This window comes from Dromiciops gliroides, chromosome 2, assembly GCF_019393635.1.
Source record: "Dromiciops gliroides isolate mDroGli1 chromosome 2, mDroGli1.pri, whole genome shotgun sequence".
Lineage (NCBI taxonomy): Eukaryota > Metazoa > Chordata > Mammalia > Microbiotheria > Microbiotheriidae > Dromiciops > Dromiciops gliroides.
In genome coordinates, this window is record NC_057862.1 from 416,314,295 (window position 1) to 416,442,439 (window position 128,145).

Consider the following 128,145-nt stretch of genomic DNA (forward strand, 5'->3'; position numbering starts at 1 on the left):
GCTGGTGAATCACTTGAACTCGGGAGTTCTGAGCAGTAGTGGCCCAAGCTGGCCCGTGTCCATACTAAGCCAAGCACCGATACGGTGGAGGAGAACACCAGGTTGCCATGTTCCCAGCTCAGTTTAAAAAATAAAAACAAAAAAAAATAAGGACGTGGGATATGGAGTCAAACGAGCTACATTCAGTTTTGCTTCTGATACTGCCTCTTTGACTTTGAGTAAGTCACTTTACCTTCTTAGGCCTCAGTTTCCTTATCTGTAAAATGAGAGGGTTGGGTTATATGGCCTCAGGTCCCAGCTGTAAATTTGTGATCTTGCAATCCTTTTAATATTATTGATTGTGCTAACACCTAATACATTTTACTTTTTAAAGATTACCCACAAAGATTATTATTTATTAGTGATATACAGTGAGTGCAAAATTTTTTTGTCAAACTAATAATAAGGGGTTTTTTGATACTTTGTGGAGTGTGGCAGGAAAGGCCACAAAGCATTAGTATCCTGCCTTTATAATATCAGAGAGCAGGCTTTTATGATTGTATGTGAAGACTTTAATTATTGTGATTATTGTAAGAGAAATCAGGTGACAAAAGTTTACAATAAAAGGTAGCCAAGCAGTCTTTGTGTTTGGATTCTAAAACGATTTCCTGGAAAACTGTTTCAGAGCTGTGTCAGAAATGAAATGTCATGGTTCATAGGACCCTAACTTTAGAGGCCAGTTAATCCAATCCTCTCATTTCATAGTCGGGGAAGTTGAAACCAAGAGAGATTAAGTGACTTACCTTGTCTTTCAGACTCCATGTCCCAGGGTTTTATTCACTATACCAAACTGCCTTGAAGAGACAGTCGTAGGGAATCACTAGCCTAAAGAGTTACTTAGGGCTGTGGTGTCAAACTCAAATAGAAATGGATCCCTATTGGCTGCATATTGACTTAGAAAATTTGTATTTTTAATTTATTATGTTAAACATTTTCCAATTACATTTTAATCTTATGCAGGCCCACTGAGGAGTTTGACACCTCTGGTTTAGGGCACTGAGAGGTTAAGTAACTTACCTGTGTCCACACAGCCAGTGCAGTTTCAGGCCTTCTGCACACATAAGTCCAGTACTCTATCCCCCATGCCAAGCTGCCTTTTAATTCATTTTCATTGCTCTGAATCCTTTGAATGTAAAATGAAATTTCTTTGCAGGACTCTTCTGGTGATCCAGCTCAACAGGAGGCAAAACACAGGTATGACCAAGAGCTATGAGCTTTTAGTGAACTGGGATTTTTCCTTTAGTTAGCTGAAATGAAATTTTGAAACTCTAATATATAAAAGCTGTCTGCCCATTTTAGGGGTTTTCTTGGTCTTTCCTTTTACTAAGCCTTTGTTTTCTCTCAAGTGAAATAACTACCTGTCCTCAATTTCCTTGCCTTTAATTACTATCACTTCATATCAGCAGAGAGGGGAAAGGAATGATTTACTTGGTGTTCTGAGGGATTGCTTATACTTTTCTAGGGGAGTTGGGAAGAAGCAGTGCCAGCAAATGAGTTCTACCTTTACTATTCTCCAAGCCCTGACTTTTTGTGACATCATCTGATATTTTACCAGTTAAAAGAAAACATAATGTGAAAAGAACACTGAATCGAGAATCAGAAAACTAGAGTTCTAATTCTGGGTCTGCTACTAACTAGTCCTGTTACACTGGACAACGTAGTTCACTTCTCTGTACAGCATATTCTTCCTGTATAAAATAAAACTTAAATCAGATTATCCAAAAGGTCCCTTCTAGCTGTTCTATGATTCATTTAATTCCCACTCTAGAAACTACCAAGCTCCATAGACATTTTCCCACCCTTCCTAAATGTAAAATAAAACCTCAAATTTTGTGGATGGTTAAGGAACAACAGTGGCCAACAAGCATGACTGTGGGGAAAAAAAGATATAAATTTAAAGGAGTACTTTAACTACTTCATCTAAGCCATTCTCATTACAAATCATATATAAAAATCATCCCACAATTGATCTGATTTTTCTAACCTCAAGTGCCAAGCTTCTCAGCAGAAATCCCCAAGAATCTAGATAAGTTATATAAAATTTGAACATGACCTAAGTGATGAAATTTTCAAGATAATATTATATTAGACTTATAGCTAGTCATAAGTAAATATTCCAGTCATTCTTAGAAATTCTTTTAGCTATAAAGTCTGTGTCTACATCTGTTTCCTTTTCCTTAGATAGTGAATTTGTATGCTTAATTCAAAATCGGGGTGAAAGATAAGGGATGGGTAGAAAAGCCAGTATGTGAAATGAAACTGCTAAAGCATATGTTTGGTGACTGTATCTGCAGCTATATTTTGGGAAAACTACAAGTAAGAGAAATAGTAATAAGCATCATTTTTTTAAAGGGAAGCTGTTTTTTCTTATTGTCATTAAGCAGAAATTCCCTCAAATTCTGCTTTATGAGATTAACATTTTTCTTCACTCTATAGCCTTGACCTTTTATATCACATACTTGTTTATCTTACTTTGTAAATTTTCTACTAAATAAGTATGTGTTTGTCCCTCAGATTCTCACATCCATTCAGCAAGTCTTTATCAATTCCATTTCTGCAACATCTTTTCATTCTCTCCATTCTCACTTCCTAATTCAGACCACTATTACCTCTCACCTGGACAAAAGATTATTGGTCTCTCTGGTCTTCATGGTATCCCCTTAATTTAATTCAGTAAATGTTTATTAAATTAACTACTTTTTATTTACAAGGCCCAAGCAAAAAGGGAACTAGTCACAGCTCTCAAGCTTACATTATTCCCTGGGTGAGTGGGGAGGAGAGGGTGGAGTTGAGAATGGACAAGATACTGATTCCTTCATTTCATTGACTACCCATTGTTTACTGATTCAAGTGCAGATTTCCAACATTTGAGATCTTTTCCCATCAGGCTTCTGAGCACCTTTTCAACATCACTATGTTTTTGTGTTTTCCCAAACATACTGTTTTCCTTCCACTGTACCTTTACTTATACTTTTTTTTTTTACCTAGAATGCTTTTCTCCTTGCATCTCTGCTTTGTCTAATTAAGCTTTCTTTACAGGGAAGCAGAGATGAGAAATAATATTCTAGCTCAAGTTTTGGACCAGTCAGCACGGGCCAGGTGTAAGTATCTTCACTTTGCTTAAATTAAATTTCTCTGTTGAAATAATATTGGTTTTAAGTTACCTAACAAAGGGCATCTCTAGTGGTAATGAAATTACTATTGCTATCTCTAGGTTAAATGTTTATTTAATCTTAAGTACATTTGAAATAGACTATTACTTAGAAGGATATAAAGTCAGTAGACTTAGTGCTAGGTACTTAAATTGGTTTTAAAAGCTGTTTCTTCTGCTTGTAGGAGATAAGGTTTTCTGGTTTAGGTACATATTGAGTAAAGTATAAAAGAAGTTATTACCTCTTAAATCAGAGTGATCAAGTGAAACTATATTTTGTAACCTTATTACCTGAAGCCTAATTTGGGCTAAAAGTGACAGGGAGGATTTTGTGTATATCACTTAATCCAGTGTTTCCTTTAGCCAAGAAAAAAAAGTTGTTTGTTTGATTTTAAGTACAATAAGACAGCCCTGCAGCTCATAATTAGTAAATGATCAAGAATTTTTTTTATTTACATAGAGTTTGTGATCAGGATAATAAATTTTATCACTTGTTTGGTATTAAAGAGAAGATATGATAGCTCCTGGTGTTTAGCTTAGGGATATAAATTGGTTATACAGTATACATATATATGTGTGTGTGTGTGTGTATATATTTATGTTGTGTCTTTTGTTTGGTTGGTTTTTTTATCTCAGTGAGTAATTTAGCACTTGTAAAGCCAGAAAAGGCTAAAGCAGTAGAGAACTACCTCATACAGATGGCAAGATATGGACAGCTGAGTGGAAAGGTGAGTAACTGGCCTCACTTTCTGTCAGTGAAGCATATTCTCCAAACTTAAATCTCTACGACTTCAAACCATAGAAGGGTATCATAGCATCATTATAGTTACATAAATTGTATAAAAGAATTTGAAAAAGAAGGGCCAGAGAAATCTCATCTACTACCTCTGCCTTCTTAAAATGTCAGACCTGCCTGAAATTCTTTAACTGTTATCTGATATTGTTGTATAATATCATTGACTTATAAGATCAGAGAGTTCCTTTTTATTGATTATCTGTGTTAAGGGTTCGTAGGAGGTTGCCTAGTTAATTGCCCAGAACAATAACCAGAAGCTAAACAGTAAAGAAGAGAGAAGCATGGTTCCTGAGTGATCTTAAAAAAGGATTAGTCAGCAAACGTTTCTTAACTACCTACTATGTGCCAGGCATTGTGCTAAGCACTGAGGATACAAAGAAAGGCAACAAACCAGTCCCTGCTCTCAAGGCTCACAGTCTAATTGAGGGGCAGGTGTGAGGAGAGGAGATGGACACTGGACAGGCAAACAACTATGTACAAACAAGGTTTATAGACAATAAATTGGATATCATTAGTAGAGGGAAGGTACTAACATTGAGAGAGTCCAGAAAGGCTTTTTGTTGAAACCTCCACGGGTAAAATAAAATAAAAACCCTTGCCCAAAATGTTTCTTTCACTGGGTCACCAGTCACTTTGGAAGTCTGGCTTTTCACTTCTTCCTGTAAGCTAAGCACATTCATATGGTATTCACCTCTTAAGACACCCTTCACTGACAGTAGACATGGCTGGGTCTGGGTTTCAGTTTTGCTATTATTTCCAAATTCAAGAGTGAGAATCAAAGACTTTAGAGTGCCTGTATCATCATTGATATGTATCTTCTGATTTTAAAATCTTGGAAAAAATATATCCAGCCCTTAACCTGCATATATAAAGGAGAAATAGTTACTTTTATTCCACTTCTCTTACCCTAGGTATCAGAACAAGGATTGATAGAAATTCTTGAAAAAGTAAGCCAGCAGACAGAAAAGAAAATAACAGTTAAGGTAAGTTTTCTTGAAGTAACCTGAATATTGTGAAAATAAGCATCAAGAAACCCTTTAATAATATTAATACAACTCATATATTAAACCTGTTTCACTAAAGTCTTCACACCACACTGAGGCTTTGGGGTGATTCCTCAAAGGCTTATTATTAGCAAAGCATAACATGTAGGATGCCTTACCAGCCAGATGACAGAACTGTGACTTTTTTGCCTGAGGAACAGCTAAGCAAAGTGCAGAGTGTAACAATTGGAATGACTCCACCTGCTGGAGACTTACTGTAGAAAAGCTCCACCATGAGGTGAAGGTCTCTGAGGGCAAGACCATGTGTCTTTTCTTTGGCATCAGGAAGTGACGTTTGCTTGTGGGAGGAAGAAGAGGGAGCCTGGTGCTCTGACTTTCTTTTGTGTGGACTCTGGCAGAGAGCGGTGCTAGGAATGCTCTCTCCCTTTAATAGATAGATGAATCTAGGCCTTTCTTTTTCTCTTCACCAAATTCTTATTCTCTTTAATAAATGCTTAAAAGTCTAACTCTTGCTAAAGTTTTTAATTTATTGGCAACCACTCATTAGATATTTTAGACAGACTAGCTAGAATTTTAGCCTTAACAAGAGAAGACTCATCACTGGAAGGCTGGCAATAGCAACTCATTGAAATGTGGAAGAATTGTAACCTAATTTTGGTAGAAGGCATTTTTATCCTTAACTTTTGAAGTATCAGAGTAAAAATAATAGTGCTAGTTTGACCATGTTTGATAGAAGTTTTCATTAAATTTTTTTAAATTTTTTCCTTTGATAAATATTCTGTATAATTCTTGATCAGTAAGATGACACATCAGGACCAAAACTCATATTTAAAATATTTACAGATGTTTTCATCTTGCCTGCCACTAGTAGTTTACTGCAGACAACTAATTAGCTAAGTAATAATAAGGAAGAATCAAACCTTTTGCTATCAAGTTAACTAAAAAACTTTTCTTGCTTCTCAGAGAGCCTTAATTATAATTCAGACATATTGTGACATACTCTATTTTCTTCTCCAGTTCAACAGAAGAAAAGTAATGGATTCTGATGAAGATGATGAATATTGAAATCTAATGTTTAAAGACTCAAACTTCTTGAAAAATTTCTAGGAAAAGATAATATTTGGCAGAAGTGAAGATCTGATTAAATGGTAACTTTGCTTTCTGTATACATTTTGAGAAAGAGGGGCAAATAAAAAGGATTTGTTTATGTAAAATAAAACAATTTGGACAGTTTTTTTTAATAGTATCATAAGGGACTTGTTTTGGAAGCCTGTTTTGTGAGAATAGTTAAAGATTTTCCTATTTACCAATGCTTTCAAATGTCTTCAGCAACATATGTCTTTTAAAATTGTAAACACTACCCATGACCTTTAACTGAAGAAGGATTATGGCAATAGCACATTTTTAGTAAGAAATAATATTAAGCACCAGTAGCCATGGCCTTCAACTTTGGAAATCAAAAGCAATATATTTAATCTGAATGGATTTAAAAAACATATGATGCCTTTTCTGAAAGCAAGTCAGCTCTGTGTGTGAAGTTCAGACTTTTCCATGTTTCTTCTTTCAGATAACTAATACTGAATATATATGTAGATATATATGTAAACATGTATGTTATGTATATATTTAAAATGGTGATGTGTAATGCTACTATTAAGGTCTGCATAAAAAAAAAAAAATCCTGTCAGCTGGGCTTAAATTGCTGCACCATTTCTCTTCATACAAAAAGTCCTACCATACCCTTTAAATTAAAGCATCATTATAGTTATATAAATTATGTAAATGAAGGTTTAGGTGTTAAGTTTGAAATCTGGTTGTGACCTATGTTACTAGTTAATAGCTGGATCTTTTATGAAGAAAAGAAAGCCTTGAATTAATATTCTTTGTTCAATGTAAAATTGAGGAGTTGAAAGCACATCATCAGCTTTCCCTGTTCCCTTCACTAAGTTCTAACTAACCTTACTGTGACTGATATTAATGTAACCATCTTATCAACAAAAAACCATTTTCTGGTTTTTTTAAATGTCATGTATCTTTTCCTGCGTAGACTGATCCCATATAAATGATTAGTGGCTCTGGGCTTCAGTTTTTAAAGTTCTAGTTAATTACAATGAAGTAGCTGAATCATTTGGCTAAAGTCCCACAGTGAGCCAGCAGCAGAAAAGAAATTTTGACACATCTTAGCTTTCCTGATACAAGCCACAGCCTGAGTAAAGACTGAAATGAGTTATAGGTTTGGGGTCTTTTTGAGGGCAGGGACTGTTTCATTTTTGTCTTCATAACCCAGAGTGCTAGGCATAGCAGGGGTTTCCTTAAGCACTTGTACATATGACATTATAAGCTCTGAAGAATTTCAGTGATGGGGCTGGTGCATTCATGGAACAGATGCAATGACAGATTTGCTCCTAAAATACTCAAGTACCCAGCCAGATACCCAACAGAACACGTATGGACACTCTGAGTGTCTTACTAAGAAAGTACAATGACATGTCAAAAAGCTCAAAAACACAAACCCCAATTATGAAGCATCCTTTACTCCTCATTTACATGGAAATACTGAAAAGCTGTTTTCAGTGAGTTTGTACATGCCCTCTTTTGCAGGATAACCACTTTACCTTGGTGGCAATCAACTGTGTGACTTTGTTGACAAATCTTTAAACAATCTACTGCCCCCTGAAGAAAATTTAAGAATGACAGTGATTTAAATAAGGATTACTGAGGACCTTGAAGGTAACATGGTGGGAGACTAGTTTTGAGGGTTTTAATAAAATTAATTAACTTCAGTTGTTTATCCTCACTAAAACTGACTTTAAAGTTGCTTGTTTTCATGCAAGTCAAAATAACAAAGCTGCATCAAATTTCTACTGTAATAGACTGCAAAATTAGGCTGATTAATAGGAGGTTATTATAGATTTGCTGAAAGCAATCCTAGAAAATGATCGCAAGTTTATTAGTGGGCTTTTCTCTTAAAGCTATTCTCAGTAGCTTAAAGGAAAATCATTTACATGTCAATCAAAGTTCAAATCATGCATACTTTTCATAGAACTCACCATTTAATTCATATCATGTTTTAAGATCTATCATGTGCTCACCATCATAATAAAACTTGATACCAGCACAAAGTCAAACTCTAGGACTTTGGATGAGTTTGAGTCATGGCTCTCCTGCTGGCAAGTCCTAAGAACCTTGGCTGGTCACAGCCTCAGGAATTTCAGTGTTGTGGGGGCAAGGGGGGCTGAAGAAAGAATCAGGAAGGCTTTTTGCTGGAGGAGTTTGAATAGGAAGTGAGAAGGGACAGCCTGAACAGAGGCAGAAAGACAGGTGATGGACATTGATACATAGAAAATAACAAGCAGATGAACATAGCAGAAAAGTCAGATGTGTATAATGAGCCTAGAAGGTTGGAGCCAGATTATAAAGTGCTTTAAATGCTGGGGGAAAAAACGTTTGTATTTTATTCTACAGGCAATTGAGCCACCAAAGTTTCTCAAGTGGTAGAGTGACATGGTCAGACCTGCACCTTAGGAATATCAGTATGTAGCTGGATTGGAAAAGATGCAGGCAGACCAATTAAAAGACCGTTAAAAATAGTCCAGGTGAGAAGTGGTAAGGGCCTGAAATAGGGTGGTTGTGGTGTCATTGCAGATAAGGGGATGAAGATGAGATAGGGTTGAAGATAATATCTGAGTCACAAGCCTGGGTGACTTAAAAAATGGTGCTGCCCTCACAAAATTGGGAATTAGGAGAAGGGTTTGGTTTGGGAGGCAAGATCATGAGTTTGAAGTTGCTCCGGGGACATCTAGGTGGAGATGTAAAGTAGCTTGTTGGAAATAGAGCAACTAAAGCTCAAGAAAGAAAAGTCCTGGGGGCAGCTAGGTGGTGCAGTGGATAAAGCACCGGCCCTGGATTCAGAAGGACTTGAGTTCAAATCCAGCCTCAGACATTTGATACTTACTAGCTGTGTGACCCTGGGCAAGTCACTTAACCCTCATTGCCCCACCCCCACCCCCAAAAAGTCCTAGCTATATCCAGGTGCCCAACTGGAGCAGCAGTTGTAAGATCAAGCAGGTAGAGCTCCTGCCTTTTCAAGTTTTTTTAAGGCTTCTGGTTAGAGCTCTAAGTAGTGGTGGGGAGAACATGGCATGATTAAAAAACTCATACACACTCCTGATTAAAAAAAATACAAGCAATCTGGATAAAGTTCATATTTTGGTTAATGTAGACACTTGAAGGTTAGCAAAGCTCATTACATCTGTTATCTCATTTGATAATCACAATGATCCTGGAAGGATTGGTGTTAGCTCCATTTTACAGATGAGGAAATAGGTTTAAATGACCTGCCCAGGGTCACACATCTAGTAAGTGACCAGGTAGGATTCCTGGCAAGTTCAGTGCTTTCTGCACTATGTTCCCCAGCTGTGTCAGTTGAAGCAAGAAGATTAAAAAGTGTGGATTTATTTCATTTGAGACCATCTTCTGCTTCCTCATTCCTTAACATCAGTATTCTTCAAACATGCATCCACAGCCCCGTTCACCCTTTTGGCTGTGTATCTTGGCAATATTACTCAGAACCATGCCTCCCCTAACACCTCTGGAGATCTCTCTTTAATGTTCCCTCTCCTTCACCTCTCCTCCAGTCACTTACCAGATCCTGTCAGTTCTACCTCAGCAATGAGAAAAGCAATGAATCTAATCAGGTGCCCTAGGATCAAGGCCCTGCTCTGCCACTTCATACCAATGAGACCTCGATTTGAGCCACCTTACTTGCTGCTGCCTTGTTTTCTCATCTGTAAAAGGACAGGATGGGACTAAATGAACCCTAACATTCTTCCACACTAAAACTATGATTTCACATATCTCTTCATACTGCCTCTACCCTAGCACAGGCTTTCATTACCACCCCACCACACGCAATAAACTCCACACCTCCTTTCTCCTCCTCACCCTAAAGTGCCCTCCTGCTGCTGCTGCTGCTTTTAGGTGCATCCATGTGCACCAGTCTGGTCAGGCCTCTCCTCTGCTCAGTCTTCATTGGTTCCCTACTACTTGCCAGAAAAAATTCACACTCCTTTCCCTCACAATTAGACCTGCCAAGCTGTCTTTCTGTCTTCTCTTGCACCTCCTGTTCCACAGTACATTACACAATAAGCCATCCTTATTTCCTAACCCTTGAAATAAGCCCTATGTTCTCTTCCTTTCATGCCTTCTTTTCCCTCCATGCCTGTTGATTTTTTTGGTAATTCAGGTACAGGACAAATATTTCTTACACACAGAAGAATGTTTAACACAAAACAGCCACAAGTGCACATTGGGGAAAAAGACAAATTAAAGCAGCAGTAGCAATTTCTCTTAAACTCTGCCAGAAAGTCAACAGTTAAAACATATTATATAAACACGAAGTGGTTTGTGGTGCTGCTGACACATTTTACTTTAGCTCTGCACTGTCTTCCTCAGCCTTCAGGCAAGTCAGACCAAGGATTGGGCTTATCTTTCAGCCAATAGTCATCTTCTCCAAGAGTACCGTAAGAAAATTAAGGGCTTTGCCAGCTCCCAAAGGCCCCAGCTGGGATTGATTTAGACTGATTGGATTGACTGAGAATTGACTGACTTCACTGATTAATGTACTTGAAGTTGACTTGATTGAAACCACACCTGCCTGACTCTGAAGAGGGTGTGTTCTCAGAGACTATGGACTTTGACCTCAACATGGGACCATCCTCAAGTCCAGTGAATCAATGGACAAATGCTACCAACCAATTAGCTTGGAGCAGTGTGTAGGCACTGCCTCTCTTTCAGACCCACAGGGAGCTTCTGCTTAGACAGGCACAGGAACTTCCTTTTTTTTGGCTTGAGACTCTTAGGTGAAGGTGGCTCTTTTTCTCTTCTCTCTCCCGTAGATCCTAACTAGGCTTTCCTATCTTTCTGACTGAGGTGTTTTCCTTTTACTAATACCTGGTAAGCTTTAATAAATGCTTAATGCCCCAAACCGGTGCTAAAGCTTCTAATTTATAAGTAAACCCTAGTTAATTTTCCCTACACTTGGGACAGGAGTAAGGTGGCCACAACATTAGATTTTAAACATCATAGTACTGAAAGTTGATAGGGATTTCTCCCCTTGCCAGTCAGCCCTAATCAAAGAACACAGGACTACCAAACCTCTCAAACTCTCATAGTGGCCCTTCAAACCTAACATTTCTTAATTCAAGTTCAGGAAAGATCAGATACAAAGATGGCATCTCAAAACCCTGAATCAGGCTTGCCTAAGCAGGATGGAGACTTCGCTTCCATGTACTTAGGGCTCTGAGGGAGGGAGATGTTTCCTCCCCCATCCTTTGGGGAGAGCTACTTGGCATGCAGGGAGTCCAAGGAAGATTGCCGGATTTCTGGAAGTGCAACTAAAATACCCCCCTCCCCATTATACCTTCCCTGTTTCCCTGTCAGTAGAGATCCTCCTCGTGGATCTCACATACTTTGTTCTGTAATTCTCTAATATGTCTCTTGTGTAACCTGTATTCTAGTTGTATGCGTGCATTATCTTCCCAAGTAAGCTGTAAGCTCCATGTGGGCAGAAACTACATCTCATCGAAACTCCGGATCTCCCCCAATGTCTAACTCATCACTCAGTAGGCATTTAATATTTGTTGAACAATTCAGTGTTTACAGAGGAGAATACAAGGATTTTCCATTTTGCAGAAGATGTCTCTCTGGCTGCTACATTGGACATAACTGTTAAACATCTTGTGGCTTTAGGGGATGACTAGCATACTAATCTTTATTTGTGACCTTGTCTGGGACAAAGACTTCTTTCTGACAGCTCCACGATCCAGGCTAGAGTCCAGGATCAGACAAAACACCTGACAGGAAGAGCACCGGGCAGTAGATCTAAGACTGCACCCACATTCACTAGGACTTAATCAAGACTCTTGCAGGAGTTCCTGCTTCTGTTCATTGTTTCATTGGCATATCTTGGGCATAAATCCATGTCAAGTAATTAGAGCTTCATGTAATAAAGTATGTAATCTATAGGAATTTTTATAGCTATGAGAATTAGTCATAAATGGCTTTAAATTTTATATGAAGAAATAATTTCATAATGAAGTCATCAAAATAGATCTGACTATTAAAAAATTCTTTGTTCCCCAATGATGATTACCATGTATCTTTTAGCAATACTACTACTACTAATAATAATAATAACTAACATTTAGTGCTTAATATGAGCCAGGTTCTGCACCAAGTGCTTCACAGTTATCTCATTTGATCCTCACAACAACCCTGGGAGGTAGGCATTATTATTATTATGCCCATTTTACAGTTGAGGAAACGGGCAGAGGGTTTAAGTGACTTGCCCAGGATCATACAGTTAAGTAAATGTCTGAGGCATTATTTGAACTCAGGCCTTCTTGATTTCATGCCTAGTACTCCATCCAGTGCACCACCTGCACTGGCTTTACTCCACAGCCCACAGCAACTTAACTTTCAGAAGAATTAACATAATGAACAGATAAGTAGTTTGCCACTTTGTAGAGTAGTACCTCCAAAGTGACCAAAAGACTGTATACTGCCTAAACCAAAAACAGGAGAATTTTGCAGTAAACTGCAGAAAAAATTTAGTTGTTTCCAACTCTATCAAGTAATCTGTTACTCTCCTACAAGAAAAGGTGAAAGGGCTAAAGGAACACATTTCTGTTGTCTGAGTGAATTGTTTGATGAAATAATAGTAGAAGTGCTCCAAGAAGGAAACAAACAAACAAAAAATTAAGCAAAGAGGTAGGGAGGAATCCTCCCCTGTATCACAATGGTGGGTGGGAGAATATGGCACAGAAGGAAGAGGGGGAAGATCACTGAACATTTAGAGTTAAGAATTAAATTCCTGCACTTGAAATATAGCTGCATGATCTCTGGAAGAAACTGCATCTTATACTCCAAGAAATGATGATGGGATTCTAAAAGTACCTTCAAATAAGAAATTATCCAGAAATGGTCAACAGAAGAAAAGATACGTTAAAGCGTTTGATGATTCCGTGCTTTGGGGGTACCAATGTAGGAATTTTTCAACCTGACAAACATGTTTAGTTTCATTCCAAGTAGCTACCCAGAGTGTGATAGTGTGAGTGTGTGAGTGTGTGATAGTGAGAACTCTGAGGCTTAGCAAAACTGAGTACCACTACTGACAAATCTTGGGGGGGAAGGGAGGTGCAGGAGTGGGGGTATAATGCTTCCAAAAGGAATCCTGAAATCACTGCTCAGGGCTACAAAACTCTGGTCAAAAATATGAAGGCCTTAAGGGCCCAGGGAGTATTTTCACTATTGCAGCCAATCGACAGAGATTTAGAAACATAAATAGCTGCCTAGGAAGATGGTAACAGTGCAGGATTTGGATTTCTGGGATACCCCAGCTTAAAACATAGGCACGAAAGGCTTATGATCTACACTGGAAGGCACTTCACAAATTTGGTCAAACAAACAAAAACTTTTCCTGGAGTCTGATGACAATTGCTTAAAATGAAAGAGCAAAGGGGACAACGGTAGATTTGACAAGCCAGATACAACACAGGAGAACCAGTAACAGGAGAATTGGTTTGGTGGTTGTCCTCATTCTCCAAGAGGACCAAAATGGCATCACTATGTTGGGGGTCAAGGTACAGGGTATCCACAGTATGGCTGATCAGAACATTACAGACTTGGAAGGCTCTACTACAGGTCAGGCACAACTAGTCCATATGAACATCTAGAGTGGAGATGGCTCTAAATTTGCACATCTTACATTTCTTTTGAACTACTGCAATGCTGCTTTGCTCATTGAGCACAGCACCTTCTTTGAAGCAGGCACACCATACTTGAGTGGCCCTGTGTCAGTGTTCTCTTATGTCTCACTATCAGTTCCAAAGTTCTTCAGAGAGACCTTGAAGGTGTGCTTGTCTCTCTTCTGACTTGTATGTGAGTGCTTTCCACATGTGAGTTCTCTGTAAAATAGTTTTTTAGGCAAGTGTACATTTGGCATTTGAATAGTACGGCCAATCCATCAGAGTTGCCCTCTACGGTAGACTGAATGCTTGGCAGTTCGGCACAAGAAAAGACCTCGGTGTCTAGTACCTTAACTTGCCAGGTGATCTTCAGAATCTTCCTAAGACATTTCAAATCAATTCCATTTCCTGGCATGACATCAGTAGACTGTCCAGGTTTCACGAGCATGTAACAATGAGGTCAGCACAATGGCTCTGTAGACGTTCAGTTTGATAGCTTAATACCTCTTCTCTCCAACACTTTCTTTTGGAACCTCCCAAACACTAAGCTAGCTCTATTAGTGTGTGTGTCAACCTCAACATCTTTGTGTACATCCCTGGAAAGTATACTGACAAGGTAAGTGAACTTATCCATGTCATTCAGAATTTCTTCATTTGCTTTAACCAGTAGTTCCACATATGGATGGTGTGGTGCCGGCTGGTGGAGAACCTGTTTTCTTGGTGGTGATTGTCAGGCCAAAATTAGCACAAGTGGCAGAGTATTGATCTATATATTTTGTTGCATCTCAGAGGCTACAAGGAGTGCACAATCATCTGCGAACAAAAAGTCGTGTACTAACTGTACTTCCACTTAAGTCTTGGCTTGTAGCATTTTAAAGTTAAATAATTTACTCTCAGTGCAGTATCTGACTTTGATGACATTTTTGTCCACCTTGAAGGCATCCAACAATATTGCTGAAAACATCATGCTAAAAAAGCATGGGAGCACACACACAGCCCTGCTTCACTCTATTAGTGACTGGGAAAATGCATCATCCAGAACCCATGCTAGCATGCAGTTGTGAAACTGATGTACAATACTGACAAACTTCTCTGGGCAACCAGATTTTGCCATGATTTTCCATAAGCCCTCACAAATGACAGTGGCAAAAACCATTAGATAAATGAATGTTGTGTACAGATGTCTGTTGTTGAACAGCAAACACCATATCCACTGTTCCTTGGCCCTTTCTGAAGCCACACTGGCTCTCAGATAGATGACCATCTTCCAGGTGAGGGATCAGCCTATTCAGGACTTTGGCAAAAGTCTTGCTAGCAACAACAGAGAGATCTTAGGGGAGACTAGACAAGTAGAGCACCTAAAGTAAAATCCCTGGTTTCAGATGTGTTTTTGCAAATGCACCAAATGTGGGTGACAGGAGTTGGCAACTAAAATTACCACTTAATAGATATCAAAACTTGGTAGGATGAACAAGAAGTAGTATAGCATTTCATATTAAGATGGTGTACTCATGTGAAGAAATAGAAACCAAAGTGAGAATGACATGAAAAGAATTTGAGTGAGGATCAGAGGAAGAAAATATTTTATCAGAAAAAATGAGTAGACTACAGACCACTGGGACAGATAGAAGAATTAGATAAAGAGTTTGATAAATGGATCAAAAAACTGATGGGGTACTTCAACTATTTGGACATCAGCTGGCACTTGCTTTTAAGAGTAAAGCATCTGGGGCAGCTAGGTGGCGCAGTGGATAGAGCACCAGCCCTGGAGTCAGCAGTACTAGCTGTGTGACCCTGGGCAAGTCACTTAACTCCAATTGCCTCACTTAAAAAAAAAAAAAAGAGTAAAGCATCTGATAAGTATGACTTGCCTTAATGATCATTTCATTATTTTATTTAAAAGGTTTAGGAAATGACAAGTAGAAGAACTAACAAGAAGGAATTGCTAGCTGATGTAGCAATGTAACAAGAGCTTTGGGGGCAAATGTCATCTTGGTGACTAGTGATCACAATTTGTGATAGAGGAAAAGAAAGCCAGGCATCGTCTCTAGATGTGAGAGTAGATTTTGAAGAGTTCAGAGCTAAAGATCAGTAAAATCTCATGGGTTTTAAAAATTCTACAAGGAAAACTTTCAATTGAGAAAGGATCAGAAGTACTCTAGAGTAAAATTCTAAAGACCCAAGTAGAAATTATTCTAATGAGAAAGAAAACAGGAACTACATAAAGAGAATGATGTAATTAGAGAGGGAAACTATTCAGATTTGTAGAAAATGAAAGTCAAATGTATAAAAAATGGAAGTAATAAATGATGAATGAACACAAATTGTGTAGCACAGTCCTGTCACGTCAGGAGTGCTAAAAATCCCAAGTAAACTGAGACTTGGACAGAATGCTAAGGACAAAAAAAAAGGGAAGCTGACTATATTGGGGGCAAGAAAGGGATTAAAGGGGGGCAGCTAGATGGTGCAGTGGTAAAGCACCGGCCCTGGAGTCAGGAGTACCTGAGTATAAATCTGACCTCAGACACTTGACATTTACTAGCTGTGTGACCCTGGGCAAGTCACTTAACCCCAATTGCCTCACCAATGAATGAATGAATAAATGAATAAATAAATAAGAAAGAAAGAAAGAAAGAAAGAAAGAAAGAAAGAAAGAAAGAAAGAAAGAAAGAAAGAAAGAAAGAAAGAAAGAAAGAAAGGGATTAAAGAAAACAACTGCTGTTTTGGGTGCGTAGGATAATGGAAAACGGTGAAAGGGCCAAAGTGATCAATTATTATTTTGCTTTGCTTTTCTAAGGACATCATTCCAATGATGATCTTTGAAATGGTAAGGACAGAAGGAAAAATAAAGTGGTTAGGGAGTAAAAACCCAAGGTAAGTGAGAAAATAGTAGAACAGCATATAACCACCCTGAACGAATTAGGAGCAATGAACACACTGATGAATGTGATTGCATAGCTGCTGCGGCTGATCTCTGACAGATCTAGAAGAATGGAAGAGGTGCTGCAGGACCTCCTGTGCAAATGTTACCCTGATTTTCTAAATGGGGAAGGAGGTCCAATATCTTGACTCCTGTTCTTATCAAAACTGTAGGACACTTGTTGATCTGAGATCCATAAGACCTACTTACAACTGACTGTCTCTGCTCTGGATTTGCCCCTTCTCTAGCATCTTCTATACTCGATGCTTCTAGAGTGGGGACCTCACTAGCCATTCCTTGACATCTCCCACCTGACATCAGAGGTGGGAAACCAATAAGACATGCCTTTGCAAGAACCTGCCCCCCAGCTATAAAACAGATGACCCTGAAAGACAAAGGACTCAAGCACACCAGTATCCAACTAGGTCAAACTTAATTGTGCCAAGTCCAATCTAACTTGGGACACCAAGGGGCCAGGGTCAATCCAATTATGTACAGAGTTCCAGACTGTTGTGGGGAGGAGAGGTACAATCAAGGATACAAACAGGGAGGTTAAAGGGATTCACCAGCAAGTATCTTTTTTAGGTCATTAGGAATAGAAAAGGAGTCAGTGACAGTAATGCAAGAGACTGCCATTGCCTTCTTTTTTCTTTAAAATACTGTTCTCAGGGGCAACTAGGTGGTGCTCTCCCTGGATTCAGGAGGACCTGAGTTCAAATCTGGCCTCAGACACTTAACTCTTACTAACTATGTGACCCTGGGCAAGTCACTTAACCCTAATTGCCTCACTAAAAAAACCCAAAGTACTGTTCTCATTGTATAATTGTTCTCCTTCTTCTGTTCATTCAGCATCAATTCATACAAGTCTTCCTAGGTTTCCCCTTCATCATGTCTTAGAGAACAATAGTATTCCATCCCATTTATATGCAATAACTTGTTTAGGCATCCCTAGCTGGTGGGTATGCCTTCAGTTTCCACACATCAAGGAGAGCTATAAATATCTTTATACATCCTTATATTTTGTTTTGCTTAGGAGTAATCCCTCCCTTAATCTACCTTTAATTCTCCCTTTTCTTTCCTCCCCTTCCCCCACTCATTTCCATTTAGTGAAGTTGAATTCTATACCCAACTGTATGTATATATATTCTTCCCTCATTCGACCAGTTCAGATTATAATAAGGTTCAAGCTTCAGCTGCTCCTTGTTTTATAGACTTCTACCTGCATACTCAGATTACATAAAATAATTTCTCCTAACCTTCCTTTCCTTTGCCCATCCCCAATGAATTCTTCTTAACCTCCCTAACCACTTTTCAAGGTCAAGACATAACAGAACTACTCCCAGGCTTTGTTTAATTAAACTCCCTCTATGAATCCTAACGATGATAAGAGTTCAGAGGGTCACATCATCACCCCATATGAGAATGTAAGTCTTGTATCATTGTTTTTAGTGCTTTATCATTGCTCATTCATGTTTGCCTTTTTACATTTCTTTTTTATTTTTATTTCTTTTTTATTTTTTAGTGAGGCAATTGGGGTTAAGTGACTTGCTCAGGGTCACACAGATAGTAAGTGTTAAGTGTCTGAGGCTGGGCCTGAACTCAGGTACTCCTGACTCCAGGGCTGGTGCTCCATCCACTGCGCCATCTAAGCTGCCCCCATTTACTTTTAACTCATGTTTAAATGATAAAGTTTACATAGCCACGCAGCTCTGGACTTTTCATTAGGAATGCCTGGAAGTCCTCTGCTTTATTAAGGCCTATTTTTTCCCCTAGTAGAATATACTCAGTTTAACTGAGTAGTTTTTTCTTGACTTTAAGCCAATATCCTTTGCCTTCTGGAACATTTTCCAAAGTGCTCTTCTTGGAAAAGAACTCTGCTTCCTTATAATAGTAGCTACTTAATTATGTGTGATCTGAACTGTGACTCCTTGGTACTTGAATTCTTTCTTTTTGGCTTCTTGCAGTATTTCTCTTTGACCTAGATTTTCTAGATTTACTTATAATATTCCTGTGAATTTTCCTTTGAGATGTTTTCTTAAAGAGGTGGTTGGTGGGTTCTTTCTATTTCTAGTTTACCCCTCTGCTTCTAAGAGAACTGGGTGGTTTTCTCTAGGTTTTTAGGATACCACACTTTGCTGGTTCTCCTTCTACCTCTCTGACCACTCTCCTCTCCTTTACTGGATCCTACTCCAGACTACACCCTCTAACCAGAGCTCCCTCAGGGGTCTGTCCTGCTGCTGGACTCATCCCCTTTCATCCAGCTAGGAAGCTCTGTTGGTTCAGAGCAACAGAACTGTGGGGTTCCCTTTTGTCTGATATTCCTGCCCTGGTTATTCCTCTCCAGCTTATGATTGTGCTAAAAAATGGAACTGAGAACCCCCATTCTACTCCAGGGGTCTAAGCCACACTGCTGCTGCTTGTTTCTGAACTTCCTTCTTGCTTGGTACATAGGCTGGGGCCTGCAACCCTCCTCACTCCAGAATGCCACCCCTGGACACAGGTCCCTTCCTCTGTCCAGACTGTATCTGTGACTGAAACTAGAAAATGGTCAGCAAAGCTTCCAGTCAGCACCTGTTGCTGTACCCTGCATGAGGTTACAAGGTATGCATGTGGGACCCTTTGGCACAGTCTCTGGGTGCATTTTACAGGATGCCACTCCATCTTTGGTGTCTACACACCTCTCCATCTTCCAGTGCCAACTTGGCAAATATAACATCCTTTTTAGCTTTTAAAAGCCTTTTGCTGTACTGTTTGGTAAACCCAAAGACTCCAGATTCTGGGATAGGAACTCAATATTTAACAAAAACTGCTGGGAAAACTGGAAGATAGTATAGCAGAAATTAGGCATAGACCAACATCTTATACCTTATACTAAAATAAGGTCAAAATGGTACATGATTTAGACATAAAAGGTGATATGATAGGTAAATTAGGAGAGGAAGGAGTAATTTACCTCTCAGATCTATGGAGAGAAGAATTTATGACCAAACAAGAGAGAATATTATGAAATGCAAAATTAATGATTTTGATTACATTAAATTAAAAAGGGTTTGTACAAAGAGAAGCAATGCAGCCAAAATTAGAAGGGAAGCAGAAATCTGGGAAAGAATTTTTATAGCCAGTGTTTCTGATAAAGGCCTCATTTCTAAAATATACAGGGAAGTAAATTAAATTTGTAAGAATGCAAGTCAAAGGATATGAACAAGCAGCTTTCAGATGAAGAAACCAAAACTATTGCCATATGAAAAAATACTGTAAATCACTATTGATTAGAGAAATGCAAATTAAAACAACTCTGAGGTACCACCTGACACCTATCAGATTGGCTAATATGACAAAAAAGAAAAATAACATATGTTGGAGAAGCTGTGGAAAAATTGGAACACTAATGCATTGTTGGTGAAACTGTGAACTGATCCAACCATTCTGGAGAGCAATTTGGAAGAGCAAAGGGCTATAAAACTGCATACCCTTTGACCCAGAAATACCACTATCAGGTCTTCTTCCCAAAGAGATCATAAAAAAGGGAAAAGGACCCACATGTACAAAAATATTTATAGCTGCTTTTTTTGTGGTGGCAAGGAATTGGAAATTGAGGGGATGCCCATCAACTGGGGAACGGCTGAACAAGTTGTGGTATATGAATGTAATTTTGCTGTAAGAAACAATGAAGAGGCAGATTTCAGAGAAACATGGAAGGACTTATATGAACTGATGCTGAGTGAGATGAGCAGAACCAGGACAACATTGTACACAGTATCACCAACATTGTGTGTTGATCAACTGTGATAGACTTGACTCTTCTCAGCAATACAATGGTCCAAGATAGTTCCAGCGTACTCATTATGGAAAATGCTCTCTCAAGTCCAGAAAAAAAATAAACAAACCTGTGGAATCTGGATGCAGATTGAATCATACTATTTTTATTTTGGGGGGTTTTCTTTTTGCTCTGATTCTTCTTTCACAGCATGACTAATGAAATATGTTTAATGTGATTGTACATATATATATATATATATATATATATATAAAACCTATATCAGATTGCTTGATGTCTTAGAGAGAGGGTAGGGTGGGGAGAGAGGGAGAAAAATTTGAAACTAGAAATCTTATAAAAACAAATGTTAGGGGCAGCTAGGTGGCGCAAGGGGCAGCTAGGTGGCGCAGTGGATAGAGCACCGGCCCTGGAGTCAGGAGGACCTCAGACACTTAACACTTACTAGCTGTGTGACCCTGGGCAAGTCACTTAACCCCAATTGCCTCACTAAAAAAAAAAAAAAAATTAAAAAAAAAAACAAATGTTGAAAACTTCTCTACATGTAACTGGAAAATAAAATATTTTTATGGAAAAAAAAAGCCTTTTGCAACTTGGCCCTGTCTCTCCAGTCTTCTAAGATCCAGTGATGCCACCTTCCTTGCCTTTTCACTTTCCCCCATCCCTGGAATTCTCTCCCTCTTCTGGCTTCTTAGAAGTCTCAGCTAAAATCACCTACTACAAGAAGCCTTACCTGGCCCCCTTTAATGCCAGTGCCTTCCCTCTGCTGATTCCTGCCAATTTATCCTGTATACACCTTGTCTGTCCATCACTGTTTACATGTTGTCACCCATTTAGATTGTGAGCTCTCTGGGGGCAAGGATGATTTTTGCATTACTTTGCATTACCAGCACTAAAATGATGCTTAAAAAGGTGAAGACCATGGGTTCAAGTACCCTGTGCAAGTAGGCTACCCTGCTTTATTGAGGAAAGACAGCTCTCTAATCCCAAATATCTTTCCAGTTAAAATGGATCACTGAATTGGTATTTCACTTGGAATTAAGTATGAAGAACTCAATACAGTACTCAGTGGATTCCTACTGAAGAAATTCAAAGTTCATTTTATCATCACAAAGAATAGCATGTGTTATAGATGAAGGCGATAAAATGGCTCTAGACAAATCCCAAATGCTGATAACAAAAAATGAGAATGCATTTTTTCAAGAATCATAAATTTTACTATTTCTTTTCCATCATTTGGCACATATCCAAGGCACATTAGAAAATTAGCAGAAATCATAAATTATTTTTTAGAAAAATATACATAAACCCCTCCCTTCTACAAGCACACAAGTGTTTCCAATAGCATGCACAAACCATTTTTCTATAGTAAAAAGGTATTTGAAAACATACTCCAGACACTCCTGAAAGTCTAGGGCCCTAGACAAGTTATCAGCATACATTAAAAAATAAAACCAATATTTTCTATAGAAATTTATAAAAGGAACAAATGTGAATATAGCAATGATTCCTTAAATCAAAATCACATTAACCTGGTTTGTGACATGTTCACAGCAGTTTAATCAAAAGCCTGTTAGGAAGATGTGCCGATCTCTTCTCTTTAATTTGGTGGCCATCCTTGAAGTGTGGTATTTAAGAATATCTTAACTAAGAAAAGGGTTTCCATGAATGTGCAAGTTCTCCCTGCTATAGGTGCTTATATGAAGAAGACCAAATTATCTGTAGATCTTGCTAGTAGAAGCATTACATCTAGATTTTTTCTATATATTTGTAGGACAAACAACATACCTTTACTAAAAATAAGTGCATGTCACTGTGATTTGGTTATCCTTGTGTTGCTCTGCAAAGTGGGGTGTTTTTTGAAGTTTTGCTTTCTTCATTCACATGTTATTTTTCTGTACAGCATCCTCACAGTGTGATGAAGATTAACTGTTTTATTCAGCTTACTGCATCAAAGAGAAGTTGAACTTAGAAAGTTTGCTATTTTATACTTGAACACTACAGTGGTTCAAAACCTTTCAGTAGAAGAGATCATTAGAATCTTACTTTAACCAAAGGGCACAAATACTTAAACCCAGGGCTTAGTGATTCAGAAACCATTGCTTTTTGCTGTCTTTTCTTTTCAAGTGCTTTAACTTCAAGAAAGAAGCCAAAAGAGAGGGAATTTGGGGGATACATTCTTTACATTAATCTCTTCCTAGTTCAGTCTGCCACAAAGCAGTTCCATGAAGGACATTCTGATTAATAGGCTCCAGCTCTAAAGTACAAACCTTGCAACAACTTTCTGCTGAAGGCTTATGATTCTTCTAAGCAAAGGTGTGGTCCTAAGCCTCATTTTGAACATTGGCAACATTATCTTGCTAGTTCTTTACTTTTTGGCAGCAAATGAACTTTGTTACTGCTAAGATTCTCCAGTGCGTAAAATACTTGACTCTTGAGGAGCTAATAAGTCACTATTATGAAAAGTTTCTGAGTCATGTGATACAACCGCATCATTGACTGTGTGCCTCCGCTGCATTCGCTTAGTTCTATGAGCAGCAGGTATCGCTGTGTCCATCATAGGTTTGCAACTGTTTTCTTCAGTCTCAGATTTGTTCTGCTCCAGTTGGTCACCTTCTAACTTGACTTTATTATCGCTCAGAACTGCTGGCTGGGGAAAGAGTAAAAAATATTAAAGGCCACTAAGAGGTATTCTTTCAGTGTCACTACCAAGAATTAATATGTCTTTCTTCTGAGATTTTCAATTTACTATACTTATGAACCTATTTTCCCTCCAAATCTCCTTGAGTGGGATTTATTGGTAAAAAGGAGGGATCTTGCCCATTTTCTTAGTGTATGAGTTATCAGAGCCAGGAATAGGTTCAAATAGGATACATAATTTCTATTTAATGTTAGTAAAAATCACTGTAACTTTCTGAAACTTGTGGCAGAAATATTATGCATTCTAATTCTCATTGTCAAAAGCCCAAATCTAGTGTCTCTGGAACAAAAATAGTGGTTCTAGGACTACAACAATCTCATATTTCTGTCTTTTGTAGATAGTTTTCAAATCTGAACATTTTAAGTCTTGGTGTTGAGAAATTTTAGTGACATATCCACCTCAACTGGATGTCTGGCAAAGCTAGTGGCTAAATCGAAATCCAATGATCTGCAGGGGTTTTTTTTCCTTTTTCAGATTTATTAATATACTAAGTAAATATATTTGTACATAGAAATCAATTTAAATTTTCCAAGATCACATCCATTTCATCCACCAGGTGTGACTCCCCACATGCTCAACATAATAATACTTCTCTGTCTTTCCTCAGCTAAAAAACATTTTGAAACAATAATAATAAAGAAGATAATGAAAGTATAAATTCCATTAATTAGACCACTAAAATGATGAGTGTACAGGAAAGGCAGCTAAGCACTACTACTGAATTAAGAGGGTATGATTCTGAAACCTCTAGTTTGATAAAATATATAAGTCATAAGCCCCTCACTACAGCTTGCCTTTTAACATTTGGTTACTAAACACAGATTAAGCTTGAAAACTTACCTGACTCAGAAAGGCATTATCAAAATTTGGAACACTTCTGTCTCTTGTTATGGTTTCGCGTAAAGTTTTTGCTCTAAAATATAAGAAAAATAGTTATAAAAGTAAACACATCAAAGAAGCATATGAAACAATATCTGTTGACCACAAGGTGGCAGCATTTGAATGAACAAAAAATTATTCACGTACATTTTAATAGTTTAAATTGCATCTTTACAATTTCAAATAAAATTTTAAATTTTACAACAACAAAAAAGCAAATACTAATTATAATTTTTAACAACTTACTTAAACTGACTAACTGAATGGACAAACTGAAATCTTCTGCTTAAAGTATCATCTGATGGTCCAAGTGGCCTTGAATTCACTGTAGATATAAAGAATGAACTGATTTGAATACTGCCAAGGTCAAAGGATGTTTTAGTAATATTTCTAAAACAGAAAAATCACAGCTAAGATATTATCCTTAAATTTTTGGACAAACTAAAATTCATTTTTGTTTTGTAAACTTATTTAAATTCGGTTATTTATTACAATGAATTTCACTTAATTCTTCCCAAATGTGTTGCCTGCTGGTTGCATTTTTTTTTTTGGCCAACCCAGCATGCACTTAGTATCATCTTAGGCCCGTAAGGTAGATATGCAACTAAGTTAAAGTAGCAGGACAATGCTTAAATCTAAAAGACAATCTGCAGGAGTCAGTACTGAATTCTATTCATTTCATGAATTTATTTTTAAAATAAGAACTAGGGGCAGCTAGGTGGTGCAGTGGATAAAGCACTGACCCTGGATTCAGGAAGACCTGAGTTCAAATCCGATCTCAGACACTTGACACTAGCTGTGTGACCCTAGGCAAGTCACTTAACCCTCATTGCCCTCATGCAAAAAAAAAAAAATCCTCTCAATAAAATAAGAACTAAAGTTTGTGACATTAGCTGAAACAACTCCTCAATCTACTAAGCGAATTACTATAAATATATCCAATTATGATAAAAATAGCCTAGAGATTATCTGAACAATGTGAATGGTGAATGAATATGATCACTTTAGATAATAATAGCTAACATTTATATACCATTTACCATGCTAAGGTAGGTGCTATTATTATCCCCATTTTGCAGATGAGGACACTGAAAGGTGAAGTGACCTATCTAGGGTCATACAGTTGAAGTGTATGAGGCCACATTTGAACTCAGGTCTTCCTGACTCCAGGCCAGGTGCTCTATCCATTGCACCTCCTAACTGCCCTATTTGCTGGTATTTGTGTTACACTTTATAAAATCCTTCCACTACTAAGAAAAAATCAAGTATAAAGAAAACTCTTTTTCATCCTGGAATCTGATACCAATAACTGATCCCATATTAAAAAAAAAAAAAGTCTTCCTCTACTTTATTCCCCTTTCCATGAAGATGGAGCAATTAGCTACTTAGTATTATCATCCATATGTACAAGCAAAATGCTTTAGATGGCATCTACCCAGGCAGCAGATTAATGCAATATGCCTAGCACAAACCCATATAACACCCACAAAGCAGGTTATAGTTTTGTAATAAGAAACATTAATGGAAACGGTTTCTTTTATCAGCTCACTTAAGAAACTCAAAAACTTCAGGTTCAATCTAAGAGGGTAGAATCTTTTTGCTAATTACTATTAGCAAAATTAAATTACATGCTTCCTACTAATAATTAAAAGGTATCCTATACATGGGCAACCAATTATTAGGAACTCAGAATATTTCTCTTCTTTTCAAAACCTACATTATACAAAAACAAAATCTTAAATTTTGCTTCTTAGAGAATGTGAATTTTAAGTGCGCAAATATATTCAAGAAATGTTGTAAAAAGAAACTTGGAGCTTCAGTCTGAGTCTCCTTTCTGCCACTTAAATACCTGTGTAACAGGCAAGTTACTTCCATTCTCTGAGTCTTAGCTTCTTTAGTTGTAAAATGGGAATAATATTTGCACTACCTCACAGGGTTGTTGTAAGGAACAAATGAGGTGAAGATATGAAAGTGCTTAGTGACCTCTAAAACACACTATATGTATTATTATGGATTGGTCTTTAGATGTTAATATCTATTTCTCACTTTCTGCATAAAAACTTCTTCCAGCAGTAGGAGCTTCCCTGCACCTCCCACCTGTCCCCTGTAATTATATTTTAGATACAATCTCACATTTACACAAAATACACAGGGGAAAAAATGTTCATTTTTAGTCTTGTATAGTTACATATCTAAAAGAAATATTCTTACATTTTTTCCTGATCTTAACAGCAGCATGTCTTTCACCATCTGTTTCTGTAGAATCTTCTGACATTTCAATACAGCTGGGTACTGTCTGCAACAATTCCATGATCTTTGAATTCTATAAATTCAAAGGGGGCAATGGTGATCTAACAAATCCTTTTTTAATTCATAACAAAAAAAATGATTAATGATTTTTAATCCATATATAAAGGAGCTACCTGGAAATGTTACTCAAATGAAGATTCAGACAACTGGCCATGGAAACTCATTGGCCACCCTTTTTCTTACACAGTATATGAAAACAAACCCACAACATAACACACTTGAAAAATTATTAAGACAGACCCTTTTATTATTAGCTTGTCATAAATATCACACAGAATTTTGGTTAATAATAAAAAGACTAGCCTGATTTTGGCCTAATAGTAGTCTGACCATGTTCTTTTAAAACACAAACTCAGGTATAATTAGCTACACAATTTATATTCCAATTCTATACCACCAGTAAAAAGATTTAATTAAGATCTGTAGCATGTCAAGTGAATGGTGTATGATTTGGGGTGGAACACAGTACCAGACTACAAAGATCAATATGTCTAAAAAGGAAAGTTGTCCCCACCCTCTATGTATATAAAATTTTGTTAGTAACACCTCTCTAGGAAAGGTAAGAACTTAAGATTTTTATTTCATCAATGAAATCATGTCTAACATGTCTTTTAATTAGCTAGCTACAACTTATCTCTGATGTGTTGGTAAGGAGACTGGGGTATATTCCTGGTGAAGATACTCAAACCAGAATTGCTAATATAAATGTTTAGCTTCTAACCTCTGCTGCTGAAACAAGACAAAATTCTCTGGATTACCTGACTGTATAAAGGAGGACTCTAGACCAGAGTTAGCACCTTACAGCTCACCCACTAGTTTCTAGATAGTGGGAACCATCCACCACACACTGAGAGTTGATATTGTTGGGAATATAGAGCATTCTCCCTAAACAAACTTATTTGGTGCCTATGTATAAGGTGGTATGTTAAGGCACTGGGCAGGAAATATGAAATATAAAGGAACACATGTCTCCTAATCTAGTGGAGATTAGAGTCTAGTGGGGAGAGGAAGAGAAGGATGTAATGATACAGAGTACAAAGCTGGAGTGTCACAAAGAGTCACAACTCCCTATAGAAGCAGCCTAATGCACTCCACACCTGCTTTCCATAACACCATTTCAGCCAGTCATAGCAATCTGAAGAATCACCCAAGTCTATTCTAGACAAAAGGAATTCAAGTTGTTATGGAGACCCTAGTTCTTAAGATATTTTCTTCACCTACCTGTTCAGCACAGTCTATAGGTGTACATTGTCTCTTATTCCTAACATGGACTGATGCTCCATGAAGCAGGAGGAGTTCAACCAGGATGGCATGATTTCCTATTACAGCTTCATGCAAAGCTGTGTTGCCCCTGTTGTTAGAAACATTAAGAGAGGCCCCGTACTGGAAAGAGAAAAACTTTCATCAAAGTCTATACCAAAATGGGGGTACAAAGCCAGCGGGACAGCAGTAGTACTGATTATTTCACTGTAAAGGCTATCAAGGAGATCTATTCAAAATGGAGGATGTTATTCAAACATGAAAGAAGGGCCATCAGGGAAGTGAACCATGGACAGCCAACCCAGCACAAAGCCTCCCATAGCAGTTGTTCAAGTCACCGACTTTTCCATGCATATGAAAACTCCCAAAGGAGGGAAGAAATCCCTTTTGCAACTTGTATTCTTCAAGTCTGACACTACAGCACAGATCTAGAAAGCAACTAAAAATAGTGCCCATTTCCCTCCCCCAGGGCTAGCATGATGCCTTAAGTCTCCCCATCTATAAAAATAAAGTAGTGCTAACTCCAAAGAATAGGAGCTACTCAGTTTTCACTGAAGACTGCTGCTAGTGCTTAACTGGTGTTCACAGTGTAGGGTCACAAAATATCTCGTTTCAGGAAAAAGCTAACCTATCTTGAGGTTTTTCTTACTTCCAGTAATAAGGCAGCTGTTTCATGATGGCCATTCAGACAAGCATAAATGAGGGGGGTGTTGCCACTTGAATCCTTTTTATTTTGTTTTGCACTGAAGTCCATTAGGCTCTTCACCACCTATTCCAATAGAAGAAAGACATCTAAACTTTAGACTAAAAAAGTGGTAGGCAAGTGAAAATTCTTAAAGGAGGCTTATATTCCACCATCACCCTTTTAGGAGAATACATGTGAATCTCTAGGCTCCAATGGCACAATGTCCACAGTTCATGTATCAAGTTCTTGTTGACAAAAGCTGGCTAAATGTTTACTCTGATAACCGCTACTCACAGCATTGTAGTTAAATGCAGAGAAGGAACATATCAGCTGAATGCAAACTGTGGGTTCTGTTTGGCTTCAGACCCCTCACAGTCCTCAGCTAGTCTCCTAGGATAAAACCTAATCCAAAGGCTTCTTTTTTGCTTTTAATGGCTATCAGGCATTGCAAACACTCAAAGCATTATCATATAAAAGCCTCTTTAGCTCTAAGATGATCTCTAAGGACTTAGCTAAACTATGAGCAACTGAGTCTCTCCCACCCCCACCTCCAAATGAGGGCACTAAGTTGCAAAAGTCATGAGTCAGCATCTCCATGAAGACTTCGTCCCATGCACAAAAAAGGAGTGAGGTTCTAAGTCTCAGATGGAAATAGTTCAGGCCTCACAGAATGTATGCATATAACCATCTGGTCTAGTTTACATTCCCATCTTCACAAAACCCTTACTTGATCCTTCCATCCCCACTATAGTCCTGTACTCCTTCGGCCATCTACAATAGGTGCCTCCACTTTCTCTCCTCTCACTCTCTTCTTGGCCCATTACAATCTAACTTCCAACCCAAAGATGTACTGGACTAGGACTGCTGTTAGTTATGAGGGCCAGAGTGACGAAAGCCCAACAACATACTACCTGAAAGTGTCCCTTCTGACAGGCCAGATGAAGCGGGACGGCCCGGTTAGTATTCTTAGCATCCACGTTGGCACCATGCTTCAAAAGGAGGGAGACAAGATCAGTCCGACCATGTAGCACAGCAATGTGGAGTGGAGTGAAGCCATCCTGATTGGTAACGTTCACTCCAAGTCCATTGACAGGAATCTTTTCAAGCTTCTTTAAGGATTTGAAAGGTGGAGAGAAGAGGGAAAAAGACATCATAACTGCTTAAGAACATCTGCTTGAAAAAGCTAACACTGACTAATAATCTTGCTTCCTATGATAAAAGAATCTTGGGTTTTAGTGTGTTGTATGGTTGGTCTACATATACACAACCCATTTACCTTATTCCCTAAATCAGCTCAATATTTTTCTACCTGCCAAGACACAGAATTTAAAATCTTAGTGCAAAAAGCAGAACATTCCTCCTACACTGTATGATACTTGCTAGCCTCATTTCTAGCAAAGTGACCAAAAAATTCTGCCCAATTCATCCCTATTTCCAAAACTTTTACAAGTAGATATACTGGGGGTTATTAAACTTTTTTCTACTGAAAATAACTGACCCCCCAAAAAAATGGAAAGTAGGAAGAAATCAAAAGCCATATAGAAATAAAACACAAACCACATTGTTCCAGTTTTATTTGCTGTAGAGTTAGGTTTTTTGTTTGTCTGATAGTTAGGAAAAGTGGGGGGGGGGGGGGAGAGAGAGATAATCCAGGACACAGGGCAGAACTTCCCTTGTTTAGGGGAAATGTTGGGGGGGGGGGGATGGTGTCCAAGACCTAGTCCCATTCAAGAACTGAGTTTGAAGGCTCTTTTCCCTGCTGCCCTGGCACCTACAGCTACTCTGCCCTGAGTCATCACAACACTATAGCCCTTCATTACCACCAAACACCATGGGAAGTTTGTACCTAAAGGCCATTTTGTACACATTTGATCCATCCTGCTTCAGTCAACCATATGAGAAAAAGCTTTTGCTTTTTAATTTTTAAAAAAGTTTCCTTCTGTGACCAACAAGAGATCAGGCATCAGGTCTCTTAATAAATCAAGGACCAGATCCTCCTCTGGACATAAGAACAGACCATTCACCACCAAGACCTCTTTCAGGAGTAGGACTTTAGACACTAGGTCAAACCAGGAACCTGGTTATTTTGTCTTTTGTAATCTCCTCTACCCCTTGTCTGGTTAAGAATCTACTTCTTAGGGACAGCTAGATGGCGCAGTGCATAGAGCATCAGCCCTGGAGTCAGGAGTACCTGAGTTCAAATCCGACACTTACTGGCTGTGTGACCTTGGGCAAGTCACTTAACCCCAACTGCCTCACTAAAAAAAAAAAATCCACTTCTTAGATGATCTCCAAATTGGGGGGGGGGGGGAAGAACTGTGGAGTATAGATGCTGATCAAAACATACTATTTCTTTTGTTTTTGGTGCTGTTGTTTTTCTATTTTGAGGTTTTTCCTCATTGCTCTGATTTTTCTCTTATAACTTGACTAATGCAGAAATAGGTTTAATATTATTACATATATATATATATATATATATATATAAATAAATAAAAATAAATAACCTATATCAGATTACCTGCTGTCTAGGGGAGGGGGGAGGGAGAAAAATCTGAAATTGGAAAGTTTGTATAAACAAATGTTGAGAACTATCTTTATATGTAACTGGAAAAAAAATACTTTTATCAGGAAAAAAAAAAAAGAATCTACTTCTTAGCCATGGTGACAAAAGGTACCTGAACTGGTTCTCTATTTTTCATCACACAACCATTTTTAACTTATTGTGGTATCTGATATAAGATTTTGATATACATCTAATTTCTGCCAGATGGCTTTTCAATTTTCTTAGCAGTTCTTCTCAAATAACATATTTGCAGGTTTATTGCACACCAGGTTATTGATTTCAGTTATTTCTGATTCTTCCTTAACTACTCCACGAATCTATTATTCTATTTTTAACCAGTTCCAGGTAATTTTGATGATTATTGATTTATAATATATTAGTGTTATCATTTCCATTCCTACTATTTTCCATTGGTTTCCCTTGATATTCTAGATTTTCTTGTTCCTCCAAATAAATTGTTAGTATTTTGCTAGCTCTGTAAAGTAGCCCCTTGGTGGTTTGATTGCTATTTCATTAAATCATAAATTAATTTTGTTAGTACTGTCATTTTTATCATATGATACGTAGCCCAACATTAAACACTGACTATTCCTCCAGTCATTTAATTTTTCTCAAATTGTTTAAGGGACATTTTGTGCTTATATATATGAAGCTATTAAGTATGCTTTGGTAGATTAACTGCCCAAAACAACTTATTCATTTTTTTGTTATTCTGAATGGAACTTCCTTTTTTTTATTAATTCCTGCTAGATGTGATTACTAATGTAAAAAAAAAAAAACTTGATTTTTGTGGGTTTATTTTGTATTCTGCTATTTAATTGAAGCTATTTTCAGGTTGTTGGGTTTTTTTTGGTGATTCCCTAGAATTTTCTAAATAAGTCATGGCATCAGCAAATAGGGATAGCTTTGTCTCCTCTCTATTTTTATGCCTTTAATTGTCTTCTTTTGTCTTATTTCTATAACTATGTTAGATAATAGTGGGTTCTCTGACATTTCAGAAAACATATTTATGTAATTTGGAAAATAAAATTCTAAACAGAGAAAAAAAAACATATTCATGAATGGAATGATTACCACAGGAGCCTTGAGGTCAGGTGCCTCAGTCAAACTGTACTTCCCTGTCCATAGGTAATAAATTCTTACCTCCTCTTGTCCTAATCCCTATAGATTAGAATCATTAGCAGCCTAGGGAAAAAACATTCTTCTGTCTTTCATCTCCACCCTTCTGAGTCCCAAATCTTGATCTACCCTCCCCTTCTATTACACCATCTGGAACTCCCATTCTATCATTAACAAACTGCTTCACCTAAGACCACTTCTTTTCATATGTTTTCCATCTTCTTTTACTCACAGAAACCTGACTCTCCAATCTGTCCCTGATACTGTGAAATGGTACACCTATTCTGGAAAGCAATATAGTATTAGACAAAAAAATGACTAAAGTGTCCCTGTTCTCTGAACCAAAAACTCCAAAGAAGACACTGATAAGGGGGTGGCTAGGTGGTGCAGTGAATAAAGCACCGGCCCTGGATTCAGGAGTACCTGAGTTCAAATCTGGCCTCAGACACTTGACACTTACTAGCTGTGTGACCCTGGGCAAGTCACTTAACCCCCATTGCCCCCCCCCAAAAAAAGACACTGATAAGAAGAAAGTCCTCATAATACATCAAAATAGTAATAACATCACTTTTTGTGACAGTGAAGAACTAGAAACAAAGTAAGTGCTCATCACTTGGAGAATGGTTAAACAAACTGTGGTGCATGAACATAATGGAATGTCAATATACTCTAAAAAATTATTTATGTGGTTAATGTGGAGAAGCATAGAAAGATCTATATAAAATGATGTAAAGGTGAAGCAGAGCCAAGAAAATAAATGTAAATGGAAAGAATAATGACACACCAACAAATTAAAAATGAATGTAGCATACTATTTCTTTTGTTTTTGGTGCTGTTGTTTTTCTTTTTTGAGATTTTTCCTTTTTGCTCTGAACATGACTAATAGGAGGGAGGGAGAAAAATTGGAAATTGGAAATCTTATCTAAACAAATGTTGAAAACTAAAATAAATAAATAAATAATGAATTAATGAATGTAACAAATTTCAAAGATCAAGCATGACTCAAATGAAGAGATATGAGAGGACACCCCAAACCACTCCTTCGTGGGGGTGGGAGGTCAGAAGGTATTACACATTACACTTTTCAAACTTTTTTCAACTTATCAATCAGTGGTGCTGATTCTTTTTCCTCTTTAAAAAATACTGTTATAGATGGCTCTCTGGAAGGAGTACCACCAAGATACTGGGGAGAACTGAAGATGTAAAAAACAGAAGACATGAATAAAAGTGTATTTTAACAAAAAAAAAAAAGAAAGTGCTTGCTATGTCCTTCAATTCATTTAGATCATGCATTTTAAAATATTATTTTTACCCTTTGAGAAACTGATTAGCCAATTAACCACAGAAGGTAGGTGAAGGTAAATTATTCTCTGGATGGCATATGTAACATAAAATCAAAGACTATTACAAGAGTTTCTCCACACTTGTTTTATTTGTTATTTTGGGGCGGGGTAATGAGGGTTAAATGACTTGTCCAGGGTCACACAGTTAGTTAAGTGTTGAGTGTTTGAGGGTAGATTTGAACTCAGGTCCTGCTAAATCCAGGGCCAGTTCTTTATCTGCTGCACCACCTAGCTGCCCCCTCCATACTTGCTTTATCTGATAGCCATGTTCCTATGAAGTTGCATGAAAATGACATTCAAGATGCACATAGGAAAATGAAAATAAGCCAGAAGTAAAATCTTCTGTAAATAGTTATTTGAAAATATGAAAAGTATTAATCAATTTTATCAGATTTGTATATACTGAATTTACCTAGAGGGAAGCACAGGTGTAGAATAATAGAACAATACTCCCTCCAAGATAGCATCAATAGCCCTAAAGCAACAAGTACAAGTTATCTGCAAAACAGATACTGAGGAAGGAAGCACACTCACAGTAGAGTCCAAATTCGGAATTTTTCCAGAGAGCAAATATGAAACTGTTCAACCAATATATCAGACTTTAAAATAAAAATAACAGCTAGTACTTAACACAATTTGTAAAATACTTTACATACATGATCTCACTTGATCCTCACAAGAGTACTGTTAAGGTAGGTATTATCTCCATTTTACAGATTAGGAAATTGCGGCTGAAACAAAGTGACTTGCCCAGGGTCACACAGCTATTAAGTGTGTGAGACAGGATTTGTACTCAATTCTTCCTAACTCCAGGTTCAGGACTCTAGCCACTGTACCACTGTACCACCTAGCAACATCCAGATGAGTCTTGTACACCTACAAAATAATCCCCAGGAAGAGCATGGGGTTTACATGTTTATTATGGCAATATCAAAAACATTTAAAAAAATTTGTTCAGAACTGATTTATATGCCATGCTATAAAATGATTCTCATTCCATTTCAGTCACACCTCATATTACCCAGTCTGATCATGCACATCACCAGATCGCCTCAGATTGCCTTTGGGCTATTTCCGAAAAGCAAATCGACCTTCATGGGACAAAGACTCAGTAGCTATCACTGGCGATACTTAAAACAACATGTTGCAGGTTTTGAAGACAACTCCAAAAATAATTCCAAGAATAACTGATGCAATGGATTAAAAGTTAAGAAGGCATGACTCTTGCCCCCACCAGAACATGTAAGTTCTCATGTTTGCTTTTTAAAAAATCAGTATGACTTAACAGTCACATTTTGTACATGAAAGAGTTGGAGCAGACAGAAGTAATATCTGCACCACCTACTGCACTGTTCTTGTCTCTATCTTACTAAGCAGTTTCCACAAAAAGGAGGCTGGCTGAAATAAGCATGGCCAGAGCTCAGTCTACAAGGGTATTAAATTATAAGCTCCTTGTCACTGCTGAGCTAAATCTCCTCCATCTTTAGACTGGCACATTTCCAGAGGAAACCACTCCCACTAAGGAAACAGTCACTGGGTGGCATTAATAAACATATACATAGGACTGACTTTCTCATCCTCCAGAAAGAGCCAAACCTTTTGTCGTGGAGCACACTTTGGACACTGGCATAAGGGGTGACAAAATTCCGGATTTGCTGTTCTGGCAGTATCTTCTCCATCTTCTAAATCTTCATCCATCCACTCCAAGAGATAGCGTACCTGGCACCAGTTAAGGTGGAGAAAAAGCTTTCACTTGGTACATTAGGAAACTTAAAATAGAACTTGCTTCTTTTGAAATCAAATTCACTTATAAACACACACACAAATATTATTGCTCACAAACTCACTGATGTCAGCACCTGCAATTCCCTAAACAAAACAAAGCACTTTATTACTTCCTGCTGTTCACCAAGACTTCACTGCTCACTTTTGGTCAAGCCCTTCTAAATTCTTTTTTGTAATGAGTTAAATAGATGAAGGTGCTGTTCGTGTTAGGTCATGCCAACTGTGAGATTAAAATTGGATATTAGATCATAAATCTCCCCTACTTAACCTTTCCCTTAATTTATCTCCCAGACTAGTAAATGAAAGAAGCTTCTGGTTTTCTAGATAGAGCCTTTATTGTATGGTAGTCACAAGGTGATGTTGATTAGAAGGATAGGAAAGTAGAAATACAATACAAATCGTCTTAAGTCTAGGCTTAGTCTATATTCTGTATAAAACTCACCAAAACCCAAGGCCACTTTTGGGGAGAGAGACCGAGTCAAGCGCGTGCTGTTAACCGAGAGCCGGGCCGAGTCAAACTCCAGTCCGCGTCTGTCTGTGCAGCGCAGCCAGGAGACTAGCGGAGCAGGAAAAAAAGCCCCCACTTCCGTTCTCTCCTTGCCTTTTAAGCTCGCACCCGGAAGTCAGAAGTCGAGTGCTCAGTAGGCAATGCTGTTGGTCTCCTCCCCAAAAGGGTGGTCCTAAAAAAACCCAAAAACTGGCATCTCTCCATTATCTAACCGACTGTTAAAACTTTTTACCACATAATGCAACTCTTAGTTTCTCTTGGAAAGTAACAGAGAGATGGCAGGAACATTTAGGCATGGCAGCTTCAAAAACCTACACCTCACAGGCAGAAACATTTTTTAAGAGCCTCATAAAGTAATGTATGGGAAGATGAGCCCAGACAGGGAATCTGGATTCTACACAACATTATGCTTTGCTATAGAGTATCTTTGTGACAAATCATTTTTCTGGAACTCGTTTTTCCTACATAAAGAAAGGGGACTGAATTAGATGCTTCATAATGTCTCTTCAAGTAGGACCACTGTAAACAGTCCAAGTTTGTGTCATTAAGACTAGTTTTGCTTAAGAATACAAAATAGGATGTAGGAGAGCAAAATAAATAGATCTCCAAGCAACAACCTATGTGGTGAGATTTGTTGAGTCAGGATGACAGAAGCAGGCCCTCCTGGTCCAAGATCTCTCCACCACCAGTGCTCTCAACAGTCCTTAAAATTTCATCCTTAGTAACTTCTCTGGGCTAAAGGCATTGTAGGTTCCTGTTCAAAGAAAAATTTAAATGAAGGGGCCACAAAAAACTAATTCAATTTATCAAATAAGCTAAGAATAAGGCCCATTGAAAAAAGTGGTAAGGGACAACCTGAAGATGGCAAGTTGGATGGCGGAGGAAGGGTTAGTGAGAAGGTAAGCAACAGGCTACTAGTGCTAGAGAAGAGGCATGGAAAAAAAGGCAAAGGAAGTTTTATCTAGTTTGCAATTTCTTCTGCATCTCTATACCAAAATGACAAATCGATTAACTGTGAACACAGTCCTCACTGTTATCTTATGCTATACATAGGATGTCAAAAACCCCCACTCCCCTGCAGTCGCTCTTTCAAAGTTTATTGTGACATTTCAAGAACATCCTGAAGTAAGTCCTGCTTTTCATTCAACATCAGCCAGATATAAACACCCATTTCGAAGTCATTCTCAACTCTCACTACAAAGGGTAAGGCTTTACAATTCTAATGGATTAACAAAGGGCTTTGAGTAAAAGGTTAATACCCTTTTAAATAGATACAGCTACAAACACCCTCCTGAAACCATTATAATTGGATCTTACTAATAATGTCTATCAACTCATAATGACAATGATCAGTAAAAAGAATCAAAATAAAAATAACTCTAAAGCTCTACCACATCACTAACCTACAGTTCCCACTTCTGCAATATATCCTATGCAATAAGTCACACACAAGCTAAAGGAGGGAATATAATAGCATCCAACAAAGCATGGATCTTCTTTCAAAGAATGACTAAGTTTGATAAACAAGAGAAAAAGATAGAGGTAGTAGTGCCAGATATTTTCACATATCTGTGATCTCAATGGTGTTATTGATACTCCCTAAACCAAAATAGATTGCAACCCATCCATACTATCTTATCCTATATAATTTTTGTCAATGACCTTTCATAAATTTTCCACAGAGAATTTACCCAATGTGCTATAAGGCTACTTTTGGTCTTTTGATATTTTAGATAATAAGTGCAACAGTTGGGTTGTGTCTCAAGGTTTATGACCATATGATCTTTTTCATGAAGATACACATATCCTTGGTGTCTTTGATGACACTTCTTATGCACACGTCATCAATGATAATATACCACAGCACACACACTGTGTGTGTCTTTCCAATGTCCCTTAAGTCACCTATAATTTTGATGGTTATGAATTGTGTTTTCAAACAATTTGCAGCCATACAAAATCACCAAGAAAAACAACATGTAAAAGGCTGTGTCTTGATGGCAAAGAGCAACTCGGGACCATTAAAAGTGATGGAGAATTTTCCAAATGCAATCCATTCCACTTCTTTCCTCTTATCCAACTCTGGGCCCAGCACACAGTCCATCTGCAATGTTCAAGATACTGATAAACTAATTCAGTGGACCTCCTATGCAACTACATTTAACAATCTTGGCAACATATATTTCCATCTACTTGGTTTTTCCTGTGTAAACTGGGAGGCCAATCTTGTTTGAGTGATTATTTATCTCATAAAGGTATCCCTGTCACTTTTCAGAGCAGGACATAATAAGAACACTATTATCCTCAAACAAAAGCATCATAGAATTACACCTTCTATAGGGCAGGGCTTCTTAAACTTTTTCCACTCTCAACCCCCTTTTGACCTAAAAATTTTACCATGACCTAGAAAATTTTACACCCTGGGTATATAAGTACATAAAAGAGGTATACATAACTTTTTACTGTTACCAAATTTCTCGTAACCCCAACATTCAGTTAAATGACCCCATTTGGGTCTCAACCCACAGTTTAAGAAGCTTTGCTATAGGGAATATCACATCCACTTAAATTTTATGGAAGACATCCTCTTGAAAAGAAAATACCTTTGAGACCATATCTTCCTTTTAAATGCCTCTTTTATTTCCTGGTTTTTTGTTTTGTTTTGTTTTGTTTTTCCAGGGCAATGAGGGTTAAGTGACCTGCCCAGGGCCACACAGCTAGTAAGTGTCAAGTGTCTGAGGCCGGATTTGAACTAAGGTATTCCTGAATCCAGGGCCCATGCTTTATCCATTGCACCACCTAGCTGCCCCCATCCTCTTTTATTTCTTAATTCCAATCAAATTTTCCCATATCTACCCCAGTGTCTACCTTCACAACAAGGGTATGTTAATTTAGTTTTAAAGAATCTAGTTAGGGGAAGCTAGGTGATGCAGTGGATAGAGCACCAGCCCTGGATTCAGGAGGACCTGAGTTCAAATCCGACCTCAGACACTTAACACACACTAGCTGTGTGACCCTGGACAGGTCACTTAACCACAACTGCCTCACCAAAAAATAAATAAATAAATAACACCCCCCCCAAAAAATAATAATAATCTAAGTTAAGTAATTTGTCTATTTCATCTTCTGCTACAGATGTTTGTACATAAGCTGTAGCTATCTACATAATAAGCATTTGCCAATGCTTATTATAGAAAAGTCAACAAGTATAGCATGAAATAAATATTTCCTGTTGCCTTTGAGCCACAATAAAAGCAACTCTACAAGTTTCTGTGAGCTATTCTGCAACTTCTTTATATCTTCTGGTTTCTTAGAATGTCAATAAAGTTAATTCTTCCAGAAGCATATAGTTCACTCACTAGTCAATGGACAAAAACCTCCCATTTAATTGTTAGGGTGTAAAAACAGTCAGATTTTTAGCACTCCACTCCATTTTTTATGTGTCAATGTAGAATTACAAGAAAGTCACAGAGAAGTAAGGACAATTTTGTATCTTTATCTGTTACATGAGTTATCATGGTCAAAATCATTTAACTGCCAACCTCCAGGTAATGAGCCTCTGCTCATGTCCTATCTGTTCCAACCACATTAGACTACTCTGCATCCTACACATCCATGTTCTGTCTTCTCCTTTTGCTTACAATACCCCCCATGCTTGGAATGGAATACCTTCTGCCACCATTTCTGCCAATCAATCCACAAACATTTTTAAGTATCTGCTATGTGTCCCAGGTACTGTGTTAGATGCTAGGAATATAAAGTTAATATAGGGACGCTAAATGCTAGGGATATAAAGTTAAATGAATGAATCAATTCCTACTTCAAGGAGCTTCCATTGTAATGGGAGGCATAAGCATATATGTAAATATATACAGCATAAATGTAATGTGAATAAATAAAAATATATACAAAGTAGCTAAATACAAGGTAGTTTGGAAGGGAAGAAACTAGCAGTTGAGGGGAGGGGAAGGAGTAGAAATCAGAAAAGGCTTCAAGAAGAAAATGGTGCTTTATCTGTACCTTAAAGGAGGAGAGGGGTTCTATGAGACTGAGGTGAAGAGGGAGTGCATTTTGGGCATGAGGGATGGCCAATACAAAGGTAAGAAGATGAGAGATGAAGTGTCCTGAGTGAGGAACAAAGAGAAAGTTAATTTGGCTACATCTCGGAATGTGGATAGGGAAGATACATCCAATGAGGTTGAAAAGATAGGATCAGGCTAGTTTTGTGAAGTAGTTAAAAACTAAACAGAGGAGTTTATATTTTATCCTAGAAGCAATAGGAAACCACTGGATTTGACTGAATAAAGGAGTCACATGATCAAATCTGTGCTTAATAAAAATTACTATCAATTGAAGTCCTTCCCTTCAAGGTCCATCCCTTCTATGAAGCCTTCTTTGATCCCTGCAGTTATTGATCTCTCCATTAAATTTCTTATAGTATGTTCCCTGAACCTTTGTATTCTGATACTCCTTTGTATCATAATCATTTGCATATACATCTTTCCCTCAATAAAATTGAAAATTCCTTGAGAGCAGGGAATGTGTCACATTGATCTCTCTATTCCCGGTGCCTTGCACACATTAGCTGCTTAATATTTTTTGGTGAATTGATCTTAGGGTGTAACTTTAGCCAACAAATTACTTCTCTTTGGGTCTCTATAAATAGAGATGGTTGAACTAGACGATCTCCATGGTCCCTTTAAATGTTAATAATCTATAATATAATATAATAACCTATAAAATGAATGTTTCTATAAAAAGGACTAGTAAATATTTAGTTTATAAAAATAAATCACATATACCCTTTAAGCCCTCCTCCCATTTAAACATTTCATTTTAATAAACATTACCTACCTACTATGTGCAAGATACTGTTGCCAGAATGGAGGAATTCAAGGTTAAAAATGATACTGTCCCCTTGTGTACTAGGAGGGAAAGCAAAAAATACACGTACAAGGTAGAATATGATGGAAGGAATGTGATGAAATAGCACCTGTTTCCCAGGGCTGCTGTGAAGATCAGATGAGTTAATAACTGTAAAGTACTTAGCACAGTGCCTGGCACTGAAGTAGGGGCTATATTATAAGTATCAGATGTTGTTATTATAAGAATGTATATAAAACATCTTGCAAATCTTAAAGCACTACATTAGTTTACCTTACTATATGTCTACTGAGCCTGGAAGAGATACAAAGTACTCTAGGAAAACTTGACAGGGAAAGAGAACACTTTCAACTGGAGAAAACAAAAATGGCTTTACCATTTGCGGAACAAGAGGTAGGCCCTGAAAACGAAAATTATTTCAATGAGAATATAGTAAGGAAGAAATACATATATTCCAAGCATAGGGAAAAACCTCTCAAGAGGTTCAGAATATGGGATTATTAAATCCAGAGGCCAGAGAAAAATGGAGTATAACAGGAAATGAGAAGAATATGAAAGAAAGCTTGAAATGTAGTTTGGAAGCAGACTGTGGAGAGCTCTGAATATTAGGTTATGGGGTTCTTTTTTTTTTACTTTAGAGGCAATAAGAACCAATGAAGCTTTTTGAAAAGGTCAGAGATACTGTCAGATTTATGCCTTAGGAAGATTATTTTGGCAGCTGTGTTAGAGTTGTATCACCACTTACGGTCTTCCAGAGTTTATCTTCAAAAGAGCTATTACTACTTTTCATATAGTACTGAAGAGTTAATGTCCAAAAGTGGTGGTTCAGAAGTCACTGATAAGAAAAATCGTCATAGAAACACTGGAAATTTGTTCCATTTTATGCTTATTTGTTGCCAGTTTCAACTCTGAGTCATCTTGAGATGATGTAGTTCAGGTGGGTATCAAGCTTCTGCAGACATTTTCACTTCTACCTACTTTTTGCAGTTTTAGGAGGCAATATCATTCATAATCCTCCTCTGTGGGGTTTCACAAATGAGTTTGCATTCTAAACTAGTTTTGTCCATGGCTGCTGTCTTTCTGCTTTGCAAAAAAATCAGGTGTTGTTAACTAAGACAGTGTCTTGGCTCTTTTTGGCCTCACCACTGAGCAATCATTTTTACAAGATATTTCATGGAGAAGAAGATATCAAAATAATGGACGATATTAATATCCCAAAAGGCAATGAAGAGAACATAAGTAATTATCAACACGTGTTTACTTAAAAAAAATCTTTGTAAAAATGATCTACACACAAAGAGAGGGTATCTTTGATGAAAACATAAGAAGGAACAGGCAAGCTTTTTTATACAATTCCCTATAACAGACTACTTCTTTGTAGTCAAACAACTGACGGAGATGCAAAATGAATACATAATTTTGCAAGGTTTATTGACTGACTGCAAAAAGGCATTTGCCTTCATGGGACAAAAAGTCTAAAAGGTGTTCCCTCCAATCTCTCCTATATGCTAAGAATATGTTAAGATCATACAAGATCTTTTTATAAAACTATGATGGGGCAGCTAGGTGGTGCAGTGGATAGAGCACCGGCCCTGGATTCAGGAGGACCTGAGTTCAAATCCGGCCTCAGACACTTAACACTTACTAGCTGTGTGACCCTGAGCAAGTCACTTAACCCCAATTGCCTCACTAAAAAAAAAAGGGGGGGGGCGGCTAGGTGGTGCAGTGGATGAAACACCGGCCATGGATTCAGGAGTACCTGAGTTCAAATCCGGCCTCAGACACTTCACACTTACCAGCTGTGTGACCCTGGGCAAAGTCACTTCTAAGCTTTCTTTGGCTGGAAAATTATTTCACCCTGTCCTTTTGTAGGTTCTTCAGCTACAGGAATTGTCTTATGGCATTATTTGAAGATATCTGGAGGGGTTTGGGGGAGAACTTAGGCAAAGCCACTGCCTTTCCTCCTCTGGAAAAGAAGTTTCAAAAGCCAAGGTCCACAACAGTGACCTACCAAGGGTCTGGAGGTAGGGGGGAAGGGGAAAGTCAGAAAAAAAAAGCCACAGGAAGAAGAAAAAGCCCTACTCCTCCTGCTGGGGATCTCTCCTGTTTAGGACTCTCCAGCCATGCCCCTCCTACTCTTAATCTTCTATTTTTAAGGTAATTCTAAGAACTTACCATCTCTAGATCTCCATCAGCAACAGCTCTCAAAAGTTTTTCTACCTTTAAAAAAAGGAGGGGACTGAATCAGACAAGGTACTTCAAATGGCTTTTGTAATACTAAAATTCAATGATTCTGAATACACAGTGACTTTCATTAACCCTGAACTTCATTGCATATATGTTCTTATTTTCTGAAAGTTTTTAAGTAGAATATGATAACTTAAATCACCTTGTGAAATATAAATGCTTACTGAAAAGTTCAGGATCAACTCTCAATTATTGATGGTAAGGGAGGTTAGCAATAGCGTTTATAATCCAAAAGGCATTTGTAATACACTTTAGAATATACAATATGATTTCTTTTGGTAGTAGATCTGCATTCTTAATCATGTTAACTTAAACTAATACTACAGGTTGAAGAAAGGTGAGAGATGGTTCAGAATTATCAACCAATTATCAAGCACTTAATAAGTACCTATTATGTGACAGGCTATGTATTATATTGGGGGGCAAGCTAAAAGAAATCTTTATGTAAATGTTCACTGAAGACTATCCCTATAGTAAATAACAGAGTTAACTATAAACAAATGTTTTTACCTCTACATGCCACATAGCAGAGCTCATCTCAGAGCTTATATCATTGATGACACCACAGAAATAGGTGCACTTCCTGTGTTACTCTGAGATATAGGTTAAATGGACAGCTTTGTCAGATACTTATTCTGTTTAATATATTATCTTTGCTAGATAAGAAAGCTCCTAATTGCAGAGTCCTGCCCTAAAAAGCCAAATGCCAAACTTTCTAGAAACCTCACCTCTTTATAATTATTTTTTGTTTCTTCTTGTCTTAAGTCTGCACAAGCTGAAGATAAGCTTGAGATCGAGGAGGCCTGACTGATGGAGTCCACTGAACATAGAGGAGAACGAACAGGGGACTATAATAAAGAAAAGACAACAGGATTTAGTGCCCCATATCACTAAACAGTAGAAAAGTGATGTTTTTGTTGAAGATTAAACTAACAAGAGTCAATATAGTTACCTCAGAAGATCTTTTTCCCCTTTCAAAGGCAAGGTAATTGGTTTCCATGACAGATACAATCTAGTTTAAAAAAAAATTTTTTAAATACTGAAGGGAAATAAGAACCAACAAAAAAGTCATCCAAAATTTTAATAGAATCACAGAACTCCAATTTAATTTTACATTGTTGTATGAAATGTGATCTCTCCAAGATGAACTATTGTCTACAAACTAAAATCCAAAAGGAGGGAGTTGGGAGAGACTAAAAACCTTTAAGTTGACAAGCATAACTTAGAAAATTACAGAAAAATCTCAAATTCCAGAAATGCAAATGGAAGAAGCCATAGAGAAGCTTTCTGGACCACTCCATCTTGGTCTTCCCTAAAATATTAAATGTATGAAGAGAACACAAAAGGAAAAAACAACAGCTAGAAAGACTTCTGCACCTGAGCGAGAACATGAGACTTTAGGGGCAGCTAGGTGATGCAGTAGATAAAGCACCATCCCTGGATTCAGGAGGACCTGAGTTCAAATCTGGCCTCAGACACTTGACATTTAAAATTAACCCAATTGAATAGCTATAAGTAGAAAGTAAGTTACATTCAAACAACAAATATATGGAAACTTGAATGAAAGTTATTTATGTTAAAAATCGAAAAAATGGTATGATCATTTTAGGGAAGATTATAGAAATGACAGGGTAACTGGAAAGTCTCTATAATGAACTGAGAATTAAGTAAAAAGGAACTCAATCTTTAAGCACTTGGTACACAGTCCCTTACTTCCTACTCTACCTTGTCAAGATTTTCAGAGCTGTGTTTTTCCTTTTTTCCTATTTCAATCTATGCCTTGGGCAGGAAGGGTTTACCTTGTTATTTAAAACCCTTGATGCTCCACTGAGAAAGGTACTTTGGAAAATGAAAATATAAATAAGTGAAGTGCATTAATAATTAACATCCAAATGCAACTAAGCATTTGTGAGCCAAATTCTGTCCTCAAATATGTCTGCATTATTTGTGAGAGAATACAAAAGATAAATCTGTAGAAACAAATCATAAAGACTCAAAAATGCAGAGATTAAAAATGCTACCTTGGAGTTTAATGCACATTTCAGTGGTGTCTCTTTCATTCGGTTCTGGTGCTCAGTGCTGGCTCCATTTTGCAGCAATACTTCTATGATGCCCTGATAGCCCCAGCGGGCAGCTATGTGAAGAGGAGTGTCTCCTTTTTCATTACCAATATCTAGTCTGCAAGAATGCACATCATAGTAGACTAAAGCCTTCACGCACTGCAAAGAAATTGGGATGCATCAAACAAAAATGTTAAGCTTAATTTCTATTCCCAAATTCTTCCATCACTTAGTAATGCCAACAAAAAGTTTTTAATTCTATACAGTGATCAGATAACAGAGCAAGAAATACAGCATTAAATTTAAAACGACTCTAGATTTTCAGAGTAAGATTTTCTTTTTAATGCACATAATATGGAGGGTGCAGTGCCATATGCACCACACTTGCCTTTCAGAGCAAAAGTGGCATCTTAAAAGGGAAAGAGTCACCATCTAAGGATGAAAAAAAAAAAACTAGGCATATGAATTATGTTGGTATGTAAAAATCTAAGTCCTTTAAGTCACTGAGGGTCAAAATTGCATTTTGGCATCATAGGTGGGAGAGTCCTTGTTGTGTTTTGGGGACAAAACAGTCCACATTATCCCAAATCTAAACCCAGGAAAATAATGTTTCTACCACTAATCCCATTGAGTCTTGAAATAAGACAAAGCCTCCTGGGTGAAATCTGTATTTCTAAAATGTGTTTAATCTATGGGACTTGGGGGGTGGGGTGGGGAATGAGATAAGAAAAAGAGTGATTAGCCAATGGAATAGATTAAGTACACAATATAAAGAAGTAAATGACCACAATAGCCTAATGTTTGATAAACTCAAAAGATCCCAGTTATTGGGGCAAGAACTCAATAATGGACAAAAACTGCTAGGAAAATTAGAAAGTGGTCTAGCAGAAACTAGACCAACATTTCATATCATATACCAAGATAAGCTCAAAATAGGTGCATGATTTAAACATACAGAGAGTATCATAATCAAATTAAGGGACATGGAAAAAAGTAACCATCAGATCTATGAATAAGAGACAAGTTTATGACCAAACAAGAGATAGCAAGGATCACGGGAAGTAAAATGAATGATTTTAATTACTTTAAATCAAAAGGGTTTTGCACAAACATAAACAATGCAGCCAAAATTAGAAGGAAAGCAGGAAACTGGAGCAAAAAATCAAGAGCAAGTTTTTCTGATAAAAGTCTCATTTCTCAAAAATATAGGGAACTGAGCCAAATTTATAAAAAATAAGAGCCATTCCTCAATTGACAAATGTTCAAACATGCAGTTTTTAGAAGAGATCAAAGCAATCAATAGTCATGACAAAATGCTCTAAATCACTAATAATTAGAGAAGTGCAAATTAAAACAACTATGGGGTACCACCTCACAAACATCCTATTGGCTAATATAAATGAAAATGAAATGGCAAATGCTGGCGTGGATATGGAAAAATAGGTACATTAAAACATTGTTAGTGGAACTGTGAACTGGTCTAAACATTCTGGAGAACAATTTGGAACTATGTCCAAAAGGCTAAAAAATAGTTTATGTGGGGCAGCTAGGTGGCGCAGTGGATAAAGCACCAGCCCTGGATTAAGGAGGATCTGAGTTCAAATTTTACTTCAGACACTTGACACTTCCTAGCTGTGTGACCCTGGGCAAGTCACTTAAACCTTACTGCCCCTCAAAGAAATAGAAAAAAGAAAAAAGGTTTATGCTTTTTGACCCAACAATCCCCCTTACTAGGTCTGTATGCTAAAGAGATCAAAGAAAAAGGAAAAGGACCCATAAGTACAAAAATATTTATAACTGTTCTTTTCGTGGTGGCAAAGACTTGGAAATTGAAGGGACACCCATCAATTGGGGAATGGTTAAATATGTTATGGTAAAGGATTATGATGAAATACTATTATGCTGTAAGAAATGATGGAAGTGGTTTCAGAAAAACCTGAGAAGACTTATATGAATTTATGCAAAGTGAAGTGAGAACTAGGAAAACACTATACATAGTAACAGTAACTGTGAAAGACTTAGCTACTTTGATCGATACAGTGATATATGAAAATTAAAAGGGACTCATGATGAAAAATGCTATATGCCTACAGAGAGAGAACTGATGGACTCCTGAGTACAGATTGAAACATATATATTTTATTGGATTTTTTCCACATTGTGACTAATGTGGGAATATTTTACATGACTTCATATGTACAATGGGTATCACATTTATTACCTTTTTAAGAGGTGGGGGAAAGGTGGAGGGAGGAAGAGAATTTAGAACTGAAAAGAAAAAGAAAAAAAATTGAAAAGAAAAAATGTAAGAGGAAAAAAGGATAAAAAACACTTATTGATCATGGTGTGACATGCAAACTGGACAACTGAGTAGCAGTTACTCAGTGGAGTCACTGAGTTACTACACATAAGTATATGTGTCTTGGACTGGTATTGTCAAAGGCCAGAGATACTGGGCCAGAAAAATAAGAGCAAAAAGAGAAGATCAGGCTGTATTTCTTTTAGGGAAGATTATCATGCCTGCAAATCACAGAGCACCATAACATAGGAAAGGCTATTGGAAAATACAAATTTTTTGTTTGTTTTTCTGAATAGAATTTTATTTTCCAAAATATATGTAAAAACAAAATTTTAACATCAATTTTTAAAAAACTTTGTGTTCCAACTTCTCTTCCCCCCTCCTTTGCCACCCCCCACCCCCAAGAACTCAATCAATTCAAAATAAGTTATACATGAGTAGTCATGGAAAAATTCCCATATTAGCTAGTTGTGAGAGAAAACAGTCAAAAAAAACCAAAACTTCAGATTAAGGAATTGTCAAAGAGTAAATGAAAAAAAAAATTTTTTTAATGTGTTTCCATCTGTTTTCAGATACTATCAGTTCTTTCTCTGCAGATGGGCTGCAATCTTCATAAGTCCCTCAGAGTTACAGGAAAATACAAATTTTAGATAAGCCATTGTTTCTGCTTTCATGGAATTTATAGTCTATAAGGAAGATAAAACATAAACAAACTATAATATACAGTATGACATGAAAAATACAGTAGTAAAACAAAATGTTTTTAAAAATCTGAGAGAGAGGGGCGGCTAGGTGGCGCAGTGGATAAAGCACCGGCCCTGGATTCAGGAGTTCCTGAGTTCAAATCCGGCCTCAGACACTTGACACTTACTGGCTGTGTGACCCTGGCCAAGTCACTTAACCCCCATTGCCCCGCAAAAAAAAAAAAAAAAAAAAATTCTTAGGGGCAGCTAGATGGCGCAGTGGATAGAGCACCGGCCCTGGAGTCAGGAGTACCTGAGTTCAAATCCGGCCTCAGACACTTAATACTTACTAGCTGTGTGACCCTAGGCAAGTCACTTAACCCCAATTGCCTCCCTAAAAAAAACAAAAAAACAAAACAAAACAAAAAAAATCTGAGAGAGAAGTTATTTCTGAAAAGAGGGAGCAGAACAGAGAAGGCTTCATGAAGGAGGTATTTAAACTGTGCTCTAAAGGAAGGGGAAGTAAGGGTATTCCAAGCACAGAAAATACCATGAACATGTAAGTGGGACAACTCTTGCTGTGCTTTGGGGAGAAAAAAAAATTTAATATGGTAGGAGTGTAGAGTGCACAAACAGAAAGAATAACAGGCAAGATGGTATCAGATCGTAGAAGGCCTTAAATGCCAGACTAAGAAGTCAAATTCATGAGGCAATCTATATATAAGGACACATACAATTGTACAATAGAATTATATAATGTATATAGTATACATATGCTATATACAATTCTGTCGTTGGCATAAAAGATGAACTAGGAGAATGAAGAGAGTCGAAGTGAAAAGACATTTTAGAAGGTTACTACAATAATATAGACAGGTATTGACAGATACTCAAAATCAACATTAACATTTTTCACTTTTTAAAACAAAATAAGAATCCTAATACATCAGAGTATCTACTTAATTAGAAAATAACTACTCACATCTTCATGACCATATGTACAGGCTAAATGGAGAGCTGTGTTGCCATTATTGTCTTGAATATCTGCATCTGCCTTATAGTGCAACAACAGAAGCTTAAAAAGGAAGAGAGTCAACAATAAGCACCCCAAAATTAATGTATAAATGCAAATGACATACTGCTCTAATTCTTTAGGTATCATCATAAACCAAAACGATACATACAAACTTAAATTCTTTAAATTATTTAGGGTCAAGGATTCTCTTGGTTTTATAAGTTCCATATTATTCCAAACCCAATACAAGCTATTTATGCCATTAATCCCAGAGCTATGTACATGCCACTGTAACAGATCTGCCTTTTACTTGCCCCCATTAGTGTAAGGAAGGTGATGCGACAGGACAGGAAGTAAAATCTCATTCATGAATGAAATGAAGCTTATGGAAAAACCACTGGTAAAACAACAAAATCAAATATAGACTTCTACTTGTCTGTATCTTTTTTCTTTCTGTATTTAAATAATATCCATAACCATACTGAAACAATGAACTGCTTACTGTAACACTCTGATAGCCTTTCTGACAAGCCAAATGAAGAGGTGTTGACCCATGGTAATCGGTTGCATTCACTACAGCCCCTTTGGAAACCAGCAGATCAATAAGTGATGCTTGCCCTAGAGAGAATACAACACATGCTTCAAAACATATAAAAGCTACATTTCTGAATGGGAGAGAGTTAAGGGGAGGCATATATTTTCCAAACTGAAATAGGAAATCCCAACTTTATCTCCTCTTTATCATCCTCTTGGTTCAGTTTATATGAAGTGCTTTGATATCTAAAGTAGTCGGAACTTCTACATTATTCAAGGTGACAAAATCATAACACTTCTTTCAAACATCTTTGAGTTAAGAAGTTTTGCAAAATAATGTAAGTTTAAGCAATATGTATGTTCTTTGAGCTAATATAAGAAAATTTAAAGCCTTTGGCAAGTAGTAGTCCAGAGCAATAAAAGGCTTGTTTGTTCTGTCATGAGAATAGTTGGATACATCTGACTCTCAACTTACAGAAAAAATGGAGAAGGGGACGGGGGAGAGGGTGCAGAGCTGCTGCTTGCAGAACACTAATTATGATACTGGAACATGGGCTTTACAGTAAGGCTCTCAACCTGCTCTTCAGGCTGGACAGAGATCATTTCATGAGCCATCAAGGCTGAAGCAACTGAAGAGCAAGCTGACAAAGCATTTGGCATTTTTAAAAGGGGATTTGGCTTCTTTCAGATGAAGAGCACTGATATGGTAAATAGACAACCCCCTGATCAATGAATTCATTTAACTTTTATGTGCCATGTCAGTTACCAAGAAGAAAGCACAAGGCTACCTACCATAAATAGCAGCTACGTGAAGTGGCGTATAACCCCTGTCATCTCTGGAAAATGGAGTGACAACTGAAGGGTCATTCAGTCTCCTACATACCAGAAGTGAAGAGAAGAAAAAGAGCAAATCAAATGACACATCAGGTAAAATCTGAATCATTCTGCCATTTCCCAGTCCAAGTGGATTTTATTCAGTGATGTCCTTTTAGCTGTAAAGCTTATAATCACAGAATCACAGTCTCAAGGCTGAGACTTAGCAGCAGCTAATCTAACCCATACCCAAGAAAGAACCCCTGTTGCAGAGTCTACACATGGTTGCCTCACTTCTGCTCACATGCTTCCAAGGACAAGGGACCCACTCCCTACAAGGCAACCTTCTCCAATGAGGAATCGCTCTAAAGATGAGCAACCACTGTCCTATGTTAAGAGCAAAGCTTCCCCTTACAATTCCAAGGACTCCCTTAGTTTTGCTTTCTGTGATGGATCATGCAGCCCTTCAAACACTTCAAGAAAGAAAGTCTTCTCTTCTCCAAGTTTCTTAAACTGATTTTCATACTGCGTGAGCATGAGATCCTTTACCATCTCAGCTGCCTTCTTCTAAATACTCTTCAATATCAATATCCTTCCTAAAATGTGGTACCCAGAACTGAAGTCAATACTCCAGATGGGATCTGACCAAGGCAAGACTCTTTCCTCCCTATGCCAAGAAGCTAAATCAGATTATGATTATATTAGCTCTCTTTGTTCTATCACATTGTTGAATCATATTAAGCTTACAGTCCACTGAAGCTCTCAAATCCTTTTCTGACTAACTGATATCTAGCAAAACCTCCCCCATCTTGGGAAGATTTTTTTAAGTCTAAATATCAGACATTACACTTATCCTTACTGAATGTCATCTTATTTCACTTGGTCCAGTGTTCTAGCCTGTCAAGATTTGTTTTGTGCCCTAACATTGTTGTTTCGATGTGTTAACTATCCTTCCCAGCTTTCCTCACCAGCTATAATCATCCTGAGATTTAGTGTTCTTTATACTACTCTTACAGAACTATGCCACATCCCATATTAACCCTCTATTATACACTATTTCCATCTTTTGAAAATATTTTTAATCTAAGTTTTTATTTATAAAGGAGGTAGAACATGAATGTGGAATATTGCATATACTATCAGATCCAATGGATATATTGGTTGGTTTTATTCAACTGCTCTTTGCCTTTCTTTTAATAATTCTTTATTTAAAAGGATGGTACACATTCCCCAAATGACAAATGGTCAAAGGATATGAACAGGCAGTTCTCAAAGGAAAATAAATCCAAGCTATTAAAAGTTATATGAAAAATAATGTTCTAAAGTATGACTAATTAGAGAAATACAAATTGAAACAACTGTGAAGTTCCACCTCATACCCATCAGCTTGGCAAAAAGGATATTGGCAAATGCTGGTGGGGTTGTGGAAAAACACACTGTTGAGGAAACTGTGAACTGGTCTACTCATTCTGCAAAGCAATTTGGAATTATGCCCCAAAAGTTATTAAACTCTACATATTCTTGACATAGTGGTACCTCTACTAAGTCTATGCCCTAAAGAGATCAAAGAAAAAGGACCTGTATGTATAAAATTACTTATAACAGCTCTTTTCATGGTGGCAAGAACTGGAAACTGAGGAAGAGTCAGACTATTGGGGAATAGCTGAACAAGTTATGGTACTTCATTATAATGGAATACCAGTATACTGTTAGAAATGATCAAAGGGGCTGTTTGAGATACCTGAGAAGACTTGTATGAATTGATGGTGAATGAGGTGAGCTGACCCAGGAAAACAACTTATAGAATAACAACATAAAAACCACTCACAATTCCAGAGAACTCATGATAAAACATGTTGCCTACCTCCTAATAAAGAGGTAATCGACTCAGAGTGAATGAGATACATTTATTTTTGGACATTGCCAAAGCAGGAATTTGTTTTGCTCAATTAAACATGGTTGTGATAGGGTCTTGTTTTGTTTTCTTTCTCAAAAGGGGAAAGGGTTGAGATGGGAAGGAAAGAAGGCAAACCTAAAAATAAAAATAAAATTGAATTTTTAAAAAATCCAAGCTATTTGATTTTGGAATATTATTGTCAATCCAGAAATTGCTATCTTGGTCCTGCTCACTTCACTTTTCTTCAGTTCATCCAATTCTTTTTTTTTTTTAATTCTGTAAAGTTTTTTTTTCCCCCATTCAGTTGTATCTTTATTTTTTTTTTAATTCTGTAAAGTTTTTTTTTCCGTTCAGCTGTATCTTTACTTTTTTTTAATTCTGTAAAGTGTTTTTTTTTTCCGTTCAGCTGTATCTTTATTTTTTTTTTAATTCTGTAAAGTGTTTTTTTTTTCCGTTCAGCTGTATCTTTATTTTTTTTTTAATTCCATCCAATTCTTTACAGGTTCCTCAGAAATCATCCCCTTTATCATTTCTTAAATGACAACAGTATTACATCACATTTATATATCTTAACTTGTTCAACCATTGCCCAACTGATGAGCGCCATCCTCAGTTTCCAATTCTTTGCCAAAATAAAAAGAAACATAAATATTTTTGTACATCCTTGAGAGTTTGTTTTCCTTAGGACTAATCTCCCTATTAATCTACTCTCCCTTTTATTCCTCCTTCTTCCTTCAACCATTTCCTTTCTGTTTCTCTATTGAGTCAGCCAGTCAAATAACATTTACTAAGTACCTACTATGAACCAGTTGTGTGGAATGTGGATCTGGAATAAAAAACAAAGGAAACCAACTAGTAGGATACTAAAAAAAAAGTCTACGTATGAGATTACATCTATGTTACATCTCTTTCAGTTACTGGATGGGAAAAGAAATGAGCATACATATTTTGTTACAGAACCTACCACTTTTATAAATACTGACCATCTTTTAGGGCATAAATTCCTCACCAACAATGAAAAGCAGATATATATATAATGCATTCTTTAATGACTACAATAAAAAAAATATAATCAGCAAAGGTTCATTAAAGAAAGGATTTAAAAGTAATTGGAGCACCAGCCCTGGATTCAGGAGGACCTGAGTTCAAATCTGGCCTCAGACACTTAACACTTACTAGGTGTGTGATCCTGGGCAAGTCACTTAACTCCAACTGCCTCACCAAAACAAACAAACAAACAAAAAGTAATTGGACACTAAATAACTTAATCCCAAAGAACTGGTAGGTCAAAGAACAAATTATAAAAACAATTGATATGCCAAATATATGGAATGCAACTAAAGTAGTCCTGAGAGAAAAAATTTAATTTCTAAAAATCTTTCATCAACATAAAAAAGACCAGATCAGTTAATTAAACATCTAACTAAAAAAATAGAAAATCAACAAATTTTTTAAAACTCAAACATGAAAGTAGAAATCTAAAAATCAGAGATTAATAAACATTTTTAAAGCATTGAATTAATAAATAAAACAAAGAACTTCTTATTAAAAAATTTTAAACCATTATTTTGATTTTTAAAAGAAAAAACCAAGTTACCAATATTAAAAATGAAAACAAACATTCACAACAAATGAAGAAGAAATAAAGGAAATTATGAGAAATCATTTTGCCCAACTGAATACCAATAAAACTGACAATTCAAATGAAACATCTGGGTACTTATAAAAATATAAAATGCCAAGAACAGAACAAAACAAAGAACAGACAACTTAACACAATCTCAAAAAAACTGACAAACTATGGACTCTTTTTTTAATTGAGGCAATTGGGGTTAAGTGCTAGTAAGTGTTAAGTGTCTGAGGCCGGATTTGAACTCAGGTCCTCCTGAATCCAGGGCCAGTGTTCTATCCACTGCATCACCTAGCTGCCCCTATAAATGGACTCAATGGAAAATGTTGCTTAGAGAGTCATAGGCATATGAGTTTGCCAATCATCACAAAGTCAGGAACTGTCAACATAAGGATTTGAACCTAGTATTTCCTAATTCCAAGTCCAAAGCTCCTTCTAGTATGCCATGACTTTCTTTTTTCTTTTCTTTTTTTTTTTGGTGAGGCAATTGGGGGGCAATTGGTGAGGCCAGGGTCACACAACTAGTAAGTGTTAAGTGTCTGAGGCCATATTTGAACTCAGGTCCTCCTAACTCCAGGGCCGGTGCTCTATCCACTGCGCCACCTAGCTGCCCCTATGCCATGACTTTCTAAAAAAACGTTTTATTGATTCCTCTAACATAGTCATTTCTGTGTATTCTCCTCCCTGACAAATTCAGCCATTCCTTATGTTTCCTTGAAGCATAAAAAAGTTAAGCAAAACCAATGAGCCAACCCTATCTAGCATAGTCCTCAAACTTTCCAATGAAAGAAAGGAGAAGTATTTCTTCATCTCTTCTCCAGGTTCAGCATTAGTCATCAGAATTACACAATATTCAATTTCATTTAACTTTCTCTTTGTTTACATCAATGTAGTAATCACATGTTTTGTTTTCCTGGTTCTCCTTACTTTACTTTGTATAAAATTAATGTCATCCTATGTTTTTCTGCATTCCTCATACTTGTTATTTCATACAGCATAACAGTCCATTATATTCATATAATACAATTTTCTTTGTTACCACTGCCCTATTGATGGACATCAACTTTGTATTCAATGTCCTGCTTCAAGGAAGCAACAAGCATCTTTATCAAGTGTACTGTCACAAGAGAAAAAGTAATGGGAAATAGAAGAAGCTGAAGCTGAAGTTGTTCCCATTCCAGAAAATGCCTGAAAAAAACTTGCTCTTGCACCAAAATGATATACCCTATTACTATGTAAGCAGGGTTTTTTTCCCCCTTAAAAGCCAGAAAGAACAATTAATTTTTTTTTAACATGTGTACAGAGGGGCAGCTAGGTGGTGCCCTGGATTCAGGAGGACCTAAGTTCAAATTTGACCTCAGACACTTAACACTTACTAGCTGTGTGACCTTGGGGAAGTCACTTAACCCTCACTGCTCTGCAAAAAAAAAAAAGAAAAAAAAAGTGCTTTACATATGTACAGCACATTAAAGTCTATAAAAGCGTTCATGCACACTGTCTCATTTCATGTTCTCTGTATCTATCTTGCTTTTTTAATAACCCGGTAGATGTAAGGACAGGTGGTATTATCTCCATTTTACACACGAAGTTTAAAAAACTTAAATAAACTATTTCTTCGGTCATAAGTTTGCATAAGGTTATATGACTAATAAGTGAAAGGGCTAATATTTAAACTTAACTGCTGTTTCTGTTATACCAGCTAACAATGTTTTCAACATAAGTGTTCCCAAGCAGCATGTTATCCCAAAGGACCCTCTTACCCAGAGACCAGTTTCTCACAGTTGTCGCAGAAGCAGAGAGGATGACACATCTTTTGAACCGTGTCTTTATCATGGTGATCCTGACACAAAAGTTTTTCTACTTCTTCCTGGTTACCTGAAGCAATGTGCTACAATAAATCCAGAAAAGAGGAGACATGATAAAATGCTGTCAAATAATGCAAATTATTCTAATGTTGCTTGATTTCAATTTTTCAGGTTGGAAGGCTCTTTTTTCAAAGCTTTTTAAGTACTTAATTGGCTTTAGGTTATAGGGGATTGGGAGGAAAAGAAATTAGACTAAATACTAAATAATGTACTTGTACTCAGAAATCACCATTCCCTACCTTCAGTTTTATCCCCCAACAGATTTTAGCATTATCATTCCCCCAAACCCTTTTCCTCCTACATTCCCTATTACTTTAGAGCAGGACTTCTTAAACTTTTTCCACTCATGACCCCTTTCTGCCTGAGAAATTTTTATATGACTCCAGATATATAGATCTATATAGTATGTAGGTATATATACTGTTGCCAAATTTTTCACGACCCCCACATTCAGTTATGCAACCCCATATGGAGTCATGACCCACAGCTTAAGAAGATAGGTTTTAGAGGGCACCACCATCTCACAATCAAGGTGTCATCCTTGACTTCACTATCTCTCACCTCCAATACCCAATCTGTTGTCAAGGCCTGTCAATTTTACCTCTGCAACATATCTTGAATACGCCCCCCTTCTCTCCTCTGACACTACCACCACTCTGGTGCAGCCCCTCATCACCTCATACCTGGATGATTGCAGTAGCCTTCTGGTAAGTCTGCCTGCCTCAGATCTCTCCCCACTTAAATCCATCCTCCATCCAGCCATCAAAGTGACTGGATAGGTCCAACCATGTCACTCTCTTACTCAATAAACTCTAGTAGCTCCCTATCACCTCCAGGATCGAATGCTAAATCCTTTTTTTTGGTGTTCAAAGCCCTTCATAATCTAGCATGGACCCCTCCCCTCCAGAACCTTTGCAATTTTCTTATACCTTATTCCCTGGTGACACTGGCCTTCTTGCTGTTCCATGAACAAAACACTCAATCCTCAACCCTGGGCATTTTCTTTGGCTGTCCTCCATGCCTGGAGTGCTCTCCTTTCTCATTTCTGCCTATTGACCTGTTTGGCTTCCTTCAAGTCCCAACTAAAATACCATCTTCTATAGGAAGGCTTTCTCAGTCTCTTAATTTTAGTGCCTTATCTCTCTTGTTTCCTATTTATCCTGCATATAACTTGCTTATACATATTTGTTTGCTCACTGTCTCTCCCATTAGAGTGAGCTCCTTGAAGGCAAGGACTATTTTTGCCTCTTTTTGTATCCCCCCACACTTAGCACAGTGCCTAGCACATAATAGGGACTTAAAAGTGCTTTTTAACTGACTGACAGCATAGTGCTAGGTACTGAATAAATGCCTTAGTAAAAACCAAGCCAGCCTTTATAATTCCAAGTTACAAGAGTCATCATAATGGATTCTAAAAACACCACCCACAACACATTGTCTTTAACTATCAAAGAGAACTGCTGGTGTCTTACCTTAAACAAACATTCAATAGGGGTTGAACTCATCTGGGATAGTAAGTTCATTCTCTGCCTAAGGGACAGTTTGTCACTAAACCCCTCAGATTCCTAGAAGACAAACAAAACACTTTTTAATTACAAATAAGATATATATCATAGTAGAGATAATATAAAAGCAAAGATTACTTAACCTTCACAATTTCTAAAGGAAAAAGATAAACAGTCTTCTATCTCTCATATATGATTCTTAGCCTCTTCTTGAGTCATGAACCCCTTTGGCAATCTAGTGAAGCTCATAGCCCTTTTCCCAGAATAATGTATAAATTCATGAAATAAATGCATGAAATAAAATACACAGCATCACAATTATGTTCAAACAAAGTAAACAAAATATATTTTTGGTTTTTTTTGTTTTGGGGGGTTTTTTGGTGGGGCAATGGGGGTTAAGTGACTTGCCCAGGGTCACACAGCTAGTAAGTGTCAAATGTCTGAGACTGGCTTTAAACTCAGGTCCTTCTGAATCCAGGGCCAGTGCTTTATCCACTGTGCCACCTAGCTGCCCCACAAAATATATTTTTTAAAAAGTTAAAGGACTCTGGGGTTAAAACCCCCAGATTTAGAGCTATGGCAGAATGGAAGTAGATATTTAATTCATTTTAAAAGATCTTTAAAATCTTTAAATTAATTTAATTGTTAAATTAATATAAAATTAAAAGCAGAGAATGCTGCCAGTTAAAAATAAAATAAAATAAAAGAGTCTTCACAAAAAACATAGAGAAGATTTTGCCCCCACACTGTGGGGAGGGATGGTTACCTGGGTGACAAATAAAAAGTTATCAAAGTTATCGAGCCTTTATACTTAAATAGAATAATAAACAAGACAGAAGAAGATGCCTCTTCTGAGAAAGTATGAAAACAAGTGAGGAAAGGACCAATTACAACTGTTCCTTTGCTAATCATCAAATTAGATCTTATAAAGACCAAAAATTACTTTTTCAAGCATCAAACAATGTTCTGTCTGCATGACAGGAATAAACTACAAACTATCCCAAAATAAGTGTCCAAGAGTTTTACAGAGCTGAGGGTGCTGTTTTGTGCCTTTTAATGGAGGCTAGTTTTTTTAAAATTAAAGTTGCTTTAGTTGTTTCATGTTGTTTTCCAAGTACTTTAATCTCTCTTTTTTAACCTCTAATACCTAAGTAGGGATATTATAAAGCAACAGTCATCAAAACCATCTGATACTGGTAAAATTGTGTGTGTGAAAATTGTGTGTGTGTGTGTGTGTGTGTGTGTGTGTGTGTAAAGGTAGAACAATGGAATAGACAAGGGAGAATCAGAAACAATGGCACTCAATAATCAAGCATCTGATAAACTAGAAAATCTAAATGACTTAGGAAAACCTCCTTATTTGACAAAACTGCTTGGAAAACTGGAAAGCAGGCCTGGTAGAAACTAGGCTCAGACCATACTCCTTATACTACACTCCATAATACATTCTAAATGGATATGTGATCTAAATATTGAATTAGATAAAATGAAATAAAAAATTTAAAAAGAAAGAAAACATATAATTCTCATAGTTATGTTTAGGAGATGTATTCTTAACCAAACAATAGTTAGAGCTAATTACAAAAGATGCAATGGATAACTGTGATTACATGAAACGGAAAAGATCCTGCACCAACAAAATTCATGCACCTAGGATGAGAAGGAAAGCAATTAAATTTGGGGGAATCTTTGTACCAAATTTCTTGGCTAAAGGTTTGGCATTCAAGATATATAAACACACACAACACAAACATGTAGGTGTATATGTGCATATAGACATATGTCTACAAACAGTTCTCGCCTTACACAAGTGGACCATTCCCTCAGTCCTCTATGTAAAGCAATTTTTACATAATGCAGATTTGCCTGGAATGTGGGGAAGGGAGGGAGACAGGCAAAAAGAAGACCACGTGCCCATGAAGGGCCAGCACATGCTTCAAAGACAGTTGGGGCCAGGGACAAAGAAGAAAGAACAGGAGGAGAACATGCCAAGCCCCATGAGGGCCTAGCTAGAACTGAGAAAAAGAACACAGGGAGGCAGACACATGGGGGCTGGACATGGTCACAGACAGGAGAGGATGGATGACTTGCAGGGGCCAGGAATAGACAAAGAATAACCAGACAGAAGACAGACACATGGGGGCAGACACAAGGGCAGAGTGGGGTAAAGTTTTCCTCTCTTGTAGTTGAAGGTCTCAAGCAAGTCCCTAATCCAGGAGCAATGGTGATGGTGGCAGTCTACTCACACATGTCCATTTGTCAGCTTTCATTTGAAGGGTTTTTTTTTTTAATCTTGGGGGACGGGGTTTATCCCCCGAAAAAAGCCAAGGGGGCAGGAGCAGAGAGAGCACAGCACTGCACAGTAAAGTTAACATAGGTGTTTTCTGGAATACAGATTTCTTTCAGAATTCTTCACATAAAGTCGAATTTGCATAAAGTGAGAACTGTCTGTATTGTATAGGATATAAACAGATGTATGTATGTATACACATATCTGTGTGTATATATATCCATGTATTTTATCTATTTTATACATGTATACATATGTGTGTTTGTATCTATAAACATATACCTATGTGTATAGACATGTATATGACCAAAAGCCATTCCCTACAAGATAAGTGGTCAAAGGATATGAACAAACAGTTCTCAAAAGAACTAAAAACTATTAACCACCAAATGAAATCCCTAATAAGAGAGATGCAAATGAAAACAACCCTGAGGTTTCACCACATACCCAGCACACTGTCAAAGATGACAAAAGATTGGAGCAGTCAATGTTGGAGGAGTTGACAGAAGATGGAGCACTAGTGCATTGTGGGTACACCATGGGGTGAATCAGGGCAACCACTTTGGAAAGCAATTTGGAAGATACAAATAAAATGGCTAAAATGTCCATGTCCTTTGACCCAGAGATTCCATTACTAGATTTATTCCCCATGGAGCCACTGATAAGAACAAGGTCCCTATATACACCAAAATAGTTACAGGCACTTTTTCTGATAGCAAGAAATGGAAACAAAAGTAGATGCCCATCAATGGGGAATGGCTAAACCAACTGCAGAACATAAGCGTAATGAAATATTACTGTACTGTAACAAACATAAAAATAGAGAGAAGCATGGAAAAACTTAAATGATACAGAATGAAGTTAGAAGAGACAAGAAAACAATACAAAAAATGACTATAACAACATAAACAGTCACAAAAAATCAAGTGAATGCTGCAAAATTATAAAGAATCTATATATGTTGTTTATGTAATCTGAAACTTAAAGTTCAAATACTAATCAGGAAAATAACTCTCCCAGTTAAATAAGGCATTAGATGTGTTAGCATAATACTAACAAAATCAAAAGCAGATAAAACTGCCATTTAGAATATTATATAAAGAATATAATTAATCTTACACAATTTTACAAGTGAATTGTTTTCTACAGCAAATCTCTGGGTATGCATCTCATATCCTGGAATGGCAGCACTGACTGGGAACTTAACTTCAGCCTTCCTTTAAGCTGTCTACTTCCACCATGGACCCAGAAAGAATAAAAATGGGCAAGTTTGGACATGATTGTTGGCTCAGAGGTGAACTGAGCCAAAATTTAAAATTTATCAGGTGTATGTTCCACTAGGCAAACTGAAATGAATAACAAAGGCTATTTACTGATGATGTCAAAAGGCTCAAGCTCAGCTCCCCTTCACCCACACCTCCAGAAGCAGTATAAGAGGCATTTGAACCCTTTCCCTTCAATCCTTCAAAACCAAATGGATTATACCATAATATGTGGAATAATCAAACTAAATTCTTACAGGGGGCTTTTCAGAGAGATTTCCTTGTCGAATATACTCTATGGCAGCCTCTATTGAAGTCAGGCAGTAACCCAATTCATCTTTTGCTGAACTACTAAATCTGAAGTTTTTGATGTAACTCAAATTTGCCATCCTAACAAGGAAAGAAAAAAAGAAAAGTTAAAATGATATCTTCCCAACTGACAGATACACAAAGAATCCATGGTCAGCCCAGTTAATGTACCAAAATTAAGTTGACTAAGACTATCAACGGTAGATATGGCATTGTTCAGTTAATCTAATCAACTTCATTTCCATCTGTGTTTAATCTTAAATTGATCAATAGAATTAAAGAACAATAGCACAACTCCATACTCTGCCCAATGAGAAAGAATTATACACTTCACATAAAGAAGAGCTCAAAGGGCAGCTAGGTGGCGCAGTGGATAGAGCACCGGCCCTGGAGTCAGGAGTACCTGAGGTTCAAATCCGGCCTCAGACACTTAACACTTACTAGCTGTGTGACTCTGGGCAAGTCACTTAAACCCAATTGCCTCACTAAAAATTAAAAAAAAAAAAAAAAAAAAGAAGAGCTCAAAATCAAAATAAATTCGTAGTTGAACCATGACTAGTTCTAAATTCCAGGACTTGTGCAAGCATTGTTGCCATTTATTCAACAAAAAGTCCAGAAAAATCTACCGGTAAAAAAGACACAAAAATACATGTATCATATAGGTTATCTAATGATTACTGTTTATGTGCTGGATATTTCAGACATAAAAAAATAACTATAAGAAGATTTCTTATCCAAAAAATTTACTATCCTGTCCTCCTAAAAAGTACACGAAGGGGAAGATAAATTAAAAACTGATATTTTGTTTTTACTTTCCTAATAGAAATTACAACTCAGCCTGGTAGAGTGATCAACTATCTAGGCGTTATAAAGCTAGGCTACTCAAAACATGAGAGTCTAGATAATGGAAACCATATATGCAATGTTGCAAGCTAAAAACATCTTTAAAATATTTTTACCAATTTGGTATCTCTGTCTTCACAAGTAAATAAAGCAGGACAGACAGCAGATCATCAGCACACATGGTCTCCATGTTAACTGTAGGAAAAATGTTCAAGAAAACAAAGATACTATAGTTCCAAAATCACAACCCAATATGATTATACTCCACATTAAAATGTTACTGTCCTTGAAGTAGAAGTTGGATTCAATGGAAAAATAAAACCCACACTTTGAAACACAACAAACTGGATGGCCTTTGATATGATACAAGTATTTTTTTTTTCAGGGAACTAAGAGACTATGGGAGTCTGTCTAATAAGGGATTAAGCCTCACATCTTCCTAAAGCTATTAACAAAGCTATCTTTTCCCCATTTGAAACCATTTGCATTTTAAATACTATGTGCTAGTTATCTACTTCTAGCTTTTTAAAAATATCATAATTGGACATATGGCTCATCAGCTTACACTCACATAGCTTATACTGAATGTGAAAGTAAATATATGTGTTTTTCAGCAAAGAGAACAAAGATGGCTATGCTATTAGTAGGATGACAGCTATTCATCAAAAGCACATTCTTCTAAGATCTGAAAAGAATAACCAATTAGAGATTCTAATGTGCTACACATATTCCCATATTTTTAAAAGCCTGATAAAACTGACAATAAGCTTGGTCATTTTCCAGAGCATAATTAGTTGAAAATTAAAACCTGCTACAAGTGGGCAGACAAAACATATAAGGTTCTCTATTAAAGTATATCTACCATTCCAGTTATTCCTGGGCCCTCACCTTTAATACTGGTGTCTTTTACATTATGTCTGTCACATGCATCTGCCTGTGCCTAAATTTTATTAGCAGCAAAAATTCCATCGTCTCCACTGGAAATATTTTCTTTATCATTATTATTATTATGAATAACTAGTAATATTATCATTATTACTACTAATAATAAATGACCTTAACATTTACAAAGTTTTTTGAAAAGTATGGAATGCTAACCTGGCATCTCATCCATAAATCAATCAAGCAACAAGCACCTACTATGTACCAGGCACTATGTTTGGTTATGCCATATAAAGTTATTCCTGTTTTGCAAATGAGAAAATTGAGGTCTACAGAATTTAAATGACCAATAATTACAAAGTAAGTAGATAGTGGAGCTGGGACTAGAATCTAAATCTTCTTGTACTAAGTCTATTGTTATACGCTATCTCCTCATGATTTAATTTCCTTTTTCTTCCTAAAGCATAGATCTGACTATATTATATCATCCCACTACTGAATAAACCCCAATGGCTCTCAATTATCTCCAGGATCAAATAAGAAATCCACTCTTTAGTTTTCAAAGCTCTTCATACCCAGTCTCATCCTACCTTTCCAGCCTTCTTACACCTTGCTCCTCTCCACGTTCTCAGTGAACCACCTCCTTGCTGTTCCTTGAACATGACTCTCCATCTAGTAACTCCAGCCATTTCCACTGGCTGTCCCCCATACTTGGAATGTTTACTTCCTCACCCTACCTCTGCCTCCTGGCTTTTTTCAAGTCTCAACTAAAGTCCTACCTTCTGTAAGAATCTTTTCCTAGACCTCCTTAATTTTAGTGCCTTCCCCCTGAGACTACTCCCAGTTTATTCTGTATCTTGTCTGCACAAAGTTGCCTGCATGTGGTCTTTCCCATTAGACTGTGAGCTCCTTCGGGGAAGGGACTAATTTTTTCCTTTCTTTGTATATCCAGTACTAAGAACAGTACCTGATACATGTTAGGTGCTTAATAAATGTTAGGCAATCAACTGACTATGTAACTCTCTATATCCTTCCATTAACTGTATTACTCTCTCTAAATTTCAACACTGTAGGAACATTCTAATCCCAATTTCCTTTCCTGTACACAAACCTCTTTGGCTAGGAGATTGCATAATTAGCTGTACCACTTTTCGAAGACAAACCAACTTCTGTTGTGGAGAGGTACATTTGTTCAGTTGACCCAGTTCTCTCTTTGCACGGGGTATGTTGAAGCTGTAATATAATTTGGAGAGACAATTTAGGTCAGAAGTAGGAAGTTCATACTAATTCCTGATCCTTTCACAATAAGCATCTCAAGCTATTGATTCACAGATTTTTTTTAAGCGATGGAAAAGAAAGCAAAAGATAATTTGATAAATGATATTTTGACAAATGATAATTTGACAAATCAATGGCAAAAATGCAGTTGGATTAAATGTCTATTTCTAATGAAACTGGCAGAAGTGGGGATCATAAATCTAGAGTTTATAATAAGGTCTTAAAGGTCAACTAATCCAGCCCCTTCATTTTACAAAAAAGGAAATTGAGGCCCAGAGCCATTAAATAAACTGCCCAAAGTTACACAAGTTATCAGATGTCACAGGTGGGACATGAACCCTGTGCCTCTAACTACAGAAGCAGTGTGCTCCTCACTATGTCTCATTAATCTAGAAAATATATTACACTTGCTAACCTCTCTCAAGGGGATTATAGGAAGCAGAAGAATTGAAATTCATGTTTTTTAATTCCTCCCCATCACCCAGGAATAAAAAAACACCCAAAACCATCTCCCAGGAAGAAGCAACAACCAAAACCTCAGTTTTGTTATACTGTAACTCTTACCTGAATTCTGGTTTAACACCAATATCTTTCTGCTGAAGGTCTTGAAGACTTCTTGTAATTTTGTTGAAGGCAGCATCCTAACAATAAATTTTTTAAAGTTTTAGTTTCTTTAAAAATACAAAACATGAATTCTATCTCTTTTGAAGCATATTTAAAACCTACCTCACTTGCTTCAATAGTTCCCACATATTTAAAGATCAGATCATATATGTCATGATGAATATACATCTGCAAAATTAACCAGATCATGATTTTAGGAAGCATATTATTCAATGGCAAACAAAATATTTTAATATATTATACAATTTTCCATCTTGCATGCATAGGTACTTACTTCAACTGCCTGTTTCATCAAATTCATCTGAAGCTCCTGTTTGGCTAACATTTTCTAGGCATTAAGAAAATTATGTTAAAAAGAGCTTATTTATTTTGTGTAAAACTTCAAGTAAATATCTGTACCTACAAACTATTTTGCTTACCAAATGAGAATCCCTTAATAATTGCTGGAGACATTTAGTATAAAGTGCATTCACTGAATCCTGTGTAAGAAAAAGAGTTAAAAGTATCTAGATAAGCTGTCACTTTTAAAAATCAACGTGTATAAAACCATCTTGGAATTTTAAAAAAAAGGGAAGGACAAATATTCCCTGAACAGCCAAAATAACCATAAGTATTTAAAGTAAAGAAGTAATGACTAAAAAAAAAGAAAAAAGAAAAAAAAAGATATAATGACTTTCTTTAATGGAAAAAAAACAATTGAAACTACAGCTCCATAAAGTTACAAGCTACTGACTATGTAATGACGAAGGCTCTTTCTTTCATAATCTTTGAATGTTCGGTGGAAAGATGCAATGTTTTTGTCAAATCTCTCTGAGTATCTTCCCAAAAATTCTCTTACATCTTCAATTGTTTTCAGGGTAAAAGAATTTGATGAGGTTGAAGATTCTTCTGAAAAGAAAACAAGAGATAAGTATAGCCAAAGGCTCTGATGTTCTCTCAACCTTCATTCATTTCCAAACCTACAAATGGACCCCTGACCCCAGGACAGCTAGGTAGTGGAGTGGATAGTGCACTGGCCCTGGAGTCAGGAGGACCCGAGTTCAAATTTAGCCCTGGGCACTTACTAGCTGCATGACCCTGGGCAACTCATGCCAACTGCCTCAAAAGAAAGGAAGGAAGGAAGGAAGGAAGGAAGGAAGGAAGGAAGGAAGGAAGGAAGGAAGGAAGGAAGGAAGGAAGGAAGGAAGGAAGGAAGGAAGGAAGGAAGGAAGGAAGGAAGGAAGGAAGGAAGGAAGGAAGGAAGGAAGGAAGGAAGGAAGGAAGAAGCAAAGAAAGAAAGGAAGGGCCCTCCCAGTATAAAGGGGAAGCCCTTTTTAGATGGCATAATAGTTAGGCTCAATGAAGGTCCATGTTAAAAGCTAATTTTATATTGGATATCCAAAAGAATGGTCCAATAAAGGAACAAAACCAGCCCCAAACTATACTACTAAATTAGTACCTATAAGCCAAGAAGGCATTATTCTAGTCTAGCTTACCCTGTTACCTGGTAATTAAAATGAAAAATGTAATAGTAACATTGAAATAAAACACTGTCTCACTGTCTAGATATCAATGGCTAACTCAATTTTCCCAGAACATCAAAATCATTCACATTCATTAAAACAATAAGGTCTCAGAAGCAGATGATTTGAGAGAGAACAAAAAAAAAAATATTGCTTGAGGAACAGGATTTAAAGATGACACCCATAGACTATGCCAGCCAATAGATTTTAGAGTGACTACTCCTAAAAAGATATTTAGCTTACGCTTTGAAAAAAAAAAAAGAAAAAGAAAAGAAAGAAATGTTTAGGGCAGCTAGGTGGCGCAGTGGATAAAGCACCGGCCCTAGATTCAAGAGGACCTGAGTTCAAATCCGCCTCAGACACTTGACCCTTACTAGCTGTGTCAAGTCACTTTACCCTCATTGCCCTGCAAAAGAAATTAAATGAAATGAAAGAAAGAAAGAAAGAAAGAAAGAAGGAAGGAAGGAAGGAAGGAAGGAAGGAAGGAAGGAAGGAAGGAAGGAAGGAAGGAAGGAAGGAAGGAAAGAAAGAAAGAAAGAAAGAAAGAAAGAAAGAAAGAAAGAAAGAAAGAAAGAAAGAAAGAAAGAAAGAAAGAAAGAAGGAAAGAAAGAAAGAAAGAAAGAAATGTCTGCAAGTTTTAATGGGATTAAGTGGGGCAGCTGGGTGGTGCAGTGGATAAAGCACCAGACCTAGACTAAGGAGGACCTGAGTTCAAATCCGCCTCAGACACTTGACACTTACTATCTGTGTGACCCTGGGCAAGTCACTTTACCCTCATTGCCCTGCAAAAGAAAGAAATGAAATGAAAGAAAGAAGGAAAGAAAGAAAAAAGGAAAGAAAGAAATGTTTGCAAATTTTAATGTGATTATATAATACTGTTAAATTATATATATATATATTTTTTTGCGGGGCAGTGGGGGTTAAGTGACAATTATTTTTATATTTTAAAAAAATATCGGGGCAGCTAGATGGCGCAGTGGATAAGCACCGGCCCTGGATTCAGGAGTACCTGAGTTCAAATCCAGCCTCAGACACTTACTAGCTGTGTGACCCTGGGCAAGTCACTTAACCCCAATTGCCTCACCCAAAAAAAATAAATTAAAAAATCACCAAACATTTATTTAACATTTTACAGGTTTTAAAACACCTTTGTTTATGCATAACCTCACATAAGCAACACAACTTTGTCAATAAGGTATCCTTAAATCCATTTTCCAGATGATGGAAACTGAGACTTAAGAAAAATTAAGTAGCTTGCCCACAGTCACATGTTTACTTAATGGCTGACTGAAGGACCTGAACCCAGATCTCCTGACTCATGGTCCAGTGTTCTTTCCACTACACCACCCTTGGAAGATTTAACCTTTTACTTAAATACAATTTGATAGAATCACTGTAAAATATATACATAATTTTTTAAAACAAAGCATATATTGAGAAAGTTTTCTCTAAAAATACCTGTGCTCTCTTTTTTCTCCAATGGATGAGCTATACACAGTATACTAAAACTTTCTTCTTTTTCATTGTAGAAAGTTTCTTCAAAGAGAATGGGCACTGAGAGAGGATAAGCAAAGCCAGCTCCTAATTTAATTCTGTTTCCTTGTATGAAAATCTCCTGAAATTATAAAGTAGTAATTGATCACACAATCTTCACCTAATATTCTTCCCATCACTCTATCCCAAATGCCTGACTTTAAAAAGCCAACACTGTACACCTTTCCTCCATTTAGGTTTGAATATGACAGGTTACATATTTTTTTCTTAACTGAATAACAGAAAGTACCCAACCCTGTTCCCTTCTACACAAAGATCACACTGTAGTTATGACATTTTCCTTTTTTAAGAGGTAAAAGAGAATGCTAAACTATTTGCTAAAGGTGGGAAAAAACCCAACCCTTTACCTCTTAGAAAAACAAAGTAAAGGCTAAAAAAAAAGACTGATTCTATCTGAATGAGATAACTGATCAATATCTTGATCCAAACAAAACTGACAATCCTGCATATGTCTCTATCCCTATTGTATAGGTACCAACTTTCCTTAAGGCAAGGTTTCTTTTCCTGAAAAGGTACGCAGTAAACAAGACACCCAGTTTCCTCAGGAGATCGGTCTATATCTATGTGCTCACTCAAGGCCTTCATCTTACCTGCACGACTGACAAAATTGATACCAAACTGCTTATTTATATGAAAAGAAGTCTTTCCAATATATGCTTTGAAAGCTCTATGATCCTGCTGACACCTATGTTAAGTGTCTGTTTACCCAGGTGACAGGACAGTACATGAAAGGCAGTGTGTTACATTAGAGAGGTCACAGGACCCCTGACACTTACTGCCTGAGTAGTCCCAGGGGAGTCTCTTTGCTCCCTTATATGTAGGGTGAGGGAGTAAGCTGAGATGGTCTCTAAGGTCCCACAGACCTAAATCTATAATCGTATAATCCAAACCAAGAGCATGGCTACTATCAGGAAAAGATGTGCAAGGCTTTCTTCTGAACCCTCCCTGATCAAAAGAAAGAATTTTATAATGATTCAGCCCCTGAGGAGGGGTCTTAAGGACAGGACTTGCACCTTACATGAAAATGGCTTTGTATGAGGTCTTAACATAAGTTCTTCCCCCCAAAATCACTCTACGATCAGCTTGTCACCATGATTCAAAATCTACCACAAGAATCATGCACATGGATCTTAAAGGTTTCTTTGGTCTCTAGGAATTCCTTATGAAAACATGAATACTACTAGGTTGGGAGCTACCCTAAACTCGTCAGTCACCAAAACCTCAGAAACCAGCTCAGAGAAAGGTCTTGCAGGAAGGAAGAGAATGAAAGGAAGTATGCTCTTCCTCAAGAACAAGAAGAAAAAGTTAGATGGGAAAACAAAAAATAACAACTTTTCTTGACCTCAGGTTGACACCTAAGAATATAGGCCTTACACAGGTTCAGGAGTATTTGGACACAATTATGTCCAGTAGAAATACAGACTCCTCCTAGGGAGCTGGTTAGAAATGAGAGATACAAAGAAACATTGACTCATCACACAGAGTATTTAGTGAGCCCTGGCTTTGTGCCATGCCAAAGCAGGGCACTAAGGGGATAGAAACATGAACAAGATATTCTTCCCTAAAGACTGTGACAAGGAGGTAAAGATCTCCTTCTGAAGACATAGATGTGTGTCCTATGCTACTCATTAGGTCAATAACCTGACTGACCAATATTACAAGGCTGATGACTAGCCCCCAGGCCCCATTCTCCCCCTAGGTCAATGTTCCCTCATTTCTCTTCCAAGTAAAGTGTGCTCTTGGTGAGCTGCAACTTCTCAAGTCATCCTTCCAACACCTTTAACATTTCCCAAAATACTTACATATGTTCTTGTAAAACCATAAGCATAGTCACATAAAGCTGCTCCAACCAATGTCATTTTACAATAATATTATTAATATATTGGCACTGAATCCCCACTGCAACATCATTCTCCACTGTGATACACACACACACCCCTATACATCTTCAGGAGTACCTTCTTAGTCACAATCTTAAGTGAGGAATGCATTTTACCCATATTTCTACCCTCTTAGCATCCAGCATTGTGCTGCATAAAGCTGGTGCTCACTAAATTTCTATGAAACTTCTCCTGTGTTGTGGTATGTGTCTATCATGCTGTCATAAAATCAGTTAATGACATTAGATCATATATTCCTGCATTTCACTGAATAGATTCTCCAGCAGCAAAACCCTTTTTTGCAAAAGATCGGCAATATCATGGGAATAGGTAGGGCTGAGGAGTGTTCTAATCTTACTCAACACTGGTTTGGTAATAGTGAGGCCTGGAAACATACAAATTATTCTTACTGGGCTCTGGAGCCTGGTACCCCTGAGAGAGCTCTATCTTACACCATCACAAATCCCTTTCATCAGAGGTGGGCTTCATCATCCACTCAAATCAACATGAAGAAATAAAATGCCTCTTTGTATCTCCTAACACCCTGCCCTGCTTCCCCTCTCCCACACAACTCCCTTCCCTTCCCAGTGCACTCCTGATTAAATGATGAAGAAATGGGGTACCTTTCCATTTAAGGTCTGAAAACTCTCTCCCACTGGTTTCAGGACATAGGAGTCAAACTGACAGGTAGACTGTGTGCTGCTTGATAGGCTTCCTTTGCAAGGTACTAAGACCTACAGGAACAATTAGTTAAGTTGATTAGTTTGATACTCAATACATCATCAAAAGCAGGTACCAGTTTTCCAATTTTATTACAATGATTTTTTTCTTAAACCAGCCCAACTAAATTCAGCTTTTGAATCTTGCTGTTACAAAAGCTAGGATATTGGGAAGAAAAACCTAACAGATGACAACTGCTAACAAAAGAAAGCCCATCTTATTTCTGGAGGCAGCAAGACCTCCCACCACTAGGGCCCTCACTTCCCCAAGCCCCTAAAAGAAATGGAGGGTACTTCCTTGTATATCTTTGCTCAGAAGCAGACAAAGTAGTTTCTTCTCGATGTTATGACTATAGATTTCTGCTGCTAACTGCAGAATTCTCCATGCCCAAGACAGGCTAATTCAACATGAACATCAATAGGATTTATAGTTAGAAGGGACTTTTATAGAGCACATAATCATAGAAATCACAAGAAGGCCCATCAACCCCCTCATCTTACAGATGAAGAAACTGAGGCCTAAGAAGGTTAAGTGACGTGCTCAAGGTCACATATGGAATATGTAGCAGGGCCAAGATTTCAATAAAGATCTTTTTACTCTAAAATCAGTCCTCTTTTAATTATGACAAGCTTTTCCATTATTTCTCACCTCCACCTGCAAAAAAAAATTAGGAGATAACTCCCAATTTCAATTATTTGTGAAATGCCCCTCCAATCTACTGCAGCTAAAATACCTAAATAACCTTCACTAGGACCTGTGTGATTGGCTGTCTTTCACCACAAGCAGCCACTAGATGAACTCAGCCACCAAAGCCAAGATAGTGGAACTGGGACTTGATTAACACTAACAAGCCCAGGCAAATAAACTGACAAGGAAATGTATTTGTTAATAACTTTTTCTTTCTCCTATCTGCAAATTCACTTTAAATACAAATAATTATAAACTTGTATTATTATTTTACTTTAAAATAAAAAAAATTTATTCTACTACTCTATTTCCTTTGCCTTGTAGATTTTTTTTTAAATGCACTATCAATTGAAGCAGCTTGGTCATTGTTCAAGATATTCTTATATTCTGGTTTATCTAGTGTTTTAACAAGTGAACAAGAAAAGTAATTATTTGTTATGAATAATTAATCATGAGACCATTACAAAATAAGGGTGCAGGGGCAGATAGGTGGTGGAGTGGATAGAGCACCGGCCCTGGAGTCAGGAGTACCTGAGTTCAAATCCGGCCTCAGATACTTGACACTTACTAGCTATGTGACCCTGGGTAAGTCACTTAACCCCAATTGCCTCACCAAAAAAAAAAAAAGGGTGCAATTTAGGACAGGTCCCCTTCTTCCAAACCCCCTCCCACCAATTCCCCAGAGATATTTTCTATTTCACTTGAAATAAACCTTGATGGCTCTGTATCAGTAAACAGATTTCTGCTTTTTGACTGGGGAAGAAGCATATCAACTTCCAAATATATTCCATAGTACTGTTTAATTTAATGAAAGACATATATAATGTTTTTGTAGCTACTCTTTTTTTTTTTTTAAGTGAGGCAATTGGGGCTAAGTGACTTGCCCAGGGTCACACAGCTAGTAAGTGTTAAGTGTCTGAGGCCGGATTTGAACTCAGGTGCTCTATCCACTGCGCCATCTAGCTGCCCCCTCTTTTTTAATCATAAAAGTATTTTAGGGGCAGCTAGATGGCGCAGTGGATAGAGCACCAGCCCTGGAGTCAGGAGTACCTGAGTTCAAATCCAGCCTCAGACACTTAACACTTACTAGCTGTGTGACCCTGGACAAGTCACTTAACCCCAATTGCCTCACTAAAAAAACAAAAAACAAAACAAAAAAAAAGTATTTTACTTTTTTCTAGTTACATGTAGAGATAGTTTTCAACATCTGTTTTTATAAGATTTTGAGTTCCAAATTTTTCTCCCTCCCTCCCTTCCCTCCTCCTTCCCCAAGACAGAAAACAATCAGAAATAGGTTATATATGTATAATCACATTAAACATATTTCTGCATTAGTCATGTTGTGAAAAAAGAATCAGAACAAAAGGGAAAAACCTCAAAAAACAAACAAACAAAAAAGTAGAAACAGTATGGTTCAATCTGCATCCAAATTCCACAGGTTTTTGGTTTTGTTTGTTTTTTTTCTGGATGTGGAGAGCATTTTCCATCATGAGTCCTTTGGAATTATCCTGGATCACTGTATTGCTGAGAAGAGTTAAGTCTATCACAGTTGATCATCACACAGTGTTGTTGACACTGTGTACAATGTTTTTCTGGTTCTGCTCATTTCACTCTGTAGCTACTCTTAAGTCACTAATAGAGCCCTTCCCAGCTCTTTAAGATAAGTCAGGAAGTAGAACTTATTCTATTAACAATGAAGTCAAAGAATTTTACTTTAAATGCTAATACTACTTTGCATCTCCATAATGTATTCCTTTTATAAATTATCTTAAGTAGATCAGAAATTGTACTATGATTCTTCAATATTTCATATGCAAAATTTAATAAGAAATTTGACATTTTTCCTAAGATTTTCCTTATCTAAGGATATACTAATAAAATTATACCTCTTCTAGAGCTTCTGAGAAGGAAATCATTTTGGTTTCAGTTTACATTTAGGTGATAACTGCTAGGCTCTTTATGGGGAGAAAAAAAGAAACCTAAAATCATATAATAAGCCTCATTCAGCTTCACTGAGCTAGAAGATGACAAGAGGCCAAGACAAACGTGTTAAAGAAATGTCAGAGAAGGAAGGGAACCTTTATATATGTGGGGGAGAGCTATACTTATGACCACAGCACTTACCAATATCTTAGTTGTGCTACTACCACATGACAATTATCACATTCTGTATCATACTGAAGCTATGAACAGAGGTTTGATATCTCCAACCAGTATTTGTTGCCAATGATAAAATTTGAGCTTTCAAGTGAAAATTAGAATTTTGGAAAACTTGAATCCTCCACCATAAGCCTGACAGCTTCCCACTTCTTAAAAGACTTTTCTAATTAGATAGGTGGGAATATTAAGAAATACAATTTTTTATATTGTATTGTATTCATATTGTATAATGAAACTAATATTTTCCAAATGACCAAGGGACAATGTTATAAAATCATGCATGGTTTGTAAAAGATCCATTAAATTACAAGATAGACCAAAGAATTCTAATGTATCAGAGTACTACTATAAGTTCACTGACATGATTTCAGATTTCATAGTGCAACTATCCATTAAGAAACTACCATCTGTCAACTTCTTACATAGAATCAAAGAAAATTATCCACAATTATCTGAAAAGATTAAGATATTCTTCCTTTCTATAAGCCAGATTTTTTCATAGACTTCAATCAAAACAACATATCATAACAAATAAAATGCAGAAGCAGATATGAAAATCCAGCTGTCTTCTAATAAGCAATACATTAAAGAAATTTGCAAAAATGTGAAAACTATGGCACTCATCTTAAATTATTTTTGTTTTGAAAATAGCTATTTTGCCCTTATGAATAGGTTATTTATGTTCATAAATAATGTTTTACTATTTTAATGAATTAATATTTTTTAATTTTGTTTTAATTTCTAATAAATATTTATGGATACCCACAAAAATAAGTTGTTTGAGGTCTTCACTGATTTTTTTTTTTTTTGGCGGGGCCATGGGGGTTAAGTGACTTGCCCAGGGTCACACAGCTAGTGTCAAGTGTCTGAGGCCGGATTTGAACTCAGGAACTCCTGAATCCAGGGCCAGTGCTTTATCCACTGCTCCACCTAGCTGCCCCTGGTCTTCACTAATTTTTAAGAGTATAAGAGGGTCCTTTAAAACTAAAAAGTTTGAGGACCCCTGGCCTCTATCTACATAAAAGCAGGTTTAGTTCCCACCCCTGCAAAAAAATTAATAAAACAAAAAATCCTCTGACAACCTTCACACAATTTTTTACTGATAATAGGTTACAGCACATTCATATCTATCATGCAATCCTCCACTGCCCAGTGGGTGCCCTGCAAATCTAATTATTCAGAGACTGTGATATTACATGCCTCACAGCTATACATCAGTAAAAGATTACTGATACTTTAAAAAAAGGGGGGGACATCTGCACATTAATACACTGTTTATGGAGCTATAAAATGGTCCAACCGTTCTTAAAATCAATTTGAAATTATACTAATAAAGTGACTTAAGATATCCAGGACCTCTGACCCTAGGAATTCTATCTTTGAAACATCCCTTATGTAAGCCCCCTTCTCTGCTCTGACACTACCACCACGCTGCTTCAGTTTCTCATCATCTCATACCTGAACTATAGGAATACTTTCTGATAGGTGTCCCTGATTCAAAATCTCTCATCACTCAGATGTCTAAAAACTCATCAAAGGACAAATCTGACATATGACCTCCTATTCAGTAAAAATCCAGTGGTTTCTTAGTAAGTTCACGATCAAATACACTGGTTTTTAAAAAATTAAACTTTTTTTTTCAATTAATCAAAATTGATCTCTCCTTCCTACCTCTCCTTTCCCATTAGGGAAGAAATAAAAAGAAGGAAAAAAAGCCGTTGGGGTTTTTTAATATATTTAAATCAAGCAAAACAAATTCTCCTGGCCATGTCAAAAAATTATTTATGGACTCAATGGTGTGTTTCATCATAAATCCTCTGAAATTTAAGAGCTCTTAAGTTTTTCAAAGTTGTCTGTTTTTACAATAGTTACTGTATAATTTATTTTCCTAACTCTGTTGACTCTGTATTATGGTAGTACAAGTCTTCATTTTTTTTGTCTGAAACCGTTTCTTTCATAATTTCTTATAGCAAAAAAAATATTCCATCACATTCCCATACCATAATTTGTTCAGCCACTCTTCAACTGATGGACACCCCCCTCAATTTTCCGTTCTTTGCCTACAGAGTTACTATAAATATTTTTGTACATATGGGTCCTTTCCCTCTTTCTCTCATCTCTTATAGAATGAACCTATCAGTGGTATTACTGGGTCAAAGGGGATTCACAGTTTAATAGCTTTTGGGGCACAGTTCCAAATTACTTTCCAGAACAGCTAACCGATTCATAGCTCCATAAACAATGCACCAATGCATGTGTTTTCCCCTAGCTCTTCTAGTACTTATTTTCTTTTTTTTATCAACTTCTCCAATTTGATAGATGAGAGGTAGAACCTCAGAATTGTTTTAATTTGTTTTTCTCTAATTATTAGTGAGTTAGAGCACTATTTCAAGGCTCGTAGTATAAATTTTAGTCGATTCCCCTATGTCTTAAAAATGAAATCCTTATCAGAGAAACTTACTGCATAGTTTCCCCCTCATTTACATGCTTTTTTCTCCTTTTAGCTGTATCAGTTTTGTTTGTGCAAAAACATTTTAATTTTATATACTCAAAATTGTCCATTTTGCCTTCTGTGATCCTCTCATTTGCTTGTTTAGTTATTCTTTCCCTACCACCAATCTGGTGTATAATTTTGTCCTTTGTCCCTTAATTTGTTTATGTTACCTTTTATATCAAACTCAAGTATTTATTTGGAGCTTATCTTAGAATATATTGTGAGATGTTGGTCTATACCTAATTTCTATCAAACTTTCCAGTTTTCCCAAAAGATTTTGTAAAAAAAACAATGACAATGACAATGACAACAACAACAACAACAACAACAACAACAGTGAGTTCTTAGCCGAAGGTCTGGGATCCTTGAGTTTATCAAATATCAGACCATATATGCTCATTTGCTTCATCATATTATGCAGATAATCTGTTCCATTGATATATTTCTTGAACAATACTAAACTGTATGGGCAGCTAGGTGGTGCAGTGGATAGAGCACTGGCCCTGGAGTCAGGAGTACCTGAGTTCAAATCCGGCCTCAGACACTTAACACTTACTAGCTGTGTGACCCTGAGCAAGTCACTTAACCCCAATTGCCTCACTAAAAAAAAAAAATCAAATCAAATACTAAACTATTTTATGATTACTGCTTTGTAGTGTATTTTGAAATACAGTACTACTAAGCCCTCTCTTCTTACCCACTTTTTTCTTTAGTTCCTTTGAGAATTCTTGTCCTTTTACTCCTCTAGATAAATTTTATTATTTTTCTAGCTCTATAAAGTAATCTTTGGCAGTTTGGTAGGGCAATGAGGAAAATTAATTTAAGTAGTAATTTTTGTCATATTGGCTCAGACCAACCATGCACAACTAACATTTCTCCAATTATTTAGATGTCTTTATTTGTATATTATTTTGTAATTATGTTGACATAGTTCCTGTTTATTGAAAGGCAGATTTCAAGTATTTTATATGCTCTATAGCTATTTTAAATCAAAGTTCACATTCTTTCTCTTCCTGCTATATTTTATTAGTAATTTACAGAAATACTGGTTATTTCCAGGGTTTGATTTATTAGTGCAACTTTGCTGAAGTTGTTAGTTGTTTCAATTAATTTTTAGTTTACTTGGATTCTCTAAGTAAATCATATCATTTACAAAAAACAATAATTTTATTTCCTCTTTATCTATGATTATTCCCTCATTTCCATTTCGTACCACTATTCCTAGCATTTCTAGCATTACATAAAATAATAATGGAGATAATGGATCTCTTTGCTAAAGCTACCTCTTATTTTCTTGGGAAGGCTTCTATTTGATCCCCATTACAGATAAAGCTAGCTTTTTATTGTACATAGATAAAACATATTAATGAAAAAACTATTTAAGTCTATGGTTTCTGGTGTTCAGTGTTTGGGTTTTTATTTAAAGGAATTAATTTTAGATTTCCACTAAATTTTACTAGATTGTCATTCTTGATTATAAGCTTCTATCTTTTCCTTTTAGCAATATATTCCAAACTCTGCTCCTTTCTTCTACTGGCTGCTAAATCTTGTGTGATCCTGGGTGTGGCTCCTTGGTATGGCTCCTTGGTACTTGAATTCTTTTTTTTCTGGATACTTGCAATTTTTTTTCTTTGACCTGGACACTCTGAATTTTGGCTGTAATGTTTCAGGAAGTTTTCATTTTAGGCTTTCATTTCAGAGGTGACAGGTGTATTCTTTCTATTGTACCTACACCCTCTGGTTCTAAGAGATTTGAGCAGTTTTCTTTTATGAGTACTAGGAATATGATGACTATAATACATTTTTGGTCATAGGTTTCAGATGGTTTAATGACTTTTTCATTTTTTCTCCAAAAGTTATTTTCTAGGTCAGTTGTTTTTGCTATGAGATATCTTATGGGGTTTTTTTTCTATTTTTTGCCCCAGGATTTTAACTGTTTAACTATTTCTTGTCACATAGGATCACTGCCTTTTATCTAGTCCATTCTAATTTTTAAGGAGTTTGTTGTTTGGGCAAGATTTTGTATCTACTGTGCCATGCTGTTAATTCTACTTTCAATTCTTTCTTCCACAGCTCATTTCTTTTGCAACTTTCCTCCAGAACTCTTACTTCATTAAAAAAATCATTTTTTGGGGGTGGCTAGGTGGCGCAGTGGATAAAGCACCAGCCCTGGATTCAGGAGGACCTGAGTTCAAATCCGACCTCAGATACTTTACTTACTAGCTGTGTGACCCTAGGCAAGTCACTTAACCCCCATTGCCCCGCCAAAAAAAAAAAAAAAGAAAAAGAAAAAGAAAAAAAAATAGAAATCCCTTCTGTAACTCCTATTGCCTCACTAAAAAAAAAATCATTTTTTGGCTCTCAAGAAAAAAAACAACAAAAAAACCTCACAATTTACCTCTTCTAGGAATTCTAGCTGTACTTGTGCCCAAGCTCTTCCAGGAGGCTTTGCATTGTTGTGGAGCTTGAATAAGATCTGTAGGACTTTATCAATTACAGGGAATCTCTCTTCAACCTGGACTCTGTGTTAGAGCTTATCCATCACAATGGCAACCACTTTTGATAAGCAGCTAGGTGGCACCGTGGATAGAGTGCTGGGCTTGGAGTCAAGAAGACCTAAGTTCAAATCTAGCTTTGAACACTTATTAGCTATGTGACCCAGGAAAATCACTTAACCTCTGTTTGCCTCAGTGTTCTCAACTGTAAGATAAGGATGATGATAACACTTACCTCCTGGAGTGGTTGTGAGAATCAAATGAGACAATATTTATAAAGCATTTGTTGTATTACCTGGCATAGAGTAGATACTAATTAAATAATAGCTAATATTATTATGAGTATACATCTTCTTGTTTTACTATTTGCCTGAAGTTTATGATCAGGGAGTCACTGAATAGGATTATTTTTCTTCTATCTTCCAAGGTAAAGGGTTAATCATGAAATCAGGAAGATCTTCCCGTTCATGAGAATATAGACTTGCTGAGACCCTTTTGTTCTTTGAATCAATCAGGATGATTGATAGGTTTGTTTTCTTCCTTGAAAGCCTGGCCTGCTTCCTTGGAACAAAACAGAACCTTTGCAGAAGTTCAAAACAGAAAAATGTATTCTGGTCAAAGCAAGATGTTCTTCCTATCTCATAGGCTTAGCCCACCCTTGAGGAAGGAAGATAACATCTCTGCTGGTCAAGCAAGCAGCTGACTTAATGTCTTCTTTGTTTAAAACTGTATAAGTCTTCACTGGGAAAGTGGTCTTTGGAATCTCACCCGTGGAGAGGACCCTTTCCCAGTCAGGACTCTGGAAGCTGTGAATTGGGATTCCCCAGCTAGAAATGCAGATGTTGGTGGTTCCCTGCTTTGATGATGTATGCCTTTTATTATTGTAATTGTGATTGGAATTGTTATTGTGTCTTTGTTTCTCTATTTCTATGCTTCTGAAACTTATTGTCCTTGTCTAACTCACTGTCCTATAATTAATAAAGTTCTTGTAACTCTTTAAGTGTGAGTGTGCTTATTATACCTTGCAAATCTTGAAACCTTTACAATACACAAGGAATCTTGAATGACTTTGATGTATGGATGGGGAAACTTTGATATAAAAGAGCCTGTAAAGTATATTTTTCTGTAATCAAATGCTCTTCCATAATCAAACAAAAAGCACAATAGTATTATATTTTCTACATCTTTCAGTTAATTAAGAAACAGTAAGGATGTGATTAATTTTTAATTATCACTTGCAAAAGCCTACTTGTTCTCTATTAATATCCTTATCAAGAGTGACTTCAATTGATGTATAGATAACTCTCAAAATACAAATGGGAGAAACATATAGGTTTGTAGTTATTAATGTTCTCAGTCATCTTTCAACTTTTATCATTTTATTAATTAGATCTTATATTAATTATATTGTTAAAATCTGAGGTCATATATTAATGAAACCTGAACTTTTCAAAACTCCTTTGGTATCTTCTCCTCCTTTAGATACGTTGTATACCAGTCACTCAGTACTCACAATGGAGTTGACTCTAGCACAATTCTCTTTTATATGTACATGGTTCAGTCTGGATGCTTTTTTCATGTTAGTCTTCTTTACTGACATTACTATTTCCTTCTATAAGCATGCCTAGGGTTATAATGTTGGAGTTCAAGTGTGGTGGTTCCACTATCTTTGAAGGTGAAAATAATTTGTCATTGAATTTGCAAATCTTTTCCATTTTTCTTCTTTTGGTGGTCTTCCATTTTCATTCTTCAGTGCCCTTGGGATAATTGATGATCCAAGCTATACGGGGAATTTACATAAACCAAGAACCAGTCACCTAATGAGTAACAGGTCAAAGATATGGAGTTTTCAAAAAAACCCGCAAATTATTAAAATATGAAGATTATTCCAAATAACCAAAAGACACATGGATCAAAACAATTCAGGTTCCACCTCACATGCAGCAAATGGATGGGAACATTTAAGGTTGGGGAGACAACAGGAAGCTAATTATATAATAAAACCCTAACCCTATGGGCAGGGCTATAAATCAGTACAAAAATCTAGAAAATATCTAGGATTATGCCAAAGAAAAAAGTGACTAAAATGACCATGGGGGCAGCTAGGTGGCGCAGTGGATAGAGCACCGGCCCTGGAGTCAGGAGTACCTGAGTTCAAATCCGGCCTCAGACACTTAACACTTACTAGCTGTGTGATAGCTGTGTGACCCTGGACAAGTCACTTAACCCCAATTGCCTCACTAAAAAAAAAAAAATTAAGGGGTGGCTAGGTGGCGCAGTGGATAAAGCACCGGCCTTGGATTCAGGAGTAACTGAGTTCAAATCCGGCCTCAGACACTTGACTTACTAGCTGTGTGACCCTGGGCAAGTCACTTAACCCCCATTGCCCAGCAAAAAAAAATAAAAAATAAAAAATAAAATTAAAATGACCGTGCGCTTTGATGCAGAGATCTAAGTACTAAGTATATATCCCAAGCAGGTCAAAAACAAAGGGTAGGTCCCAAATGTGGTTGGTTGGTTGTTGTCCTTTGTATTGGAAGAAGACCAAAATGACATCACTATATGGCTGATTAGAACTATATGAGCTCAGAAGGCTCTACTGCAAGTTGGGCACAAATAGTCCATGTGAACATTTGGAGTGGAAATTTCTCTAAATTGGCATATCTCATGTTTCTTTTGAGCTATTGCAACCCTGCTTTGCTCATAGAGCACATGGCGCCTTCTTTGATGCAGGCATGCCATACTGGGCAGTCCAGTGTCAGCATCTCCCATGTCTCACAATCAATTCTAAAGTTCTTCAGAGATCTTGAGAGTGTCCTTGTTTATCACTTCTTCTAATTTCCATGTAAGTGCTTGCTTTGTGTGAGTTTTCTATAAAATAGTCCTTTCGACAACCATACATTTGGCATTTGAAAAATATGGCCAGACCATAAGAGTTGCACTCTCAGCAGCAGAGAAAAGACTTCAGTGTCTGGTACCTTATCTTGCCAGGTGATCTTCAGAATCTTCTTAAGACAATTCAAATGGAATCAATTCAGTTTCCTGGCATGGCACCAGTAGAATGTCCAGGTTTCATAAGCATGTCACAATGAGGTCAGCACAATTGTTCTGTAGACCTTCAGTTTGGTAGACAGCTTAATACCTCTTCTCTCCAACACTTTCTTTTGGAGCCTCCCAAACACTAAGCTAGCTCTGACAACATCTTTGTGTACATTCCTGGAAAGTATACTGACAAGGTAAGTGAACTTATCCATGGCATTCAGAATTTCTTCATTTGCTCTAGCCAGTGGTTCCACATATGGATGGTGTAATGCTGGCTGGTGGAGAACCTGTTTTCTTGGTATTAACTGTCAAAACAAAATTAGCACAAGTGGCAGAGAATCAATCCATACTGTTACATCTCCACCTCAGAGGGTGCACTAAGTGCACAATCATCTGTGAATAAAAAGTCATGTACCAACTGTCCTTCCACTTTAGTCTTGACTTGTGCTTTTCAAGTTACATAATTTACCTTCAGTGTGGTAGCTGATCTTGATGCCATTGTTTTCTTCCTCATCTGACAACATCACTGAAAACATCATGCTAAAAAACATGGAAGCAAGTATAACAGCCCTACTTCACTCCATTGGTAAAATACTGCATATGTTTATTAGATACAACCAATGTGTCAGCTGGTTTTACTGAACTTTTTTTTTAAATGTTTATATTATAAAGAAGATTTACTAGGGAGGAGTAAGAAATAAGAAATGACTGATGTAAAAACAAAATATATACCTTAAAAGTTACCTATTGTAGGTGACAAATTTAATATGGGGAGAGTTAATTGGGTGGCTCGCCACAATATTGGGGTTAAGAAAATAATGAGGGACGTCTAGGTCCAAAGCTTCCTCCCCTCCAGACTGTCTTTTTTAGTTATTTCTCCCCAGCCAATAAGAAAGGAGCTTAACAGCCTTTTCTACAAACAAATCAGGTTTTATTTAATGGGAATAAAATACACAGCAAAGGTGAAATTAATAAATTCAAGGACAGGGGGCAGCTAGGTGGTGCAGTGTATAAAGCACCAGCCCTGGATTCAGGAGAACTTGAGTTCAAATCCAGCCTCTTGACACTTATTAGCTGTGTGACCCTGGGCAAGTCATTTAACCCTCATTGCCCTGCATAAATAAATAAATAAATAAATAAATAAATAAATAAATAAATAAATAAATAAATAAATAAATAAATAAGTGAATGAATGAATGGATAGATAGAGAGATAGATAGATAGATTAATTAGTTAATTCAAGGACAAGGGAACAGGGAAAAAGGAAAATGGATAATCTCCCTGGCTCTAGCATGGGCTATCTCAAACCCAAACTCGCTTTCAGTTCAGCTAATTCAAAGGGCTGGATTTAACTCACCACCAGGGGGTCTGTAATTTCTATGGGAGTCAGCAGCCAGTCTCTAGTCAGCTCCAAATGCTCCTCAAAGGCCAGAGAACGAAAGAAAGTGAGTCACTTCCTGTTGGAGTGCCTTTTTCTACCTTTTTCTCCCTCCCACAAAGAGGAGGTCCTTCAAGTAGTGTGGCTGAGACTGGTTCCCTGTTAATGAAGCAGTCCATGGCCTCTGAGGACACTCCTTCTCAGGGTTGGCCAAGTTAAACTAGTTTAGCAGGGCGGGCCAGGTGTGGCTCAAATCTAATCATCTTTAAGTGGGTACTTAGTAGTTAATCAAGACCTCTGGGCATCCCAAATTCCATTATTTTACCACACTATCATATCAATGAAATGATAGTATTTTCAGATAACTTACAAAGAACCAAGACCCAATAAACAATTTGTGTTCAGAAATAATTTATAGGAGGCAGCTAGGTGGCACAGCGGATTAAGCACTGGCCCTGGATTCAGGAGTACCTGAGTTCAAATCCGGCCTCAGACACTTGATACTTACTAGCTGTGTGACCCTGGGCAAGTCACTTAACCCCCATTTCCCCGCCAAAAAAAAAAAAAAAAGAAATCATCTGATTCAGAAATAATTTATAAAGTTTTTACACAGAGATTCTTGAAATAGACTGCTTGAATACAAATGTATAATCTTTTTTGGTCTAGATCTGTGATTTCATTGGTATAAGTAACTCTTAGTCAGGAAACTATTCTTATCAATGAAGACAGGCAACTCCACTTCAATTTATAGTCTTAGAGAGCTGCCTTGGCCCCAAAGAGGTTAAGTGACTTCCCAAGGGTCACAGAGCTGGATTGTGGCAGAAGCTGATCTTGAACTCGGGTCTTCCTGATGATTCACACTCTACATAATAAAACTGATAAATAAATATAATTTATAGAAAGTATAATCAGGGAAAGCTCCAAAGAAGTAGTTATACTAGAGCTAAACCTTGAAAGAAGGTAAGAAGTCTGAGAGGAAGAGATGAAGGAGTAAACTCCAGGAATAAAAGAAAGCTTGTGTGAATACACGAAGTATAACATGGAATACTGAATTCTGAGAACAGCTAGTGATGTGTTTTAGCTAAAACATAATGTGTGAAAGGGAATAATAATAAATAAGGCTGGAAAGGGAGGTTTGTCACTAAACTGAGGAGAGCCTGAAAGGCTAGGCTAAAAAGTCTGTATTTTGTCCTAGTAGCAATAGGGAGCCACTATAGGTTTTTGAGCAGGGAAATGACAGAGTAAAGGATGAGTCCAAGGTTATAAACCTGAGTAACCAAAATGTGCTACCCTCAAAATAAAAAGAAAAATGTAGAAAAGAAGCAAGTTTGCAAGGTAAGGGGGAAGAATTTGAGTTCAGGGTTAAGTGATTCATGTTGGAAATGCTGATAGGACATCCAGGTGGCTATGTCCAACACCGGGCTAGAGTTCAGGAGAGAGAAGTGATGGGAGAAGAAAAGGGCCCACCTTAAAGAAGATATAAAATTATCAGCCCAATTTTATAGATTAGGCAAAGACCTTGAACTAAGCAGATACTTCATTTAGTTCAAAACTTTGTTTGATATCCAATGAAAAGTTATAATGCACACACAAAAAAGAAAAAGTACAGATATCTCAGCTTGTCAACCCTTTCTCATTAAATTTTTTTGCCTAATTAAATAATGACCCATCTTTATTAAATCACATGATCTCAAAATAAAAAAATGAGGAATTCTGTCCAAAAATAGTTTTATGACATTTTCCCCCTTTTATGTTAGTGGCACTTTGTTTTTGGATTAGCAAAAGTGTTAAACACCTTACTTAGAAACATACATGTATTCATTCAGCAAAAGTTTATGGAATGCTAACCATGTATATAACATTGTGCTTGATACTATGGGAGATACAGAGAAATATAAAACCTACCTTTAAGAGCTTACAACCTAGCTGGAATAAAACAAACACATATAAATAATTTAACAGTAACACAAGGCATAAAAGTTGTAACAAAGCACCATGATTAAGGACCAGACAAGTAGAACAGACAGCAAATGTTATGAGTTCAAAAGATTAAGAGACCACCACGTAATAGGAAGTTGAGAGAAAGCTTCATCAAAGTGGAATAACACTTTCTCCATTTGCCAGTTTGGAAATCATTAAATTCAAAATGTTTTTGTTTACTGACCTCTTCAAAAGACAGACTTTCCCTTAAATCTAAAGTATTAATAATTTTATTGTTGTAAATTCAAACAGAAAAACTAAAATAATTGATATACTTACAATACCATGGACTTCAGCAACTCTGCTGCAAAGATCAGGACGCTTCTTTTGAATTGCCAGATAAAAGGGATTTTTCATGAGATCTTCATCATACAAAGCCATATGGACTTCAGATATTCCAAAAATCAGTTTTCTAGTAGGGAGTTAAAAAAGGTATTAGCTGATGACATTAGAATTTTTGTAGCACAATAAATCTTGATCCTTCACTTTAAAAAAATAAAAGTATGTGAATTCATCATCCATCATCTTATATTTCACCCTTATCAGGATTCAATTTGACAGAGATATACCAAATATAGACTAGAATGCTATTAACCAATCAATGTGACCCCTTTATTGAACAGAGCTATAAATTCTATTAAGAATCTTATTAAACTGCATATCATTGTTAAAAGTGCTTTAAGAAAGTACTTAAATAACTCATTTCTTTTTTAATCTACTTTATTCCTGAAATGCCATGTTTAATTTTAAATGTCCACAACTCAAAAAAAAAAAAGATACTTTTTCTTGGCTTTATGAAGGTCCATCCCCATTAATATCGACGTAATTTTATGAAGATTTATGCCAACAATTAAAACATATATTACAGGGGGAAAGTATAATTAGCACATTACAAGCTAACAATTATTTTGAAAGGAAAATTTTACTATTAAGTTTAAAATTTGCCCAGCAAATACTGCATAGTTGCTTCTCTAGTACCCAGTCAGTCCAAACACAGCTGTTGCATTTTTAGGTCATTTCCTGAACTGAGCAAACGTTCTTATCTCCTAAAGTTTATATCCCACAATGGCTTTAATATTTAAAACAAAAGATTTGACAGACCTAAAAGTGGATGGCTCAGCTACAATCTTCCTATATAAAACTGGTGATATTTTTGAGAATTTAAGATAAAACCGCTGAAATCAAGAGTTTGAAACTCATTGCTAACACCAAAGGGCACGTAAATATTTTGTAAATCCAAGCCATACAAGTATGATTTTAAATTATTTTGACTGGCTAGACAGCTACATAAAGGAAGAACTCAAACTGTTTAAATTTTTGATATGGGAGACATGGCATAATACCTTATATTAATATAACATTTTATGATTTAAAAGGCATTTTCCTCACAAAAACCCTATCATGAATTAGAGGGTATAATTTTTATCTCCATTTCACAGATGAGAAAGCCAAAGCTAAAAGCTTAAATAACTTGCCCATAGTCACACACATCTACTAAATTAAAGTCAAAGTTAAAATCCTGCTCTCCTATCCCCAAGACAAATACTTTTAATACCACACTACATCACAACAGCTAGCTCAATATTTACTAACAAAAGTGCTTTTTAATTATAGATTTGGTGCTCACTCTGAACAAAAGCTGATAAAAATGTTATTTATTCATTCATTTTTCCAAGTGCTTACTAAATCCCATTATGTGTTTAATGCTGGAGGTAGAAAACAAAATGGGTAGATGTGAGGTTACCAGAAAGATCAGGAGGCAACAATAAACACAGTTTAAACAAAGGAACTAAATAATATCATATCATAAGAGGGTATCACAAGAAAATACGGTAATAACTACCACATGAAAGTACACTTAATTCAATCCAACAGCACATTATTTACTGAGTACCAAACTACACCTAACACTGTACAAAATACTAGCCTGAGATAACAATGTATTGATTTCAATGGGTTTTTTTAAAAAGGGGAGAAAATGCCTGCAAATGTAAAAGTACAATTGCTTTGCTTCCTTATTACTATTCAGTATACTAAAGCTGAGCAAAAAACATTTCTATGTACATTTTTTGAATTCAGCTATCTCTTGTTGCATTTAATCTATAATATAAAAAAACTCGAGATCCTCCTTGCACTACCTTCCCAGCTCTATCCCAATGAGAAATGATCATAATACAGTTCTGGGAACACCTTCTGATGTCAGGATGGGTAGACAACTTTCTCATGGGTTATTCCTAGTTATCCTGTGGACTCAGAAGGTTTATACATGTTCGTTAACACTGAGTTCACTTGCACATTAACTGTCACTGTGCTAAAACTGGATTTGAATACATTAAGACCTACAGGTAGAAAATTCAAATTTCGATTCCCCAAATGTTAACATCTGATAAAATATACAAGTAGGAAAACATTCCACTCAAATTGAAAATCATGGGTCTTAATATGACTGAAGGAAAAGGGTACAACTCTCCCAGAGTTTCTCCAGAAATATACTTACATCAGTAAACTCCATCTAGGACAGGACTGCACAAAAAGAAGTTGCTATCATTTGCAAATCCTGAAGAGGGGTCCTTCCAAAGAAGGCAGCACAAGCCCAGGGAAAGAGTCTCAAAGCTCTCTAACCAGGGAAACCTCCAGGGGGAAAGACGACTAGCCAATGCCCTGACCAGGGAAGCCCCAGTCAGAAATAAAAAACAACAGTCCCTTGGGGCAGGAGAACTGCAAGGGTGATAGAAAACCAACCAGTATACTGATCAGCTACTACAGAACTCTGACTTGCAGATTGCCAATACTCTCAGTATGGATAGAGCTGTGTTTTTCAAAATAATTACTATTGCTATAAAGATCAGCTTGGAGTAAGCATATTTTTATTTATGTTACGTTGCGTTGCATTGTGTTGCATTATATTATATTATATTATATTATATTATATTATATTATATTATATTATATTATATTATATTATATTATATTATATTATATTATATTATATTATATTATATTATATTATATTATATTATATTATATTATATACCAGTAAAGGATTGACCATGTATGTGTCTCCCTAACTTCTCATGCAAGTCTCAGGCTGCATGGTAGAGAAAGCAGGGAGAGAACTTCAGCATGCCAATTAGCACAAGCAGAAGAAAAGCCCCAAAAGATGTGGCCTCAAGGTGATCTGAGAGTTCAGAAGACCTACAAGACCTAAGCTGTCCTAAAAGACAGAGCCAAGAGAGTCTCCAAAACCCAAAACGCTCTAATGGTGTCCTCCAAGGATATATATCCTCTTTTGATAGAGGCTCTTTTGATCAAAGCTCATTGGTAAGCATCAATTCAATTCCATTAGTTGACATGACATGGTGGTCTGCGTTAAAATGAACTCCACAGATGACATCAGGGAAAAGTATGCAAAAGACCCTTACTCAAGTTGCTTAAGGCAAAGTCCATCATCTAGGCCTGGTTTGATCCCATCAGTCCCTGACTGCTCTAGACAAAAGAATTCTCCATTTCTTATGTTCCTTAGGGTTTTTCCCAGATCAAGAATTGGACTTTCTGGAGTGAGGAGGAGAAAGGACTGGGAAACTGATCTATGGGCCCCACCAAGAAATCCATTATTAATAATTATTTTCTCACAGAGCAAAATAAATGGAAGGCAGCAGCAGAAACGCAGTCTAACCACCCCATCAAGAAGGTGCAAAATCTGGCCCTGACCCTAAAGTCCCAAATCAGAACTGAGGCAGAAGGCATTAGTAAATAAAGACTGAACACTACAAAGAAATATTATGATTCAAGAACAATGCCAGAGAAAAACCCAGAAAACACTAATTCCACAACTACAAGAGAGCCTCAAAAGGGGAAAAAAAAATTGACTACACATACTAAAACAGTAGCTAGAAGAAATGAAGCAAAAGATAATAAATGAAATGAGTTCCTAGAATTATAAATGAAAAAAGTTCTGGAGGAAAACAGAAAAGAGAACAAACAGCTTAGAAGAAAAAGTGGAAAACATTACCCAAGTAACAAACACCCTGAAAATTAGAATGAACTGAACAGAACTCAATGACTTCACAAGACAACAAAGTAGAACAAAACTAAAAGACTGGGGGTTTGGGGGGGGGGGGAATGTTATCTATTTGCTATCAGAAACAAGTGACCTGAAAAACAGTTCAAGGAGAGACCATGTAAAAGAAGCACGAGATTCCCTGAAAACAACCAAAAATTACGGATATTTGAAGAAATATCAACCTTCTTGAACCTGAAAACAAAGTAAAAACAGAAAGAATCCACCAGTTACCTCTTGAAAGAAACCTCAAAGTGAAAATTCCATATTGTCACAGCCAAAATCCAGAGCTCTAGATCAAAGGAAAAAAAGTACCACAAACAAAAAAGAAAGAATTCAATTACAGAGGATCCACAGTCCAGATCATACAAGAATCTGCTTGCTACACTATAAAAAGGAAAAGGTAACAGCTCAAAGACAAGAACAATTTATCCATTAAGACTAAGTATAATCCTACAAAGGGACTTTTAATGGAAATCAAATAAAAATGCATTTCTTGACTTAGCACTATGTGACAGGCACTGTACTAAGCATAAAAAAGGACATTCAAACATTTCTGATGAAAAGACCAGAGCTGAGTAGAGTATCAGAAATACAGAAACCTAGAAGACATAGGAAAAGTTCAGGCCTTGGCTGGCACTGGTTATAGCACTTATATTTGTGATACTGTTAATGCTGCTGGAGATCTTCTTCCTGCTCACAAAGGTAGCCAAGTTAACAGAGCAGATCTCAACTCAGGTGTACAAGCAGATGAAAGCCCAATTCATGCAGTTTGCTAAGATGTTTCCACAGAGGATCCTGGGCTATAAGGTGAAGGCTGGGAACTACGTGTCTAAAGTGGGCTAGCTGGAGCTAGTAGCTGGGATGGGCTTCCCCCTGGTGCAGGAACTCAGAAAATTTTGCTCACTTTGTTCATAATAGGGGAAATCTATACGCTACTGGTGCTAAGAAGCCTGGACTCCTGCTTCTACTCAATATCCATGGAAGTTGTGGGATCCCAGTTAAAACTAAGGCTGAGTGAAGGGGTCAGAAAAGCGGGGGAAAAGAGGTCCCAGTGCTTCACTAGGAGCTGGGCATTCAAAGACTGCTAGGGATGGAAACATCTTTACCCTGCTTCTCTGATCTCCAGCCAATGTAGATGTCATAGCAAGAACATGAGTGGTATATACAACTATATATGTGTTTGACCCTGGGCCTTGTTCTCTCACTTTCTTGAAAACCAGTTCTCAATGGATCCTGACATCCATCTGTAGGATAGATCTCTATTCTCTAGCTCACCCTCTCCCCCAATGCCTTTTATTCATCTCTCTTTTTAAGGGTGTGAGCTTATGTGCATATAGGTATTCCTCATTCAAAAGCAATACAGTATGAGGAAATTCAGACTCAGAATTGACAAAACAAGGTACTAACTCGCTTTAAAAAAAAATAATAAGTATTTTTATTATAGTTTGGGGTTCCAATTTTTATTTCTCTCCCTCCCTTCCCTCCCCGCTCCCTGAGGTGGCAAGCAATCAGATATGGGCTATACATGTATGATTACATAAAATATTACCATATTTTTCATTTTGTACAAGAAAACTTGATTAAAAGAAAAAAATGAAAGTGAAAAATAGCATGCTTCAGTCTGTTCCATCAATATCAGTTCTTTCTTTGGAGATGGATAATGTGTTTGTTTCATCATTAGTCCTTTGGGATTGTCTTGGATCATTGTATTGTTGTGAATAGTCAAGTCATTCAGAATTCTTCATCAAACAATCTTGCTGTCTCTATATATATATAATGTTCTCTTGGTTCTGCTCACTTCATAGTACATCATTTCATACATGTCTTTCCAGGCCTTTCTGAAGTTATCCTGCTTGTCATTTTTTATAGCACAATAATATTCCATCACCATCACATACCAAAGTTTGTTTAGTCATTTCCTAATTGATGGGCATTCCTTTGATTTCCAATTCTTAGCCACCACAAAAATTGCTGCTAAAAATATTTCTGTACAAATAGGTCTTTTTCTCTTTTGGGGGATGTCTTTGGGATATAAACCTAGCAGTGGTATTGCTGAATCAAAGGGTATGCATAGTTCTATAGCCCTTTGGGCATAGTTCCAAATTGCTCTCCAGAATGGTTGGATTTTTTCACAAGTCCACCAACAGTGGATTAGCACCCCAGGTTTCCCACATCCCCTCCAACATCCAGTATTTTCCATTTTTGTTATATTTGCCATTCTGATAGGTGTGAGGTGATAACCTCAGAGTTGTGTTAATTTATATTTCTCTGATCAATAGTGATCTAGAGCCTTTTTTCATAAGATTATAGATAGCTTTGACTTCTTTGTCTGAAAACTGGCTATTCATATCCTTTGACCACTAACTCACTTTTTTTTTTTTTAGGGCAATGAGGGTTAAGTGACTTGCCCAGGGTCACACAGCTAGTAAGTGTTAAGTGTCTGAGGCCAGGTTTGAACTCAGGTACTCCTGAATCCAGGGCCAGTGTTTTATCCACTATGCCACCTAGCTGCCCCCAGGTATATTCTTTATAAGCCAATTGACATTGTTATAGCTAGCTATAATTAACTCACTTTTAAAAAAGTAAAACCTCAAACTTAAAGAATTCTCAGGACTTCCAAGGCAGATAACTGACAAGATGGAAAACTAAACATTTTTTTTCTGATCCCTACAGCCCTTCAAACCTAAAATCATGCACCAAAGAAAAATCAACTTCAGCTATCTCCAAAATCTAGGACACCAAGAACCCAAAAGAAGGTGTAAAAAACCCCAAATGAACTGCCATCTACACTGAGCTCACTCGGCACCGTTCCTAAACCACCATGTCACCAGCAACAAGGCTGCACAAGCTGACCCAAGGACCTGGACACACAGGTTTGCTACAAAACCCAAGGACTCTACGTAAGGACCTGCAAGAAAATCCAACCGCACACACTGGGCCCTCCTTGCTCTTTCCAGCACTATGGAGAAGGAGACTCCCAATTGCAGAAAACTGGTTAAGATGCAATAGACAGCACTGTGGCAGCATTCCAGGGGCAGAAACCTGCTGGAGTTACGAACCAGCCAGCACCATGAAGGCAGAAATTTGTGCTAGTAGAGAAAAAGAAAAGAGGAACAGGGGCAGGACATAAGTTTGAGCTTGAAATAGAGTTCAACCCCACACCTGCCCCTTTCTTCTTCCCAGAGCCTTGGAGACACAAACTACAGAAATCAGCCCCATGGCACCTACAAGACAGCTTTCTGAACTGCTAGTGCTGAGCCAGGGAAGTGAGGAAGAGAGGGAACTGGACAAAATACCAGGATGCAACACAGTGGGGAGAGAATGGCCACGTGGCAGTCCACTAAGCCTGGGGGAAAGAGCCCAGCAATCATTTAGAACTAGTTCTGTCTCCCTAAAAGTCACTGGGACAGAGAAGAGGCTGAGACACTTTAAGATCCAGCCCTCAAGAAAACCACAAGAAGGGAGGGAGTCAGGAAGTGAGCAATATGGGAAAATAAGTCTGGGAGGGGAAAGAAATAACCAAAGATCTCAGGAAGAAGAAAATCCAAAGACTTTGAACACAAGTAGATAAACCAAAAGGGAAAACATTAACAATAAAATGAAAAAGAACTCCATATCTACTAAATGACAGCAAGAAATAAATACTGAAAAACTAAGGAAAACAATCCAACACTTGATGAGATTAATGAACCCTATGGAATGTGACAAGAACATGGAACTAAAATACACTGTTCTTGAGTAGTTTAAAAGAGAAATGAGAATTATGAAAGCAGAATTTATGGCCTACCCACCAAAAATAATGGGCAGAAGAAAAAAAAATGATCTGCAGTAGCAAGTCTCACCTGAAAAATAAAAGAAAGATCAACAGATTAAAAGTGAAAACACAAAGAAATGAAGGGCAGTCTAGAAGAAGAAAAGCAGAAAACAATAATATTAAAAGAAAATATGCTCACTGACCAAGCAAAACATACTGAATTTGAGGACAAGATGTGTGTCTACACACCTAAAGATCACAGGTCTCCCAGAAGAACACATTAGGACAAAGAACCTGAACACCATAATACAAGCGATAATACAAAAGAACTATCCAAAACTTCTGAACACATAATGGCAGCAGGAAGATTCTGCAATGGGAAGACAGAATAATAAGATAGGAATTAGAGCCCCAATGCTTGCTCACTCGCTCACTCACTCGCTCATTCTCTCTCTCTCACACACACACACACACACACACACACACTCACACACACTTCTACCAGTATAAGATGCCCACCAAACTTTAATAGCACTGGCTGACACCCTCTCTGGAAGATTCGCTTAGTCCAACAGGGATATATATTTAGAAGGAATCTCTCTGATTTTATAATGGGGCCAGACAGGAAATTTAAAAAAAAAATTTACTAAGCACTTCCTGTGTGCATTCTATCTCTCAAGTCCATACTTTTACACAGGTTCTCCCCTATACCTGAAATATACTTGCTCTTTGCCCCCAAGTTTTAGAATCTGAAACTTCCTTTAAGGTTCGGCTCAGATGTAACATCCTCTATGAAGTCTTTTCTAATCTCCAGTTGTTAGTTCTCTATCCCTCCTCAAAGTCCTTGTATTTATTTTTCTGTGTTCCATCCCCTAGGAGAATGTAAGCTCCTTGTGGGAACTATTTTTGTATTGCCACTGCCTAACACAGTGCCATGGACAGAGTAGGCACTTGATTAATGTTTATTAAGCTGAACTGAATTTAATTCCAAGGCCTTTTACTAGTTACTGGGAGGGATGCAAAGCTCAGATAAGGATATATTGCCTTCCCTTATGAAGTCTAAGGTCTAGTAATGGGGAAAGGTATATAAACTTCAGGGGTTCGTAAGATCTGAGATGTACCTTTCCACTGATACAGAGCTTATTTCACATATGCCTTAGTAGACAGTCTTAAATCACAAAATTGTAGAATTTTCAAGTTGGAAGGTACTTCAGCAACCATCTATCAACCTATTCCTAAAAAAGTTATCTATAATATACCTGACACAATCTCAAATGAGAGAAAGCCCATTACATGTAATGGTAGCCCCTTCCATTTGGGGACAGCTCTAATTATTAGGAAGTTTTTTTTCTTACATCAAGCCTAAATATGCCCCTTTACAATTTCTCCTCATTGCTCCTGGTTTTCTCCCCTGGCAGCAACATTTCTTCAAGTAGTTCTCATATGGCACATGCTCAAGGCCCTTCACTCTCCTGGTTACCTTCTTCTGAATCCTCTCCTATCATTCTCCTTCATAAATAAGCATGGTACTCCCCCAGATATATTTATCCTCTGGTGGCTATGAGAAATAGGGATTAACACCACACCTACCTGAAGGCTTGTTCCCACCAAAGGATCTGTTCTCCATACTCTTTATCACCCTACAGCTGGTTTGGGTCAGTATGGGGCAAGGGTTGGGGATTGAGGATGATGTGCTGCCTTATAAAGACCTGTTAAATAAAAACCTTTCCAATTCTCAACAAAAAAAAATTAAATGTGTAAATACATATGAGATATCAAAAAGGACTAAACAATAATGAAGTATTTATATTCTAATAGAGAAAGAAGAGACAGGCATCCATTCAAAATCCTTATGACTTCAATAGTCACTTAAATAAGACAAACGGAGGTACTGGAGGTTGTTTTGTTCTGTTATAATGGTCTTTATAGAGGAAAGAAAAGGAAATGAAAAATTAATATCTTGGGGAAGAAATGAAGGAGAAGAAGGGGAAGTTTATTATTTTTCATAACTAGGGTACATGGAAAAAAAGAACACAAAAATGTAGTAAGGGGTAAAAAGAACAGAGATCACATGAACCATATACAAAGGAGGATTAGTTGGACACACACCTGTACAGACACAAAGATTTAAAGTAACAATAGATTAAATTTAGTAGGGAAATAGACATGGTTAGAGAGACAAGTGAGGGGAGGCATTAAGAGGGTAGATCATAAAGGGAGAATTAAAAAGAAAGTTTGAGAACAAGTGATGGAGTCTGGGTGAGGAAAAATGAAGAAAGGTTACAGAGTAGAAGAATGCTTCAATTATTAATCACAAATATTGGTTACATTCTTTTTCTACCACCACATTCCAAACAGTCTACAAATCAATTTGAAATTATTCAAGAGAAGTCAGTAAACTTAATATCCTTTGACCTAGCCCACTAAAAAAATGAAATGGTCTCATATGAGCCAAAATATTCATAGAAGCATTTTTTGTACTAGCAAAAACTTGAAACAAGGTGGGCATCCAATGATTGGGGAAGAGCTAAACAAATTGCATTATGTGAGTGGAATGAAATATTATTGGGCTTTAAGAAACAGAAAATTCAGAGAAATTGATGCATCACAAAGACAACAGAACAAGGAGAACAATATATACAACTAGAATAATGTAAATAGAAATACAAAAGGCAACTGAACAGAGATTAAACACAATTAAGTAAATTTGGTACTAGAGAACAGATAATGAAACATACACTCTTGGTAAAGAGGAAGGGTGAGAAATGTTGCACACATTTTAGAGGCATTGACAGTGTCTGCCTTATCTATTTTTCCTTGTTATAAGGAAGAATTCTATGGGAGCAGTGCATCTTATTAAGAAATTACTGGAATAAGGGGCGGCTAGGTGGCACAGTGGATAAAGCACCAGCCCTGGACTCAGGAGGACCTGAGTTCAAATCCAGCCTCTGACACTTAACACTTACTAGCTGTGTGACCCTGGGCAAGTCACTTAACCCCAATTGCCTCACTAAAAAAAAAAAGAAAAAAAAAGAAATTACTGGAATAAAACAAAAGGGGGGAGGGGACCAGACTACACCAGACTAACTTCATTCTTTTAGAGAGGGTTAGTAGACTAGTAGGATCAATGGAATGTTATAGATAATTTTTTTCTACCAGAATCAACTAGTAGCAGTGCCAATAGAACTCTGGGCCTGGAATCAGAAAGACCTGAGTTCAAATTTGAGCTCAGACAAGCCAGAGCTATGTGACCCTGGGCAAGTCACTTAACTTATATTTGCCTCAGTTTCCATAACTAAAATGGGAATAAGAATAATAGCATCAACCTTGAAGATGAGGATCAAATGAGATAACATTCATAAAAAATGCTTAGCATAGTAAATAACTGGCACAGAGTAGGCATTACATAAATGATTATGCGCTTCCCTTCATCTTTATATATAGTTGATACGATTTTTATACTATTCTTGTGGAGAAAAAAATAGGCTAGGCAATAGTAAATATACATAGCTAGTAGCCATTTTCAAAGAATCTTAATAGTTGAATGGAAATTTGGAAGGAGGTTTCCAGTGAAGTGCCCAAGGAATCCATGTTTGGCCCCATGCTGTCTAATATTTTTATCAATGCCGTGAATAAAGGCATAGATGGTATCCTTATCAAAACTGCCAGTGGCACAAGGCTAGGAGGGAAAGCTAACACACTAGATGGCAGATTAAGAATTAAAAAGATGTTGACCAGCCAGAAAACTGGGCTGACTATTAACATGCCTTTATCTGTACCAAATTTCAAAATCGCATGTGACTGTTTTACTTAATTGATGTTCTTTGTTATAAGAAGGGTTTAAAAGGGGAAGCAATGATCAGAATATAATGATCAAAAAATGGCTGTGATGTTTTAAAAGGCATCAAATAAAAGAATCTTAAACTTGCCTGCCATCGATTTGACAAGCATAAAGTAGGCAGTTGTTGTAACTAGACACCAGGTTGCATGAAAAGAACCTGCGGGTTTTTCGTGGACTGAAAAATCTGGATGAGTCAACAAGTTTCTATGGCAGCCAAACAAGCTAACAGTCTTAGGATGCCTGGAGAAGCAATCTGCCCAAGACCTGAGGGAAAGAGCCCAGCATACATTTGGAACTAGTTCTGTCTCCCTAAAAGTCACTGGGGCAGAGAATCCAAATTTTCCCAGACGTGTCTAAGTAAATACAGTGAGCAGGAATCCACTCATTTGTCAAAACTTTGAATTTCTTTACAGTCTTTGATTAGTTCTTAGCCTTCCTGCCCAGGTAAGTCTTGTCCAAGAGTCCCACAATGGTTGATTTCTGGATGAGGAAGTGGAAAATACTTTAGTCCTAATTCAAAATTTTATTATTAATATATTAAAGAAATAATCGTTTCTATCAAGTTCCAATTTTTGGAACCAGAGATTGCATTGTAATGTATGTACCCCAAGGAGGTCACTGATAAAGTGAAAGACTCCTATGCATCAAAATACTTACAGCTGTATTTTTTTGTGGTAGCCAACAATTAGAAACAGTGTAGATGAGCATCAAATGGAAAATAGCTAAATCGTGGGAAAATTACTATGCTGTAAGAGACAATAAATATTATGAATACAGAGAAGCATGGAAAGATTTACTTGAACTGATACAAAATAAGTAATCAGTACCTGGAAAACAATACGAACAAGGACGACAGTGTAAGTGGAAAGAAGAATCATAAAACAATCAAAAATGAATTCTGTGAAATTATAAAGCATAAGTGAGGGCACAAAAAAAAAATATGGGAAAACACCTCACCCAACTACTTTGCAGACAGCAGAGATCAGGGTACATGAATATGAAAACATATGATGTTAGATTTTTTTATGATTGGTTTTGCTGAATTTTTCTCTTCCTCTTTTATTTTTTTAAAAAATTGTTTTATAAGGGAAGGCTTTCTGGAAAGGAGTTGGAGAAGGAATGTGAAAGGAAATCTAGGTGATATAAAAACAAAAGATAACAATAAAATCTATTTTCTAAAAAATATTCATTACTCATTGCTCTCCATTCCAACTGCCAAACCCTTCCCTTGCCACCATCATTCAGGAATCCTTCTAAGGTTTACTGCATCCATGTGATTCTCTCTCCTCTTACAAAGAGAGTCTTCTCTCTACTCCACCTCCCACCCTCATACATGCTGATGTTACATCAAACACCCTAAACTCCCAGTTCCTCAGTCTTCTCAGCTCTTATGACCTCCTCCTTCACTACATTATAGCTAAATATAGGGAGTCACAACCTTAATTTTCCCATTGCCCACAAGTACTCATTCCATAATCAGGAATTCTGAAACCATAGCCTCCCATCATTTTAACTCTCCCTATGCCTTTTTCCTCCTCAACCTAGTCTTCAACCTCACTATGATCTCCCCCTTTACTCAATAGTCTTTCCCAGGCCATAGGCCTCTGTCAGGCTTCACTTTCTTCCTTCCTTTCCCAGTTTTGGCCCTATAGTTAAATCAATTCAACTCCATACAGTGCTCTACTCTTGAATTTGTTGTTCCTTTGTTCTATTACTGCTTCTGACTTGCCAAACCCCAACCCCCTCCATTTTACCCTTCTATTTTTGCAGCTAAACTCTCTGAGAAGGCTATCAACAATTAGTGCCTCCACTTCCAGCTCTATGTCATCATTCAATTGAACTTCCTCTCTCCTGAAGTTACCAATGCCTTCTCAATTGCCAAATTCAATGGCCTTTTCTCAATCAATCCTCATTCTTCTTGATCTCTGAACAACCTCTGCTACTGTTGATCACCCTCTTCTCCTTGACGTTATCTTCCCTCTAGATTTTCATGACACCATTCTCTGCTGGTTCTCTTCTTAACTCTGATCACTACTTCTTTGTCTACTATGCTGGAGCTTCATCCACTAAACACAGGTGTCCCCCAAGGCTCTGTCCTGGGGCCTCTTCTCTACTGTTATTTTGTTTGATGATCTCATCAGCTCCCATGGATTCACTTATCTCCTAGAGATGATTCCCAGACCTATTTATCTAGCCCTAAGATCTCTCGTGACCTTGTCTCCTTTCTCCAATTTTCTAACAGACATCTCAAACTAGATATCCCAAATACCTCTTAAATTTAACATATCCAAAACTGAACTCGTCTCCACCCACAACCCCAAACCCTTCCTCTTCCTAATTTTCCTATTCCTGAGGTGAGCACCACTATCCTCCTCGTTTTACATACCAAGTGTCATCTTCAATCCATCACTGTCTCTCATCTCCCATTAACCAATCTGTTGTCAAGTCCTGTCAATTCTACCTTCATAACCTTTCTCATATGTACCCATCCCTTCTAACCTTGGACATTCCCACCACCCTGGTTTGGATCCTCATACCCACACTTCTCACCTAGACTACTGTAATAGCCTTCTGTCTGGTCGCCAGACTTCAAGTCTCTCCTCACTCCAGTCTGTTCTCTATAAAGTTGTCAAATTAATCCTCCTAAAGTGGTGACCACGTCACCACTCCCCTAAACTCAAGTAGCTCTCTATCATCTCCAGGATAAAACACAAAATCCTGTTTGGCCTTCAAAGCATTCATAAAAGTAAGAAGCTGGGGGGCGGCTAGGTGGCGCAGTGGATAGAGCACCGGCCCTGGAGTCAGGAGTACCTGAGTTCAAATCCGGCCTCAGACACTTAACACTTACTAGCTGTGTGACCCTGGACAAGTCACTTAACCCCAACTGCCTCACCAAAAAAAAAAAGAGAGAGAAAGAAATGAAACAATACTAATTAGATCCACTACGAATCTATAATCTCAACTAGCCCTCAATCCTAATAGATTTTCTGCCCCACCACTGCAGCCATTCCAAATCTCTTCCTTTCTCAAGCCTCACCAAACTACAAGCTTCCCCTACCCTTCTCAACAAAGAACTACACTTCAAACCTTCTGTGTGGGTCCACTCTCCTTCCCTCTCAACCCACCACAGACAGTGTGCAACTATTTATGTGCATTGGTTTAAGGGTAGACTCTAATGTTTTTATCATTCCTGTTTTTGACTTATCGTTTAGTAAATGTTTTCTGTTTAAGTTAATAAAGTGATTGTGACTGATTATATATAAATGGAAAGTACAAGTGGAAGCAAAGAAACAACAGTGGCAAGAAACAGGAATGTATCCTCTCCACACCTGAGAGCTGAGTAGTAGGCAGGGAATGTACCTCCCTCGCCTGACTCTGATAAGAGAACTGGAGACCTGCTAGCATAAGAGCAGGTTGGAGCTGAGTGGGGGAGAAGGGCAGTACCCATGGGATATCATGTCTGGGCTATATTTGTGCCCCCAACACCTAGCACAGTGCTTAGCACATAATATATGCTTAATAAATAACTTAAGTGACTAGCACACAGCTACTTTCAGATTTATCATTCTATCTACTATAAACCCTTCATATAAACACTTTCCTTCTTTCATATTCCTTTACCCAATATAGACAGGAAAAAATCCCAAACCTTTTTTTATTCTTAGCTTTCCTTACCAGGAAAGTTCTTCCTGAGCCTTGGGAGTCAAAGCATTCTTCCCAGAAGACTCTACTACTCTTTCACATAATTTCTCCATTATTATTCTCCATGACATCTTTGCTTCCATGTCAGTAGGACCCATGTCAGTCAGGACTTGATAAGATTAAGGGATAAGGTATGTTGAGGAACGATTAAATCTCTCTTTGAAAGATGCTGGACACAACCATCAATGAAGATGATAATGGCATCTTTGATGGGTACCTTTGGACTGGGTACTTGTTGATGTATTCATTCATTTCTCCTTGAAAATAAGTGATTTGATAAGTCTTGGCTAGTGTAGATGGGAGTCATTTGGCCTACGAAAGGGTTCAGGGAAGTAAATGAAGAGAGGCAAACAAAAATTGGGGAGCTAGAGACTAAATAAAAAGTTCAAGAAACTTAGTTTCATTTTAGTTATCATACTAGCAGATAATTAAAGGGATCAGTGGCACTTTTAAATGCCAAAGACCCCTCATGGAACCCACTCTATGCTTATATGACCTTGGGTGTTCCTGAGGATTGCAATCAACTCTGACTAGTTAACAAGTAATGAAAGAATGAATATTAAAATTAGGGTTATTCTAATGAGGGTCTAATAAGTATCTCTGAACACTCAGTCTTAGTCAAAGATTTATCTCTTATGGATACTATCCCTGTCTAGAGCAGTCTATACAAAAGGAGGTCCACCTCTTCTCAGACTTGGCTAGTAGAACACAATGGTCTGGAATTCACCCTAGATTAAATTCTTTGTAAAGTTCTCTAGTTGGTGGGGTAACAATTCCAAGACTTCATCTCATCATCATCTGCCCTGCCCTTTACAAAACTAAGCTTTGACCTAATCTCCAATTGAGGAAGGGAAAAAATCCTCGATCTCCCCAATATTTGGTTATTTAATAATCATTTCTCTTAGAGGGGACCCAGAAACCCAGGTGAGGTGAGAAAAGGCCATGCACACTGCTTCCTTCTCCCCAAGGATGTTACTAATAGCAGTCATGGCCAGGACCCCAAACTCTGGACTTAAACAGAGCATGTTCAATGTTGGGGAAATAGGTATAAATCAGTCTTTGCCTTATGCCTCAACTCAATGTTTCTCCTTGGAACTTTAGTATATTTATCTCACGTATAGTTTGTCATAGAAGTAAGTAAAAGGACCACAGCTCCCCTAAAAGGACCCAAGCTAACAATATTGACAAAAGAGCCTCAATTTCACTCCTCACAAAGGATTCACATCAACCCATAAACATGCAAGATCTCTACCATTGGTGGATCCCAACTTCTACACTTCCTCTCCCCAGCACACACACCCCCATTCCTCCTCATCCCCTGAAAGCTACCTATACTCCCAAGTTACAGTGCCACCCTATATTCTGGATACTTCAGGTTTGCTAGAGAGCTAATTTCTTCCCTTCTACATAGGCCTCCAGCCTTATGATATTGCCCTAAAATTTGGAACTCTCTCGGAAAACAATTTTGTTGATTTTGCTAGAGAGGTATCACCATTCTCATCAGACTTAAACAGTCCACATGGCAGAGTTAGCATGGTATAGTGGATACAGTGCTAAGCTTGGAGTCGGTCAGAATAACTCAAGTTCAAAACCCATCCCAGCTATGTGACCATGAACAAGTTATTTCTCTGCCTCAGTTTCCTCACCTGTATTACCTTCTTCAAAAGGTTATTATAAGGCTAAGTAAAATCTTGTGTGTGAAGTGATATGAAATTTTAAAGCCCTAGATAAATTTAAATCACCGTTCTTAATATCAGAAGTTACAGGTGCAGCTAGGGGGCACAGCGGATAAAGCACCAGCCCTGGATTCAGGAGGTCCTGAGTTCAAATTTGGGCAAAAAAAAAAGAAGTTACAGGAAGGTAAAGTCCAAGTTTGTTCTTCCACACAGTTATCTTTTGCTGCTTCACCCACTCCACCATCAACAAGTTGTTCCACTTCTCTCTAGGAAGCTTCTAGAAAGACAAGAGGTTCTCAGGAACTTTAGATGTTCAGGAACTTTGTGCTGTCCAAAACGCCATGGTTCCCACTCTAAGAATTCTTTGGCTGCCCTGTCCAGCTCCCAATTTGCTTGAATCATTGAACTCCCTCCCTTCCTAAGGACATGTGATTGAGAAGCTCTACCACCACCTCTCCACAGCAGGGGGAAAGGTGGTGCTCAGATGCACAGACCTCTGCTGAGGACACCACCAACTTCCAAGCACCTCCAATGGCTGAAGTCAGATCTCAGTTCTCTTATTTCTGACCTCATTAGACTTCAACATCCTCTGAATCTGAGGCAGGTCTATTTGTCTCCTTTAGACCTATCCTGCTCAGATGTAAAATACCTAATCAAATAATCCCTGCATGAGGGAGTCATTTATCTTCAAAGAGGTGTGTCCAAATCAACAAGTATTCCGGCTAATGATATTTCCTAGAATCAATATCCTTCCCCAAAATTTCCTCAGGTTGACCAGGCTCTCTAGGTAATAATGTTGTGTGTGCTTTAACACATGAACACACACACACACACACACACACACACAGAGGACAGCAAAAATCTTAGCTGGCTAATGAGTTCCCCATTCGCTTACATATGTCACAGGATCACAGACTTGAAGCTGAAAGGGACCTTGGAGGCCACCCACTCCAACCGCCTCATCTGATATGGAAACTGAGGCCCAGAGCAGAGCTTAAGTAACTAGCCCTAAGTCACAAAGGTGACACAGCTGGGATTCAAATTCAGGGCCTGTGACTCTAAATTCAATATTCTTTCCAATACTGTGCTGCCTTCTCAGTACCGTGGTCTCATCACAAGTCTCTCTTTTTTTTTAAGTGGGGCAGTGAGGATTAAATGACTTGCCCAGGGTCACACAGCTAGTAAGTGTCAAGTATCAGAGGCCAGATTTGAACTCAGGTACTCTTGAATCCAGGGCCGGTGCTTTATCCACTGAGCCACCTAGCTTCCCCTCACAATAGTCTCTTTTTTTTTTTTTTAAAGTGAGGCAATTGGGGTTAAGTGACTTGCCCAGGGTCACACAGCTAGTAAGTGTGTGTTAAGTGTCTGAGGCCGGATTTGAACTCAGGTACTCCTGACTCCAGGGCCAGTGCTCTATCCACTGCGCCACCTAGCTGCCCCTACAATAGTCTCTTAAGAGAATTTTTTTTCCTCACTGGAATCATTTCACTGAATAGCTTTAGAATATCATTCTCAAGGTTTCTATCCCTCATGGGCTGACTTCCTTGCAAAATTTTGGGCCAGAGGATCCTACTTCTCCTCTCTCTAAGCACTGCTCTCCCAAATATCTAGAGATTGGGTTGGACTATGCCCAGCCTTCTCCTCTTATCAAAAATCATAAAACCTGGGGGCAGCTAGGTGGTGCAATGGATAAAGCACTGGCGATGGATTCAGGAGGACCTGAGTTCAAATCCAGCCTCAGACACTTGACACTAGCTGTGTGACCCTGGGCAAGTCACTTAATCCCCATTGACCCCCCCTCCCAAAAAAAAATCATAAAACCACAAGGTATCTAGCTACAATGGTCCTTTTACCCCAGCATCCAGTTCCTTGTTGATGAGAATCACACATAGAGCAGAATTTCTTGTTAGTTACTCTAACTTTTGATGAATGAAATTATTTTTAAGGCAAGTCAAGGAATTATTAACTATTCGAAATATTCCAGCAAGTATCTAGGTAAATGAAGTCCCTCACTGCTATTATATTGTGCCTCAGTGCCAAGCTTGTGATATTCCCCCAAAGTCTTCATTATTTCCTGTCTATTTAAATGTATTGATAACTATTTAATATAATTCATTAAAATGCATATCTAAACATTAGCCATTAATTATTACAATTTATCTAAAAGAAATACTTCTTAAACTTAGGTCACAGCAGGACAAAAATAAATTTATGTATGTATTACAATTTAAAAAGAAACTTCAAGATGCAGGTAGCATTTAGAATACACTGCTGGGGAAGACTGTGGAACATACAAAGATTTACTATTATAGGACTTAATATCTATTAATTATCTTGGTATTCTTAGAGCCAAGGAACTACAGAAACTAAATGCAAGAGGATTTCATTAAGAAGTGATTCTTTGTGGCTGACAATTATTCTACCATCTTCTGGTGTCAAACAGCAGACGACTGCTTCATGGGTTATTCATTATCACCCTGTGGATTTGGACACATGAGTACTTTGTCTCATTCACCTACATATTAACTGACTCAATACTAATTAACCTGTTTCTAAGTGTATAATGCACAAGTTGAGGATAGCAATGATCAGTCCTATGCCTAATCCACTGCTTCCAATGTTGAAATTCAAATGCTTTCAAGTAATTAGATGTCACAATATATACTATATGGTTAATTTTAATATGCATAGCTATCATGTGATCATACATCATAAACATGATCAAATCATCATGTTTAGAACACACAAGAATGCCCTGTCAACTACATTAACATAAACTTGATTTCATGTTTAAAATTACCTGTTAAATTCATACTTATATAGAGCATAGTGAAGAACTCATCCTCCATTTTAAGAACATCTTTAAATAAATGTTTAAATTCCTGAATGTGGGTGATGTCAGGGACAATTTTTCACAGAAAATATAGGAAAGATAGTTATAAGTGCCTTAGACCAATATCAGTTATCTAACCAAATATTAGTTATCTAAGTTTCCATCAAGAACACTATAAACCAAGTTAAAGGCATCTTAAACAGAAATAATGTCATAGTTTGGGTTCTTCCAAACTAAAAACAAACAAAAACATCCAGCAAAGTACATATTACATGCTGACATAATAATCAGTTTTCTTGTAGAATATACTTACAGTATATCTTCATATAGTATTCACACAGTAAATAACAAAAAGTATCTTAGTGGTGTTTTCTTAGTCTTTGATTACCCCTTTAGTAGAAACAATGATCAAAGAGAAAGACCCCTAATTTTCTTAGTGGGTTTTTCAGTTGATGATCTTCCAAATAATCTTAGTCAGTGCATGAGACAGTTGGAGGCTGCACAGGAAGAAGTGAAAAAGTAAAATGTTCTATTCAGATTTAACACTGATCTCTTACTCTCATTACTCTGAGGGTCAAAAGTGATAATCCACTGCCTTGTTTTGGACCCAGAAAACTCAAGTCTTCAAACCTAAAATTGTGAATATATCTAATATTACTGGAAAGAGAGCAGGGAAAGAGATATAAAGAAAAAAGGGAAGCGGTGTCTACCCTCTAGTAACTTAGAATTAGTTGGGAAGAAATCTATAAACATACACATCAACACCCCTAACTAGAGACCTACAGAACACTTGTACCAAGCAATGAGTCAGTGTAGTACAAGGGAAAAAGTATTCAACAAATGTTTATTGAATGAATGAACCAACTATAAGTTAGAGACCTGGATTCTGGTTCTATCTCTGCTACTAACTTGCTATCTGACTTTGGGCCTTCCTAATATGTAAAATGAGAGGATTAGGCTAGATAATCAAAAGGTACAAAAGAGACAGTGGAGAGTCAGAGATTCTTCAATATACCCTACCACCAATTACCTAAGTGACATGTGGCAATCCCTTTCCAGACCTGTTTTCTCACCTGTAAAATGAGGGTGTTGAAGTAGATAGCTCTAAAAGTCACATTCAGCACCAACATTCTGTGACTCTTTGACCTAACTCTAATCCATTACACTTTGTCCCAAGTAGTATATGTCACCAAATACATCTGCCTCCAACCTCATTTTAGGCGAGAGTCTGGATTAAAACCATAATTCATTAGATGCCACTTATTATCATTTCTCATAAAAGGACATAAGCACAGAAGGAATAATGCCAGAATGTCTAAATCTTAATTTATATATCGAGTTAACATGAAAGTAGCTCAATAATAAATACTTGTACTGAACTGAATTTTTTTGCCTCAATATTAATCACTGATCTATTTTACAGAGATTAATAAAAGATCACAAAGAAGTCTAAAAAACTTAGGGTGCTGTACAAGTGTTAAAACAGTAAATTAACATCATTCCCAAACCCAATATGTACTCTTATCCTGGGGACACTGTATCAAACAAAAAGTTGAAAAACAGTAGTATCTTGATGAAAACATTGCTTTTGTACCTCACACATTGAACAATTAGAGACCCTGTAAAACTAGGAACCCCTTTCCAATTAATGCTATCATTTAAAGAGAGCTAGACTTAAGGGCCTCTACATGATGTAAAGACCTAGGACAAATCACAACCTCTCTGAGGTTCAGCTTCCTCAACTGAAAAACAAAAGGGTTGGCCTAGATGGCAACTAAGGTCCCTTTTAGCTCTAGATAAAAGATTCTTGTGACCAAGGATAAGAAATTTCATCCCTCTAAACCTTAGTTTCCTCACCTGTATAATGGAAATACTATCAATCTCAAAGAGGTTAATGCAAGAAAAATGCATTGTAGGCTTTAAGCTCTGTCGAACCTGTTATTTCTTAAGGGGAATAATATTCATTGCCTTGCTACAACAAATTATTCATTAATTTAAAGTGAAATTGGACCTTTGCTATGAAGGCCTCAGAAACATAATAATTCCTTTAAAAGTCATTAAGCTACTTTAGGATAAGGGTCTTATATAATACATCCAATTTCTTATTTTTGTCTGAAGGGCATCTACTCCTCACTTCAGAAATATTTTCAAGCTATTAATTAACTAGGAAGCCACCACATTCCAGCTTGTACTTAACAAAACCAAACCCATTATTATAGCACCACCCAGAATAATGGAGACAAACAACATTTATTTATATATCTGCTGTCAGTGACTAAATGACACAGACTTACTTGTCCTCTAACTGCCAGAGTTTTTAATCCAGACATGCAAGAGAGGAAGTGAAAAGGGAACTTAGAGAGAAGGAAGGAAGGAAGAGGGAAATATGAGAAGACTGCCTTCAGATGTAGCAGGCAAAAACAAAGATAAGTTTAATTTAAAAGAGAAGATCCCCGCAGCCTAGCTGTATGGCTTATACTTCTGAGAAAATGAAACCTCAGCCACTGCCCTAAAACCAAACAGCATGGTCATCAACGCCAACAGTGTCTTATTAAACAGCAAGTCAACAGTGTTTAATACCTACCTACCCTGACACGGGGAAAATCAAAAACTATGAAATAGATTCGAGTATCCTACAGCTCACAGGACAGGTACCACCGTGGCAAAGATGACAGACTGTCCTAAGTGCAAGATGTGGGAAATGAACCCTGACTTTCGGTTTCCCAAACACACAAAGAAGTGCCCCGCTGCAGGATAGCTGCGAGCCTGAAAGGTCAAGAATGATGACTGACTTCAAAGCCGATCTATTAAGAACCACCCCCCCCCTCCCCCTGGTGAAGACACCGACTCCTCTTCAGGGACTCCCTCCCTGACATGCACCAAGACTCTGAGACCCTGGGACCCTGGCCCGGAGACCTACTTAGCACTTTTCACAAAAAGAGCAAAAGTTGCACTCTTGGACTAGGGACGGAGAGAGCTGGGGAGGAAGCAGGGGCCAGACTGAGGGGTGAGGGGTGGGGACGGGGTGGACAAACACCGAGGCCCCACGCCCCGCACAGCCGGGGAGGGCGCGGGGACTGACACGAGTACAGGGCCCTCCCCCGGCCGGGCCCTGCTGCTTTCCCCGGCCCCATGCCCCGGTGAGGCCCCGGCGGAGCCGGAACAAGGTAAGCAGAGACACCTGCGGACGAGGGGCGGCGGTCACCAAGGGGGTGGGGGGCCCCTCCGGCTTCCTGCTGCCCCGGCCCGTTCAGGTGCCCACCGCCCCCACCCTCCCAAGCCAGGGGAACGGGACGTCAGCCCTAGGAACTTGTGGAGAACCACTTACTCAGGTAACTACCATGGTTTCACTTCCTGCCCATCTCCGGGGAGGCTGTGGCGAAGGCGGCAACATCTGCACCTTCAACGCAGAGCCTTCCCCGCCCCTCCCAAGCCACTCACCCTGGCCCCGGAGGGCTCTCAGCCCCGGAGCTGCAAACCTACCAATCAGCGGCCGCCTCCGCGAAAACTGACACACAGGCAGAGCAATCGCCAAAGCCTAGCTAGTTCGAAAGGCGGAGCCTCAAAGCGAGGCTTCCTACGAGAGCGCCCTGCCGCTACTGAACATGCGCAGGGCTATCCGGCTATTGGGTGCGGGTTCTGCGCTTGTGACTGAAGAGAGGCCGGCTTGCATGGCTGGCTGGTCTGTGGTAGCTTTCGATAAAAAGCTTGAGTTTGCATCCCGGTGGGTTGGCTTTCCGTGCACTGTATAGGGCAAGCATTCGCAGAAGGGACTCCGAGGGCGGGGTAATGCGAGTCTCCACCTACATCACCCATGGGGTAACAAGACTGTGAGCTGTAGATTTGGAGAACTAGGTTCTAGTCCCTCCTCTACCTCTAACGCGCTTTGAGATCTGGGCCAAATTATTTCCCCTCACTGGGACTCAGTTTCCCCAACCACAAAATGAAGAAGTTAGATCGAATAAGTAGTAAGCACCTACTACGTGTCCGTGCTACAGGATACAAGTACAAAGAATGAGTAGCTCCCTGCTCGAAAGTTTACATACACTCTGATAGGGAGAACAGATACCTATAAAGAGATGTGCAAGGGGCAGCTAGGTGGTGCAGTGGATAAAGCACTGGCCCTGGATTCAGGAGTATCTGAGTTCAAATCCGGCCTCGGACACTTTACTTACTAGCTGTGTGACCCCGGGCAAGTCACTTAACCCCCACTGCCCCGCAAAAAAAAAAAAAAAAAAAAAAAGATGTGCAGCACAAATATAAAGTTAACACATACATATATAAAGTAGTTAAATAAATGCAAGATACTATGGGAGAAAGGAAACTGGGATGGGCGAGTTTGCAACAGATTTTTTTAATACATTTTCTCATTTGTCTCACAAAAACCTTATGTGTTTGGTGCTACGGGTAACGATGTCCATTTTACAGCTAAGGAAATTGCGGTCCAAATGAGTAGGGTGACCTGTATAATCACACAGCAAGTGCCAGGCACAATTTGAACCCGAGTCTTCTCTTTCACAAGAACTCTCGTTTTTATTGCACCTTCAGGTTTTCAATTGGGCACAATATCCCTGACGAGACAGGCAATGCAAAGATTATCCTATCCCCATTATAGAAATGAGGAAACCTGGGCTCAAAGAACGGAATTTATTTTTCCAGTGTAACTCCACAAGAAAGTGTCGAGGCGCGGATCGGAACCGACTTCAAGGCCATGCTAGTTGACATTCTGTTAGATTCCGCCACCGCCTTCTAGCACAGGACACCCCGGGACTCTGCTTACCATGGCACGCCCCGTCCCATCTTCCTCTCGGCTCTCGGATTGGATGCTGAGGGATTGCAGTCTTTCAATATGCATCTCCCCCGAGTAAACCAGAGATGATCCTGGGAGGGGCGGAGGAGGCATGTGACCTGCCCGGCCCCCCGCAGCGCCGCCCACCCCAGACTGTAGGGCGGGAGAACCTGGGGCACGGGAGCCAGAGAGACTATCAGATTATAGGATCAACGTCGCGGGACCCCGGCGGGGCCAGGGCTCTGCCAGGTGCGGAAAGGATGGATGCCCCAGTCTCGTACTCTTGATTCCGGTGAGTGGGGACGAGAAACACAAAGATTTTTTAAAAGGAAAAGCGGGGAGCCCTGGACCTTGGCTAGGCTGGACGCGGGGTCCAGCAGGAGATGAACTCATTGTGGGGCCGTCCCGGGCGCCGCACCGAGCTAGCCTTGGCCCCTCTAACGCTGGGCCCCCGCGAGCCGGACACCTGCATGGAGAGAAGAGGGGAACGATGAAGAAGAGCTCAGCTCGAACCACGTCCGAGGGCGGCGGCCGGTGCCTTCGGGTCCCTGCCTCTCCGAGCTCGTGAGCGTGAAAAGACTGCGTCCAGCGCTGGCCCTTGGGACCCTAGGAGCCGCGGCAACAACAGGGAGGAGGAGCAGCAATCAACCCCCTCAGAAGTATGGCGAAAGAAGAGTGCAAAGCGCTCCTGGACGCCTTGAACCGAGTGACAGCCTGCTACCGGCACATGGTCCTCAGCGTGGGCGGCACCGCGGACTCGCAGAACCTGCGAGAGGAGCTGAAGCAGACGCGGCAGAAAGCGCACGATTTGGCTGTGGCCAACAGGAACAAGCTCACCGCGGCCCTGAAGGACAAGAATGTCAGCAAGGAGGACAAGGCAGAGTTCGAGCGCCTCTGGGTTATTTTCTCTACATGCCTGGAGATCCTGGAGACCGACATGAAGCGGGCCCTGGAGCTGGGGCTAGAGTTCCCCTTAAACGTGCCCAGGAGGCACCTCATCCAGACGGGCATGTCTGGAGGCACCGCGGGCGTGGCTGCACGAGCCATGAGCGTCCAGAACATGAAGTACGAGGCCGAACGCAACATCGATGAAGTGGATCTGAAAGACCTGGAGCAGGAGATCCACAAGGTGGGAGAGATGATGTATGAAATGGAGATGAAAGTGAACGTGCCTCAGTGGACTGTGGAGGCCAAACAGGATCCCGGGGCAGAGCTCAAATCCACCACCAGTGCAGGAGCTTCCTCGGGGGGTTTCGTCTCAGTAGAAGAGAGAAAAGGCTTTTGTGACATTAGCAAACTTCTGGCTGCGATTGTTTTCAGTGCTGTGCTCATCATAGCTGTTATCTTGGCTGTGTGTGTGGTGAAATTGTCCTAATGGAAATGGGGGGCTCAATCACAGACTGACTGACGGACACTTCCCCCAGTTCCCATCAAAACTTCTATTCCTTTGAAAGACCAAAGTGGTTGGGGTTTTGTGTGTTTTAATGTAAGGGATGTGGATGTCTTCTGCAGTGAATCTGGTTTTTTTAAGTACACTTCAGACTCTACAAAGCAATGTTTGCTTTCTGGACCTGGAAGAGTTAATTTTGCACAAATTATCTGGGTATTATAGCTAACGGCTAGAAGAGATTTACCTGCTATTAATAGAAGACCTATCACAACGACCCCAAATTACCTCTCTTTAATAGGTTATGATGTGCTGCTGGTTCATGTTTACAAAGTGTCTGAATTTGACACCCCCAAGTATAATTTGGGGAAAAATACAATGGGTCGTTTTGTAAAACGTTTCCTTTTCCTTTTTTTCTGAAAGGAATAGTAAATAGCAAATAAGCAATTTTTATCTGATTTCTTCAGGCCTGAGTTTAGGAGAATAATCAAATAGTGAACCACAGTAAACGGTGCCTGATTGATTGTACTCTTTGACCAGGCTTCTCTTTAGTCACAAAACAAGCCAAACTAGATCAGTAGAAAAAGTTATGTTCCCACGGTCTCACAAAACTGTTCTCCCTTAAACTACAGATATTCTATTCCAGTTGAGTGTGCCCTTTAATGTAGATGGGTTAAACTGCACATTAACTATTGAAGATCAGAAATAAACCTGTTTCACTCAGGAAGGAGAAAATGGAAAGTCATTTTAATAGACTTTGGTGGTGAGCAAAACATAATTAAAATTGACACTTTCTCCTTCACTCTAATTTGTCTTTGTTCCATAGCTAGACTAGAGCTGCTGCCCATACAAGGTTGGGGGGAGGGGAAATCCTTTTCTAAATCCTAATCCTATAATCCTTAGCAGCAAAATGCATAGTGAGAACAATAATATTTTAGCTTGCTTAAGGGGATGCCAGGGCCTCTGACTCTGATGGAAACTGCAGGAAATGAAGGTAAATTTTATGTCCAAAATGACCAGTCACAACCTTTATAGGCAAGAATTCAGTTTACATCACTGCTGAGAGAAATCATGATCTACCACTAATCTAGAGAAATAGTGAATTGATCAGTTATTAGGTTCACCAGTCCAAATATTGTTAGCTGAGAATTTTCATTTTTGAGAATTTTAGTATTTTTCATTTGGAAAACAAATCTCAAATGCCTAAGTTATTTTCATCTTGTTAGTTTTCAAAATCTCAAATTCACAACAAAAACAATATAAGGAATTCAAGCCCAAATAAATATACCAAATGCATAATTTATCCTACTCTCCTTTTGCATAAAAGCCTTGACAATGATTCATGCTATACACACTAATGTACCCACTTCAGAGTAAACAGTTCCATTCAATAAATATGTGTGGAATGTCCTAATATTAGGTTCATGATACTGGGGGTTTGGGGATTGGGTGGAAAGAATAAGCATTTCTAGAGCTACTACTATGCAAGGTGGGTGCTATCATTACCCCCATTTTACAGCTGAGGAAACTAAAGCAAATAGATCAAGTGATTTGCTCAGGGTCACATAGCTAGTAAGTGCAGTCATGTCTGACTCTTTCATGATCCCATTTGAGGTTTTCTTGGCGAAGATACTGGAGTGGTTTGCCATTTCCTTCTCCAGCTTATTTTACAAATGAGGAACTGAGGATTAAATGATTTGCCCAGGTTCACACAGCTATTAAGTATCTGAGGCCTGATTTGAACTGTCTTCCTGACTCCAGGCCCAGTACCTCTATCCACTGTGCCACCAGCTACTTCATAATAACATATTAAGGTTTGCAAAGTGCTTTATGTTTATTATCTCATTTGATCCTCACAATGACCCTGGGTGGTAGGTGCTATGAGCTACCCTATTTTATAGGCACAGAAAAATTAAGTCACTTATCCAGAGTCATACAGCTAACAAATGTCTGAGGCTGGATTTGAACTCAGGTCTTTCTGACTCCAAGTCCATTGCTCTAAGTACTCTACCACCTAGCTGCCTCTGCTACTGTGCATATAAATGAACTTTTCCCCTAAAAGATCTAAAATTATCTTTGGAAAGCTAGAGTCAAGTGAGGGAAGTGTGTATCCTTGTAAATTAGTTGTGAAATCTATGAAAATACAACTTAGACTTTAAATTTGCATAAGTGTTACTGCCTTGTTCTACCTTGGAAGACAATGCTACATAAAGGGCTTTTGAGTTCTCTCCATTAAGGTCCCATTATATAGTTAAGACATTGAAAAACTAATGAGAATACATCTTTCTGAGTTCAAGACTGTTTTCAGACACTAGCTTTGTGACCCTGGGCAAGTCACTTAACCCTGTTTGCCACAGTTCTTCATCTGAAAAATTAGCTGGAGAAGGAAATGGCAAACCACTCCAGTATCTTTACCAAGAAAACACCAAATGGGGTCACTTAAAAGTTGGAAACCACTGAACATCAATAACAAAAGAACAATAACATCTTATTTTGAGTTCTGTTTCACCAGTGGTCTCACCCCTTTTTTCACCCAAAGCACTTGAAACTTCCTTATCTATTCTGTATTAAACCTTAAGGAATTTCAATGATGTCCAAGTTATGACAGAAGAAAATATCTTGACTCCCCTAGGAGGAGAAAATGACTGCATCAGAAAGGTTTCATTAGCAGGGACACAGAAGTTGATAGCTCTTTTGGATCAAGGCTGGAACGGATACTATGGGCCTACATTGATTGCTGCTCTAGTTCCCAAGGGGCCTCCTATGGTTTTAGGGAATATAGACAGGAGGTAATTTGAGAATGTATCTGGTAAACAGTCAAAAGCATCAGAAGAGAGCTTCTGAAGTCTCCTGCATCATAACTCTACCTTGTTATTCTCATCCCACTTCAAGCCAGTTACCCTTCTCACTTCCTCCCTGAGCCAGCTGCCTGAATGATCTTTATTCACAGTCCTAAACCAAATACTAGAAATTTTATTAGTGCTAATATAAGCAGTATTCCTAATCCCCTACAGAGGTGTTAACAGTCATTATATACTACAAGCACAAGATACCAGGGATGATTATCTTTAGAAAAGGTAAGAAATTTTAAGGATTTCCCTTTTGTATTCATGATGTCATTTGGGATTTTCTTGGCAAAGATACTAGAGTGGTTTGCCATGTCCTCCAGCACATCTTACAAATGAGGAACTGAGGCAAACACAGTTAAGTGATTTGCCCAGGGTCACATAGCTAGTAAGTCTCTGACATCAGATTTGAACTCATGAAGATGAGTCCTCTGACCTCAGACCTGGCACTCTATCCACTGCATCATCTAGCTAACCCACAGATGTTTCCTAGCAGCCTGGAAGTTCTATAGCTTTGTTGCAATTTTTTTAAAATTCCATTTTATCTTGTTTTCAGTTTTGAATTCTCTCCCTTCTACGTCACCCTTCCTTACCCATAGGGAAGTTAAGAAAAACAAAACCCATTAAAAATATGTAAAGTAAAACAAAACAAATTCCCACATCAGCCATGAGAAAAGGAGAGGGGAAAAATAATTAAATCTGCACTTTGAATCCAGCAGTTCTTAATCTTAAGGTAAATAGTGTTTTATATCATGAGTCCTTTGGAATTGTGGCTGATCATTGTATTGATCAGAGTTCCTAAGTCTTTCAAAGTTGTTTATCTTTACAGTAATGTTCTAGTTTTGATCACTTCACTTTGTATCAATTCATAACAGTCTTCCCAGGCATTTCAATATTCTCATTCCTCTTTCTCACTTTAGAGAAAACTACAGCTTTCCAGTTCAGTATTTTAAAGGTATCCTATATCATTTCATCAGAACTTAAAGGATGCTTTCTAATTTCTATGCTTATACTGTAGTGCTCTCAGCTGGATATTTTGGTTAATTAACAATGGCTTTCCAAAGTCTATATAAATCTTAATTCGACAGCTTTTGCTATGCCTTCTCCATCAAGAGTAACTGAGATAAATTGATCAATGATTTTTATTGGTTGTTACTGTTGCCATCTCTCTTAGATAAGATTTGATATAGAGTTAGATGCATCCCTTATCCTCAAAAACATTTGCATTCACTATTTTGACTAAAATGAAATGGAAGCCTTGACTGAAATATAATAATCACAAGGGATAAATATTTCTAAAAAAAAGCACAAAAATGGTTGCAGAAAAGCCCTTAAATTCTAATATACAGTTTAATGTGTTTGTTAGTGCCTATGAGTATTTTAGCCTAATTTTGGAATTGGAATTTTAGTTTTAGGAATATAACATCCTCTATTAGACCATCTATTATGCCTTGAAATTTCACTGTCAAAAAAAAAGTCAAATACAGATAACTTTCTACATCACAAGCTACTCTTTTCTAACAAGTTAAATGGTATCATTGGCTATGGTTTCATTCTATTTCTGAAATAAGAGAATTAAGTGTATAACAGAGGCCTAACAACCAGTTAAGTTGGCCAAAAATCATTAATTTTCTTTTTTAATTACTTGATTATAACTACATCTACAAAGCTGCAATTTGATGATTTTAAAAAATTTTTAAATTTTATTTTATTTTCAAGTCCTCATCTTTTTCTCCTTTCTTCTCCACCTATTGAGAAGGCAAGGAAAACAAAACTGTTACAAATATGTACAATAAAGCAATACAAATTTCTACCATAGCAACATCCAATAGTGTTCCATCACATTCGTATACCATAACTTGTTAAGCCATTCCCCAACTGATGGGCACCCTACCCCCTCAGTTTCCTAAATTTGGTTATATGATAAAATATAAATGCTAGAAATATTTTCAGTGAAATAGCTAAAGGTATTCACTTAAATCAATGTTAAAGCTTGTGCCTTAGGCCACCAACTTCCCCAACTTAAAGATCAGATTCAAATAATCTAACTTCAATAGTTATTGCTATTATAAATCCAGTCAATTTTTTTTTAGCCAGTGAATTATTTATTCAAAGAGAAATTTTCCACCTGAGTTTATCAGTTGGGTAAATAACTTTCTCTGATATTTAAAAAATGTTACAAGATACTGAATATGGGAGTTTTGTTTTATGATGAAAATCTAAAATTTAGTCTTAAGTTCTGAGCTATGGCAACATTTTTTCTAGAGGGAACAGCTCACTAAATCCTTTGCTCTAGGAAGGCATATTTTTATTAACAATAAGAGGGAAAGACCTTGTAAATAAAATTATCTTAAGCTATATGCTTTGTGGCATACTTGAAAATAACTCACATTTTCTCAACCCATTTAAGTTTGCAAAGTGTTTTACATATGCTATCTCTTTTAGGCTTTAAAACAAACTCATGAGGCAGATTAGTTATCGCTTATAGAGCTAGTTAAATATCTGAGGGGGATTCAAATCTAGGTCTTCCTGACTACAAATCCAATCTTCTATGCACTACACCATGCTGCTTCCTGCAGGAGTTTAGTGTGCTACGTCAAATATGTGTGTATATATATGTATACATAGTATGTGTATGTGTATGTATGTGTGCACATAATATAAACATCTGTGTATACATATATGTACATATATACATACATGAGACTAATGCTGACCTAATGAATAGTCCTGGTTGAAGAAACAATAAGAATGACAGAGTATTGCATATTTTAATCTCAATATGCACACAACTTTTTTTTCTGAGGCAATCAGGGTTAAGTGACTTGCCCAGGGTCACACAGCAAAAAGGTATTTGAGGCTGAATTTGAACTCAGGTCCTCCTGACTCCAGGGCTGGTGCTTTATTCCCTAAGCCACCTAGCTACCCCATGCACACAACTTTCTAACCATCAGGCTTCTTTCCAGAATGCAATATTTGTCTAATCCATAATACTTTTTATTAGTATGGGGAAAAAAAAACTTTAAAAATCACAATTGTCTAAGAGAATGTAGAAGGACATTGGTCTAGGAGTTGAAAGACTTGAATGCTAATCCTGGGTCTGACACTAATTTGCTGTGAATATGAAATTGTAGATTTAGAGTTAGAAAGAGCACAACTTGTCTACCCCAGCCTCCGTATAGCATTATAATCACATTAGCTTGCCAAATACTATAAGCTCTAAGTACAGTAAGAATAATGTTTGTATGTGGAACTAGAACAAAGTCTTTATGTCTTTTTAAAAAATGCTCATTCTAACTATTCCCATTTTAAGCAAGAGAAAGTGAAGTATTATATACAGCTTCTAAAAACTTGGAAAGTAAAGATGTTGCCTAAAGTATTATTTATTAATTACAGCTAATGATTTTTTAAACCTTCACCTTGCTTACTCCCACACATTCTGATATTTGTGAAGGCCCCTAATCAACATATTTACCCTTCACAGATTGTCATTACGTAAAGAGATGTTCAGAAATATCACTGGATTATAGATCTCCAAATGCTTTCCCCTCAATACGATTATGTTAGTCTTTTAATGCAGGCTGAACTGGACCAAATAATAGGTCCACGAAGAATTACCATTTGTTTCTGTAAGCATACACTAAAAAGTCAGATTAGCAAAAGAATGACTCAGTTTCTTATTACAATTCACACACACACACACACACACACACACACACACACACATATATATATATATATATATATATATATATGGCTAAAGTGGACACACATACGTTCACTTGTGCATGAGAGGAAAGTGTTCATTTCTTTCATTCAGAACCATGAAATGTCAACCAATATTTGTGTTGCTTGATTATTAATCTTCATATTGCAATGACTTTATGCAGCAAACATATATTTGATATGAAAATAGCAATATGAAGTTACTTAAAATAACAATTTTTAAGTGCTGCCTCCGTCTAGAAAAGTTCATCTGGAGTTTAAAATAGAATTATGAGTGTTAGAGTAATCTTCCCCCAAAATTACCGTGTTAGAGTAATCTTCCCCCAAACATTGAAATATGTAAATGATATTAAAATGAACATTTTTATACAGAGATACAAGTCTTCAAAGACAAAATTTAAAACTCTCTACCAAACTTTGTCCAGGTACTATTGTGATGACTCACAAGAGAAACTAAGGAAGATTAAGGATGGTTATCTAGTTTTAGGGCAGCTAGGTGGTACAGTGGATAGGGCACTGGACCTGGAGTAAGGAGGACCTGAATTCAAATCTGGCTTCAGACATTACTAGCCATGTGACCCTGGGTTAGTCACTTAACCTCTATTTGCCTTAGTGCCTCATCTGTAAAATGGGGACAAACTGGAGAAGGAAATAGCAAACTACCCCAGTATTTTTGCCAAGAAAACCCCACAGACTTTATACACAGAGTAATGACTGAATAACAACAACAACCTAGTTTTAAATAGCAGGTAAAGTGCTAAATTTAAGATTAATAGGAAAAAATAGAAGGGAATTTTATTTCTTAAAAATTGTTTTATTGGTGCTTTTTAAATATTATTATTACTTCCCAATGTTTCTCCTATATTCAAAACACTGCCCCCCCCCACCCCATGCAATAAAATATAGATAAGGAAAAAAAATCACACTGGAAATATCTGATGACCATGCCTCAGTTTGTACCTCGGGTCTGACACTTCCCTCCTAAGGGAAGGGAGGAATAATTAATCGATCAATCAACAAGCATTTATTCAGAACCTACTTGATGGCAGGACCCTTGCTAAAACCTGGGGATAAAAGGTCAAAAGTGAAATCACTGCCTTAGAGGATCTTAAATTCTATCTATCTTATCTATCTATAAGATTAAATTCTATTTATATCTATCTGTCCATCCATTACCCATCTATTCATCTGGAGCATCTAGGCGGTGCAGTGGATAGAGCACTGGCCCTGGAGTCTGGAGGATTCAAATCTCACCTCAGACACTTACTAGCTGTGTGACCCTGAGCAAATCACTTAACCCCAATTGCCTTAAACATCCTGGGCTATTTCCAGTTGTCCTGATCTATATCTTGTGACCGGACTCAGATAGGTTGGTGATTTTGCAAAGCCCTCCCTCACTTAAATCCAATTTACTTGCAAATCATAACATCTCCCTGAAGTTGTGATCCTCTAGGAGAAGGATGGACAAACAACAACAACCCATTCAGCTACCTCTCTATCTATCTACAAAATAGATAAAAGGTGATTTTGGAAGGAAGGAATTCATAGAAGGGTGGATCTGGAAAAAACTACACATAGAAGGTGGTATTTGAGTTTAAACTTTAAGGAAATCAGAGACTCTAAGAGGAAAAGGTGAAAGGGTTGGGGGAGGGAATGTCATCCAGGCATGGGGAATATACAGATAAGAGCTGGGAAACAATGAAGAACAGAAAGAAAATGAGGTTGATTGAATTGTAAATGAAAAGCAATATGAAATAAGGCTAGAAAGACTTTTAAATGCCAAACATAGGAGTCTATATTTGATCTTAGCATCAATAGGAGCCATTATTGAGTAGGGGCATAACATGGTCAGGTCTGCACTTTAGAAAAATCAATTTGATAGCTATATGGAGATTGGATCGGAGAGAGGAGTGGCTTGAAATAAGGAGACAAAATGAGACGCTATTGAAATAGTCCAGGCTAGAGGAAAAGGTTCTAGGGTTGTAGCCCTGTGAATAGAGAGAAGGGGGGCAGAGATGAGAGACATTATAGAAGTAGAAATGGCAAGATTTGATAATTAGTTGAAAATGTAGGGTGAGGGAGATTAAGGAGTTCAAAATGACACCAAAATTACCAACCTGGGTCAGATTACTAACTCTGTCTCTCAGTCTATCCCTATCTCTAAATCTCTTTCTCTCTCTCTCCCCTCCTCCTTGAATTTGAATAAGGAAGTTAAATTTGCTCTGTTCTTTTTTGCCTTAGTTAAAAAGTTGGAGAAACGAAATGGATTAGATTGTAAATTTATGAATTTCAAAAAGTCAGAAGAGTGATTCTCTGCCAAGAGCTTGAAGCCCTGGTCCAGAGTACCAATTGCATGAGTCCATGCCAGGGTTTTTGAGGAGGCTGAGCCTTGTGAGGAGCAAAGTGCCCAATGACCTGGCTTCACTGCAGTGGATAGAGATGGAACCTCTTTACCAGCTATGCTAAATCAGAAATAAACTTGATCTAATTGACGTGGGCTAGAATTTGGGGTCAAATTGATTGTGAGTCATCCCAAAAGAATTACAAGACTCAGTTTCCCAAGTTTTATTGCAATACAAAATTGTGGGTGATCACAGGGAGGGAACCAGAATAGTGGAAATGTATCTCTCGAACAGTGAAAGGAAAGACAGCTATATTATAGATAAATTGATTTATCATTCTTATTATAATAACTCTCCACCTTGGGGAAATACAGCGAAGGGCCTGTCCTACTTATTATAATAATCTCCACTTTGGGGAAGTACAGGGGAGGGCTTATCCTAATTTGGAGTTCCTGGGGTCCTAAACCAACCCCTGAGGTGGGTACCTTTTTCAGTGGAGGTGTGTTGGAGGGGGGGGGGGGGTTTACATGTCATAAGGTGAATCTGGGGACAAATTTGGCCTTTTCTGTGCATGTCTCTTTCTGGTTCCCATGGCTAGTTTCAAAACACCTTCATTTTTCTTTTATTTCTAGTCTGAATTTCTATAGGCTGTCAATTCCTTTATTGTTATTTGATCTGACCCTTTATGGTCCCATTATGGGTACTGATTTCTGTGGGTAAGAGAACCTAACATAAGTTATCCATTAACTGGGGTCTGACTCCCTTTTAGAGCTAATATCTGAATTAAAGCTTGGGTCTTAGGTTTTTCTGTTAACCTTTTTTTTACCTCCTACATCATAACTAGAGCCAAGATGGCAGAGGAGCAGGAAGAAGTACAGCAACCAATCGCACCCCCAGCCCCAACTCCCCAAAACAGATCTAGAAAAAGCACCAGAATGAATTGTAGTAGGGTGATTCAAGAAAAAAACAATTACGATGAGTTATTTTTCCAGGCCAGGTCAACCCATGGAGTTAGATAGAGAGGTTTATGGTCAGTTCTAGCTGCTAGCCCAGTCTGAAGCCTGTAAAGGAATAACCAGGGCAAGAAATCTGAGACAAAAGCAGGACCACGAATTCTACCACTGAACCAACACTCTTCTGACAGTATCTGCCTAGGAATATTCAACTATTGTTTAAACCCAAACTCAGTCAAAGAACTTGGAAAGCTCAAACCAGGAGGGCAACAATTGATCAGACCACTTTTGATCAGACCTGGATCAGACCACTTTTGAAACTCAGAAAGCTTGCAGGTTCCCAGCTTGTCCCAGAGATCTTAAAATAACAGAACACTCAATACTCCAAGAAAAGCAGCAAAAAACCCAGTCCCAACTTTCCTTCCATAGTTAAACACAGCCAAGCCCTAACACCAAGTTTGTAGTCAGGAATTAGGCTATAAGAATCAGTGATCGAGAAGACAAACCAGCTTCTTGTAAAGCTTCAAAGAAAAATGGAAAATGGTCACAAGCCCCCCAAAAAGTTCTTGGAAGAGCTCAAAAAGGACTTTAAAAAACAAGAGAGGTTGAAGAAAAAATTGAGAAAAGAAATAAGAGCAATGAAAGGAAAGCAAGAAAATTATGAAAAGAAAGTCAACAGTTAGAAAAACAGATTAAAAAACTTATCAAAGAAAATAACTCCTTAAAAATTAGAATTGAGGAAGGGAAAGTTAATGTCTTTATAAGACATAAAGAAATAATAAAACAAAATTTTTAAAAATGAAAAAATGGACGATCGCTCCAAAAACCATCTAAATAACACCATAGGAAAATGCCCAGAGCAGCAAAACTCATAGAAGAATGTGCTGAAATCATCTTTTAACCAAGAACATCTTGGAAGGTCAGAAGGAGGGAGCTGCTGTGCTGATACAGGAGTCGAGCCCAACCCCACAGTCACCCTGACACAGATCCAGTCCCAGGAAGGCCTCACCAGAGAAGCAGACCCCCAGAGACTCTGAATCAGCTGAAGCACCAGTGTTGTCTGGAACTAAGATCACAGTCTGGTGAGTGGGCTGAGTCCTGGGCAGGGGGGAGACTACTGGGGTCTATGCTAGTGCTAAGGCAGAACTTGGATTTTACACCCCTGCTGAGAACCAGGAGGTAGGCTCGAGTAGAAGTGGCCCAGGTGGGGGAGGGGCACAGGCTCGTCGGAGCTAACAACCATAACACACAAAGCTGGTTGATTAGCAAGTTGGTCTGGGGTCATCTAAGGACCAGGGAACAAGGGTGAGTGAAGAACCTGATCCTCCTTAAATCATACCACCTGGGACTTCTTAAGCTTGGGATACTACAGCCTGGAAACAATGCCCCACTTTAAGGAGCTAAAAGTCTAGTAAAAGAAAGGCAAGATGAGCCAAAAGAGAAAAGTAAGGACCATAGAAAGTTTCTTCAGTAACAAGGAAGACCAAGGGACACCCTTAGAGGAAAATGTCAACATCAGGGCCCCTATATCTAAAGCTTCCAAGAAAAATACGAATTGGTCTCAGGCCATAGAGGTGCTCAAAAAGGACTTTGAAGATAAAGTTAGAGAGGTAGAGGAAAAAATAGAAAGAGAAATGAGGGTGATGCAGGAAAGACATAAGAAAAAAGTCAATAGCTTGAAAAGTCAAATTGGCCAAATGGAAAAGGAGGTACAAAAGCTCTCTGATGAAAATAATTGCCTAAGAATTAGGATTGAACAAATGGAAGCAGTGACTTTATGAGAAACCAAGACACAATAAAGCAAATCCAAATGAATAAAAAAATAGAGGGCAATGTGAAATATCTTCTGGGAAAAACTGCTGACCTGGAAAATAGGTCCAGGAGAGATTATTTGAAAATTATTGGTCTACCTGAAAACCATGATCAAGGAAAGAGCTTAGACACCATCTTCCAAGATATTCTATGGGGAAATTGCCCTGAAATTCTAGAAGAAGAAGCTAAAGTAGAAATTGAAGGAATGCACCAATCACCTCCAGAAAGAGATCCCAAAAGGAAAACTCCTAGGAATATTATAGCCAAATTCCAGAGCTCTCAGGTCAAGGAGAAAATATTGCAAGCTGCCAAAAAGAAAGAATTCAAGTACTGTGGAACCCCAGTCAGGATAGCACAAGATCTAGCAGCTTCTACATTAAAGGACCAGAGGGCATGGAATATGATATTCCAAAGGGCAAAGGAAATGGGATTGCAACCAAGAATCACCTACGCAGCAAAACTCAGCATTATCTTTCAGTGGAAAAAATGGGACTTTAATGAAAAAGACTTTCAGATATTTGTGATGAAAAGACCTGAACTGAATGGCAAATCTGACTTTCAAATACAAGACCCTAGAGAACCATAAAAAAAAAAAAATGGAGCTGGGAGACATACCTAGGGTCATACAGTGGGCGACTGTCTTGTGTCTGAGGCTGGATTTTGGCTGGGATTCCCCTGAGTCCAGGGGTGATACTTTGTCCACTGTGTCACTTAGCTAGGTGATAACATCTTTAGGGTTAAATTGAGGGGTGAAGGGAATTCACAGGGGGGGGGAAGGGCAGTAAATGAATTTTACACTCATCAGAAAAGGCTCAAAGATCTTAAACTCATCAGAGCTGCCTCAAGGAAGGACTAACAGACACACCCAACTGGGTGGAGGAATCTATTTAATCTGGGCAGTAAATGAGCCTAACACTCATCAAAATTGGCTCAAAGACCTCAATCTCATTAGAACTGGCTCAAGGAGGGAATAATGTACACACTCAATTGGGTGGAGTAATCTGTATAACCCAGCGGGAAAATAGGAGGGGAAAGGGATAAAGAGAGAGGGGCAAAAGAAGGAAGGGCAGAGTGGGGGAGGGGACAGATAGAAGCAAATCCCTTTTGAAGAATGGTAGGATAAAAGAATATGGATAATAGAATAAATATCATGGGGAAGGGAATAGGATGGAAGGGAAACAGTTAACAATAGTAATCATGAAAAAGAGAAAAGGGGGAAAATTGTACAAAAAATATTTATAGCAACTCTTGGTGGAGGCTAAGAATTGAGAATCAAGGGAATGTCCATCAATTGAGGAATGATGGAAAAAACTGTGTTATATGATTCTAGTGGAATGGTCTTGTGCTACAGGCAATGACAAACAGGATGATCCCCGAAAAACCTTGAAAGACTAATGAACAACAATGTATAGAGTGAAGTGAGCAGAGCTGGGAGGACATTGTGCGTAGTGACAGCAGTATTGTTCAATGAGCAATTGTGAATGACTTAACTACTCTCAGCAGTGCAATGATCCAAGACAATTCCAAGGAACTAATGAGGAGGCTTACTGTGCACCCCTATAGAAAGAACTGATAAAAAGAACACTCATGGATTGTACATGTATAACCTGATTGTGATTTTGTGGAGGGGGGAGGAAAGGGAGGGAGGGAGGGAGAAAAATTTGGAACTCTAAATCTTATGAAAATGAATATTGAAAACTACCCTTACATGTAAATGGAAAATAAAATAAATGTTTGTTGCTGAAAAAAAAATAAAGAAAAAACAAAAAAAGAAAAAAGAAAAATGCAAAAGATTGTAAAACATCTCATTAGAAATGCAACTAACTTGGAAAACAGAATGAGAAAAGATAATATAAAAATTGTTGGACTACCTGAAAGTTATGGTTTTTTGGGGGTTTTTTTGTTTGTGTGTGTGTGAGGCAATTGAAGTTAAGTGACTTGCCCAGGGTCATACAGCCAGTAAATGTTAAGTGTCTGAGGCTGGATTTGAACTCAGGTCCTCCTGAATCCAGGGCTGGTGCTCTATCCACTGTGCCACCTAGTGGCCCAAAAGTTATGTTGTGTGGGTTTTTTTTAAAGTGTCTTGAAATTCTAGAACTAGATGGCAAACAAAGAGATCATACAAAAGGGGAAAGGACCCACATGTACAAAAATATTCATAGCTGCTCTTTTTGTACTGGCAAGGAATTGGAAACTGAGGGGGATGCCATCAGTTGGGGAATGGCTGAACAAGTTGTGGTATATGAATGTAATAGAATACTATTGTGCTGTAAGAAATGATGAGCAGGCAGATTTCAGAGAAACCTGGAGGGTCTTGCATGGGCTGATGCTGAGTGAGATGAGCAGAACAAGGAGAACATTGTACACAGTATCAACAATATTGTGTGTTGATCAACTGTGATAGACTTGACTCTTCTCAGCAATACAATGGTCCAAGATAGTTCCAAAGGACTCATGATGGAAAATGCTACTCAAATCCAGAAAAAAAGAACTGTGGCATCTAGATACAGATTAAACAATACTATTTCTATTTTTTTGGTTTTGGGTTTTTGAGGTTTTTCCCTTTTGCTCTAATTCTTCTTTCACAGCATGACTAATGTAGAAATATATTTGATGTGATTGTATATATATAACCTATATCAGATAATCTTAGGGAGGGAGGGAGAAAAATTTGAAACTAGAAATCTTATAAAAACAAATGTTGAAAATTATCTCTACATGTAACTAGAAAATAATAAAATACTTTTATGAGAAAAAAAGAACTAGAGGGCAAAATAGATATGGAAAAAAATCAATCAATCAGCACCTGAAAGAGGTTCCAAAATGAAAACTCACAGGAACATTATAGCTAAATTTCAAAGCTCTCAGCTTAAGGAGAAAAAAATAAGAAATTAGAAAGTTTTAGTTTTTGTTTTTTGGTGGGGGTTAAATGACTTGCCTAGGGTCACACAGCTAGTAAGTGTTAAGTGTCTGAGGTCGGTTTTGAACTCAAGTCCTCCTGAATCCAGGGCCAGTGCTTTATCCACTACACCACCTAGCTGCCCCAGGATAACACAAAATTTAGTAGCTTCCACATTAAAAGACTAAAGGATGTGGAATATAATAATTCTGAAGACAAAGGAGCTGGGCTTATAACCAAGAATAACCTGCTCAGCAAAGCTGAGTATAATCCTGCAAGGAGGAAAAAAATGATATTTAATGAACTAAGGGACTATCAGGTATTCTTGAGAATAAGACCAAAACTGAACAGAAAATCCAAGAAAAAAAAAAAAGAACTGTGGAGTATAGATGCTGATTGAACCATACTATTTCTTTTGTTTTGGGTGCTGTTGTTTTTTTTTTCTATATTGAGTTTTTGTATCACTGCTCTGATTTTTTCTCTTGTAACAGGATTAATGCAGAAATAGGATTAATGTTATTATGTGTGTATATATATGTGTGTATATAGATATCTATATGTATATGTATATAGATATATAGATATATAGATATAACCTATATCAGATTACCTGCTGTCTAGGGGAGGGGGGAGGGAGGGGGGGGAGGGAGAAAAATCTGAAATTGTAAAGCTTGTATAAACAAAAGTTGAGAAATATCTTTACATGTAACGGAAAAATAAAATACCTTATATGTAAAAAAAAAAAAAGAAAGAAGCAGGGAAACTACAGTATTTAAAAAGATACCATAGATAATTAAGCAATATCAATGCTAAACATATACATACTAAATGCTATAGTTTTCAAATTTGAAAGGATTACACGTGGAAATATATAGTAAAACTAGAATAATGGAGGATTTCAATGTCCTCCTCTTGGAACTAGATAAATGAAACCAAAACATAATTAAGAAAAAAGTCAAAATGATTAATAAATTATTAAATAAGCTAGATATGATAGAAATCTTGAAAAAATTGAATGTGAATAGAAATACTTTTTCATGGCAGTACATGACACCTTTACAAAAACTGACCATATATTAGGCTATAAAAATTTTATAGTTAAAAGCAGAAATATTAAATGCATACTTCTCAGATAATAGTATGTGGAAACAAAGATTAAACTTTAATTGGAGACTAAATAACCTAATCTTAAAGAATGAATGGGTTAAAGAACAAGTCACAGAAACAATAAATAATTTTTATTAAAGAGAATGATAATAATGAGACAACATATCAAAACTTATGGGATGCAGCAAAAGCAGTAATCAGAGGAAAATTTATATCAATAAAATAGAGAAAGAAGGGGGAACAGCTCATTAGCTGTACACATTTACTAGCTGTACACACTTACTAGCTGTGTGATCATGGGCAAATCATTTAACCCTCATTGCCCTGAAAAAAAAAATTTTAAATAGAGAAAGAGAAGATCAATGAGTTGTGTATAAAATTGAAACAACTAGAAAAAAGCAAATTAAAAATCCTCAATTAAGCACCAAATTGGAAATTCTGTAAATTAAAGGTGAGGTTAATAAACTGAATGTAAAAAATTGAATTAATAAATAAACTAGGAGTTGGTTTTATGAAAAACTAATAAAATAAATAAATCATTGGTTATATGATTTTTATTTTTATTTTATTTTTTTGGTGGGGCAATAAGGGTTAAATGACTTGCCCAGGGTCACACAGCTAGTAAGTGTCAAGTGTCTGAGGCCGGATTTGAACTCAGGTACTCCTACATCCAGGGCAAGTGCTTTATCCACTATACCACCTAGTTGCCCCCTGGTTATACGTTTTTTAAAAAGAGAGAAGAGGGCAGCTAGATGGCGCAGTGGATAGAGCACCGGCCCTGGAGTCAGGAGTACCTGAGTTCAAATGCGGCCCCAGACACCTAACACTTACTAGCTGTGTGACCCTGGGCAAGTCACTTAACCCTTCTTTCTCTAGTCAGCCTCCCCCTCCCCCCCCTCTATACACACACACACACACACACACACACACACACACACACACACACACACACCTTTTCTTCTCTCCACTCAAATCTCGGGGCTTCCTTCGACCCCACAGACCAAGCTAATCCACCAGCCAGAGCTGCAGCTGGTGGGGGGGGTGCTCTCGAGCCTTATGCCTCAGCACAGGCCAGATAGCTCCGCTCAGGTCGGAGCTGGGGGCTTTTTTTTCCCCCCAGCTGTCTGACCTGGGGTCTTGTATAGCCCACGGGGCTTTTTCACTCAGCTGAATCTGAGGAGGAGGGGGAGAGACCCTGAGGGCCTAAGGCTTTCTAATCTCAGCCTAAAGGTAGGGTCCCCAAATCAAAATAAATTTCCACACAAGGTTGTTATGGGGATAGTATCTATAAAGTGGTTAACACAGTGCCTGGCAAATAGTAAATAAATTCTTAATAAATTCTTGTTTCCTTTCCCCTTCACTTCAGTAGATTCATTCTTCCATTGCTGAATTCTTCCCAGAATCTACATTATGAGGAAGATAGTAGATCAACCTTCCCTTGTTCTCAACATAACTAACCACTGTGAAGAGACAGGAATAATCAAGTAACAGGACCAGAATTTTTAAAACAATGCAAGGTTTATTGAGTTTGTCAGTGAGGGTTACTTGCCTGCTCAGGTAATGTCACACCATTCAGGGAAACAGCAGTGTGTGGGTTGTTTTGTTTAGTTTTTTTTTACAAATACATTTCGGTCTTTATTTGTTTATTTATTTAGAATTTTTCCCCACCTTACATGTAAAAACAAATTGTAACATCAATTTTTAAAATTTTGTGTTCCAAATTCTCATCCTTCCTCCCTATTCCCCCCTTAAGAACTCAAGCAATCAATATGTTATACATGTGCAGTCATGAAAAACATAGCAAACAAAAGAAAAAGCTTTAGAAAAAGGAACTAGCAACAATAACAACAAAATGTACTTTACATCTGTATTCTGGTATCATCAGTTCTTTCTTTGTAGATGGATTACATTTTTCAGAAGTCCTTCAGAGTTGTCTTGGATCATTGCACTGCTGAAAATAACTAAGTGATTCACAGCAGATCATCTTACAATATTGCTGTTATTTTGTATATAGTACA

At 37.7% G+C, this 128,145-nt stretch overlaps 3 protein-coding genes across 6 annotated transcripts in view; 2 read left to right on the forward strand and 1 right to left on the reverse strand.

Annotated features, from left to right (window-relative positions):
- Window positions 1-6,204, forward strand: part of PDCD5 (programmed cell death 5) — a 7,357-nt gene extending 1,153 nt beyond the window's left edge. Inside the window, exons 2-6 of the mRNA XM_043980048.1 lie at window positions 1,193-1,233; window positions 3,079-3,140; window positions 3,827-3,918; window positions 4,898-4,969; window positions 6,008-6,204. Coding sequence (XP_043835983.1) covers window positions 1,193-1,233; window positions 3,079-3,140; window positions 3,827-3,918; window positions 4,898-4,969; window positions 6,008-6,055 — 315 coding nt within the window. The 3' untranslated portion in view covers window positions 6,056-6,204. The remainder of the gene's footprint in view (window positions 1-1,192; window positions 1,234-3,078; window positions 3,141-3,826; window positions 3,919-4,897; window positions 4,970-6,007) is intronic.
- Window positions 6,205-21,632: 15,428 nt separating this feature from the next.
- ANKRD27 (ankyrin repeat domain 27) lies at window positions 21,633-107,700 on the reverse strand. 4 transcript variants are annotated; one of them, XM_043987459.1, is made up of 29 exons: window positions 107,595-107,700; window positions 84,677-84,809; window positions 70,065-70,175; window positions 67,466-67,622; window positions 65,239-65,390; window positions 64,925-64,984; window positions 64,780-64,833; window positions 64,608-64,673; window positions 64,446-64,522; window positions 63,715-63,836; window positions 61,838-61,916; window positions 60,827-60,959; window positions 56,985-57,077; window positions 55,408-55,535; window positions 50,100-50,182; window positions 49,276-49,391; window positions 48,741-48,833; window positions 44,738-44,935; window positions 43,669-43,728; window positions 43,445-43,564; window positions 42,645-42,689; window positions 34,889-35,011; window positions 29,179-29,376; window positions 28,232-28,351; window positions 27,544-27,705; window positions 26,224-26,335; window positions 24,259-24,337; window positions 23,974-24,046; window positions 21,633-23,082 (listed from the first exon to the last, which is right to left on the reverse strand). In XM_043987459.1, the coding sequence occupies exons 2-29, from the start codon at window positions 84,776-84,778 to the stop codon at window positions 22,834-22,836; spliced, it is 3,165 nt and encodes a 1,054-aa protein (XP_043843394.1). In that variant the 5' UTR covers window positions 84,779-84,809; window positions 107,595-107,700; the 3' UTR covers window positions 21,633-22,833. The 4 variants fall into 4 exon arrangements, with proteins under 4 accessions (XP_043843394.1, XP_043843395.1, XP_043843393.1 ...); XM_043987460.1 differs by having other exon boundaries at window positions 29,179-29,256; window positions 65,239-65,393; XM_043987458.1 differs by having other exon boundaries at window positions 29,179-29,373; window positions 65,239-65,393.
- Window positions 107,701-109,697: 1,997 nt separating this feature from the next.
- LOC122742953 (regulator of G protein signaling 9 binding protein) lies at window positions 109,698-111,237 on the forward strand. Its single transcript, XM_043987561.1, has one exon. It carries the CDS (start codon window positions 109,717-109,719, stop codon window positions 110,428-110,430), a length of 714 nt encoding a protein of 237 aa, XP_043843496.1. The 5' UTR covers window positions 109,698-109,716; the 3' UTR covers window positions 110,431-111,237.
- The last annotated feature ends 16,908 nt before the right edge of the window (window positions 111,238-128,145 follow it).

Bases quoted from the DNA above. Each gene is read 5' to 3' on its own strand.
- ANKRD27 (XM_043987456.1), bottom strand. From the start codon at position 84,778: ATGGCTTTGTATGATGAAGATCTCATGAAAAATCCCTTTTATCTGGCA. The intron at 48,834-49,275 runs GTAAGCAGTTCA...TTCCTTTTTAAG, and splicing joins AAGGCTATCAGAGTGTTACA to CTTCTGTTGTTGCACTATAA. The intron at 24,338-26,223 runs GTAAGAATATTT...TTATATCTACAG, and splicing joins TGTTAAGATCAGGAAAAAAT to TGAATTCAAGGCCACTTGGA.
- LOC122742953 (XM_043987561.1), top strand. From the start codon at position 109,717: ATGGCGAAAGAAGAGTGCAAAGCGCTCCTGGACGCCTTGAACCGAGTG.